Consider the following 144,179-nt stretch of genomic DNA (forward strand, 5'->3'; position numbering starts at 1 on the left):
GAGCAATAGTGTTTTTCAGTAGTATTTATGTTTTGTACTAATGTATAAGGGATTTGGGATTTATTTTAGTGGTAACTAGTTCACACCTCCCCTCCTAGTTACTCCTCTTATATTCCCAACAAGTGAGTGTATGAAACTCACTCGTTTGACCCTTGATCTAATTCTCAAAATCTGATAGGTATTTGAATGACAGTGCACATTGTCCATACAACTTCTTAACTTCATTAATGTTCTTCCTCAATTAATTTATGCATACATCTAATCATTTTATGTAATTTCTCACATTTGTGCATACTGTATCAAACAATGATTCATCATGCTTAGCCTATGCCTGTACTAAAGCAATTTTAGATAAGGTTGTGAATTCTTCATCAAAAGAATTCACCAATTCTTTTGCCTTAGTCTACAAGTCTAGATTCATAGTAGTTGTGTGAACTATCTTTTGCATCCTCTCTAAGGACTTGACTAATTTATTCTATTCAAATAATTTTTTCAAAGAGCTCATTAACTGTTTCTGATCATCATCATTAGACAATACTGTCAATGGTTTAGCTACTGATGTTGGGGTAGTTGTTGATACTACAATAGGTACAACCGCTAGAGCTACATAAGGTATGTAAAATTCATGCTGAAACACTACCTTCCTAAGTTTTGTTTCCACATGCTTCAAATTGCAAAAAATGCTAACTCTTGCATCATAATTTTCCCTTTTTTCCTCAACTCATAAGTTTCTTCTACTTTCTTTCTTTCTTCAGCTATATTCTTTCCTTTTCCAATATTTCCTTCTTAGCTTCTTTTTTTTTTCTCCTCTTCCTTCTTTGATTCTTCTTCTTTATTCTTCTTTTCTCTTTTCTTCTTTCTTTCTTTCCTCTTCCTTCATATTCTCATCTTGTATCTTCTTTTCCTCTTCTTTCCTCTTCTCTTCCTCTACCCATTTCTTCCTTTCCTCTTCTTCCAAACTTTTCTTTTCTAAAATTTTCTTTCTATCACCTTCTAATATTTTCTTCTCTACATTCCTCTTTCTTTCTTCTTCTTCATCATCTTCATCTGAAATGGTATAGGTAGTAATATTGCCAACAATTATTGTTCCATAAGCTACAATTGGGTTCTCTTTTACATCTACTATTATGTGCATACTATCCACTTGCATTGATTAAATACCCATAACTATGTAAGGAGGTGAGTATGCTTGTTGTGTTTCCTCAACATCTTCTTCATCACTAGTGGGAGTGTTGGCTTCTACATAGACTAGACTATCTAATTATGGCTATGCACTCTCCTTCATGATTGGAGTTACATAATTCATGTGTTTCACTATGGATTCCTCTATTTCTTTCTTGAATTACTAATACTGGGGGGTGGGGGGGAGGGTGTGAATCAATATTCTACAAATTTTTTCCCACAAATAAATATTGTTAATTACTTTATAACTTTCATATGAAAATAAACCAACAATGTTGAAAAATAAATATAACCATACACAAAGAGAACTCATAACACCATTATTTCTTAACTACAAAAACCATAACCAAGGGAAAACCCTGGTGGGGATGATACCCACAAGATGATTCACTAAATAAAAGAATCCTATTAAGGATATTGACCTTGTTAGGAGTCTAAGAAGTACATATAGTGTCTTGAGTCCTTGTTAGAGGATTATGCCCTGTTAAAATCCTCAACCCTATTAGGAGATGGTAGATGAAATAAAATGTAAGCAAGAAGAGCCCTCTACCCTAACATGTAATAAGAAATAAAGTTCTTTACAAGTATGGGTATACATACAATACTTTTTCACTACTGAAACTTGCACTTGATCTGATCATACATTAGATTGTGTATCACACAAGGCTCACATATCTTTCAAGCTTTTTTTACAATAGTTTTCATATCAAACGTCTTACACATTATCTGCACAAGATAAGATCTTTACTTATATATTACAAATTAATAAATCTCTACTGAGTCAGCCTTAATGATTTCACATGCTTGACTTATTATAAAATCACTTAGGGATTAATATACACAATGTTTTCCTATCCTAACTAAGTAATTATTTTGTCACCAAAATAATTCCTTAAGTCATACAATCCAATTCTCTAATATGTGCTATTCTATTCTATCAAATACCTAAATTGGTATGTTGACTATAACTTACACCATACAGTCTGTACACATTTGTGTATTGACCTATGTCATCATGACACAACCATAAAACTATCCTCAACTTCTCATGAGATAATCCAAAGTGTGTCATTTGTACACATCACATCTATCTCTATACTGTTGTAAACTATCTAACACTTATATTTCCTAACTCTAAATACACAAATGAAATACTGAATATATGTTGCCATAAAATGAAAACACTGTAGACATCTAATTAACCATATTGCCAACAACCATATGACTAAATACAATTGGGTATGAATTGTTTATTTTTTCTCTATAGTAATAGATTCAAGAATCCACCAGCCTCAAACCCATGGAGGCAGAACTTGGTGAAGGTTATCTTTCCTGAGGTGTGCATGGATGTAGATTTATTAAAATCCCTAATAGCATCATACAACCCTAAAAAAATGTCTTTCAACAAGCAAGATGGGAGCATATTATGCATATTGGATTGTAGATCCTTCATTGAGGCTTTTGGACTTGAAGGACAAATGATTGTGGAAGTAGATATCCAAGACTTCAAAGAAAAATTTAGGTAGAATTTCAAATTCTATACTAGTAGGGTGATGATTCATCACATCCCATATGAGCTAAAATCAATAGGATAAATTCCTAAGAAAGTGGACAAGATGTTGCCAATTGATAAATTCAAAGATTATATACAAATTAAAATCTATGGTTTGCATAAGGCATTGTGAAGTGATGAACTAGACATGATGGATGGAGGACCCTACCTTATGAATTTGAACATTCAAGATCCATTCATAGACATTGAATATGACTATGTGAAGTACATTATTGAGAAGATGCAAGAATATATTACTACTTCCTGAAGGAGGGAATTTGGAAATTTCAAATTCCATCATTATTCACTATTGATGCATCTCATCTTGCACAAGAATGTTGGCCACTTTAGTATTGATTTCATTGATCAAACATCCAATCTACATGGAGACTTTCGAGTGAAACTATGGACCTATGTATGGGATAAACATTACCATTACTCTAGCTCTATTTTAGTTTTTAATAATTCTAGCTCTGTTGTTATGAGAATGTTCGGTGCCCTACTAGATAGGCTCCCTAGACTTTTAAGGAGAATATTGAGGCCTACATGGTTAAAAGATTATGCTAAATTAGACCATAATTGGGGGGATTCCTTTTTATTTCAACATGTTTTAGTCATGAGAGTCTATACATGCCCCCAACCCCACACATACTACTAAAGTATATACCTTCTAGTTTGGGGATAATGGAGTTTTTATGGTAGCTCATTATGATGGGTAGGGAGTACTTAGGCCCTAAATTGCATAAAGGAACATTCTTGTGAAGATGTTTGAAGATTGGAGATTTCACAATTGAAAAAGAGTCAATTGATTAAATCCATGAGTATTTGAGACGTTAATATTTGTCTTCTACCCCATACATAATTTATGACCTTGAAAGTGTGGTTAGAAATGCATTAAAAGAAATTAGAAATTATACTCTCCCTGACAATAAATAACTACCTCAGGAAGACATAATCAGAAATAATTTGATTGAAAGTGATGTAGAAGATAGGTTGAGTAAGTTTGAAGATATTGAGAGGGTAGAGAAGGAGATAAAGAAAAAGGACCCAAGTTTTGAGGGTTTTTGTACAAAGGTTTCCTATCCATTTAGGTTGGAGAAAATGTTGCAAAATTACTATCATATAATGTCACAATTTCCAAAAGATTTGGGAGAAGAAGATAAGGTAAATCCAGATTCCCCAGAGCTAAATGTAAAATTGGAGGAATAAGAGGATCAACCTTAAACATCTTCCTAGGTGGAAAAGGGGATCAAAAGGTAGAAGATTGTACACATGCTTGAAAAGGAAAAAGAAAGAATATTATGAATGATGCCTAAAAGAATCCAATATTTTTCTAATATGAGATAGAGTTTCATATAGGAGAGAGTAAAGGAAAAAAAGAGCTCATGATGCAGGAGCATCTTGGGTTTTCTTGGTGACCACTTTGTAGGAATTCTTGGTAATTTGTGTGTTTGTTTACTGAGTGTACTCAAGTTAAGCTTTGGTTCATGCTAGGTTAGTGAAGAGATGGCACTCGATCATATTATTGGGTGGTTTTTGGTTTTTTTGTTAATTGAGTGACTTGGTTAATGAAGGTGTTCAATGATGCTTGGAGCACTTGGCATATATTGTGGCACAATTCACATTGGGAACTTGATAGTAGTGTCTCTTGTTAGCTTAGTCAATGATGAGGCTCAATTATGCTTGAGGGTTTATTGATACTTGACGTGGTGGTTTTTGATACTTGGTCATGTATTATTCTCTATGTTTCTCAAGTTTTCTATGAGCCAAAATTTTGGCATTTAATTTGGGTTGTAGGTATTTAATGAGTGTTACAACCAACTTGTGGCTTATGCATATATTTAATATAAGGGTTCATTTTAATTTGTAATTGCTAGGCCAACTTATGGCTTAGTTAGGTATAAGTAGGGGGTCTTGTGGAGTCTTAAGTCATGGATTTAGAGGGGAATGGATCCTGAGTTCTGCATGGAGTAGCTAAAGAGAGAAGTTTTCCTAAGTCTAGAAAGAGCACCAAATATGAGGAAGTTTACACCTAGATCTTGGCAAAAGTTTGAGAAGGGCTAATAGCTAATGCTTGGGAAATAAGGAGATTTCTTGGTGGGATTGTGAGCACAGTTTTAGATCTTCCTTAGAGGTTTCTACCAAAGTGTGGATCTAGACTAGCTAGGGTTTGGCTTGGATCTTGTAGAACTATTATTGTAATTTCTATTGTATTTGGCCATAACTAGAAAGGCCTTACAACCCAACACATTGCATGTAAATAGTTATATGAATAAAGTGTTCAGAATTGGTATTAGATCTTGTATTGTTGTTGTGCTTCAACTATGTGGTTATTTGTAGGGATTTGAATTACCTCTAATAGGGGTACCCTCAGATGCTCACTACATTAGATGGCATTAGAGTCTAATTCTTCCTAAGTGTGTAGATTGAGCATCAAACTAGAGGTAGTTTGCACTAGGACCTTGGGTTGAGAAGAGTTGATCTAATGAATTGATGTAAGGTAGATCCTATTGGATCACAATTATAGAGAGTTTGTGTGATGTGGATTTTAGATATGTGTTCCCAAACTTGTGATTTGTTCCTATTTGTTTGTGCTAGGTGGTGGGTTGCAATCTAACTTGCAAACAATTCAGGTTTTTCACAAGGTACCTGGGAAGGATTTTTTTCAGAGGGTTTGCAAAGATCTTGGAAGATTTCTCCAAGAAGATTGGACCTTGGATGATTTTAAATCTTTGTGATGTAGTGGAGATGAGGTTTTCTGAGGCGTCTTCTCAATTTGAAGCTAGTTTGGCTAATTGAATTAAGGAAGGGATAGGGAGGGAATTCTATAGATATTTATGGAGCTAGAGTCTATTGATCCAAAAGAGAGTGGTTTGGAAGGTTAGAAGACTTTTTTGAGAGAGAGAAGGTTAGTTTTGTTGATCAATTTATGGAGTTTAATACTAAACCTACAAAGAAACTTGAGGTTATTGTCGAGGATATTCCTAATCTTGTTGATGCCAAGGTTGAGATTGGTTTTAATGATCATTCAACTGTGTTTGACATAGAAATTGTAGATAACTTGGTTGTGGATAATCAGATTGTTGTGGGTGATCTTGTTGTGAGAAATGAGATTGCTAGTATTGAGAATTTAGCATGTGTTGATGGAGGTCTAAATATTGTTGTTGATATGGAGTCTATTGCTACTAGCATAGATTTAAAAGTTTTTGATTTGGATGAGGATTTGTTCATGAAGCATTATGTTCAATTTGTTCTTGGGAGTGAGCATACTGATTGGATGGTTGAGATTATGGTGTTAGACAAATGGATGTAGATGTGGATGATTTGCATGTTGGTTTTCTTGTCCCTATTGGAGTGGAATCATTTTGTGAAGATGAAGATGGTTTTTGATCTTTCTTTAGGCATCAAAGTGTACATTTTTCTATTTACTTGGGGAGTCTGATGTAAGAGCATCTTGGTTTTTCTCAATGACTACTTTGGAGGAGTGATCAATAGTTACTTTGGAGGTAATTTTTGTGTTGATCAAGTGTGCATGCTTAAGCTTTGGTTTTTTCTTGGTCAATGAAGAGATGGAACTCAGCCATTATTGGGTGGTTTGTGGTTGATGTGTTAACCGAGTGAATTGGTTAATGAAGGAGTTCCATGATGCTTGGGGAACTTTGTGAATAATGTGGCTTGGTTTACACTAGGATTTTGATAATAGTGTTTCACAAGTTAGCTTAGTCAATGAAGGGGCTTAGATATGCTTGAGGGTTTACTAAAACTTAATGTGGTGGTTTTTGATACTTGGTCATGTCTTGCCTTTGTGTTGCCTGAGTTGTCTATGAGTCGACCTTTTGGCATTTAATTAGGATTGTAGGTATTTAATGCGTGTTAAAGCTGACATGTGGCTTATGCATATGTTTAATGTAAGGGTTTATTTTAATTTATAATTTCTAGGCCAACTTGTCGCTTAGTTGGGTATAAGTAGGGGGTCTTATGAAGTCTTAAGTTATGGATTTAGTGGATTCTAAGTTTAACATGGAGTAGTTGAAGAGTGAATTTTTCCTAAGTGTACACAAAGCACTGAATATAAGGTAGTTTACACCTGATATTGGGTAAATTTTAAGAAGGGCTATTAGCTAAGGTTTGGGAAACAAGGAGTTTTATTGGTGGGCTTGTGAGCACAAGTTTAGATCTTCCTTAGAGGTTTCTACCCAAGTGTGGATCTAGACTAGCTAGGTTTTGGGTTGGATCTTGAGGGATCTTGTAGAATTGTGATTATATATTCTATTGTATTTGACCATAACTGGGAAGGCCTTATAACCTGGCACATTGCATGTAAATAGTTGTTATATGAATAAATTGTTGAGAATTAGCATTAGATATTACATTTTTGTTATGTAGTTATTTGTAGGGATCCAGTTTACCTCTAGTAGGGGTACCCTTAGATTCTTGCTACATCAGCTCATTGACAAATTTATAGTTAACTGCAGCAAGGCCAGATGATAAGATCATCCAAGCTAATTTTTTTTTACAAGATGATGAATTTTTTAAGTCTCAAGAATTCAAAATATTTCTATATAAAGACAAACAAAGTGAATTAAATCTAATGTTGAAACCCAGGGAGAGTGAGGAGAAGACAAAGGAGCTTATAAAAAAGCTCTTGGCCTATGACCTAGACATCAAAACCATGATAGTAAATGAGGCCAGAGACCTTGTGCAAAGGAGTGGCATGTTGTTAGTACTAGGATAGGATTTGGGAATATTCTTTGTGCTAGGCCAAATTAGAAGAAAAGAGAAGGAAATTTCTTATGAAGCCTTTGGTATCCAAGACCTACAAAGAGGCTCAAGTTTCAATATAGACAACAAGACACTAGCCATGTGGAGTTTTATTCTTGAGACAAATAAGCCTAGGCTTATGGATGTTCAAGATACAACCCAAGGCAATGCCATCATATGGACCTTAGATTCTTCTACTAGCAGTGAGATTTCAAGTTCTTTGAAGCACTTTTCTTTCCTGAATGAGGCCAAAGTAGGGAAGATTGAAGATAAGCTTTCTAAGACCTTTAGAGAATACATTGACACAAGAAAATGAGATTGTCACCCTAAAAGAACAACTCAAGAAAATAGAGAAAAGAAGAACTGAGATAAGGATTGGTGAGACAAAAGAAGCCACTGATCAAATTGCTCCCATGATAGAGGACAAAGTAGTTGGAATTGAGCATACAATTGTTATAATGGAGACTAAGGCTCCTAGCCAAGATAACTAACTGGAGGTGGATGCATTAAAGGGAATGCTACATCATAGGATAGAAATATTGAAGAGAGTATCCCAAAATGCCCAAAATTATTTTATATCTTTGTAGAGTATAGAGTATGTGTGCAAGGAAGTTTTGAAATTAATTTCTCCTATATTTAATCAATGGGGCCCTTATATTCCTTTCTTTGATAAATTGATTATTTTGATGGCTAAGAAGCCAAAATTTTCTAAAGAAGCCTTAGAAATGGTGAGAGAGCTAATTGACTTCTTTACAACCAATTCACAAGTAATCCAAGGTAAGGTGAAGGTGATGAATGAAGGCACTGATATCTTTATTCCCCCAATTGTTGACAGTAAAAATAAATTGAAAAAATGGAAAGAGTGGTCTACATCATTTGATCATATCATGAAACTAGAGAAAGTGACAAATATTTTTTATGGGTATGTGGATGATAGCTTTTTTATGACTTGGTTGATTTTTTGTTTAAGATTGAGGTAGACATGAACAATTTTATAATAGAATCAAAGGCCATCATAGATGCTAGGTGGGAAAAAATTATAAACAACTTGGAAATTGTTAGAGGTACTAATTGGCCATCAAAGAGGGGGATATATGTGTGGGAGGCAATTGGAGAAATCAAGTCTTTGCCCATTAGAAGTAGCTAGAGGACAAATAATTAAGGAAATGAAAACAAAATAGAGGAAAGATAGGAATCACATTAGGGTGTCTTGTATTTTCATGTACTTGAGCTATGTATAGGCCTATATTATAAACAAAATCGTATAACTAAACAAGAAGATGTCAACTGTTAGTTTTGTTCTACTTCCAAAATATATTTCATTTGTAGGGAATGTTTGTAACTATTTTTGTCTTCTCTGTGACTTGTTTTTCATGTCATTTTTTGACACGTGTCTTCCCAATCTATAGCTTGTTGCAATCCTTATTTCTATAAAAGGTTTTCCAAGATTGGGAAGAGGGGTCCACATTCTTATTTTGTGATGAAATATATCATTTGAGTTGGTCCTAGATTTTATGTTAAGTGTTGATGTATTTAGCTTGTTTTCTATAGAATTTTGAAATTAATGGAAGTCTAGTTTTAGTCTTGTATCTCTATCATAAATATCATATCAAAACTATGTATGAATCTCAAAGAGATTAATATAAGAAATCATTGCAAGATATGTGTGTCTCAAAATTTTGTCTCCATTTTCATACGTTTGTTATTTTGAGAATGAATGAACAAGTTTCATTTTATTCAAATGCAATTTTTTGAAATATATATCATTTAATAGTTTCTTTTAGTTCAAATAATTAAGTAAATGCTTCTATTGAATGATAAGGTCATTTAGGGTATGAAAGGGATATGATAAGTATAGAATTTGGAGTTTAATAATTGATACATTTAATTGCAAGTCAATTAAATAGATATCTTAATGTTAACTAATATGACTCTATTCTGATAATGAATTAAGGCACTGATATTTTAATTTAGGAATCAATCAAGTCAATCTTATCTTGGCATGAACATACTTTTATAAATAAAAAATCATTAAGAATTATTGTTATAATGGAATTTAAAGTTGGTCATTACTTGTTGCATGAATTTGTCAAGTTTATTATTATTGGTTATTATTGACTTGACATTTATTTTGCAATTTCAAGATGTTTCAATGCCAAATCTTCAGTGAAGGGTTTGTATTATAGAGCATTATTCATAAAAAATGTCAAATCCTTAGGTTGACCCACCTTGGTTTAGTAGGGCATAAAGTGTAGAAAGCATTAGTGCATTGTTAAGTTGGTCCAAGCCTAATTAAGATATACCAAACATGGAAAGTAGCTAAACCCTAGGTATCATATTATTTTTTGTTCCCCTGGTGTTAAATTCAAATTTTTTAAATCAGTAACCAACACACTCTTAGTTATTCTAGTCATTCTAACAATTTGTGTCAGAGCTTTAGTGCTTGTAAGGAAAGTTTAAAGGGAGTTAAGCTAAAGATCAAAATATACAAGAGAGAGGTACCTAAAGTGTATAAAGAGAAATTCCCAACATGGAAATACTTGATGAGATTACATCTATCTAGAGTTGGAGATACTGCACTATACTACTTAGATAATGAATATATTGAAGTTCCTAGACCCATGACTATTGAGTAAATTAAAGAGAAGCAAGAGCATAATAAAATGATGATAGATCTAATATCTTCCTTAATTTATGTTGAATTTTATGATGTGAAGGACTACACAACTACAAAACAAATGTGGGATAAGTTAGAATAAATCCATGGAGGAAACAAAAATGTGTTAAGGGCTAAAGTAGAAAGTTTGAGAGGTAAGTTTGATGACATGAGAATGAAAGAAGGAGAAGTTGTTACACAATATTGTGGTTGAATCGAAGAGGTTGTGAATACAATTAGAGGTGTTGGATCTGACATATCTTATGAGACTATCATAAGCTAGGTATTGAGGAATTTACTTTCTATCTAAGCCATTAGAGTATATACAATACAATAACTAAGATATACACATGGTCATGATGTCATTCCTAGATTTACACTATATATATATTCACTACCTTATTTATTAGTTTTATTTCTAGCACATGAACCATCATAACTTCATTTGGAACTTACAAAACAAACCATCATATTTTCACATATTCTAACAACATGTTATTAAGAATAAAACAAATACAAGATGAATGCCAAAATCATCTTTTGGTTACCAAAATAATTAAACTTGTTGTGAGAAGTTAATCATAAAAACTAAGCTAAAATATTTCTAACTTTTACAAACTATTTTTTTTTGTCCATGCTCATTTATAACATATAATTGCAAATAACCTGCACTTTTCTCTTAACCAACTTTTTTGAAATCTGAACTTGCCCTTAAATAATAACAAATACAAGAGAATATATTTAGTTGGGAGACTCTCCCACACTTATTACATTAAATGAAAAATTTATTTTTGAATAGGGGGAAACAATAACAACTACAATCTTCACTTCCAAGCTCTAAAATGACTCCATGAGAAAGCCTACAACAAAGACATAAAGACTATGCCATGGGAAGCTCACCTCCTAGCCTAGGCCTTTACAAGGCCACCCCTGAGATAAGAGAATTAGATACCAAATAAGGATACATACATACAAAAATAAAAAATGTATAAACATCACCATTACAAAATTTAACACTCGTAACCATGAGCTTCAAAATGGATCTCAAATGGACCCATGAACAAAGGGTGAAGGTGAGATTTTAAAAGAGAAAATTTCCATTATATTACCAACAATATCACATTAAATTTAAAGGCCTTCACAAGGCTTCAAAAAAAAATTATCCCTTCCAAAAATCTTCCCTTATCATCCCTAAAATATAATAATGACTAGTATGGATTCACATAGTCAACACTCCACGAAATTCCTCTCATCTCCATGAGAAGAGACTCACAACTACATTGTCAAGCCCAACTAACCCCTTCAACCAAGGCTACTACTTCCCTCCCAAGGGTGAGTGATGCCTTTACACCCATAAAAAACATTCATTCCAAAAACCATAGAAAGAAACACAATGTAAGAAATTTCTCATGCCCATCACAATAAACTTCACACCACAATCTACTCACAAGAATGCAAAACAACAACATTTACAATACCATTTTGCAGCAAGAACAAGGAATACAAAAGATGAGGAGACCAAACTCTATCCAAGCTATGGAAAGGTAGTTGATAAGATCTCTCTTCCCATTCCTCCAAATTCTCTAACTCCTAGACTTACCTCCAAAGTTGGAGTGTGGAAAATGTTTTGCCAATCATGGAGAAACTTACTAAAAGGTCTCTACACATTTCCCATAATACTTTTGGTGAAAGTGTGGGATCTCATTTGTTGGGTGATGCGATGCGCTCCCCTACCCACAGGTGGTTAATTATGTGGTGTTCCATGTTCACTAACAGTCATGGCTTTTGGTGCAAAGGCAAATGGGCCCCACAATTGGTATCAGAGCCTAGTTTTGGCTTGGTCATGGGTTCAAATCTCCCCGGTGCCTTCCCGGCCTGTGTAAGCACCTGGTATGCGCGTCGAGGGGGAGATTGTTGGGTGATGCGATGTGCTCCCTTGCCCACAGGTGGTTAATTATGTGGTGTTCCATGTTCACTAACAGTCATGGCTTTTGGTGCAACGGCAAATGGGCCCCACGTCATTGGTCATTACAAGTTCTATGTTTAGAAAGTAAAAAGGTGGGTTTAGAAAAGAAAAATGGTCTTTTGCACAAGAATAGAAGGTTGCCTAACCAAGGTCATGCATCCAAAAGTTACTTTTCATCCATCTTGGAGAACTAAATTTTGGAAGGTCTATCAAGTCAACTAACAGTTGCCCTAAGGTTAAAATTGACCCTATCCCATAGGTATACCAAGTGGGTTTGCTAAGAAAGTCCTAACTTCACCCTAGGTGGTCATATGACCCTCCAAAAACCTACCTAAAATTTGCATATGAATTTCAAGAGATTTGAACCATCCTAAGGTTCTCTAACCAAGTGAATAACATGTGAAGTCTAATAGGTTAGTATGGTCAAGATAGGGTCTACATAGTTTCTAGGTGAGCATATCATACATACATGTCACATGTGTCAAGTAACACTATAATTACACATCACAAAACACATGACAATGCCCACCAAAAAATATTTACAATTAATAATTAACATTTAGACTCATGAAAAAACACATTTACAAATTAAAAACTATTACAAATGAGGTTTTTTCTGTTAATAGATGCAACCTTGGTTGACTATTTCATGTAAGTTTGGTTCTAGTTATCCAAATTTAATTTCGTGGAGTTTCCTACACATCTCAGTTCAAATATCAATAGCCCAAGAAATTGTATATGTATATACAAAAATAATGTACAACCATGCCACTTCACATTATTTAAGTCATTATTCAATCTAATCAACTCAATTCAATGGTTTCCAACATACATTAACTGAATTTGTTATTTCTAGAATCATCCCATATAGATAATATCCATCACAATATTATATCTTTTTAATTAGATTAATTATAATGAAATCACAAACACAATCATCAAGAGATATACATCAAAATATTAGTTAAGGAATTATAACAATAATTGAGTCTAAGAAATTCAAGATACATTGATAGTAATGTCAACATAAGTGAAATTGATAATCACAATATAAAAGCGTCACATCCTAAGTTATCAATCCCTTCCAATATCATCTGAATTCATTAGAAATGAATATAATGTATGGAATATTGATTTCAAAATGAAAGTATATCAAATTCTATGCCATGATTGGGGTGAGGCCTCACACCCCCCAAGTTCAATTTAACGTTTTTCCACTTTACAATATGCATTAAAAATGATCCATGTTAAAACTATAATTCACATCATATTAACTTAATTCTTATTTTCTAAATCTCCCATAGAAAACTTATTCTTTAAAAACTAATATCTCATAAAATAAACTAACCAAAATGAAGTTGATTAAATGCTCAAGTATCCTTATGAGGTATCTCACAATAAGTAAGGTGCCTAATCAATTAGACAATATGTAATGTGTTTCCCACAGATCCTTGGAACAAGGATAACTATAAGCCAAGATATTTTTTTTTTACAAGTATGAGTGCACACAACATCATCATATAGGGATCACAAAGATTGCAATGGAAGACTGATCAACCATCTAGACATTAAAAAATCTCCAAATGCCACTACCAAAATGACAGGACCAACATAAGGATAAAAAGCCACTATGATAGCAAAACCTAAAATCTCTAAACTATAGAAACTAGGAAACACTAGCAAACCCAAAGGGTACTTAAAACACCAAAATGTGTTTCTTGAAAACTAGTGGAGATATCCTGTGTTTTTCATGTGAGGACAAGAGACTGATAGAATCTTGCATGAGGAAGTTCAATACTACATGTGAGGATCTACCTTTCATGCAAGGAAATGCACCAAAGGGCACGAGGAAGTGCTTGGCCTAGAAACAAAAAGCACCCAAACTCCTATGGGGTCTCATGCAAGGATGCAAACCAATTTGCATGAAGAAAACTAACACACCACATGAGCTCTTGCATTCTCATGAGAGGAAGTATAATTTTGCACGAGGATACAAATCAACAAGCCAGAAAACTAAAGGGTAAAAAGATAGAAAATAATTTCCTCCACACTGGAGAGTACCAGATCCACATCTCAAGGCAAAGACACTTGATCAAATAACTGAAAGATGAAAGTTGAATCTAACCATCTAATAAAGTAGTGAAGGAAAATAACTAAAAGAAACATTACAATGTACTAAAACATGAACTAAGTGCATGATTCCTCCCAACAATAATAGCTTCATGAGACCTCAAAGATTCTAGCTATCCCCTGTGCATAACATCCCAAACTACTAATCAGATCATCAGAGTTGTCTTATGAGGATGTCACTACTAAAACATACTACAACATAAGAATAAGGAAATATAACATGTAAAAGTAAAGCATTAGATATTCCAATTGTTCCAACCACATCATCCAAATCATATGCTAAACATCATAATAAGGAAATTCACCAATAAACTACCATCATTAAAACATGATATACATGGATTCTAATGAAAGCATAAATCATAAGAAAGCATACTTTGGAAACTGAAGTGCCAAGTGAGAACATCCAATAATGGTCAAACTAGGATAATAGACCATCTCTATACACTAGTCCCCAACACTAGTATAGGTAGCTATGCCTCGCAACCACATGAAACCTATAGGTCCACTCCCACTGTGCTGATGGAGATAATGATCCAACCACAACACACTAAAAGAAAACATCCATGGCTAACACTCATACTAGATAGTAATGATGACTAAAACCAAGGTCATGAGACAATGTATAAACTATAGGTCCTGGTCAAACACTCAATGGGCTAATATGTAGGGGCTGAAATCATGGAGAGTTGCATGGTATCAGATAGCTCACACTTCCCAATGGAAGGAGAAAATCTAGAATATTTTGATTATCTTAATTTTATTACCAACCCAATATTTTATTTAGTTATCACTTGATTAAAGCTTCTACATGCAAACACATTAGGCATGGACACTAGGCTATAGAGAGTGAAGCCCTTTCCATATGGTACCCTACCCTACCCATGCTCATCCAATGATGAGTGCCCGTAGGTATGAACATTCTGTATGCTAGAAAATGTGACCTGCAAGAAGCATGGGTTAACAAACAAATACTAGTTTAAAAGCTTTCAAGTGCATCAAAGATTCATCAAAATGAAAAGAACAAATATCAACTAATGCTTGCTTGGGTTTTGCAACCCTAAGCAACCAAAAATTCCAACCTTCCATCCACCTCTATAGCTCAACAAAGGCACCCATGAGAGGCCTTGTTGGTGTGTTAGGATAGGGAGATATGTTTGGTGTGCTCTCCCAAACACAACAAAAGTATGAATCTCTTGAGTGAGTGAGTGCAAGTGTGTATGCAAGCAAGATATGTATCTAGACTAAATGAGATGATGAATACTTCAAGAAATGGATATGGAGAGAGCCATTCTTGAAGGCATTCAAGGATGAAGATGATATGTAATGAAAGAACTAACTGGATACGAAAAATATGATAAAAAAGCAAGCTAAAACTACCATGAAAGCTCAAACTATGGATGCAAGCTCAAATCTCAAACCAACATGATAACAATGTAATAATGAGAGATGTAAAATGCTTGAGACAAGCCCTCTATTTATAGGCTTGAGAGAGGGCTTGGTGAGGTGGCATCCAAGTAGGTGCCACATAAGGTGACATGCAAGCCATGCAAATGGTCAAGAATTCAAAGTTTGCTCACACATGTGTGAGAAAACTTGAGAAGAAGAGTGGGAGACAAGAGTGTGTAGGCATGCCATCTCACACATGTGTGAGCACACTCTTAGGCTAATGAGGGGGATTAGGGAGATAATTAGGAATGATTAAGTGGGATTATGCTTAAGAGGATGAAAATAATGGGTGTAGACTAGGCTCTAGGTTAGGCTTAAGACTAAATTAAATGAAATCTAATTTAATAATGGGTTTAGGGAAATTAATAGGATGTGGGGAATTTAAATAAATAAAATTTATTTAAAAAAAGGAAAAGATGGGGGATCATGTGTTAAATTAATTTAACACATTAGAGCTAGGAGTATTTAAATTAAATTTAAATACTCAGGAGAATGAACTTATTTAATTAATTTATATAATTAAATAAGTAGAAGAATGTGAGAAATGTAATTAATTAATCAATAATTAATTACAATGTCACGGGAAATATTAATAAATTAATATATCTTTAGGGAAAATTTTAAGCGTCTACACATTCCCAAACCAACACCAAATGATCATAAATCCTAAAAGTACCAAAAAAGATTAGGCCTCACAAGTCACCCGACAAATATATGTGTACATACTCATGTGTGGTGCACCACCATCATGAAGATCATAACACATGGATTGGATGAGAACATAATGCAAAAATACACTCAACTGAAACATACTTAGGAGGATGGATGTAGGACACATCCCAATGCAACAAAAAACTACAACAATGATCTAACTATCATCCCAATAGATAATCTAGGTCCACAACCAATATCATACCAAGAAAACCATAGAAAATAGGGTGGCATGCAAAATGAGGTAAAACCCCCAAAATTGGAAAATTTGAAATTAAAACTCGTTTGGTATTAGGACACAAAAGCCTCAAAAATCCAATAAAATTTGGGTTCAAACACTGCATGTAAAATTGGCCAACATAACAATGTGAAACCCCAAACCCTCATCCCAAAAACTAGGAAAATGTTCATACCCAACCAACCGAGTAGAACCAACAAAAAAAAAAGGGGAACACTAGTTTTCAATCTCCTAACAAATAGCTACCAGAAATAGATTAAAAAAAAAAGCTAAAACAAGAAAATTAGAGAGCCCTACCTAATAGAAAAAGGGTTTGAAATAGGAAATGACACAATAAAATAAATTGCCAGTAAAAATTGTCAGAAATCACAATGCAACAAGGTCTCCCCAAGGCGGATCCAATGAGACTGACCTCATAAAGATCTCACACCCACAACTCTCACAATGAATAGAAACATGATCCTCCAAAAGAGGATTGTAAAATAGCTCTCAATTTTATATTTTTCGAAAGTGAAAAGTGAGAAATTAAATTCCCCTTTCAATACTAATTCACTTTTTGAGTGAATAATCGATTAGGGTAAATAGCCAATTAGGCTAGCTAGACTATGAATCAACCTTAACAAAAGTAGACTATTCCTAGTAATAGACATTCATCTATGGAAAAGCTACTAGAAATTAAAAATTAATTAAATAAACCCAAAAACCCTAAAAACAAAATTAAAAAAGGCTTTAACAACTTTGTGACAACACAAAACTCTAAATGCATAAACATGCTCACTGGTCTGGATTTAGAAAATTACTAGACGGTTTAATTAAACATTTAAATAAGATATGTCAACCATACATGGATGAAATTAGTAAATATGAATAGCTAAATCACTAACTCCACATGCCATTGCCAGGGATATAAATCTTGCACACTAAAACACATGATCAAGTGCAATTACATATAATATCATAGTCAAAGCAATAAAGGCATTAAATCTAATTTAACCATTTACTCCATTATACTAAAATAATCCATTTACATCACTCACATTTTCATAAAGCATAATCAAACAAGAATGAAGTAAATCACCATAGCATAAATCCACACATAACCAAATAAGAGATATGTCTAAAATACCAGATAACTAGATATCATCATAACCTACTGTCATCTCAAAATGGCATCAACATGAAAATATGATAAACTGAACAACATAGTCGTATAACATTTGATCATCAGGTCATCTCAAATGAAACACAACAAGAGTATCAAGTATCTCTTGAATCAAAATAAAACAAGGTATAGACTACAAACTTGAGAGACACTACATCATAAGTCATTCAATTAGAATGCATGCATAAGGGTGTTAGAAAAAATTCATTAGTCAATCATTAGATAAATTAATCACATGTTATGTTAATATATTCTCAATCCTAGAGTATTAATAATGTAATGTAACATCTCTCACATATATGCTCATTACACCAGTATTATAGTAATTTGCTCAATAGATCTAACATCCTACACTAATTTTACCATGCAAGAATTTCCTAACCTAATATAGTTTTCATATGTGATTTTTACTAATTCTCACAAGGGTAAAATCTACATTATTCTACAATAATGATCATTTGGATCAATCATCCCTAATAATGCAAGAATATCAATGAATCATCAACATAGGTTGCACTAATGCAATGACATAACAAGCCCTTCATCATTTAAGTCTAAAACTATCAACCTAATACAACTCAATATAATATATCTAATATGAAAAATAAATTAAAGGCAATATCAACCTTGAATAGGTCTCAAAATTCCTCAACTAATCTTAACATCCAATTTTGTTTTGAACTTACATCTGAATACCACATGGAGAGCTAATGGGTGGTTCACCTTCAATTCTCATAGGAAGTTATATTTAACTCACATAACTCTACAATAATGGACAAGAACAAAAATTTAGGCTTTAATTAAGTGCATATGAGGAGGGGTCCTACATCCTCCCCCCAACCTTTGACTTTCTCCTAAAAGTTAGCCAAGCTTTCAGGATGAACACCTTACTATGGGTTCTTACCTATACTCAATTGAAACTTAATCTTCTGGGTGAGAAATTTATAACCACTCACATCTAAATCAATAAATTCTAGGTATTAATATATATTTAACCTTATCCAACCCCCAACTCATGTTATAACATATGGTGATGATATAGTTCCAATATTGGGCACTTCCTCAACCTCAATGAAAGGTACAATACAATGGATCGAGTTACCTACATCAATCTTAGGGTAGCAATAATAAGTATCCCTTAAGAAAATTCGTAATTAACAAGGGGGTTATACATCTTGATAATATTTCAAATCTCAAAGTTCACAATAAAGACTTTTGTGAGAAATTCTTAGATGATGGACCTCTTGAGTACAAATATAGTGTAATTACATTTTGGACCCTAATCAAGGTGTAGATAAATCTATTTCTTAAAATTTAATGTTTTTATGATAGTCTCTTGATCTAGTTGTTCAATGTGTCTATCATTATAAAGATTATATATATATATATATATATATATATATATATATATATATATATATATATAGCTACACACACATAATTCTCACCTATATCCTTATCAGTCCTAGTCATGATACAAATCCTTCTATGATAGTTCTAAGGGATTGAATATCCCTAAAATTTAAGGTAGCAAAGTGTGATGAGAAGGAAGTATCCTTTATTAACCCCTAAATCTATAAGATAGTAATAAATTTTCCAATGTTCTACCCCCTCCATGATTTTTAGGATTCTACATTGGTTATGGCTATGTACATAAATCACATTACAACAAACTTTTCCAACCTTTTCCACAAGAAAATGCCTCAAAAGGTAGACTTGAATCCAAGAGTGGCCACAATATTAAAATCTCAATTAAAATTAAAAAGGAACATCCTTGAGGAAAAGTAGGACCATGAAATGAAATTTGGTTAAGTAGCCCAACATTGTGTTACATATTGTCAACAAAACAAAGAAAGAAAAATAATTCTCAAATAGGGACAAAAGAATTAATTCATGTTACTTAATGACTTTCATATCACAACACAATATAAACACACCAAGTTTTGAGAGGGGGATAAGGGAAAATGATGCTCATACAACTATATTGAAAATACCTCTTGCATAAGTAAATCTTGTACCCTATTGAGTTTCACTTCCCCACTTTTCGCATTCCATTCTCTTTGCAAATATTTTTGGTTTACAAGTTTGTCAAGTTCCACCATTCTAAAGGGCCCAATTTTTTAAGCTATATGATGTGCTCAAATTACATTCAAGTATCTAAATGGTTTTCTTATAATCTCTATACTAGTGAGGTCTATTATCCTAAATTTTAGGTCTTTGAGTGTCCATATGACAAGTTTCAAGATCAATTCCAAACACATCTTATTCTGATTTGTGTAGTTGCCAATTACCACATCAATGGGTACGCATTCCACAATCCTAGATCCTACTACCTTATATTGATTATTACCTTAATACACAAGTTGAAGAATTGGAATTTTGAATTCACCAAGTTTGGTAGATTTATTGATACTTATTCCTCCTTAGATTATAGTCATGAGTCCATATGAAACTAAATGAAAGACACATCTTTCAAATTATAGTAAAAATTCATCATCATGTTAACCTTTTACCATTGATTTTATTGTCTTATGCACATAATATCATGTTTGATACCAATACTTGTATAACCTAGATGTATATGATCTTTATTCCTATTGAGAACCTTTCTTACTATGGATCCTAGGCTGTAAGGATTTCCACTACTATAAGAAGATAGGGTCAATGGCTACAATCTTAACATCTCCTACTATACATCAAAAGTTTCTTAAAACATCACATGACATAATACCCCTATCGTGCAACCCCCCTTAATATATCACCATATCCATTAACTCTTCTCTAGTGTTCTAGTTCCAAATGATAAATTTATTTTACATATTACTACATTTGAAAAAATTAATTAAGGTATTCTCTCAAGTAGAAGAATAAGGATCTCCCTAATCAAGACTAGTTCCTTAAAACCTATAGATTTACTTAAACCCGTGTCATCAAATTACATCACTTTAAAAAAATTACTATAGAAATTTGATTTCCAAAGGTCACTTGAATTATAAGAACTCATACAATTGTTAGAAATATTTGGTAGAATCAATACTTGATTTATTATGACACTAGCTAAGAGGGAATCATTTTAATTTTGATGAATAAGAGTCCCTGACAATAGATGGTGTTTATTTATGGTTTATAAATCCATCTCCAAAGGTATTTATTTATCATCTCTACAAGGATTAAGCTAGAATACTATTATCATTGTAATTCCCTTAGTTATTTTAGTTATTAAATCTAGGGTAACATCCTTCTTAAAATAATAGTCATCCTCATTCTTAAAGAGGTCATACCCTAGTACCACTAATAAAGATAATAATAATAATCAGTAATATAGATCAAAACATATGCCCTTTGTAAATGAAAACTAAGGTAAAATGAGTTACCTCTTTCATTGAATATATAATCAATATTTAATTTCTTCTTAAGTAATAAATCACCCACTAAGATTTAAAATTTTCCTTAATAGTTCAATCAAAGAAAGATTTTAATTAATATAAATTTTGAATAATTCTTTATTTCCTTCATTACTTGACTATATTAATTATAATTTACCTATATAAATTGATCCTGATAAACTTAATCTTTACCCATATTACTATCTCATTAATGACCCATTTGTTAATATTTATTGGTCACCATAATACTAAATGTGAAGCAAAGAAACCAAATAGGTTGTTTTCTACTTATAACCATTTTATATCACCTAACATATTAACATTTAAATACCCCATTTATTAAATTTTCAAATTTAAAGTCATTGAAGTAAGTTATTGATATTATCTTCTAGGTTAAGGTTTATATATATATATTGGATGTGAGTACATTTGATTTTATTCTAATTTTTAATGTGTTATTTTATTAGTTGTGATAGAATTATGTTAAATTCCTTTAGACAACCCCATTTGATAAACCTCCCCTAGCACCTTAAGCTCAAATTTTCTTTTAATTCCAAGGTTCCTTACTTTTTTAAAATTTAAAGAAAAAAGAAAGTTAAGAAAGTGAATGCATCTAATGCCTTATCTATAAAATTAGTGTCCCTATCATGAATTTCTATAGTAAATACATCCACATTTATAATGTACTTAATACATTTTTAATTATAAATTTATTCATTTACCTAATATAATATTGTGAAGTTCTACCCTTATGGGTAAAAAGTCTTTTCATTTCACCTTTATCTTATTAACCTAGCCAATGACTATGCTTCATGTTCAAATTAATAGGGAAAAAGGAAGAAAAAACTAAATTCACTTTTATAACACACAATCCAACATCTTCAAAATAATACATAATACTTTTATCTTTACTACCCAATATGAATTACAAGGGAGTTTGATTATTATAAATTCCCTTTGGTGTTTTCTTAGCCCTAAGTAGGACTCTAACACTTGACTAGAATTATTTTACATCATGCTCTTACACCAAACCCTAACCCTAGCCTTGGAGTGTGCATAAGACACATAGGGTGAGAGGAGAGTCAACATGGGTTTTGAAAGCCCATGAATTTAGACTAGAAATTAGATGGTCTACACAATCTAAAAGGGAAGTGGTGGAGGTGTGACACTACATAATATGAGGAAGAGTTTGTAGAGGGGGCACAACCCAATGATGTGGGTTGTGCTTCACAACATTGATATTCTTCTTCTTAGTGAGTGAATCTTCTATGACATCCATGAGAGAGGTGCACATATGCATGTGGTGAGGCTAGGTACAAGATGCTCATTGTACACCACTATAGAGGTGTCGCCACACTATAGCAAGTGACCACATAAGGTCACAACCCTTCTAGGGAAAGGTCAAAACATGTGTATTTATTATTATTTTATATTTACAATATAATGCATCCACGGATACTTACCTTATAATTTTATTTTCTATCAAAAACAAAGGTAGCTATTACGTATTTGTTTATTTGAATGACACTACACATTAAATATTGAGAAACATTTGTGGTGGGTAAATCTTAGATCAAGTTCCGTTAAATTTACTATATACATGCATACATGCATACATACATACATACATACATACATACATATATATATGTAGTTTTGTGGGTTATTGAGAAGCATTTGTAGTGGGTAAATCTTAGATCAAGTTCCATTAACTTTACTATATACATACATACATACATACATACATACATATATATGTACTTTTGTGGGGCTATTGTAAATGCATTTCCAACAAGCCCGACTTCAATTAGACATATGTGTACCATTCAACCTTTGTTTTCATTACACAATATTTTGGCAAAAATTTAAAAGAAAATAAAATAGAAAATCCCATGCCAAATATTGTTTATAAAGGGAGATAAGTTTTCTCTCTTAGGTTGTTACCAACTTCACCTCTTGTACTATTTTGTATGAAAGATTTCATCCAAATTGGTAAGGTATGCATATTTGTATAGATCAAATTTGGTGACTAAGTTTAGTTTTAAAACATATTTGAACATTTCATGTGATGCTTAGTTGTATGTTTTGTGACAACTTGAAATATTTTTTTCATTGTTACTATAAAAAATATCTTTCCCATACCCTTCATAATTTACATCATAAGGTAGTATTAATTTATATAAAAAATAATGAAATACCATAATAAATTCTATTTGAATAGTATAAAAGTTCCAACATATAATAGAATATTACTTGTGATCCCTCATGATGGATAGGGGTGAAATATTGTTTATCTTATTTTTATTTCAGCACCCTATAATCAACACACACACACACACACACACACACACACACACACACACACACACACACACACACACACACACACACACACACACACACACACACACACACACATACACACACACAGAGTTGTATTCTAATACTATTGTAGATAAATTACATAATAATAATTTTATCAAAAAAAAATCTACTTATGGAAGTATTCACGAGTAAAATAAATGAGTTTAGCTATGCATTAATAATTTCTAAAACTCATGAAGCTTGCATTCTTTTCCTATAATTTTTTCTACATTATTATTGACCCCAAATTGCCATGTGTTATAACCCCACTATGATACCAAAGTATCATGTCCAGATTTACACAAAAAAAAAATTCTTGTTTCATTTACTGCCTTATTTACTAATTTTCTTTCCAAGACATGAACCATCATAAATTTGTTTGAGACTTTCAAAACAAACCATCAAATTTTCATATATTCTAATAGAAACATGTTATTAAGAACAAAACAAATACAACATGAAGGCAAAATTCATCTTTTGGTAACCAAAAGTCTTATTCATTTATAAACTAAAAATCTACAAATGTTATTTTTCTTGAATATTCAATGATTTTTTTTCATGGAATTATAATGGCAGTAAAATAAAACTCTTAAACTTTTTGTGAGAAATTAATCATGAAATCTTACCTAAAATACTTCCAACCTTCACAAATTGAACTTTTTTTGTTCGTGCTCCTTTATAGCATGGAGTTGCAAATAAACCTATACTTTTCTCTTAACCAACTTTTTTGAAATTTGAACTTGCCTTTAACTAACAATGAATACAAGAGAATACATTTAGTTGGGAGAATCTCCTAAACTTGTTATAGTAAATGAAAATTTATTTCTGAACAAGGGGAAACAATAACAATTACACTCTTCACTTCTAAGCTCAAAAAAGATTCCACAAGGAAACCTACAACAAAGACATAAAGAATATGCCATGGAAAGCTAACCTCCTAGCTTATGCATTTACAAGGCCACTAGGAGAACTAGATACCAAACATGGATATTGCCATACTATTATCAACAACATCACATGAAGTTTCAAGGCCTTCACAAGGCTTGAACAACACATTCTCCCTTCACAAAATCTTCCCTTATCACAAAAAAATATAACAATGACTAGTATGACTTCATGGATCACATACTCCATGAAATTCCTCTCTTCTCCATGAGAAGAGGATATCAACTATATTGCCAAGCCAAATTAACCCCTTCACCCAAGGCTACTACTTCTCTACCAAGGGTGAGTGATGTCTTTACACCCATAAACAATGTTCAATTCAAAAACCATAGAAAGAAACACAATGTAAGAAATCTCTCAAACCCATCACAACAAACCATATACAACAATCTACTCATGGACATGAAAAGAAACAACATTTACAATACCATTTTTTAGTAAGAACAAGGAATACAAAAGGTGAGGAGTAGAAAAACCTCTATCCAAGCCATGGAAATGTAGTTGATGAAGAGCTCCCTTTCCAGTCCTCCAAATTCTCTAACTCCTAGACTTGTCTCTAGAGTTGGAGTGTGGGAAATAGTTTTACCAACCATGGAGAAACCTACTAAAAGGCCTCTACACATTTCCCACAATCCTCTTGTGAAAGTGTGAGCTTTTATTGGTCACTATTCCCAAACCCTTATAGGTTCTATGTTCAGAAAATAAAAAGGGGGCTTTAGAAAAGGAAAAAGGTCTTTTTCATAAGAATGGAAGGTTTCCTAACCAATGTCATGCTTCCAAAAGTTAATTTTTTCCCATCTTGGGAAACAAACTTTTGGAAGGCCTCTCAAGTCAACTAACAATTGCCCTAAGGTTAAAATTGACCCTAACCTATAGGTATACCAAGTGGGCTTGCTAAGAAATGCATAACTCCACCCTAGGTGCTCATATGATCCTCCAAAAGCCCACCTAAATTTTGCATATAAATTTCAAGACATTTGACCCATCCAAAGGTTCTCTAACCAAGCGGATTACATGGAAAGTCTAATAGGTTAGTATGGTCAAGATAGGGTTTGCCTATTTTGTAGGTGGGCATGTCCTAATTACACATCACATGTGTCAAGTGAAACTACAATTACATATCACAACACACATAAAATTTCCAACCTATGAAATGCACATTTATAATTAATAATTAACAATTACTCTTCTCTAATAATACATTTATAAATAAAACATTGTTACCAATGAAGTTTTATCTCTCAATAGATGCAACCTTGGTTGACTATTTCAAGTAAGTTTGGTTCTAGTTCTTTGAATTTAATTTCATGGACTTTCCTACACATATCACTTCAAATATTAGTAGCTAGAGAATTACATATTATATAAAAACATAATGTACAACCATGATACCTCACATAATTTAAGTCATCATTCAATCCAATCAACTCAATTCAATGTTTTCCAACATACAATAACTGAATTCACAATTTCCATAATAATCACATATAGACAATGTCCATCACAATATTATATATTTTCAATTAGATTAACTCTACTAAAATAAAAAACACAATCATCAAGAGATATACATCAAAATATTAGGTAAGGAATCATATCCTGTTTGATGCTTTAAGGTTTCTTGTTCTTATTTGTCTAGTTTTCTAGTACTGATGCACAATTTCTTGAGTGCTTTTAATTCTTATCTATTTGGTACTTTTTAAAAGGCTTTAGGTCCTTTCAAAATCATTTTTTACTTAATCAAAACAATTACGTCTAAAAAATTCAAGATACATGGATAGTAATGTCAACATAAGTGAAATAGCTAATCACAATGTAAAAGTGTCACATCATAAGCTATTAATCCCCTCCAATATCATCTAGATTCATTAGAATTGAGTATAATGTATGGAATATTGATTCTAAAATGAAAATGTATCAGATTCTATGACAAGCTTGGGGTGGGGCCTTATAGCCCCCTAGTTCAATTTAATATTTTTCCACTTATCAATATGCATTATATACGATCTATGTAAAAACTATAATTCACATCATATTAACCTAAAAAATATTTTTTGAGTCTCTAATTGAAAACTTATTCTTTACAACCTGATTCCTTGTCAAATAAACCAACCAAAATGAAGTTGATTAAATAGATGAGTGTTCTTATGAGGTAACTCATAATAAAGTAAGGTGCTTAATCCATAAGATTGTAAGTCATCCAATTAGAATGCATGCATATGGGTGTTAGAGAAAATTCATTAGTCAATCATTAGATAAAATAATCACATATTATTTTCTCAATATATTCTCAATCCTAGAGTATTAACATAGTAATGTAACATCTCACATATATTTTCATTACACCACTAGTACGGTAATTCACTCAATAGATCTAACATCTCACACTAATTTTACCCTGCAAGGACTTCTTAACCTAATACAATTTTTGTATGTGATTCTTACTGGTTCTTACAAGGGTAAAATCTACATTATTCTACCATAATGATCATTTGGATCGATCATCCCTAATAATGCAAGAATATTAATGAGTCATCAACATAGGTTTTACTAATGCAATGACATAACAATTCCTTGATCATTTAAGTCTAAACTTATCAACCTAATACATCCAAATATAATATATCTAATATTAAAATTAATTAAAGGCTATATCAACCTTGAATAGGTCTCAAAATTCCTCAACTAATGTTACCATCCAATTGTGTGATGAACTTACATCTGAATACCACATGGAGAGATAATGGGTGGTTCACCTTCAATTCTCAAGGGAGATATTTGACCCTCATAACTCTATAATAATGGACACACACAAAAAGTTAGAGTTTAATTAAGTGCATATGAGGAGAGGTCCTACAAATGATTTGACCTTGGATAGTCTAATTGGTAGACTTGCTACATTTGAATGATCAAATTTTGATAATTATACACCTTCTAATGTTGAAATTTCTCTCAAGTCTAAACTAACCCTTGATGGATCTAAAAGAAAGAAAATTTTAAAGAGTAATCATGTGGATAGTGAAAGTGAATTTTATGGTGACCTTGATGATCTAGAATTTTTATTGGCAAGAAGGCTACTGAGCTGAAAATGAAAATACAAAGGTAAACTTCCTATTATCTATTCTATATGTAACAAAGTTGGTCATATTGCTGCAAGATATCCTAAAAGAGATGAGGATAAGGAAAGGAAAGACAAAAAATATCAAGGAAGGTGAGACAATAGAGACAACTAAGGTAACAAAGAATACAAAAGAAAATGTAAGAAATCTTGTTATATTGTTGAAGAATATGGTTCTAACAGTGATTCTAATGAACTTGATGAATAAGTTGTTTATATTGCAATGAAATATGAATGTAATGAAGATAAAAAACTTGATAAAACTTTTGTAATGTCATATGTGAGTAAAAATAATAAATGGATAATTGATAGTGGTTTGTAACATCATATGACTAGTAATACAAGTAAGTTTGAAAAGATAAAATATTAATATGGTAGTTCTACTAAGTTTGGAAATGATGCACCATGTTATGTGAAAGGTAAAGGATCTATTATATTTAATGAAAATATTAGATGCAACAATGCATATTGGGTTGATATATTAAAGTATAATTTTTTGAGTGTTACACAATTGAATAGGTCAAGCTATTGAGTTGAATTTCAAAACAAGAAGGAAAAAATCTGTGATGTTATTGGCAAACTAATTGGAAGTGGAGAGAAAACAATAGGTGACTCATTCTTTCTAGACCTATATGAAGATACATGTCTATTTGGACAATTTGAAGATATTGGTTATGACATAAGAGGCTATGTCATGTGAAATTTGATAATTTAGTAAGCATTAGTAAGATGGAAAGAGTAAGAGGATTACCAATATTTAGAAAACCTAATAAGGTGCTATGAAAATAATATCAAATGGGAAAAATGATGAAGTCTAGCTTCAAGAGAAAGGCCTATTCTTTGGATGGAATTCTGGAGTTGGTTTGTACTAATTAATGTGGTCTCATTGGTGTACAAAGCTATTATGGTGAGAAATTATTTTTTCTATTTGTTGATGATTTCTCTAGAATAATGACTATGATGTTAGAATAATCTGATGCTTTTCAAATGTTTAAGTGGTATTTGACTAGAGTTGAAAAGGAAACATGTAAAAGTCTAAAATTATTGAGATTAGATGGAGGAGGTGAATTCATATTTGAGGAATTCAATACATTCTACAATGACAAATTATGTATGCACCAAGGACTCCACCACAAAATAGGATAGCTAGAATAAGAAATAGATCATTCATGGACTATGGAAGAACACTGATGATGGAGAAGAATGTTTCACAAAAGTATTAGAGAGAGGCTATAGGTAATGTTGCCTATACACTAAACTAATTTCAAGTCAATAAAAGTACAAACAAAACCGTTTGAACTATGGTATGGTTATGCACCTAATGTCAAATATTTCAAAGTTTTTGGAAGTAAGTGTTACATATTAAACTATTCAAGGAAAGGAAAAATTGATGCAAAGAGTGATGAAGTTATATTCCTATGATATTCCACTAAGAGAAGGACATATAAGTGTTTGAATTCTAACACTAACAAAATTGTGGAAAGTGCAAATGTTAGAGTTGATGAATTTGCAGAAAAGAATGAAGAAGAATGCAAGAAGGAACCTGAAGATCACAATTTTTTTATACATCTATGAAGGAGAACCTGTTGTGGTCCCAAAATGCATAGGGTCCCCTACTTTGTGAAAAGTTCCCAAATTCATGATTCAGGATTTAGGAAAATGTTAAAGAGTCAAAAAATTGAAAAGATCAAAAAATTGGAAAATTGAAAAAAAATATTTAAAAAAAAAAAAATACAAAAATAATAATAAATAATAATCAAATAAAGAGGCACCTTCTTTTCATTATTTTTTTGTCATTAATCAATTGAAGAGTAATCAAATATTTTTTACATTTGTTTTAGGTTTCAATTATTTTGAACTAATAAATGCCTTTCTTGTGTTGCGTAGATATTATGGCACCCACATCCAGAGAGAAGATGGCTTCTAAGCCCATCGTGTTCAAGTTACAAGGTGTGCCATTGAAGTCGATGTTCCACGATGATCATGTAGAAATAAAAGATACCAATTTGGGACATATAGACTTGGGAGAGTTCCTCAGAATCTATAACAAACCTATGGAGAGATATGCTCCGATATCCACCTTGATCCATTCTAGGTTGGTAAGTGCAACTTCACATCTAGTATTAGTACTATTAGTAGACTTGATTATGACACTGACACAAAACTTTGTCCCTAAGGTGAGAGTGGTAAAGAGCATGATAGGAGAAGTGGTCCTTGACCTCCAACTCGACAACATTGAGAGGGTCTTCAATCTCCCAAGGGCAGATCAATTCATCAGACTCTCCTATGAAGTAGCAGAGAGATGGTATAGAGAGCACCCTAAGAAGCATCATAAATCATCCAATCCTCCTACCTCATTGAGAAGACTCCTTTGGGCCAATTCATAGGAAAGGTGGACATGACTAGGGGATACATGAAGGAAGATATTGGCTATTCCATCATCCTTTTGAGAAAAGTCACGGGTCTTCCCATAGCTAGCCACCTCAGTGCTTTCATGGTCAATATTATTGAGACAATCAAGATGGCAAGGATGTTGCTAGACTAGGCCACCACACTAAGTGAGAACTTGTGTGAGAAATTGGGGGTAGTTAAGGAGAAGAAGAAGTTCTATATGACTTCTTATATGGTATATATACTTGCAACAAGGGTGACAAACTACCCTAGTTTGTACAAGAGAGGCAGTATGTAGGATCTTAATGCCTAGCCTTATATCGTCTAACCTTAGCTAGTGAGGAAGAAGCTCTTAGCACAAAGCAAGGAATGCATAATTGTGAATGATGCATTCATTTTCAGGATCATCCGATTCACAGAGGGTGATTATTCAAAGAGGTTATCTAATGAAGCAAAAAAATAGATAATAGCTCTCAGGGATTACTTCATCCAATTTAAGACATTCACATATCTGCAAGTAGCTGGTGCCTTTGTCAACCTAAAGAAGCTCCCCAAATATCCAAGTGACAAACTGGTGTTATTGAAAATTGCCAAGCAGATTGAATCTACATATGAGAGGGTGCAAAGAAAAAGGAGACCCTGTTGGACATGGTCCTTGATAATTAGACTGTATTAGGTCAAACATAAGAAAGACATTTCATATTTTGAGTGGGAATGGTAGAATTATCCCCTCGAAGAGTATAATTCCCCTAGGCTCTATTTTGACAATATCAGGAGAGTGGAGAGTCTAGCTAGTAAGGAGTTCCACCATGAAGATGCTATTGAAGATCATTGGATGAATGAAATAAATGACTATGATGTCCACATAATAGACTATTGTAGTATGAATTGTTATCTAGTAGAGAAGGCTCTCAAGTTGAACATCCCAAAGGAAATATGGCAATAGGATTCATGGGAGCTACTAGACCCCCTATTCAACTCAAACAAAATAGGAGAAAGGCCCATCATGAATGCCGAGGTTAATAGGGAAGAGGGAAATGATATTAATCATCGAGAAAGGTACATAGTTAGAATGACTAAGGATTGGGTCAAGAAGCCTTTTTAGCTTGATCCAATACCTAACACTCTAGTCTTTCATGTTCAAGGTCGCCTTGAGAAAGGTAGAGGGAAGAAAGTTATAATTCCTACCTTTGTGGCCCAGTCTCCTATCATGTCAAAGATACTATACCAACTTGATCACCTTATTGGATACTATCATCCTCTAGAGAGGAAGGGAAAGAACAAAAGGATTCAAACTAAATAGGGTGAGGCCCAAACACATTCCTAGTAGTAGGAAGAAAGTGTGCAAGGGTCTAAGGACATTAGTGCCTGCCAAGTCTAGGATGACCCTCAATTGCCTCCTTTTGTGCCTAGCCCATTAGAAGAGGGAGAGAGTCAATAGGTTTCTATTCCTCCTTCAAAAGAAGAACTAGTGTCCCCTTCTACCTCTACAAACAAAAAAGGATTAAAATCTAAATGAAGAAAAGGCAAAGGGTGACTAGGATAATGGTGCCTTTCCCATCTATCCCTAAAACCATTCTAGAAGAAGAAGAAGAAGAGGAGAAGGAAGAAGAAGAGGAGAAAGTGCCTTTTCAGAGAAGAACTAGGCTAGCTAGAGCCATAGAGCAAGAAAGGAGAAGTACCATGGGTACATCGCCATCCACCCTAGTAGGACCTTTGGAAGTCTCTTCTTCAAAAGATGAAGTATAGCAGTGGTTGGATGAGCAGAGTGAAGAGGGTGATGAAATTTTCAAAAGGTCAGATTTTAATTTTGTGCCCATGGAAATAGAGCTAGTTGGGGATAAGATCAGGGATATGCCTACAAGTGAACAACAATAAGAAGACTAGATGCAGATGCTAACAGACTCACAAGGTCTCAATCTTACTCCCCCATCTCCATTGTAAGTTATGGTAGTAGATAAAGGCTCAGTTACTCCTCCTCCCTAGAGTTTAGAAGAGGAATAGGTTTAGGAACTAGAACAAATCATGACCGATGAAGTGTCGAAATAGGGAGAAATGGTGGAATATTCTCAACTATCTTCCATAGACATTGAGGTGCAAGCTGCGGGGTCAATTGAAATAGAGGCCATGGAAGAAGAGTTCGCATAAAGAGGAAGTACTCTAAGGATGAGTAATAAGGGAAAGGAGGTAGTAGAACATACTCCTTCATCCTAGAAAGGATGGTCTTCCACTAAGCACATTCCAAGATGACTCTAAAAATAAGTAATGAGGAGTACTAGGCCTAAATTTTGAGCTACTAAAGAAGACATTTTGGAGATTGCAAACATTTTAAATAAGCTTGAGTCTCCATTGCATGAGGCAAGACCATTGGAATTTGTTACCAATACATGGAACTGGGAACTGTTTGCACAAGTGGCTATCCCTCCTAAAGAAATAGATGTGGAAAGCGTTGGTCCCTAAGATTATCAATTGAAAGAGACCATGCTTGGGAGACCTACATGGGACACAACTTGATTGATGGTGACTTTGGGAATTAAGGAGATCTTTAGAAGCACAGAATAGGAAGAGGTTGAACTCTAAGAACTTCAAAGGTAGAATGAGATCCTAAAAGGATATTTAGCCAAAGTAGCAGGTCCTTTAGATCCCAAGCACCCCAAGGAGACATTGAACACCATTCTCAAGGAAGGGGGAAGTGCACAATTAGACCCATTTTTGAAAGCCTATCAACAATGGTGGGAAATTTTTGAGGATAAAGGAATTTTTATTATTCAAGGGAACCTAAAGTTACTACACACTACATAGGAGAATTTGAATAAAATGGTAGCAATTTTGAAGTAGGACTTTAGCATCATGGATGAGGTAAGGGCCTGGAGCAAGGACTTCCAAATTTTATGAACAATAAAAGGACATAGGTATAGGATTTTGGTAGATGTTTATACTGCTGAAGAATTAGATTTGATTGATGATTGGATAGAGAAAATTGTGAATAGTAATAAAGTAATGGAAACTTTACATGTAGAGATTCATCAACTCAAGGACCAAGCCCAAGAGCAAATTTTGGAAGTCGAGAAGCATTAGAGTGATGCTTGTTTAGATATTTTTGAGGATGAAGAACAAGATAAGTTATTACCTATAGAGGTAGTGTTGGAGAATTTTAAGAAGATTTTTGTGGAAGCTGCTAATTGCAAAGATATCCGTCAAGCCTTTAGGATTGAAGAAGCTTTGTTAGAATTGGATACCAAACTCGGGGACTTTACTGACACTTGAATTGAGGTAGACAATTACAAGAAAAAGGTCAAGGATAAGTATGAGGCTTTGGATTTATTGGATGTGGCCAAAATTACTAAGATTATAGAGAAATTCAAGGGCAAACATCTAGGCATAGCTATGGGATGAAGAAGAACAAAACCTAGATGCCATAATTTCAATTTTGACACTTAGTAAAATCTTGTGGTTTTGGACCATTTTGAGGTACATAGCTCTACAACTCCACAAGTATGTAGATCTATAGGTCTATAGCTCTGTAGGTGCACATTTTTGAAAGTTTCACCGATTGTTAATTGCCAGTTCCAAAAATAGAGCTTTCCATGCATTGAAAATGCATTTTGACAGAGTTTAACTCCAAAAAACACCTTGTGAAGGATCAACTTCCAATTTTGGAACTTCCAGATAGTTCCACTTTGACTCAAAGATTTCTCAACATGTAAAGGCTCATGCATCCAATTGATGAATAAAATATGGATGGAGTCCTACTTAGCACCAATTAGATTGTAGTTTGTATATAAATAATTTAATTTGTTAATTAAAAGCATTTTTATTACATGAAGATATCTCTCATTCTCAACACAAATTGAGGAGACAATTTCTTATAAATACCCCATTGTAATATGTAATTAGGGCCACCATTATTTTCCAATAAAATTATGCTTTTGGTGCTTGCATTTGGAGTGTAGTAATTCTTGCATGAATGTGTCATTTTTTTGTGAATTTATTTTCATGGAATCATGATTAAGCCAAAGGTTTATTTCTTTGTTTCTAGTTGTGCATTTCATTAGTTCTAGTATTTTTTATGGTATTGAAAAATTCCACTACATAACTAGCTTGAGAAGAAATTATTGAATTGTGCTTACATAACTTTTCTTCTCGCATGAGGGCACTTTCTGTGGCCTTGTGATCTGATGAAGGGCAAAACATAATACACTTATTAAGTTTTTCAATGATGATTACATCAGTGAAATCTAGGAAGTGCTGCTCCTTCTTTCATTGGTTATTTACCAATCTCTTTGAAAGCTTAATTTGTAGATGTGTCATTCTCCATAACTTATGTCCATTAGGAATTTTCAATTTCATGTTAATTTTCTTTGCTAACCCCCTTTGTTAGAATAGGATTTCATACTAGTTGCATTGTTAGATTGCATTCATAAAAAAAACAAAAAAACAAAAAAAAACAAAAAAAAACAAAAACAAAAACATAGTTCTATTTTGTGTGCTATTTTGAAGTAGCGTGTAGATTCTTCATCTCATCCAAAATCAAAATGAACTAGAAAAGGCCTCCTTGTGAAAAATCACATTTATCTTCAACTAAATGGATTCTAGTAGGTCATAAGATCAACCCAAAACCTTGGAGTTGATTCACAAAATCAACTTTTCAAGAGAGTTGTTCACAAAAATTCCTACCATTTAGCATCGTGCATAATGATAGCTCAATAGAAGTGGCACTAGAAGGAGGGCCACACTTTGAATTCTCAAAAAAAAAAGGAAAATTTGCTAAAGTTTCAAAATTTTGCACTTTTTTGCCAAATTCTGTGTTTTCCATGAGTTTTAAATTTTTTTGAGTTTTTGGGGAAATTCAGGTGTGTAGCTTTGTAGGTATTTAGATGCAAAACTATGCAAAACTTTGTGGTGCACAAAATTTAGTGGTGCGAGAAAGTATACTTATGTAGAGGTGTACTTTTTCTAGAATTTATGCAAACTAGAGGGTTCAGATCTAGAATCTCCATTTCAGCGAGCATTAAGGTCTTCACCAAGGGCACATGAGTTTCTTGAGCTTACCCACTTTCGTAAACCATGTAGTGATAAGGGAGTACCCCAAATTCAACCACTTCCATTCAAACTTTCATCATCTTCTTCAACTCCACCTCCACTCCAACCACCTAGTGGACCACCACATACTCCCATAGTTCCACCTCCACAACAACCACCTTTAGGTCTACCAAATCCTCTAAGTTCCTTCTTTGCAAATGCAATAGACTCAACAATAAACTTGAGAGGTGCACTCCATGACCTCCCTAAGAATCTTGAGAAGTTTTGCCCAAGGTTCATCTATAGAGAAACACAAACTATTGAAGACCACATTAAAGTGTTCAAATAAATTTGCAACCAAAAGTAGATTTCCAATGAGGATGTGGTCCTCAATTTATTCCCCTACTCTTTGGGGGAAGTTTCTTACAATTGGTAAGTCAATTTTCTACCTGGATGTATTGAAGATTGAAATACTTTCAAAAAATTGTTCTTGGAACAATTCAAAACATTCATCAATCCAGCCTTGATGCACCAACAATTCACTTCAATCAAAAGGGACCCAGTTGAGATAGTTTGTTTCTTCAACCATTGCTTCTATATGGCATATCACAAGCTAGAGGCACAATACACTATACCCATTGAAGCAGCTATTCATATTTATCTGAATGCCATGGACCCTCTTACTGCTATCTTTCTTAGAAGGATTCTTGCAATAGATATTGATACATTAGAGAAGGCTTTTGTAGAAGCAACAAATTTTACCAAGCAAGCCAATCCCAACAGAGGAGGATTGATGCTCCCACCTCAAGCTATCATGGCAACACCAATATACCCTATCAGAGTACCTACTATGCCTAGTTTATTCATACCAGCAAATCTAGTTCCACTATAGTAGGCATCCACTCCATAGAACCTTACAGTGACTTATCCAGGGCATGAACCTCCTAAGATAGCTTTCTTCAACAAGAAGGCAATGGTTCTTGTAGAAATGAACATTAAATTTATTTCAAAATTTTATCAGATGAAAAAGACCATGTCACAAATGAACAATGAATTGAATCATCTTAGGTTATCGCAAGGACATAATAACAACTTTCAAAGAAACAATGTCAGTCCTTACAACAATAATTATGGCCAAAATTATAATAGAAACTTCAATGAAAACAACAATAATGTAGGAAGCAATAATGGGAGAAACAACTTCAATCCTCCTGATCGCAACAATGGCTTTTAGAGACAGAACCAATAGTGGAACACACATTTGAATAATGGAAGTATGCTTACTGACAACAACAATAACAATGTTCAGTATGTAGATATCAATCAATATAACGATGGTCACAATGCACCTAACAATGATGGTTTGTGCTATAATGGAAATCCAAAAATGAATCAAAGCTCTCAAGCAAGTGATAATTCTACTCCTATGCAATTTAATGCTATGCTGTTGGAATCCTACAATCCCACGCAAAAGCCACAGGTAGAACAATTAGTTGATGAAGATTTCTCATTTCCATTCAGCCAAGAACTTGACCTTTAGTAGGAAGAAATGTTTTCCTTTCACAATGACAATTAGAATATGTACAACTTGAGAAGTAGAAAGGAACCTTTGACAAATGGAATTCCTCTAGATCCAAGGGCAAGTAACAATCTGACACCTATTAAACCAGTAACTAGAGGGAAACAAAATCAGAATGCCAAAAATATTGAAAAAGATTTCTTGGTCTACCAAAAGATACAGTGTGGCTAAAGACTTGAAATGAATGAAAGCTAATATGTCTATGTTCAACATGTAGCAAAACTGTTTGCAACAATGAGAAGCGTTGAACATATGAAAAATTCCCACAATGCTAATACCACTCCTTAAAAGGCAGCATCACAACAAGTTAATGTTGTGGAGGCATTTCCCACCATGTTTAAAGACAAGGTAGAGGTGCCCTCATTTTTGTTTAGTATAAGGATATATGAGAAAAATATTCAGAATTTCCTTATTGATTCAAGAGCTTCATGCAATATTATGTCATTATCCATAGCACAAAAGCTAGGGGTTACCCCTCAACCTACCAATTGGGTACTGATATAGTTGGAAAAAATAGAGGTCAAAGTCATAAGTGTATTGAAAGATGTACAGATATAGTTGACAGTCAACCCTCAAATTCAGGACGTCATTGATATACATGTGGTTGGTATTCTAGAAACATACAAATTGCTCCTTAGTAGAGAATGGACAAAGTGTCTAAGGGGATGGTTCTCAACAGACTTTACCTAGCTTTGGTTTCCATAGAAGGCCTAAACAATCAAATCAAGATAGATGCAGAGCCCAAGTTAAAAAAGATGATCACTGATTACAATGCCCCTAATGTGGTAACCTTCCTGTAAACATATCTAGGCTCCTACAAGGTCATGGTTTTTTATACTATGACAACTAGAAAACCAAATAATCAAGATGTGGACTCCATAATTTTAGCCCTAAAAGATGAGGTCATAATGCAATTCATAGACTAGATGATGGCTAACCTACAATGTCTAGGAGAAGAGGCTAATCCCAATATTCTCCTCCTTCTAGGATTTTGTCAATTGTATAAAGTTAGTCATTCTTAGTTTGAATGTTCATCGTGTCAAGCAATAGTTGCTAGAGTGTTGACCCAAATGGTTGAAGTAAATAAAGTTGATCATCCACAAAAGGAACCTACCGAAAACCAAACTCCTACAAATGCATCTAATGTTGTCGAAGAGTTTGAAGGGGAAACTAAAGATTTGAATGCATCATATAGTGATACCTCTTTAGATGGTGAAGGTACAAAGAAGAAGAAGGTACACAAAAGGCTAGGGATGGACTTCTGTGGTCATTCATCCTCTATTGAAAGTTGAAGAAATTCAAGAACTAATAGGGGAAATTTAGGACAAACAACATAAACACACACCTCTTCTATCAGGGTTTCACAATGGAGAATCATCAAGTTTGCCTCCTAGAAAATTATAATGAGTTCCTAATAAATAATCCTTTAAAGGTCAAACAAAAGAGAAATTGAGAAAAAATAAGCACAAGGTCAAAAAGCCCAAATAAAACCCAATTTGGACTCTTTGCTTTGACAGTTCCAAGTGCAAATCAAGAGCTGGTGTAGGTATCGAGCTAGTTCCTCCAAAAGGTAAATCTTTCTATGTAGCATATTAGTTACAATTTAGATGCACTAACAATATTGTAGAGTATGAAGCCTTGATTTGAGGACTTCTCTTTGTACTTGAGAAAGGAGTTACAACTCTCATCATCGAAGAAGATTCTCAATTTTTTATCTGACAAGTAAAATCATTGTACTCTTGCAATGATAAGAGATTGATTTCCTATAAAAAAGGGTATGGAATTTTTTAGATGACTTCCAAGCTTTAAACATAAAGTCTATTCCAAGAATAAAGAACATGGTAGGTGATGCCCTTTCTATTTTAGCAAGTGCATTACAACCCATTGAAGGAACCAAAGTGAAACAATTTTCAATTGAGTTGGTCAGTGCTCCATCTATTCTAGACAATATCACAAACTTCCAAGTTTTTTAGGATGATTAACACATAATAGAGTTTATCATGTATAGTGGTCACTTCAAGGGATAGGAAGTAGATGGCATCCTAGATGACAAACATGAGGATACTAAAATTCAAGACAAAGATGGAATCTTGAACCTGAAGACCAATACTATTCCAAATGGAATGGTTGAATTAGAACATATCTTTGATCATGATGAATTAGTGCTCAACAAAAGAATTCCTGAAGAAAAGGGGACCAAAAAATGTGATTCATATAATTTAGGAATGGAAGATGATCCCAAGATGGTAAATATTGGGAAAGCATGCAATTTACAAGAAAGGGAAGACATGCTCAAATTGCTCATGGAATACAAGGATTTCATTGCTTGGAGCTATGAAGATCTAAAGACATATGATCCTTGGATCACTACACCTGATATTCCCCTCAAACTAGATGCAAAACCTTTCTGAAAAAGGCAGAGACCCATTAATCCCATCCTTGAACCTTTGATACTAAAGGAAGTCAAAAAATTGTTGGATGCAAAAATTAGCTTCCCTGTGCCTCACTCCACATAGGTGGCTAACCTAGTTCCTCTATGAAGGAAGACTAGAGAGATTCAACTTTGTGTATATTTTGCAATTTGAACTTAGTTCCTAGAAGTATAATTACGTACTGCCCTCATTGGATGAAGTCTTCAAAATTGTGAATGGTTCAGAAATGATGTCTTTCTTGGATGGATATTCTCTTTACAATCAAGTAATGGTTGAAGAGGAAGATAGATTAAAGACAACCATTATGACCAAATGGGGAGCCTTTACCTATAGGAGAATGCCATTTAGATTGATTAATGCAAGGGCTACATTTTAGTGTGCCATGGATGAAGGACTTAAGGGATTGATCAATAAATGTATAGTTATTTATATGGATGATTTGACTATCTTTTCAAAAGATTGAGCTACACACATTGATGACGTAAGACAAGTGTTTAATAGGTGTCATAAATACGACATATCTCTCAATCCTAAAAAGTGTTCATTTGGGGTCACTAAAGGAAAACTCCTAGGTCATATCATTTTTGAAGCTAGTATCTCCATAGATCCTGATAGAGTTGAAGCCATTTTAAAGTTTTCACCTCCAAAAAATCAAAAGGAATGCAAGTATTTCTTTGGGAAGATAAATTTTGTTTGGAAATTCATAAGAGGATTTGTAGAGATTGTGCATCCTTTCAATAATTTTCTTAAGAAACGAGCTAAAATGGAGTGGGCCCTAAAGTTAAGAAAGCATTTGAGGATATTAAGGTAGCCATTTACATGACTTCAATGTTGGTGTGTCCTAATTACAACCTTCACTTCAAGGTATATTCCTTTACTTCAGAGCATTCATGTGTAGGGGTTTTGACCCAAAAGAAGGAAAAGGAAGATCAAAGACGTATTGCTTTTATGAGTTGCTTGCTGAGGAATGCCGAGTTGAATTATTCTAACCTTGAGAAGTAGCCTTTTTCTTTGGTCAAAGTGGTGAAGAAATTCCACCATTACATACTAAGAAGTAAGGTGTATGCTATTGTACCTAACCCAATAGTAAAGACATTGTTGATGCAAAATAAACTTGGTGAAAGGCATGGTAAATGGATGGCGATACTTCAAGAGTTCGACCTCAACATCCAACCTATGAAATTAGTCAGGGGTCAAGGATTGTCAAGAATGATAGTTGATAACCAAGTTGGAAATAAAAAGAAATTTGAGTCTGAGAAGGAAACAAATGATGAAGATCAAAAGAAATTGATAGTGTCTCAAGTCAATATTGGCCAAAGTGTGGTCACAAACATATGGTACCAGGATATTGTGTATTACCTCCTACATAATTGATGCCCAAGTTGGATGAATAGCTCACAAAATAGAGGACTTAAAATGAAATGCAAGTCCTATATGCTGCAAGACAAAAAGTTTTATAAATGGAACTATGAAGGGATCTCCTTAAAATTCCTAGGATGTGAAGAAGCGAAGGAAGTCCTAGAATAGTTTCACTACAAATATGGTATAGGGCATGATTTGGTAGAAGCGACAACTCATATGATTTTAAGATCAGGAGATTTTTAGCCCACATTGTTTAAGGACACTTTTGAGCACATCCACTCTTGTCATGTCTGTCAAACAAATGCTAATAAAGAAAGACACCTGACAATGCTGCTATAGCCTATGTATGAGATATATCATTTCACAAAGTGGGGGCTATATTTCATTGGTCTAGTTAACCCACCATCATCAACCAGACACACCTACATTCTTACAACCACTGATTATTGCACAGGATGGAAAAAAGTAAAAACTTATAGAAATTTCAATTCCAAGGTGGTAAGAGATTTCTTAGAGGAGCACATTGTTACTAGATTCAGAATGCCATTTGCCCTTGTGTGCAACAATGGATCTACTTTCACATCAATATTTCTGACTCAATGGGCATTCAAGAATAAGGTTATCATCAAATTCTCTTCAAATTACCACCTATAAGGAAAAAGAGTAGCAAAATCTACAAACAAAAACCTAATCATAGTAATAAAGCGATTGTTGAAGAAGAATCCTAGAGATTGGTATACACAGTTGAAATATGCCTTATGGATAGATCGAGTAAGGGTCAAGAATGCTTTAGGGACTTCTTCGTATTTGCTTATCTATGGACAGGAGCTAGTATTTCTACTCAACCTTAGAATACCTATTTTGAAGTTTATGAGTGGATATGCTAAAGATGTTAATAGATTGCCGATTAGATTGATGAATCTTTTAGAGATGGATGAGAAATGCACAGTTGCACTGGAGCACATGGCTAAACATCAAGCTATCAGGAAGAGATGGTTTGACAAGAGAGCCACCATAAAATCATTCAAGATTTTTGACCTTGTTCTATTATGGGATAAGGTGAAAGAAAAGCTAGGAAGTCATACCAAGTTTTAATGCTTGTGGACAAGTCCTTATCAAATTGCTGAAATCCTCAGAGAAAACACTTTTAGGTTTAGTTCCTTATAGGGGGAATTTCTTCCCTTGCCCATAAGTGGGAAATTTTTGCAACATTATTTTGAAGCTTAAGAGAAACAAAAATTAGTTAGGTTTTATTTTTTTGCAATGTGTGTTTATTTTCTATAGGAGGGTTTTCTTTTAGTTGTGTGTTTGCTTTCACTCATGTTTGCTTCTAGTCATGTGTTTTCTTTCAAAGTTGTGTCAGTCCTAGGGGGGAAGGTGCACTTGAGATTTTATCTTGAGATATTTAACTAACCATTTTTTGGTTTTGATTTTATGGAGAGATATTTCTTTGTTAAAATATCTAGACGATTATGTGTTTTATACAAACTGAACAATGGATGTTGCTTGCAGAAGTAGGGAGACTTTCAGTCCTAAGTTTAGGGTTTTGAACCAATGAGCTCTCAACACTTTGCAAACTTAAGAATCAACCATCTTAGGTGTTGATGAATTAAGGTCAAAATGTAGCAAGGAACAATTCAAACTCCAATTGGTCCTAATAGGAGGGGTCTTTTCAAAAGGGTTGCTAAGATCATTGTTTGGTGTGAGAGTTTCTAAAAGTTCTAAAAGAGGAACGCGAGGGGTGTTCACTAAAGATCCAATCCAAGAAATGACATCGATGTCTTGGCTACATAGTTTAAGTGTAGTCAGGATATAGAATTTAAAAAAAGAAAGAAAAGGAAAGAAGAAGAAGAGAGAACGGTGTTAAGAATAAAGGATTGTAAAGATTTGAAATGGTAAAAGGATACAATATTAAAATGGAGTATTTGTGTACTAAAGTGTTGCACCACCAAAAAGCGATATTGTGACCTACATGGAATGATTATTCAAAATCAGCCAAAAGCATAAAGAAGGTGACATCCCACTAAGAACCCTCTAACTAATTCTCTCATCTGGTCAAGAAGTGTTTGATAAAAAATATTCATGAAGATTCCAAATGGATGGGCTAGGAGGAATGAAAGATTGTTTCTGAGTTGTTTGAAAACTTTGATAGATTGCATCCTGAGATGTCAAAGGGAATGAATACACTAATCAGACATTGACCTTGAAGGTTTTTAACTTTGGAATTTTGATTGCAAATTCATTTGAGATATGCTCAAAGTGTTCAAAGTTTGGTTGGTGTTTGACACACGTAGAAAGGATATTTGCTGATGAAGAAATGCCTTCACCATTTCTTCCTTTTTCTGAGGCTATTTGTTGTGGTCCCACAACACATGCCCCTTTCCTTACTAGGAATGCCCCCCCCTACTTTGTGAAAACTTCCTGAATTCATGATTTGAGATTCAAGAAAATGTTAAAAAGTCAAAAAATTGAAAAGATCAAAAAATTGGAAAATCAAATAAATAAATAAATAAATATATAAATATATAATAAAATAATAAAAAATAAAGATGCACCTTCTTTTCATTATTTTTTCATCATTAATTAATTGAAGAGTAATCAAATAATTTTTCCATTTGTTTAGGTTTTCATTATTTTGAACTAATAAATGTCTTTCCTATGTCACACAGATATTATGGCATCCACATCCAAAAAGAAGATGGCTCCTATGCTCATCGTGTTCAAGTTCCAAGGTGTGCCATTGAAGTTGAGGTTCCACAATGATCATGTAGAAATCAAAGATATCAATTTGGGACATATAGACTTGGAAGAATTCCTCAAAATTTGTAAAAAACCTACAGAGAGATCTGCTTTGATATCTACCTTGATCCATTTCGGGTTGGTAAGTGTAGCTTCACATCCAGTATCAGTGCAGTCAGTGGACTTGATTATGACACTAGATTTTTTTTTTCCCTTGAGGAGAGAGTGGTTAAGAGAATGACATGAGAAGTGGTCCTTAACTCTTACTTGAAAATATCAAGAGGGTATTCCACTTCCCAAGGGCATATCAATTCATTAGACTCTCTTATGAAGCAACAAAGAGATGGTATAGATAGCACCCCAAAGAAGCATAAAAAATCATCCAATCCTCCTACCTCATTGAGAAGACTCCTTTGGGCTAGGTCATAGGAAAGATGGACATGACTAGGGGATACATGAAGGAAGATATTGGCTATTACATCATCTTTTTGAGTAGACTCATGGTTCTACCCATACCTAGCCACCTTAGTGCTTTCATGGTCAACTTTATTGAGACAATCAAGATGGAAAGGATGCCACTAGACTAGGCCACCACACTAAGTGAGAACTTGTGTGAGAAATTGGGGGTAGTTAAGGAGAATAAGAAGTTCTATATGACTTCTTACATGTTATATCTACTTGCAGCAAGGGTGACAGACTACCCTAGTTTGTACAAGAGAGGTAGTATGCAAGATCCTAATGCCTAGCCTTATATTGTCTACCCTCAACTAGTGAGAAAGAAGCTCTCAATGCAAAGCAAGGAGTACAAAATTGTAAATGACACATTCATTTTAACTTTCATCTAATTCATAGAGGGTGATTGCGCAAAGAGGTTATCTGATGAAGCAAAAGCATAGATAACAACTCTCAGGGCCTACTTCATCCAATTTAAGACATTCAAATATATATGGGTAGTTGGTACCTTTGTCAACCCCAAGAAGTTTCCCAGATATCCAAGTGACAAATTAGTGTTATTGGAAATCGCTCAACAAATTGAATCTATATATGAGAGGGTGAAAAGACAAAGGAGATCCTATTGGTCATGGCACCTGATCATTGGACTCTAACAGGTCAAACAGAAGTAAGACATTTTGTCTTTTGAGTGGGAATGGGAAAATTATCCCTTCAAAGAGTATAATTCCGCTAGGCTCTATTTTGACAATATCTGGAGAGTGGAGAGTCTGGTTGGTAAGGAGTTCCACCATGAAGATGCTATTGATGATCATTGGATGAACGTAACAAATGACTATGATGTCCACATGAGGAACTATTTTAGGATGACTTTGTATCTAGTAGAGAAGGCTCTCAAGTTGAACATCCTAGAGGAAATAATGTAATAGGATTCATGGGAGCCACTGGAACCCCTGTTCAACTTGGACAAAATAGGGGAAAAGCCCATCATGAATGTCAAGGTTGATAGGAGAGAGGGTGATGATATTAATTATTGGGAAAGGAACGTAGTTAGAATGACTAAGGATTGGATCAAGAAGCCTTTTCAGCTTGATTTAATACCTAACATTGTAGTCTTTGATGTTCAAGCCCACTCTAAGAAAGGTACAGGGAAGAAACTCACAATTCCTACCTTTGTGACCCAGTCTCCTATTAGGCTAGAGATAGTGTACCAACTTGATTGCCCAATTGGATACTATCATCCTCCAAAGAGGAAGGGAAAGAAAAAAAGGAGGAGGACCTCTCCTCAAAGGATTCAAACTGAATAAGGTGATGTGCAAACACCTTCCTAGCAGTAGGAAGAGAGTGTACAAGGGTCCAAGGATACTAGTGTCTCCCAAGTCCAAGATGACCCTCAATTGCCTCCTTTTGTTCCTATCCTATCAGAAGAGGGAGAGAGTTAATAGGTTTCTATTCCTCCTTCACAAGAAGAACCAACATCCCCTTCTACCTCTACAAAACAAAAGAGGATTAAAATTTGAATGAAGAAAAGGAAAAGGGTGACTAGGAGAATGGTGCCTTTCCCATCTATCCTTGAAACCATTCTGGAAGAAGAAGAAGAGGAAAAGGAAAAAGAAAAGGAAAAAGTGCCTTTTTAGAGAAGAACTAGGCTAGCCATAGCCATAGAGAAAGAAAGCAAAAGAAGAACCATGGGTACATCACCATCCACCACAGTAGGACCTTTGGAAGTCTCTTCTTCATAAGATAAAGTACAGTAGTGGATGCATGAGCAGAGTGAAGAGGGCGATGACATTTTCAAAATGTCAGATTTTGATTTTATACTTGTGGGAACAAAGCTTGTTGGGGATAAGATTAGGGATACCCCTATAGGTAAACCTCAACAAGAAGATTGGACATAGATGCTGCCAGACTCATAGGGTCCCGATCTTACTCCCCGATCTCTACCATGAGCTACAGTGGTAGATAAAGGCTTGGTCACTCCTCCTACCTAGAGTTTAGAAGAGGAACAAGTTTAGCAACCATCACATGGGGAGGAACAAGAACAAATTGTGACTGATGAAGTGTAAAAGGAGGGGAAAATGGTGGAATATTCTCAACTATCTTCCCAAGACATTGAGGTGCAAGTTGTAGGTCAACTGAAACATAGGCTATAGAAGAAGAGCCCACACAAAGGGGAAGTACTCCAAGGAGGAGTGATAAGAGGAAGGAGGTAGCAGAACATGCTCCTTCATCCTAGAGAGATAGGTCTTCCATTGAGAACTTTCCAAGATGGCTCCAGAAAGAAGTAATGAGGAGTACTAGGCCTCAATTTTGAGCTACTAAAGAAGACATTTTTGAGATTTTTGAGATTTTAAATAAACCTCAATCTCTTTTGCATGAGGCAAGACTATTGGCCTTTGTTACCAATACATGGGACTAGGAATTTTTTTCACAAGTGGTTGTGCCTCCTAAAGACACAAATGTGGAAAGCCTTGGTCCCCAAGATTATCAATTGAAAGAGACTATGCTTGGGAGACCTACATGGGACATAGCTCAATTGATGGTGACTTTGGGAATTAAGGAGATCTTCAAAAGCATGGAACAAGAAGAGGTTGAACTCCAAGCACTTCGAAGGTAGAATGAGATCTTGATGTTCAAATTATAATATATTTGTCATTAGTTACAACACTTATTCGATTTTGAATTCTTACTAAGCTCATCACTCAGTCTATAGTTTATACCGAGTGTTCCCGTGGAAACTAAGCATATGGGCAGTTCAGCAGTGTTTACCAAGTTCATAATGGTTACCGAGCAGAATAGTGTTCTCCAAGTAGTTAGTGGTCACCAAGCTTCGTAGTGTTTACCAAGTTCTCAATGTTCACTGAGTCATTAGTTGAAATCAGTGTTTACTGAGTGATCAAGGTAAATGAAGGAATTAATTTTTACTAAGTGAAGAAGGTTATCAATGGATTCAGTTTTTACCGAGTAACATAATATTCACCGAGTCACCAATGGTTACCAAGTTCCAAACTAATTAGAGTTATTAGTAGGGACCATGTCTCTACTCTTACTAAGTGCATGATGATGTAGTGTATTGTAGTGGATGCCGAGTATCAGAAGGTCACCGAGTTAGCTTGAGGAACTCGAGTTTTCTACTATCTAGCTAACTCAATAATGTTTTGTTCACTTGTGTTTGGCCGACTTTGCCAGTGTAAATATTAGAATGGTATATATGTAATGTATTATGTCATTTTTAAAAGATGAAGAAATGTTGTGTATCATTGTATGTTTTTGTATTGCAATATTTTGAGAAGAATAAAAGCGAATCAGCAACAGAATAGAGGAATACATCAAGGTCAACATAGATGCAAAAAAGTTATATCTATCACATCAGGTTATCAGTGCATAAAGGATCTTATTAGCAATCAATTGTAACCAGATCCACTACTTCATCCTAATAGGTGAATGAGTTTGTAAATCCTTTAACAGGGTAGACTTAACAATCTTTTGTAAATCTCCTAACAGAGTGCATACTTTATTGTATGTTTGTAAATCCTCTAACAAGGTGGATCTAGCAATCCTACTTGCTCCTAATAGGGTAGATCACTAGAAGTGGTCATTGTAAGCCTTAACAAGAAAACTTTATATTGTAGTATTGAAGTTTTGTGGGCATCATCCCCACCCCAATTTTACTTTCTAATTGGAAGGTTTCTGGGTCATCAAATCAGTGTGTTCATGTGTTATGAATGTTTATTTTTTCATGCATACAGTAGATTAGATGGATGAATGGTGAATATGTTATTGACTTGAAATTTTAGAGTTACTGATTCACCCCTCCCCTCTCAGTAACCTTGTTAGTCTTGATTATTTTCAACACTTGAAAGGATATTTAGTCAAAGTAGTGGGTCCTCTAGATCCCAAGCACCTCGAGGAGATATTGAACACCATTCTCATGGAAGGGGGAAGTGCATAGTTAGACCCATTTTTGAAAGCCTATCAACAATGGAAGGAAAGTTTTGAGGATAAAGGGATTTCAATTATTTAGGGGAACCTAAAGTTACTACATTCTACATAGGAGAATGTGAATAAAATGATAGCAATTTTGAAGTAGGACTTTAGCATCATGGATGAAGTAAGGGCCTTGGGTAAGGACTTACATATTTTGTAGACAATAAAAGGATAAAGGTACAAGATTTTGGTAGATGCTTATACTGCTAAAGAATTAGATTTGATTGATGATTGGATAGAGAAAATTGCAGATAGTAATAAAGTAATGGAAACTTTACATGCAGAGATTCATTGGCTCAAAGACCAAGCCCAAGAGAAAATTTTGGTAGCCGAGAAGCATTATAGTGATGCTTGTTTAGATATTTTTGAGGATGAAGAATGAGAGAAGTTATTACCTATAGAGGCAGTGGTGGAGAATTTTAAGAAGATTTTTGTGGAAGTTGCTGATGATGAAGATATCTGGCAAGCCTTTAGGATTGAAGATGCTTTGTTAGAATTGGATACCAAACTCAAAGACTTTGTTGACACCTAAATTGAGGTAGAAAATTATAGGCAAAAGGTCAAGGAAAAGTATGAGCCTTTGGATTTATTGTATGCGGTTAAAATTACTAAGATTATGGAGAAATTCAAGGGCAAACATCCAAACATAGCTTTGGGATGAAGAAGAACAAAACCCAGATGCCAAAATTTTAATTTTGACAATTAGTAAAATTTTGTGATTTTGGACCATTTTGAGGTGTGTAGCTCCATAGCTCTGCAAGTGCACATTTTCAAAAGTTCTGCCAACAATTAATTGCCAGTTCCAAAAATAGAGCTTTCCATGCATCAGAAATGTATTCTGATAGTAGTTTAACTCTAACAAATGCCCTGTGAAGTATTAGCTTCCAATTTTGGCACTTCTAGACACTTTCACTTCAACTCGTAGCTTTCTCTTTCTTTCTTCTCTCACATTTCTCCATTTTTAAACATGTAAAAGCTCATGCATTCAATTGATGAATAAAATATGGATGGAGTCCTACTTAGTGCCAATTAGATTGTAGTTTATATGTAATTAGTTTATTTTGTTAATTAAAAGAATTTTTATTGCATGAAGATATCTCTCACTCTCAACACAATTTGAGGAGATGATTTTTTATAAATACTTTATTATAATATGTAATCAGGCTACCATTATTTTGCAATAAAATTATGCTTTTGGTGATCACATTTGGAGTGTAGTAATTCTTGCCTAAATGTGTCATTGTTTTGTGAATTTATTTTCATGGAATCATGATTGAACCAAAGGTTAATTTATTTGTTTCTAGTTGTGCATTACATTAGTTCTAGTGTTTTTTATGGCATTTCCAAATTTCACTATGTAAGTAGCTTGAGAAGAAATCATGAAATTGTGCTTATATAAATTTTTGCCTTGCATGAGCACACTTTCTATGGGCTTGCAATTTGATGAAGGGTCATATGCTCATTAAGTTTCTCACTATCGATTGCATTAGTGGAATTAGGGAAGTGCTACTCCTTTCATTGGTTATTTACCGATCTCTTTGAAAGCTTAATTCATAGACATGTTGTTCTCCATAACTTCTGTCCGTTAGGAATTTTCAATTTTATGTTATTTTCTTTGCTAACCCCCTTTATTAGAATAGGAATTCACACTAGTTGCATTGTTAGATTGCATTCATAAAAACAAAAACAAAAACAAAAACATAGTTCTTTTTTGTGTGCTATTTTAAAGTAGCATGTAGATTCTTCTCTCATCCAAAATTAAAATGAACTAGAAAAAGCCTCCTTGTGAACAATCACATTTATCTTCAACTGAATGGATTCTAGTAGGTCACAAGATCAACCCAAAACCTTGGAGTTGATTCACAAAATCAGCTTTTCAAGAGAGGAGTTTGCAAGAATTCCTGCCGTTTAGCATCATGCATAATGACATCTCAAAAGAACCTAATAACTTACATGAACTTGAGAAGGAGAGCATTTTGTATCAGTAGGTTGGCACTATCAAGATTTAGAATACAAGCTTTTTTGAGCCTCAACAAGCTGTTGAGCATTAGGCTATAGGAGGCAAGTCATAGAGAGAGGTGACCAAAGACTAGACATAGGAATTCAAGTTATAGCAAGAGATATCTGGAGAGGTTGAGAAAGATGGACCAAGTGAATTACTAGAAGGATAAAGAAGACCCAAACCTATCTTAGCTAAATATGTGAGAAGGTATCATACACTAGATCAAATCATTGGAGACAAAGATTCAAGAATCTTGTCAAGAAACAAGTTGAAGAATGACACATGTTTACTATGTGAGTTTGAGCCAAGAATAGTCAAATATGCATACAAGAATAAGGATTGGGTTAGAGAAATAAATGAGGAAATCGGTCAAATTGAGAAAAACAAGACATGGAAATTGGTACCAAGGTGAAAGGATAAGAATGTGAGTGGAACAAAGTGGGTATTCAGAAACAAGCTAAATGAGAAATGTGAAGTTACAAGGAACAAGGAAAGATTACTTTGTATGGGATATGCACAAGAGGAAAGAATTGACTATGGACAAAAATTTTCCCTAGTTGCAATGTTGGAAGGAGTAAGAACATTTCTTGCATATAATTATTACAAAGGATTAAAGGTATATCAAATTGATGTCAAATCTAAATTTTTGAATGGAATCTTAGAAGAAGAATTCTACATCATTAAACCAGAAGGATTTCTTGACCCTAGCAAGAAGAACATGGTATAAAAATTGCACAAAGTATTTTATGGTTTAAAATAAGCCCTTAGAGAATAGTATGAAAGGTTAATAAATATTTGGTAAAAATTTGTTTGGAGGACATGATTTATTGTGAAACTTGTTTATAAATGAGATGAAAAAAGAATTTGAGATGTCAATGTTTAGAGAGATTAAATTCATTGTTGGTTTGCAAGCCTATCAAATGAAAGGAGGTATTTACATTACACAATAAAAGTATATCAAGGAGATATTGAAGACCTTTGGAATAGAAGACTCAAGACTAGTTGGAACACCTATGGCTACTGAACATAAAATTTCAAAGAATGATGATCTTCTAAAGGGAGTCAAACATTGTATATGTCAATGATTGGAAAATTGTAATATGTTGTTCATAAAAGACTTGACATTTCATTAGTTTTTGGTATTTTTGCAATATGTTTTTATAATCCTAAGGAGAATCACATCATAATGACTATGAAAATGATATTGAGATATCTGAAAGGAACAAAAGACTATGGTTTATGGTATACGAAGAATGACAAGTTTGAGCTAAAAGTGTACACCGATGTTGATTGGGTTGTAAACATTGATGATAGAAAGAGTACAAGTCAAGGTTACCTTTTTCCAGGAAAGAAGCTGATTTCATAGACATGTAAGAAGAAAAACTATATTTCTCAATCCACAACAAAAGTTGAGTATGTTATAGTAGCAGTTAATTATTCAAACATTGTATGGAGCAAGTAATTGTTGGAGTGTTAGCATGAATGCTAATGATATTCCTTTGGGGTAGTATCCTATCATTGTTGGAACATTGGAGAGATTGAAAAAATGATTGTGTGTTTCATTCATGACTATATTTGTCATTGATGTCAATATATTGTGAAGATTGACATAGTAGCAAGCAGAGATTGAGGTCATACATATTTAGTATTGAAGATGAGGTCAAGTGTAGTTGGGGACATGTTCTATGGTGTATCCTGATGATTTGGCTAAGAATGCATGCATAAAGCCAAAGACTAGTGAGAGTTATTTTTTATTTATGGAAGATAGTAGGTAGATAGAGTACCTAAGAAGCAGTTTTTGGTGATTTGATTATATCTCCTAATAGGGATAGAATTTGGTTAAGTGAAGTTAGATAGAGGAAGAAGACACACAAATGATGATGTCAACAAGTGTGTGGAGTCCAAGGTTAAATGTGTGAGAAGTTGAAAATACTAGGAGCCAATAGTATTATAATTATGAAAATGTGTAATATAGTGTGTTATCTTAATGAGGTCCTATTATAATTATAATTGGAAAAGCCTCAAGGCCGACTCAATGAATTTTTTTGAGGACTTGGTATAAATAAAATTTATTTTCCTTGTGATGAAATGTGTAAGTGTGGATTGTGAAAGTGATATGTGAATTGAGTAAATGTGAGTAAGCGATCAAAGAGATTATTGTAATGTGAATTTACAAATATGATATTGAGACATGAGAAGTGTTTTGGTGCAAAAGAGGCCCAAAAAGAGGACAAAGCAAGAGTTGAGTTGCTAAGATTAGTTGCATTTCTATTATTTTGAAAGGAATAAAATAGAGAAAAGTTGGATAGTGAGTTATTTGGTCTTTCCCTTGATTTTTTTTGGATCATGGATCCTTTTACCTTCTACAACTCTAATAGGGTTGGCACAACTCCTAATAGGGTTGGAATCTCCTAACAGGGGTTGAAATGTACTAAATTTATTTAACTAGATTCTAATAGAGTCCATCCTCTTACAAGAAAATTATATAATAGTACATCATTTTGTGGGTACCATCCCCATCAAGATTTTCCCTTTGATCATGGGTTTCCAAACTAGTTAACATATATGGTGTTATTGTGTATGTGTATCTTCTTAAGGTTACTGTTGGTATTGATAACATGTTTAATGTCTAATTATAAGGTTGAAAATAGTTGTATTGATCTGATAACTAATTTACCCCTCCCACTCTCAATTATTTTGTTGGACTTTACTTTCTAACAATTGGTATCAAAGCATCAGGTCCTTGAAGGAAAAACTTAACAACTTAAGGAGATTAATGACAAGTCATTTCATAAAATGAAGTCTTAAATTTTGGATTTAGATATGATAATTGGAAAGAGGAAAATGAAAAGAAAGACGAAGGTATGAATTTTTTTTATTTACATGACATGTACAGAGTTTGGTCATTTTTCATCCAAATGTCCTTAGAGAGTAAAGAAGACAAGAAAGCCTTACAAGTCAAGAATGCCTAAGGATTATCCTTTTAATGAGGATTTTTTGTTGTCGTGAGATTAGAATAATTCTTGAATGATGTTGATGATGAAGATGATGAGCTTGGATTGGTTGAGAAAGAAGAATTAATGGAAGAGAAAAATTTATTTACTATTATTTATTATGATTCTGATGAAGAAGATAATCCTAAGTCTAATCAAGTGAATACTAAGTTGTTTTATGAGACTAAAATTGATTTGAAGAATTATATTGAAGTTGTGGAGTAGAGAGAGGAACCAAGATCTAAACCTAGACCAAAGGAAGATTTGATTTACTAACACAAAATAAGAATTTGACAAAGAATCACCCTACTGATCATATTATTGGAAGAAAAGACATAAGAATTATGAAAATAAATAAAGTACATCAATAATTATGTTTGATTTCTCAAATTGAACCTATGAGTGTAGATGAAGCATAGACAAATGATCATTAGATGAAATGAATGAAAGAAGAACTAGACCTAATTGTGAAGAATGATACATGGAAATTGATCCCTAGATCTAAGGAAAAATATTACAAAAACTAAGTAGGTTTTTAGAAATAAGATGAATGAAGAAGGCGAGGTTGTGAGAAATTAAGTTATATTCATCAGACCTTAAAGTAGAGTGCAAAAAGAATTACAATGAAGTAATCTAAACTCAAAAAAAATATTTTCAAATAGAGACTCTTGAACATCCCATGTTACCCTAACTACAACAGCTAAGATTTCTCTCAGACTAGCATCTCAATGACAATTCTAGAATGGGAGTATGCCATGAATGCAAATCTACAAAGATGTATGCAAGATCTTTGTGATAATATAGATTATATGAGTATGATAACCCTAGAGTTCTATGATTTGAGTATGAAATAGACTAAACATATGCCAAATGATACTAAATAACATGAAAAGAATGCTAAAATGCTATCAAAATAAAATGAAATTTCTAAAATAATAATTCTAAAAGATGATAACTCTAAATGTGTCTATAGTGCAAATGCCTAGAATTTGGGTCCTTTAGCTCTTGAATTTACCTTCTATTTATAGGATTTCAGGAGGAGTTTGGGTAAGAATCAAGATTTCACCTTTAACTAGAGGGTGGAGGTGAAACTAAAAAATCCCATAAGGGACCAAGAGGAAGAGTCCAAAAGACGTAGTTTGTGAGGATAAAAGATGAATTTTCAATTCTTTTAAATGTGAAAAAAGGATTTTCACTTTTGAGAGGATAAATGGATTTTGTTGATTTATTTATTATTCCATTTATTTTTATCTTGTTTTCCTTTCCCTTTTCCCTTTTTTATTTCATTTTGTGATTTATGAATTTATTTTCCTCTTTTAAAGTGATTTAGGTCCTTCTGATTTGATATTTGATTAATTGATTAATGACTTGATGTAATGATTGATTTCAAAGTCTATTATGTTCCTCTAGTTTAATCCTTAATTCATGTTGCTTGATCAAAATTGTGTTGTTTAGGTCTTTGCCTCTACAAATGCCCCTCTTTGAGCTAATATACGAAGCATATTAGTTCAAAGATTGTCCCAATTCTCTGATTTTAGGTCAATCTCTAATTATTGATGATGATTTGATGTTTTGAGGTTGGTATGATGTCTAATTATCGATACTTGATGTCTAATCATCATTGATTTTTTTGATTCAAGGTTTGACATTGCAATGTTTTTCTTGGATGCCCCAATTTTGTTTGATTTGATGTTAATATTTTTGCTGGGGTAGGACATTTTGATATTTCAAAAATTTGGATGCCCTAGTGTAGATGCCTTGGTTTGATGTGGATATACTAGCCCCTCAGAAATTCTGATTGTGACTTGGAGCTCTAGCCCTACGAAGATGGTTGTCTTAGTGTGTGAACATAGGTTTGAGAAGCATCATCACTATGAGCATCCAACTGACTATGGTCCTCCAGTGAGTCATCAAGATCCTTTGTGTTTAGGATTTTTATATGTTTACATGCATTTTTTTGACTTTTTCATGGAATGTCCACATGAATGTTGTATTTTAATTATTTTAGCACATTTGATGTGTTTGGTAGTGCATTTATTTTGTTTTAGCACATTTGAATGATTAATTAGCACATCTGCAAGCCAAAATGGCACATTTGAAACCCTAGGTTAGCACTTAAATAGTGCATCTACTGATAAAATAGTACATCTATAGGTTTCTGTAGCACTTTCGACTATTTTAGCACATTTAAGGTTACTATAATAGTGTATATGCATTAAAGAGCACTTTTGCACTATAAAATAACATTAATGAAGAATGATTTTTTTTTTTTTTTAGTTTCATGGTGCATCCATAGATTCTCATAATGCTTTTGGTGATTTTTGGAGTGCATACGTGTGTTGTAGTGCATTCATGTAAGGTCGTAGTGCATATGATGCATAAATCAATACAAAAAAAGTTCACAGTGCATTTGAGATCTGCAATAGTGCTTGTTAGGCTAGGTAGTAAAGCTTGACCATGAGTCTATTTGATGTTGAAAGTGTGTAATAGGTCAAACAATAGGGATCCATTATTCATAGGGTGATGTGTAGGATCAATCAATTGATGCTAGATGGGTGAAAAATAATGCCCCCCTCACGATACAAAGGAGGGTAACAAATTATGTCCATCTCTAGATATTGAGTAGGACAAATAGCATGTCCAAGATAGAACCAATAGCTAACTAGCTAGATAATTGATAGTTGATTGATGTAAAATGACCACTGATGATATAATACTGATGTCTTTGTTTAATTGTTTGTTTGATATTACATGGGTGTAAGCTCATGGTGCGAGGATCATATCCATGGCCATTAGAGTTTATAGGTAGATTTTCCATTGAGGAGTGTTAAGTTATTGAGAGAAGTGGATTCACTGATCTGTTACAAATACCTCAGTTCTGAGTGAACAGAGGATTATTGATAACTATGGCCGAGCGATAGCACTCAGAGAAAAATACCTTTCACCTACCCATGGGGGAGATGACTATTACCCTGAAGGATATATATTGGATATTTCAAATCTTGACAGTGGAAGACTTGGTGTACTATGATCAAATGGTAGACTAGACAACATTCATAGATGTATTTGGGGATGATAGCATCAAATATGACAATGTGTCCTAGTTTTGTATGTTGCAATATGAGCCGTTGTTAGCTGTGTTGGCTAGACTTATAGGGGTATTCTTGTTACTAGATAGATGAGGATAGGGATGTTTGATTGGATGGGGTCATATCATACAGGATATGATTGAGCAACCATAGAGATTTTCTTGGGGTAGTTTCACATTGGCTCATTTGTACAATGATTTGCATTAGGTTGTGTATTTGGGTGCCTCTTTACTATCAGTAGGGGTAGTATTGTTATAGATATGGACATGGGAACATCTTCCTATCACTTAGTAGATTTAGGTGTGATAGTGATTGTAGGACATGCCGTACATATATACAGGTAAAAGTACAAACCTATGCCACCCTTTTGTAAAGGAAAAGGCTAACAAAAGTATAACTGTTCACTTTCAATAACATAAAATTGGTATTATTATTTTCAATTTGAAAATGACGTAAAATAATGAAATACATAGAAATGGATAAAGTTTAGGATTATAATTTTTAATAATTTTTTGGAATAAGAATTGATATATTTTCCTAATTTTTATAAATATTTTTTAGCTTTTGAAAAATACTGAAAATTAGGGGTCTAGTTCCCACCACAAAACTAGATGAAAATAAACTTATTTTCCTTTGATCTTAGACTATGTTATAGTTAGCATATATAGCTAGAACAATCAAAATTAAAATAAGCTTTAGATCTATATTTTCTCTTTTATAATAATTCACATTTCAACTCACCTGAAATCGATAGTTCTCATCTCCCATCATATTTTTCAAAACAAATCTATTCTAACAGGAGAAAAATTGTACATTATAAAGGAGGATTCTCTCCTCTAGAATGTCATATAATTTTTAAATATTCTTGATATGATTTATTATATTTTTCTTTCTCAAAATTGACATCTTTTTGAGTGTTAAAATATGCGCTTATAGAATTTTTTATTTACAATATACTTTATCTAATTAAAACACTATAAACTCTATATGAGAATATTATCGACTCTGAGATCTATAAAAGTGTGTTTATATGTTATTAAAAATATATCATAAAAAATAGTAAAAGTTATTGAAATGCCACTTTTATGAAATAATTGTATTTTTTTAGTAATTGGATACAAACTAGTATAAAAATGACTTCAATAGACATTTCCAATTGGAAAAGTGTGAGACCATATATCACTTAGCTAGAATAAATTTATATAGATCATATGTTTGGATAAATTTGATTTTTAGATACAAATAATCAAATTCAATAATTCTGATAAGTCAGCCTAAAAGGTGACACAACTTTGTACTTTTACCCATACTTATTCTAGTGTTATCATGTAGCCCCATTCGGGTAAGATAGAATAGTGGCATGAAATTTTGGATGACCCTGATGAAGTCATATATAGGCCATAGAGGCTTATAGAGGCATGGGCTGAGGATGATGATGAGATGGTGTATTTCTTTGGTTCACAATATTTTCTTGGTTAGATTCCCTCACTGATAGAGAAATTCTACTTAAGGTGGGTTTTGAGACAGTTTGGGTGGCAATAGGGTATGCCACAAGGATCAATGCATTACGCTCGGGTACAATTAGAGAGGCCAATATAGGGGCTGACCTTGGAGTATGAGGCCTTTTAGGAGACATTTTTGTAGAATATAGAGACACCATAGGTATGGACACTGAGGGATGAAGAGGCAAATGTAAGGATGGAGGGTTATTATGCATGATGGTTTAGAGCACACCCATTCCCAAGGTAAACAAATCTAGCAAAGCCTATTCCTAGTATCAATGAATAGTTAAGATGATTTGAGGATGGGGATGATGAGGGTGGATGTGGAAGAAGTGGGAGTTAGTGTCAAGCCAGAGGTGGGTTGAGAGTATGAGGGAGTTATGGAGGTAGAGGCTGAGTAGCAGTATTACCTTGATTGAGGGTTATCAAATGGGGCCCAATGTAGAGGCCAACAAAGAGAGGTATCCATGGCCAAGGTTGGGTGAGGATGAGGGGAGTTATGGGGTAGTGGTGTAGGGTCTAGCTAGTAGGCAGGTGATGTTGGGCCTAGCATGATGAAGCAGGTCAAAGCTAGGTTACCCAATGATGTGTAGGTTTATTTAGTGATAGAGGCTACAAGTACTTGTTCTAACATTAGGTATACATGGATTACAGAGACACGGGAAGCAACAAGTACCACCATAGGATCAACTACCACCTAAGAGGCTAGTTAGGTCATCAAATATAGAGAGTTGAATGAGTGCTATAGAGGCATGGATGAGCGAGTTGATGAGCACCCTAGATGCTTTTTTTTTTTTTCTATAATGACATCAAGGCCACCACTGCCACCAAGGATAGATGAAGCTATGACCAATTAGCTAACCACAACTATACCTATCACATCAATGATAGGTGTTATTGAGTAGTCTCTTGGAGATGAAAGGAGTGCTCCTAATGATTAAGGACCTTCAGAGCAAATACTGATGGATGAGGCAAATCGTGAGACAAAGGGTTGAGTTGTTTATCATATTGCATCACACTTTATTAATGTATCATGTATAGAATTGATGAGGACCTATTGATGTCCATGTGGATATACTTTGTGGCCTATTTATGTTCATATTAATGTGATCATTTTGATATTCATGTTGATGTAATCCATTTGATACCCATGCTAATGTGATCTATTTGATATTCACATTGATGTGATTCTTTTTGATATATGATTATTTGATCATTTGATATATTCTAACATAGTACTTGTTGTATCATGGACTTTTGTATGCGATTTGATGGATATGATAGCTATAGATGTTGATGCATTGTGGATGATTAATGTAGTAGGTAGAATAGCATGATATGTGGATAATGAATGGAGTAGTTGAATGACATGTATGCATGAAATGTGTTGATGAGATGCATGAATTAAATGAAAAGAAATGTAAAGGAAATGCAATAAAATGAAAGAAAAATGAAATTAAATGAGGTATGTGATGTAATGAAATGAAATGTGATATGTAAAGAAATGAAATTTAATTTAATAACATGTGACATGATGAAATGAAACATGGTACGTAATGAAGTGAAATTGGATTTGATAAAGTTTTGATATAATAAAATGAAATGTGGTACATAATGAAATGAAAAGAAATATGGGCTAAGGAAATTTAATGTATTAAAATGAAATGGAATGAATGATAAATGAAGTGTGTGTAGATGAATGTGAAGAAATGCAATGAATAAAATGAAAGGATGTGTAAAAATGTAAAATGAAATGATAAGTGAAATGGGATGGTAGGATAAATTTAATCAGAATGTAATGTAATTAGATGAAATAGGAAATGAAATGAAAAATGAGTAAGTAAGACATGGTAAAATGTGGGAAAAGACAATGAAGTGATACATGAATGAAACATGATAAAATGCAAGGAAACAAAAAAATGTGATAAATGGGATGAAGATAAATGAAACATGATGAAATGAATAAGAAATGAAATGTAATGAAAGAAAAATGATAAATGAAGTGAGACTAAAAGTGAAATATGGAGAAACATGGTGACGTATGAGATAATAAAAAGGAGACAAAAATAGAAAAGGGAGGATGAGATGAATGTGAGTGACAAATGGAAGGAAATGATTGTGCTAGAGATGAAAAGATGTGAAGGAATGGGACTCAACCTTTGAGATTCAAAATTCACAAATGAAATATGAGATCCAAGTAAGAAGCATTGGAATAACAAATGAAGGAAATATGATAAATGGTGTTATGGATAGTGACCTAAAATTGTTTGAGATTCCAAAGTCACACAATGTAATAAGAGCTAAAAATAAGGAAATTAGTGACCATGATTGTTTGAGATTTAAAAGCCACATAATGCAATAGGTGGAATAGATGATATGTGAGAATAAAGTGTGATTCAAGGTGATAGTGTTGTGATGGGACAAAGTCCATAATAGTTGAGTGTTAACTGTGCATGAGTATGTTGTTGTGTGACCTATTGTTTGATAACCTTTCTTGGATTGTGTAGCCATTTTTTTGAATGGTGTTTATTAAGCTTGTTTGAATTTTTGTGCCAACCATTTGTTTTCAAGGAAACCAAGAGGAAAATGCAAACTAAATGAATGCAAATAACTATCACTTTTTGTAAAGAGATGCAAATCAACTATCATCATAGAGGATTTAATAAAAGGTGACCAAGTACAACCACCACTAGGTCAACTATGGTAATAGGAATACTGTATCATGCTGAGAATTACCACCAAACATAAACAATGTACATGAAATATAAAAAAACTTACTAAGAAAAAAAGATATAGCCATAGTAAATGAAATAGGTAAGAAAACAATCCCATGTTAGATAAAGAACCTCACCTAAGAAATTGTACAAAATTGGTTGAGGTACACATGGCCTTCTAGACAAGAGGAGGCACTTACAAGTGAACACCAATAATGCAAAAAATGAAAGGATCACTAGAAAAAAAATAGTGAAAAACCAAAGGAAAATAAAATATCATGACTTCATCTCAATACCTCTAGTCAAGTACATCATCGAGGTACTAGAAGCTCATAATAGTAGGAAAACCATAATTTGTAGAACAACCGTGTTAATAGTTGTGTGCAATAGTGTCAAGTTTTTTTGATCCTTTCTAGATGCAACTATTGTAAGAGTCTCATAACAAAACATGGGATGTGTTAATAGTGATTCAGTAGTAGATTCTAGCTAGCAATATGTGTCGACATGAATTAGGGTGTTTCAGTGACTAAGCCAAGTGGAAAGTGTACTTGGTATTGGTGTAGTGGGATGCAAAGAGCGAACATTTCACAAGGATGGAGAAGTGTGAGGCATGGAAAGTGATAGCCATAAATAGGTGGATAATATGCAGATGAAATAAAGTATGATAGAGGGTAAAACACAGTTGTTGAGTTTATTGATAAGTTTGAGGAAGTGTGTAAGTGAAATCATGTCAAGTTCACCAGATTAGTCACAAAAAAAGGGTGATGCAAGCCAGGGAAGGTGGGTTAGGCAAGGACAAAGGACAAAGCATAGTTGATAGACCTTTGGGGAACTAGTGTATTAGTCTAAACTATGGGCATTAGTTCATGAGCAAGGTGAATCAAGTCATGCAGGAGTGGTGCTAGCACAACATGAGGATATGAGGGTTAGGGTGAAAGAACCACGCTTATTAGTATTCATGATGTTGTTGGGGAGCATAGCACACTAGGAACTGTAGGTGGTATTGGATGATGAATTGATGATTTAGGTAGAGAATAGTCTTCCCAACATAATGAAGAGTGTGTTAGCAACAACTATGGAGGTGGGGGAGATGAACTCTCCCAAAAAGTTTGCAAGAAAAGCTTCAAGAGAGGTGGAAGACATTAGTGTGGGTGAGATGATGAGTTGAGCAGGTTAATTAATTAGCCTTAGGATTCTAGGACAAGGGTCAATGAAAGGAGAAGCTAGCAGTGTGAGTGTAGAGGAGCCATATCTAGAGGTAGGGGGTGGAGGTCAATTATCAAGTGACATGGAAGAATTATGAAGAATGTTGGCCATAGAGAAAGTTTGGATGGAAATTACAAAATAGGAAGTTGCATTTTTACTAGGGTTGATGGAGAAGGCATGGGAAGATGGAGCATAGATGGAAGCAAGAAAGCTCCAAGTAGTGGTGAATATAAAATGCGTGCAGGTACAATCATTGGAAGTGAAACTATAGGTAGAGCAATCACAAGTGGAGGGAAATGATGTAGGGATGCAGGTAGAGTGGTCATGAGCTTAGAGGTTGCAAGAATCCCTAAAGATGGTGCAAGTGGATTTGGAGAGTGCACAAAATGAGTTGGTGTTACTACAGTCATAGTCTAAGTCACTTAGGGAGGCAATCACAAAATCAAACACCTTGTCATTGTAGCTAGAAGAGCAGTTAGCATTGAGTGAGTCAAAGGTGAGATAATTATAGTAGTAGTTGGGAAAGACAAAAGATGGCATGGAGCATTGGTGAATGGGGACTAATCAAATTTAGTAGGAGTAGGATGTGGCCAATGAGCGATTATTATACCAGGAATAGACAAGTTGGTGGAGAGTATGTTTGTGGATATGCAACAAACTATGAAAGTACATTGTGAAGTTGCCTATTATATGGGACTTTATCATCAAGCATTCCCTAATGAGAACTAATAGGAGACATAGTTTGTAGATAGGGAATTTAGAAAACTATTGAGCATGTAATTATATAGTGGTAAATTTTTGAATCCCATGAGCATTGTGTGGGTACATAGAGGACTGACACTAGGGGCTTCTTCTTTTGGAACTGGGTTTGGGGAAACACCTTTGATCAGACACCCTATTCTACCACCTCTAAAAGGGAGACTAGAATGAATGATCAACTAGATGCTATTTGAATGTAACATTTTCATTGTCGTCATAATAGAATAAAAATGTGTTTTTCTTTTTGTCAAGAAAAATGATGACTAGAGTTGATGTTAATGTGTCAGACAAACATTGTTGTGTCTGTTGTTGATATTTTTGGAATTTATGTGGATGTTTTTGAAATTTTTAGGAGTATATATGGATTTTTTTAAGATTTTAAAGAATATGTGGATGTTTTTGGAATTTTTGAGAATATTTGAATGTTTTTGGGATTTTAAGAAATATATGGATTTTTTTTTGGAATTTTTGTGAATATTTGAATGTTTTTGAGATTTTAAGAAATATGTAGATGTTTTTTTGGAATTTTGGTGAATATTTGAATGTTTTTGGAATTTTTTGAAAATATTTGGAAAGGTGTCAATCTCTATACAAGTGGGAACAATAAGATTTGTATAGGAAGAAATACCTTTACTTATGTGTGAGGAATTAAATGTTAGTGTGGGCTCTCAATAAAAGATGAGTAAAAACTTGTGTAACATTTGGAGAGCCATGGTGTTTAAGGTGGAAAAGAAGGAAGTACTAAACCACAAATTTTAAGGTACCATTCTCTATATATTGACAGCCTTTATAGATAAGCTTAAGACCAAAGTTGAGATTTTTCTCTAGGTGTGTGCTAAGACAAATGCTTACAAGGCTTGGGAAAAGGCGTTGGGGCCTATGAGAGGTTTTGAAGGCCAAAAGAGGCCAAGAGGGACCTTGAAAAAGGTGCTTAGGGTCTAAGAAAGATATTTGGGCTTTGAAAAAGGTGCTTGGGGCTTGAAAAGGTGCTTGAGGGCCAAAAATGATACTTGAGGGCCTAAGAGGTCACTTTGGGGGCCTAAAAAGGCAAAATAGGGCCTTAAAAAAATTGTTTGGGCCTAAAAAGGTGCTTTTGGGGCCTAAGAAGGCAAAGCAAGGCCTTGAAAAGGTGTTTGGGCATAAAAAGGTAGTTTAGGGGCCTAAAAATGCAAAATAGGTCCTTGAAATAAGCGTTTGCACCTTAAAAGGTTCTTCGAGGGCCTAAAAAGGCAAAATAGGGCCTTAAATAAGGTTTTTGTGCTGAAAAAGGCACTTGGGGGCCCCAAAAAGGTGCTTCAGGGATAATAAAGGCAAGGAGATCATTGCAATCTCTCAAACTTACACTTACTTATTTTGTGCCCCTGGTTAGGTGAGGATGAAAGAGTTTGACAGATATCTAGATTTTTTGGGATAGCAGTTGTTGGCATTATATTGTATTTATCATTAGTGACAACACTTATTTGATTCTAAATGCTTACCAAGCTCATCACTTAGTCTATAGTTTATATGAAGCATTTAGTGGTTACCTTGTAAGTTTAGTAGTTAAGCAATTCCCACTGAGTATTCCTGAAGCTACCAAGTGAATAGGTAGTTCAACAGTGTATACCAAGCTTATAATATTCACTGAATAGATAGTGGTTACCAAGCTTAATAGTGTCTACCGAGTTATTAGTTTGTGTGATATGAAGTCAGTTTCTATTGAGTGATGGATGTGTAGTGTTTACCAAGTGATAGTAAGGTAAACAAAGGTTTCAGTATTTACCGAGTGACACTATATCTACCGAGTCTCCAATGGTTACCAAGTTCCAAGATATGTTGTGTGATTAGTATGAACTAAGCTTCTACTTCTACTGAGTGCATGACAATGCCAAGTAATGTAGTGGACATTGAGCATTAGAAGGTCACCAAGTCAGCTTGAAGAGCCCAAGTTTTCTACTGTTTGGCTGACTTGGTAATATTTTGTTTACTTATGTTTTAGACAACCTTGCAATTGTAATTATTGAAATGGTATATATGTAATTTATTGTATCATTTGTAATAAGATGATAACAATTATGTTAAGGAATGGATATGTAATGTTTGAGAAGAGTCAATGTGAATCAATAGTAAAATAGAGTATTCAACAAGGTCATTAAGAAGCAACAAGGACATATCAGTCACAAGAGGTGATCTATACTTCAAGATCTATTTTGTAATCAAGTTGTAAGTCAAATCTACTATTTCATCCTAATAGGTGAATCAATTTTCCAAATCATTTAATAGGGCAGGCTTAACAGTCTTTGTATAAATCTCCTAATAGGGTGCATACTATATTGTATGTTTATAAAACTTCCAACATGGTGGACCTAGTAGTCCAGATTGCTCTTAACATGGTAGATCATCAGAAGTGATCAATGTAAGCCCTAACAGGCCAAATTTTTACTATAGTAGTGAAGTTTTGTGGATATCATCCCCACCCCAATTTTATTTCTATTTGGAAGGTTTTTGGGTCACCAAAATACTGTGTTCATGTGTTATGAATGTTTATCTTTTCTCATGCATGCAATAGATTAGAAGAATGAATGGTGAAGGATATATATGGTTAAGTGTTGAATTGATTTAAAGTTTTTGAGGTTATTGATTCCCCCTCCCCTCTCAGTAACCTAGCTAGTCTTGATTATTTCCAATAATTGGTATTAGAGCATTGTGGTTCTTAGGATAAAGTTTGACAACTTGAGCAAAGATCAAGGACAATGGAGATATTCAGACTTGAAAAAGTTATTGAGAATGAGAAATTAGATTTGGAAATGGCCATACCTCAACTCAAGGAAGCAAAAGAGCATCTTTCCCAATCCTTGAAAAGAAGGAAGCAAATTGCAAGAGAAATGAATGACCATCGGTATGTTGAAGAAAAGGTTGAAATTTTTTTCCCATCAAGCAATTCAGATGAAGCTAATGAGGCAATCAAAGAACTCCTAGCAAAGAATGGCTCTCTACAAGAAGAGCTAAGAAAATTGGAAAGAGAACAAGAAGTCCAGTCAATAAGAATGTGTAAAATCTTGGAACAAAGAAATAAGGCAAGTGAAGACTTGGAAGCAAGGAAAAATGCAAATCAAAATCAATCCCTTTAGCAAGAAAGTCTTATCAATTAGCTCTTCAATGCAAATGAGAAAATCATAAATCTAAGATCTAAAAATGAAAGCTTAAGGAATGATCTAATCACTGAAAGAAAGATCAATGAAAGATTGAAAGTTGATCTAATCTCTGAAAAGAAACTCAATGAAAGGATGATGAAATCCCAAGAAAACATGGATCAATTGACTCAACAAAGTGAATAGAATCTTCATAGGAAAAAAGGTAAAGAAGAACTTGGTTACAAAGAAGAAGGTGAATCTTCCAAACAATGTTCCCAAAGGAATCAAATACCTACTTGAAATCAATATGGTAAGTTAGGTCATACATCAAACAAATGTTGGAGCAATGGAAAAAAAAAATTCAATGGAAAATACTACAATTGTAGTAAACATGGTCATAAAGCTAATGAGTGCAAGGAGAAACCAAAATTTGAAGGTAAATGTCACAAATGCAAGAAATAAGGCCACAAGGCATATGAATGTAGATCCAAACCATTTAATCTAACTAAACAAATTGTCAAAGAAATATTTGATTGGGATTACAATACTTGGTGGAGATGTCACTATTGTGGAGAATATGGACACATTGACATAGACTGCACAAGGCATCACTTAAGAAAGAGAGATTCAATAGTAAGATGTTATACATGCACTGAAATTGGTCACATAGCTAAAAATTGCATGAACATAAGAAGAGTTGAAGATAAAAAGAAAGCTAAAGCTAATAATATCAGGAAGAAGATGAGATAGTAGTGGATTCCTAAATCTACCAAGAAGAACAGTTCAAATGATGGAAATATCACTCAAGAAGTGGGTGACTCCACCATTTCCAATTAGATTCTTCAAGGAGGGATAGGAACTACATCTTCAAGCTAAATCTTGAGTAGTTCCAAATGGAAGAAAGTAGAAGATCCAAATCAATATATCAGATACAAAAGGATCACATGAGTTTAGTTCATATCGAGCAAGGTTAGTGACAAACTCAACTAAGCTAGTTTAGGAGAAGAAAAGTTTTGTTTGATCACTAAGTCACAAATTTCTACTGAGCTAGTGAATGGATGACATTGTGTTATGCACTATGTTAGTATGGTACCTAGCATTAATGGTGAATTTTTATCAAAAAGGGTAGAATTTGACTCCAATTTTCACCGTGTCTACAATATTCTTAGAGCAAAGAGATTTCCAAGTGCACATAAGCAATTCCAAGCGATTTTGAGAAAATTTGTAGCTAAAGAATTTGTTTGAAAATTTCTTTCACTTATCAAGTAGCAATGGAATCTAAAAGCACCACCAGTAGCAAGGAAAAGAAGGGTTTATAAATGTTGGTCAAGGGTATGGAATGGAAAGTACCAAATTTTAAGCTAGTTCTACTAGTTGCAGAGGCACTTGACCCTAATGGTGCGCAATCCAAAATACCACCAAAGGTACTATTAATTAATGATATCTATACTCATTTTAAGTGTTCAATTTAGGAGATAGGAACCCTAGAAATGGATAGTGCTTTAGAGGAAATGTGTGTTGATGGCTCATTGAAATCCAAGCACAAGCATCTTGAAAAAAAGGGTTGACACATATCTCATACCTGCTAAGGAGTTTCTAGAAAAAATGGATTAGGTATATTCTTAGTCACATACACAATGTCCAATTATGGTTAGAACGGCTCATGTTGATAACCAAAAAGATGGTTCATAAGATTACTAGCCTTCCCATGCTAAACAAAGAAAAATCTACCAAAACCATAGGTTGGGATGAACTCCATAAGAAAACCCTAGCCAAGTGGGACAATAGAGGTTTGAAAATTAGCACTATTTTTGATGTGGATTTAAGGTTTGGTATTCATGTAATTGCCCACAAAATTTACAACTCTAGTCAATTAAACAAAGTGCCATGTGAGGTAGGGGACTTAGCATTTAAAGTTGTGAAGAAAAACATGGAATTCGACCTATTAGAGTTATTGCTCAAATGATTAAAAATAATATGGACAACATATGAACATCAAAGAACAACCCTTACAAATTTGGTTCTTTATTGATTTGTCTATTCTTCTATGTGTAAAAATTATTTCCATCCAAAGGTTCTATTGTATGGAGAAAGGATGTTCCCATTTTATATCAAATAAATGAGTTTATTACAAAAATGGGTGTAAATTTTGACAATATAATGGACAATTATTTTGATGATTTTAAGGAAAGAATGAACAACAGGTTTAGGATTTCTCCTAAACTTGTTGAGGATTATAAAGATGATGTGTGTTTTATGGTAGACTATGATAGAGTATACATTCAAGTAGTTAGGCCCCAAGTTACATGGGTAAAATCTCTTCCTTATGAGGTCAATATTGATGAAACTAGGGACATCATTGAAGCATTAGTAAATGAGCTTGTAGAACCTAAGCAACCATTTTTTGGCACCTATGATGAGGCAAAAGTTGGAATTGAACTGGAAATCAAGCTACCTCAATCAATCAGCAAAGGAAAGAAGAAAATAGCAAAGATGAAAACTACCACTAGCCCTCTAATGCTTACCAAGGGAAAATGAGAGGATGAAGAAGAAGAAGAAGAAGAAGAAGGTGAAGAGAAAGAATTAGAGAAGGAGGCAAAGCAAGGTAAGAAGAAAGGGAGGGTTATCATTACTAAACCTCTAAAGGCCTCCATAGCTATTTTCACTAGGAGAGGCAAAGACAAAGGGAAAAAGTAAAGTTATGTTCAACAAGCCCTCAAATACCTTCCAGGAAAGGCTAAAACAGATGGAAGAAGGAGCTAGCATCGCAAACATCAAGGCCCTAAAATTTGAAACAAGGACTAATGCTGAGAAGATGTAGATTGAGGAACTAGTAGTCACCAAAATGGGAAAGTGGAAGTATTCCCCAGACCAAATTGCTCCCCAAATCTCAAAAGAATTGTTAGTAAGATTGTAGCCAAGATGGGAGTCAATTGCATAGATAGACAAGGATATTTATGAATGATCCTTGAAAAAATTATTGCCTAACCTTACTGATGCAGAAGTAAAGGTAGCCATGAAAAATAATGAAGGTAAAATGATGATCAGATTCCACACATGTTTGATTTTAATCAAAGATATTGAGCATGTTGTAAGAGATGCAACAAACATGGGGAGAAACAACTATCATCTACATAAGCCTAGTGATGATGAAGAAGATGATAACACTCCATGTGCTACTATTGATGTTGAAGACTATCAGGCACTAAGGGTTGATGATGAAGAGAAAGAGGAAGAAGTTGCTGAGGAAGACAAGGAAGAAAATGAAGAAGATGATCCAATGAAAATTTTAGTAGAAGTCATTGCTTCCCTTCCTCGCTCTCCACCTAAGCCAACAACATCATTAGGGTTAGAGTTAGCTTTAGTAGGAATGATTACAACTACATTAGAAATACCATCTATACTTGCTACCTCATAGCTCCAAGTATCTTCAATGGAAGTGTCAGTCACTTCATCTACCAAGCTACAACCCTCTTCATCAGCTCCAAAGAAATCTACTTCAGCAGTATGCATAGTTGCCAGTTCACAAATTGTTTCAACTTCTTATGCTCCTTGTTCAGTGAGTTTGCTAGTTTGTTCTACAAATTTTGTCTACTACAACTTTAACTGCATTTTGTTCCAGTTAGTTCTTCTTCAGTTGTAAATATTCCAATTTGTACATTGCGTATTGGTACATCATTTTTGGGAAGCACATCAATTTTGGATACAATTGGTACTTCTTTCAGTTCCCCTTTAGTTGGACCCATTCAAGTCTTTTCTACTAGTCCAGCTACTTCAACTATTATTTTTGTTTCTATGTCCAAGGAAGTAAGCATAGAAGTAAAACCAAAGACTCCTCTAAAACTTTTTCTTACTGGGAAAACAATTGATGAAGACATAGATTTGGACAAAGAAATTGTTATTCCTAAGATAGATCTAGACATTGCCACAGCTAATGAAATGAGATTAGTCAGTTAGCTTTTAGAGAAAAAGACAAGGTAGAAGTAGCTTAGAGAAGCGAGAGATAGAGAATTTACTATAATTGAGAATGCCAAAAATATAATTACTAAGGCTATAGGTGTTGATGCTGACTCCTCTTAACACATTTTTTTACAATTAGAAGAGGCTGTGAATAAGTTTAATGAGGACACTTCTGGCCAAGAGAAGCTCATTGAAAAGGTAGAGAATAAATTTGACAATCAGGTGCTTGAGCACATTGCTTAGCACACTATAGTAAATTAGGTAGAATTATCTACAATTTTGAGCAACCTTGATCAATCCTTCACAAATGTAACATCACTTTTTGGCAAGCTTTGTGATGTTACCAAGTACACCAAGGATATAAAGGAGAAATTGAATAAGATTAATGTAGACATGAAGGCTAGTGCTCAAAGGTTATAGCTTGACCCGAGTTCAAGCTCAGCACATCACATGAAGGTGAAATTATTTATCAAAAATGAGGCAGAGTTACTTAGAGAGGAAGCCAGGATCAAGTCTACACTGATTGGTATCCAAAATATGATCCTTCTAGTTATGGACCCAATGCAGAAACATATTGCATATTCAAAAACATTGGTCCAAGATAACAATTTTTCAATATCAGATCATATGATTAAACTTTCTGCAGGAGTTCAAGTGGCCCTCTCCACTTGCAAAATTTTGCAAGATAATTGGGATAAGACATTGGCTCTTATTCTCAAGGTACACTCTAAATTTCTCTCACATGTTGATGTCTCTATTTGAATAAATTTTATATACCCTTTTGCATTATTGTCAGAAAGGGGGAGTATGAGATGAACAAGGGGAGAGAACAGGGGGAGTAAAAAGACTTGTGGAGAAGTCAAGGGAGAAAATAAATTGATATAAGTATAGATAAAAGCTAAGTATACATTATACCATATGTATGAGGGAGATATGTAAGATATGTATATATAGCAGCTTTACAAAGATCAATTTTGAAAAATCAAAATTCAGTATGTCAGTTTACATAAGTTTTGGCTCATAAGTATTTTTTTCACTAATGCCAAAGGGGGAGATTATTGGCATTATATTTTATTTTTCATTAGTGACAACACTTATTTAATTCTGAATGCTTACCAAGCTCATCACTCAGTCTACAGTTTATACTAAGCATTCAGTGGTTACCTTGTAAGTTTAGCAGTTAAGCAATTCTCATCGAGGATTCCTGAAGCTACTGAGTGAATGGGTAGTTCAAGAATGCATACCGAGCTTACAGTATTCACCAAATAGATAGTGGTTACTAAGCTTCATAGTGTCTATCAAGTTATCAATATGTGTGATATGAAGCTAGTTTCTACCTAGTGATGGATGTGTAATTTTTATCGAGTGATAGTAAGGTAAACAAAGGTTTCAGTATTTACCGAGTGACACTATATCTATCGAGTCTCCAATGGTTACCAAGTTCCAAGCTATGTTGTGTGATTAGTATGGACCAAGCTTCTACTTCTACCAAGTGCATGATGATGCCAAGTAATGTAGTGGACATCGAGTATTAGAAGGTCACCAAGTCAGCTTGTAGAGCCCGAGTTTTCTATAATTTGGATGACTCAGTAATATTTTGTTTACTTGTGTTTTAGCCAACCTTGCAATTGTAATTATTGAAGTGGTATAAATGTAATGTATTGTATCATTTGCAATAAGATGATAAAAATTATGTTAAGGAATGGATATGTAATGTTTGAGAAGAGTGAATGTGAATCAACATCAGAATAGAGTATTCAGTAAGGTCATTAAGGAGTAGCAAGGACATATTAGTCATAAGAGGTGATATGCACTTCAAGATATATTCTACAATAAAGTTGTAAGTCAAATCTACTATTTCATCCTGATAGGTGAATTAGTTTTCCAAGTCCTTTAATAGGATAGACTTAGCAGTCTTTGTATAAATCTCCTAATAGAGTGCATACTTCATTGTATGTTTATAAAACATCTAACAAGGTGGACCTATCAGTCCAAATTGCTCTTAACATGGTAGATCATTAGAAGTGATCAATGTAAGCCCTAACATGCCAACTTTTTACTATAGTAGTGAAGTTTTATGGGTATCATCCCCACCCCAGTTTTACTTTCTATTTGGAAGGTTTCTGGGTCACCAAACTACTATGTTCATGTGTTATGAATGTTTATCTTTTCTCATGCATGCAGTAGATTAGAAGAATAAATGGTGAAGGATTTATATGGTTAAGTGTTGAATTGATTTAAAGTTTTTTGAGGTTACTGATTCACCCCTCCCCTCTCAGTAACCTAGCTAGTCTTGATTATTTCCAACAGTAGTGATATATTTGTTGAAGGGGTCTAGATCAATCATGGCTATTGCAACATAAATAAGACTAATAATTCATTGGGAATTGTTGTCCTTGATAGGAGGAAAGAATAGGAGACCCTTCTAGAGCCTCATGCACTATTTGCATTGTGCCAAACTTTTCAAAGTTCTGCAAGATGTTTTAAGACATAATTGTATTGCTTCTTAATGCATTGGAGACACTTTTTATTATTTTGTTGAAATAAAATCATAAAATATGCCATAAAATATTTAAATACTTTTCAATATGGTAGGCCTCGCCATTGATTTCATATAAAATTGGTTGAGGTACACAAACTTGTCCCAAAGGAGCAACAATTATAGATGGACACTAGTTCAACATGAAATCAATGGGTCATCAATTTGAAAAAATACAAAAATAATTTATGCATAATTAAATAGCCTATTTGAGTTGAGGTGGGCCATGTTTGATTGGAATTTTGAGCTATTGTTAATTGTTTGGATTTTTTTGGCTATTTTTGGCAATTATTACCCCTATTTGAATGTTTTTGGCAATTTTGGATAAATTTTGAGTATTTTTGAGAATTTTTAACAAATTTTTGATAATTTTTGATAATTTTTAACAATTTTTGAATGTTTTTGACAATTTTGATAATTTTCGAATGTTGTTTAGAATTTTTGACAATTTTTGAATGTTTTTGAATTTTTTTGACAATTTTGAATGTTTTTGATAGTTTTTAACAATTTTTGAATGTTTTTAATGATTTTTTGACTAGTGGTTGGAAAAAGGAGGATGCGAGTGAGATTTTTTGGAATAGGGGGATAACTGAGGCCTTGTTGGATTATGTAAAAGGTGAAGGGGACCAAAAAGTGGGCCAAAAGGCAAAAAGTGGCTCAAAGAGCTATATTTGAGATAATGGAGGCAAACACATATTTTTAAAACTTCAAATGGATTTTTTGAAGGCTAAAATGGATATTGGGAACTTATTGGCCATGGCAGCTATCTGAGATGTGCACTCATTTTCCTGCAATCCATGTCTATGATATCTTAGAACACAATTGGACTCCATGCTTTCTCTAAGTTGCCTACCATTCTATCACTATTGTTTTGTTGGCTCTCTCCACTATTGCGAACTATGTCTAATGCCTAGAAACCACTAAATTTTAACCCATAAGTGTTTCTCAATTGGGTATATGTAAAATTAACTCAACTATGAAAAGGAAGCAAACAAGCAAAAATTGTCTCAAAGAGAGTTGTGTGTGTCATCCTTTGTCATTTTTTGACATCAAAGGACTTGTGTTGTTTAGGGAAGTCCAAAGGTGCTATCTCTCACTCCTTTTAAACCAAAGGTGGTATTTTTCTTCTTTTTTGTACCAATTTATTTATTTATTTTTTTGGTATTTTTGGTGAGGAGGTATTTCCTCAAAGCTTTAGACATAAAAATTTTTGAGATGGACGATGTTGATGGGCTCTACTAGGTTTTCTCCATCACAATCTAAAAGTTTGTAAGTACTAGTCCCAAAATATTTTTTGATGATGTAAGGACCAATCCAATTAGCCTCCTATTTTCCTTTCTTCTCCCTATTAGCTTGATTCTTAGGGTTTTCTCAGAGAACTAGATCACCAATCTAAAAAACTTAAGGTTTTAACTTTTTGTTGTAATGTCTTTATAGCCTATTCTGATATACTTTGAGGTGCTCATGCATGACACACTAATGTTCTTCTAATATTTCTAGCTACTCTAGACTGGCCACTCTATAGTTCTCATCTGATAGGATGTCATGAAGAGTAACTCTCAAGGATGGGATCTCAACCTCTAAAGGAAGAATGGCTTCACAACCATAAACCAAGGAGAAGGGTGTAGCACCTGTAGGCATCCTAACACTTGTCCTATAGGCCTAGAGGGCGGGGTTTAGTTGTAAATGCCAATCTTTACCAATATCATTGATGGTTCTTTTAAGATTGTTGATAATGGTCTTGTTTGTGGACTTTTATTGGCCATTGCCTTGGGGATAATAGATTGACAAGGAATGGTGTATAATGTGAAATTTCTCACATAATTCATCAATTATTTGATTTTTAAAGTACAATGCATTATTTGTGAGAATGGCATGAGGTATGCCAAATCAACAAATGATATGGTTTAGGATGAAGGAAGAGATTTGTTTTCCTATATAGTCAACATGTAGCACTGCTTCAACCCACTTGGTGTGCACTAATAATCCATTTATATCTACCAAAGGAAGGTGGATGGATGGATCAAATCAAATCAAAGACCCACTAATAAAAAGGCCATGGTGTGGCCAAAGGGTTGAGCTCTTGGGTTGGCACATGAATACGGTCACAATGTTTTTGATACTTTTTACAAGTTTTAGCATAGTGAATAGAATCCTTTTCCATGGTTGGCCAAAAATAGGCCATCCTAAGAATTTCCTTTGTTAGTGTAAACTTGCTGGAGTGTGATCCATAGATGCTTGCATGGACTTCTTGTAGAATGACTCTCAACTCATCATTTTCAAGACATATAAACAAAGTACTGTCAAGACCATTCCTATACAACATATCAGCCACCAAAGTGTAGTGTGAGGTTTGTCAAATGAAATTACATCTTTGGTTTTGTGAGAGATAAGAGGGAGTGGTGTTATCATGAAGGGAGGTGATTATGGAGTTATACTGGAGGGAATCAGTGTGTCTAGATAGAAAATAATGAGGGAATCAATGAGTAAATGCAAGTTGAACCACCTCTTCTACTAAGAACTCATACCGCTTGTGCTACTTGGGTAACTAAAGAAAAGAGGCCAAGGTGGCCATGGTGTCTGCTAATTTATTCTTATCTCTATGATTTTTTTCAAAAGTAATGTGAAAAAAATATGCTTTAAGTGTGTCAACAATATGTTTGTAAGGATATAACTTTTCATCCTTGGTCTAATATGTGTTGGTTTCTTGTTTGATGATCAACTAATAATCTCTATAAACTTTTAGCACTATGAATTTCCATTCTAAAGCTAATTTTAGGCCTAATATCAAGGCTTCATATTTTCCCATGCTATTTGTGTAGGGGGAAAGTAGTTTGTAGGATTTGGGGATAGTAACGTCCAGAGTTGTAATGAACAAAACACCAACACTTGAATCACGGTGTGTATAAGAACCATCAAAGTAGAACTTCCAAGTTACCGACTCTATTTGAAGAATGCGCACATCTAGAAAATTAGATAAAATTGGATTCAAGCTCTCTATGGGTGCATCTACCAATTGGTTAGAAATTTCTTGTCCTTTTATTGCTTTTCTATCGATATACTCAATATCAAACTCACTTAGGATCATTACCCACTTGGCCAATCTACTTATTAATGCTATGTTGTTGGGAAGATACTTGAAGGGATCAATCTTAGAGATGAGCTTAACCTTATGTGTAAAAAGATAATGGAATAGCTTTTGGGAAGCAAAAACTATGGCAAAACAAGCTTGTTTAATAAAGGTGTAATTGAGCTCATAGTTGACCAGGGTGCGACTGATGTAATAAATGGCCCTTTCTTTTCCCTAGCCATTTTCTTGTACTAAGAGAGCTCAATTAATTTATCTATCAGGGAAATAAATAGCAACAATGGTGTGCATGATTGTGGGGGTCCTAACATAGGTGGATTCATTAAGTAGTTTTTTTAAAAATCAAAGGCCCTCTAACACTAATCATCCCATTTAAAAATTGTCTTTGTGGAGGAGGTGGGTAAAGGGAAAATATTTTTTTGCTAACTGATAAATGAAGCAACAGAATAATTGAAGTCTTCCTTGAAGAGAATATAGCTAACTCAAGTTCTTTGGAGGCTGCATGTTGACTATAGCATGTATCTTTTCAGGATCAACCTCAATCCCTTTGGCTAAAATTATGTACCCTAGGAGTTTACTAGATTTCATACCAAAATCACATTTTTAGGGTCTAGCTTAACTTTGAATGCTTCTAGGTAGGTAAATATCTTATCCAAGATGGGGAGATGATCTTCTTAGGTATGATATTTGGAAAGGATATCATCAACATAGTCTTCCATAAAAATGTGCATCATGTCATGAAAAATAGTGGTCATGGTTTGTTGATAGGTAGCCCTTGCATTCTTGAGGCCATAAGGCATGACATTCCAACAAAATATGCTCCAAGAATAGGTAAAATCTATTTTCTCTTGATCTTCTATGCTATCCTAATCTATTTATGCCCTAAAAATCCATCCATGAGTGAGAACATGGAAAGACCCGTAGTCAGATCTACAATTGTGTCAATGTTGGGAAGGGGGAAATCATATTTAGGACATTCTTTGTTGACATCCCAAAAATCAATATAGATGCATAGGCTACCATCTTTCTTTGATATAAGAAAATAATTTTGTTGGTCTCAAATTGGTTTTGACAATTGAGTGTCAACACACTTAAGAAATTTCTAAGTTGATGCCGAGTATAATATAGATGCTGAGCTACAGTATGTGCTGAGTTAAAAATTCAATAGATGCCAAGTAGATAGACAATGGTAAGCAAGTTTCAAGTGCCAAGTGATAGTTGATGCTAAACTAGTATATGTGTCAAGTAAAGTATAGAAGCTGAGCAAGACTAAATTACTATAGAAGTCGAGCAAGATTGAATTACTATAGAAGCTGAGCAAGATTGAATTACTATAGATGTTGAGCAAGATAGAATTCCTATGTATGTCAAGCATCAACAATCAGTAAGTGTCGAGTAACATAGAATTAACATGAGTGTTTGTGCCCTCACAGACTCAAATGTAAACCATTTTTGAGCTAACTCAAGATGAATCTGTAATGTCCCCTTTTCTGATTTTATATGGTATTTCACACCTCTGATCAGATTTTCAAAATCAAACAACTGATATCACAAAGATCCACCAAATTTCTCAAGAAACCCCAAATCGGGTATGTCGAAAATGGTGCCAAAAAACTTCACAGCTTCACCTGTTATTAATAAATATGAAAGTAGAAATTTTTACAGAAATTTGAGGAGCATAATAGCCTATAAAATTTCATTTCCAGATCTGTATAACATGCACACCATAGCTCCCAAATGGAGGACAAAAACAATGCTCATCGGGCTCCCGAAAATAGCACAAAATAGCCCGAAATCACCACAAAAACTTAATAATCTATCACAGAAGTTTAATCAAATCCCAATACATATATTCAGCTCTATTTTAACATTTAAAAGTCTGATATACAGCAGCAACCCAAACTGATATGAAATACTCAACCGGAAACACCAAACTCTTACAAAAATACACCCGGAAAACTCACAAATCTGCACTGTTTAGCACAAAGGCAAACTCTGTATGAGCATGCACATGGAATGGCTTCAAACTCCCATCCTTAGCCTTCCTGGAAACCTGCAAACTCCCGTTCTTGGGTCTCCTTCTCCACAGGTTTGGCAGCCTCTGAAGAACAACAAGAAAATTAGCAAGAATCAAGATGTAGAATGAGCCCAAAATGCCTCCAAACCCCTTTTAAAGAGGGCATAACCCTAACTCACGTCCAAGAGGGGTTAATAAAATATAATTTAATAATAATTTTTATTTATTAGTCCATTGGTTTCCAAAGATTAACCCCTTTTTCTGAAATTTCACCTTTTTGGAGCCTGCCTGCCTTAACAAAGTTTTTTTTTTTTTTAATTATTTGAATAGGGGACATGACAAGTCCTCCCCTCCCAAATATTGCTTGTCCTCAAGCAATGAAGGTTGGAATTCTCAAGAATATGTTCTCCTTCCCAAGTTGCATCCTCTAGTGGTAATCCTTTCCATTTGACCAAATGCTCTATGATGCTCCTATTTCTCAACCTTTTCTCTCTTGTATCCAAAATCTCTTCTGGTATCAAAACTAATTTCCCTTCATCATCAAGAGGTGGTAATTCTTTAGATACTATGGTTTCTAGCCTAGAACCTTCTTTAAGCAAGATACATGAAAAATATTATGTATTTTGCTGTATGGTGGGAGCTCCAATTCATAAGCTACCTCTCCTACCTTCTTGATGATTTTATAAGGCCCATAAAACCTTGGCTTGAGTTTCTCTGCCCTAGTTCTCTTCAAGGTGCTTTGCTTATATGGTTGCAACCTAAAAAATACCAAATCTCCCACGTCAAAAGATCTTTCAATCCTTTTCCTGTCAGCATATATCTTTTGTTGGTTTTGTGCATGTTGTAGATTATCCTTGAGGGACCTTATTATGTCTTGGCTTTGCTTGATGAAATCACTTGCTGCAGGTACTCTGCTATCGGAAAGTATTAGATCAACAAAGGAAAGGGCATCGTAACCATAAAGAGCACGAAAAGGAGGCATACCAATAGACATGTGATGAGATGTATTGTAACAATACTCCCCTAGGTGTAACCATTTCACCCAAGCATGTTGTTGATTTGAAACATAGTTCCTCAAATATTCTTCTATCCATTTATTAACTATCTCTGTTTGTCCATCTGTTTGAGGGTGATAGCTAGTACTGGGAGTGAGTTTAGTTCCTGCCAAATGAAAGAGCTCCTTCCAAAAAGAGCTGAGGAATCTACTGTCCTGGTCACTAACAATGTTTCTAGGCAAACCATGTAATCTAAAAATTTCCTTGAAGAACAATTCGGCCACTTGTGATGCCTTGAAATCAGATGTGATAGGAAAGAAATGTGCATACTTAGTTAGTCTATCTACCACCACATATATGCAATCCTTACCTTGAACCTTGGGCAACCCAGTGATGAAATCCATGGAAATACTTTCCCATTTTTGTTCAGGAATAGGAAGTGGCTGCAACAACCCTGCAGGAAAATTTTGCTCACTCTTGCTTTGTTGGCATACCATACATTCCTTAATGTGTTTAAGGACATCCTCCTTCATACCCTTCCATGAAAACCGCTCTCGAATTTGCCTGTATGTCTTGAAGTATCCCTGGTGACCAGCCAAAGGTGTGTCATGAAAGGCCCTCAATATCCTCTCCTTAGTTTTTGACCCTGGCACTAAGAAGATCCTGTTCTTGTAATAAATCAATTCATCAACAACCTTGTACCTGTTATCATCCACTAACTTATCCAAAATCTTGGTGGCAAATGAATCTTTAGCATACTCTAAAATTATGGAGACTTTCCAATCAGCAGAGATAGATGATAAGGAACAAAAAGTGGGCTTTCTTGAGAGAGCATCAGCAACCACATTATTCTTTCCTTTCATGTATTCAATATCAAAATCATAAGCTTTCAATTTTCTTACCCATTTTTGTTGACGATCATTCAAATCCCTTTGGTTCAAGAAGAACCTGAGGCTATTATGGTCTATCTTTACAATGAATCTCCCACATACCAAATATTGTCTAAACTTATGAAGTGCATGCATGATTGCCAACATTTCCTTATCATAGATGGAGTACCCTTTCTCTGATTGATTTAATTTTTGACTCTCAAATGCTATTGGATGTCCCCTTTGAGTTAGGACAGCCCCTATACCTTCTCCCGAAGCATCACATTCAACAACAAAAGGTAAAGAGAAATCTGGAATTGCAAGCACAGGGCATGAACTCATTACCTCCTTAAGCTTATCAAATGTTTTTTGTGCCTCTTCTGTCCAAACAAAAGCTCCTTTCTTTGTCAAATCAGTCAAGGGGGCAGCAAGCTGAGAAAATCCCTTGGCAAATCTCCTATAGTAGCTACACAACCCGAAGAAACCTCTCATCTGTGTAAGATTAGTGGGTGGAGGCCAATCCAAAATTGCCTGGATTTTTTGTTGATCAACCTGTACTCCTTTAGAGCTTATAATATGTCCCAAATATAGGATCTCTGTCAAACCAAACTCACATTTAGATAGCTTAGCATAGAAGGATTGCTGCTCCAAGATTCCCAAAATAGTGTCTATGTGCTTTAGATGCTCTTCCCATGTTTTACTGTATATCAAGATATCATCAAAAAATACCAAAACAAATTTTCGAAGATGCTGACTAAATACCTTATTCATACAAGATTGGAATGTTGCTGGTGCATTAGTGAGTCCAAATGGCATAACAAGAAATTCAAAGTTCCCATAGTGACATCTGAAAGCAGTCTTTTCCACATCTTCACTCCTCATTCGGATTTGATGGTAGCCTGATCTTAAGTCAATTTTTGAGAAGTATACAGCACCATGTAACTCATCAATGAGTTCATCTATGCATGGTATGGGATACCTATTTTTTATGGTCTTCTTGTTTAGAGCCCTGTAGTCTATACACATTCTCATTGTACCATCCTTTTTCTTGACAAGTACCACAGATGATGCAAATGGACTAGAGCTAGGCCTTATGAATCCCATGTCCAGGAGTTCTTTAATAGTTTTTTCAATTTCTTCCTTATAACCTCTTGGATGGCGGTATGGGGTTGTTATAACTGGTTTGGCACCCTGTTCTAACTCTATAACATGCTCAAAACCTCTATCTGGTGGTAATCCTGGAGGCAAGTCATTGAAAACTATACTATGCTTATCAAGAATATTTTGAATTTCAAAATGGAAATTACCTTGATTCTTGGGAGAGCTTGTTGGTTGGATTATGACTCCTGCTACCCATGTTACTTGTCCTCTTCGAAAAGTCCTCTCCATCCTCTTTGCAGAGACCGCCTTAGGTGCTCCATTGGATAACCCTCTCAATATGACTTCTTTCCCATTGGAATGAAATTTAAACTCCATAGTTTGATGGTTCATGTAATAGCCTCCGATAGAGTGCAACCATTGAACACCCAATACAAGATCTGTCTCCCCAATACCAACCACATAGAAGTCATCACATAACTCATAATCTCCTAAGGTCATCTTGAGTTGTTTCACCACCCGTGTGCAAGGCATAGTGAATCCATCAGCTACAGTAACATTGAATCCCTCAAAATCTTCTGCTTTAAGCCCTCTTTTCATGACAAATCCCTCATCAATAAAATTGTGAGTTGCCCCACTATCAAGAAGAACAATCAACCTTTGCCCTGCTAGTACCCCTCGAATTCGGAAGGGATGGTATCTTGGGACTCCTAATAATGATGCTAAAGTGCCATCCTTGCTGATTTCTTTTACTTTCTCTTCTTCTACCTCCTCCTTAGTATCATGAAATTCCTCATGCTCATCTGAATCAGATTCTGAAGCAACTTCAATATAGTGCACTTGACCTTTCCCCAAACATCTGTGTCCTGGAACCCATGGTTCTCTACAAGTAAAACAAAGCTTTTTCCTTCGTAATTCACTCCTAGTCTCTTCATCTACCTTCTTTTTTGCCACATTTGTCACATCTTTTGGTGGTAGTGTTGGGAAAGTCTTTTTCTGAAAATTTCCCTTATGTTGCCAAAGATTTGGGGGTTTTTGATTAGTGATTGATTTCATAGGCACGCAAGTTTCAAGTTGCAAGCTTCTTTTGATAGCTTCCTGTAAGGTTGAGGGTGAGAAAGCCTTAACCAAACCCTTAACAGAATCTTCTAAACCATCAAGAAAAAGATAAACGATCCTCTTTTCACTCATATCAGGTACCATAACAGCCACTTTTTGAAATTCTTCTATATACTCATTAACTGATTTGGTTTGCTTCAACTTTGACAATTCTTTAAAGTACTCTTCATCATCCTTGAGGTCAAATCTATCTATCACCCTTTGACTGAAATCTTCAAATGTAGTTACCTGATCGTGACCTTGAGTAGTCATTCCATGATACCACCAATCATAGGCTGCATCTTCCAAGTGTAGACTTGCAAATTGAATAGCATCACTCTCTTTCATGGGGTTAAGTGTGAAGAAAGTTTGTAATTTTTGTAGCCATGCTCTAGCTGAAATTTTATTTGTTCCATCAAAAGTAGGCGCTGTAAACTTGCTTATTTTATTTTTGAGCTCTCTTCCACTTGTGTCATGCTCCCTCCTATTCTCTTTCTTGGGCATCAAAGCGTTCATCATATCCACATATTCTCTAAAAGGAACTGAACTACGAAAGTCATCATCTAAGCCATTGTAAGTAGCTCTTAATGTAATCAAATTACCTGTAACCTCTTCCACTGGATTAATGGCTGGATTTGGTACTGGTGGCTCATCTGCAGGCAAGAAAATAGATTTGGTTGATTTAGATGGTGTGGATCTCCCATTTCTCGGCTCCTCTGAAGTGCTCCCTTTCTCATTAATAGATTTAATTCCTTGTAATTTTTCTGTCAATATTCGCAAAGCCTCTCTAGTTTCCGCCAAACCATCCACTGTTTGCTTCTGAGTATTTTGGATGTCTTGGAAGAATTTCTTTGCCATCTCATCTGGATCAGCCATACTTTTTTCTTCCTTGGATTTTGTACTTTTTCTTTCAACTGGGGGTTTGATCAAAATTTCTTTATTCTTTTCTCGCTGCAAATATCTTTTTTCTCTTTCACTTAGTTGCATACAATCATAAAATATGACATGCAAGATCTGGGTAGTTATCAAAACTTGACATGCAAGATCTGGGTAGTTGTTAAAATTGACATGCAACTTCTACAAACCCTCAGGCTGGCAAGATCACGGCTCTGATACCACTGTAATGTCCCCTTTTCTGATTTTATATGGTATTTCACACCTCTGATCAGATTTTCAAAATCAAACAACTGATATCACAAAGATCCACCAAATTTCTCAAGAAACCCCAAATCGGGTATGTCGAAAATGGTGCCAAAAAACTTCACAGCTTCACCTGTTATTAATAAATATGAAAGTAGAAATTTTTACAGAAATTTGAGGAGCATAATAGCCTATAAAATTTCATTTCCAGATCTGTATAACATGCACACCATAGCTCCCAAATGGAGGACAAAAACAATGCTCATCGGGCTCTCGAAAATAGCACAAAATAGCCCGAAATCACCACAAAAACTTAATAATCTATCACAAAAGTTTAATCACATCCCAATACATATATTCAGCTCTATTTTAACATTTAAAAGTCTGATATACAGCAGCAACCCAAACTGATATGAAATACTCAACCGGAAACACCAAACTCTTACAAAAATACACCCGGAAAACTCACAAATCTGCACTGTTTAGCACAAAGGAAAACTCTGTATGAGCATGCACATGGAATGGCTTCAAACTCCCGTCCTTAGCCTTCCTGGAAACCTGCAAACTCCCATTCTTGGGTCTCCTTCTCCACAGGTTTGGCAGCCTCTGAAGAACAACAAGAAAATTAGCAAGAATCAAGATGTAGAATGAGCCCAAAATGCCTCCAAACCCCTTTTAAAGAGGGCATAACCCTAACTCACGTCCAAGAGGGGTTAATAAAATATAATTTAATAATAATTTTTATTTATTAGTCCATTGGTTTCCAAAGATTAACCCCTTTTTCCGAAATTTCACCTTTTTGGAGCCTGCCTGCCTTAACAAAGTTTATTTTTTTTTTAATTATTTGAATAGGGGACATGACAGAATCCTAAAGGATCTAAAAGATAAGATCAAATCTATTACATTCTCTATGCAATCAACATGCAACCAATTAGAAAAATAGAAAGATTTGAGTGAGAAAGATGGATGAATCTCAATCATAGATTCATACCTAACCCTAAGTCTCAAATTTTTTTTAAGGAGGTTGAAACCCCATAATTCAACATGGTATGAGAATGCAAGGAGAGAATGCTAATGAAGTTTAAAGGGGTATAAAGACTTAGAAGAAGGACAAAATTATAGAATCAAGTTATTAGAATAGAGTATCAATACTTCAAATAGAGTTATATCAGATCAAGAAGGATTAGATCAAATTGGATAGAATAATTATATGAAATTAGCAATTGAGGATTGTAAATTATCAGGTCAAAACATTCTACTATACTTTCTAGCCATTATATTAGGAGAATGAGAATCTTATGATGATAGGTTGATTTATAGTCATATTATAAATCCTTTAATAGGGTGACATTTTGGGTGAGTGTCTGTAAATCATTTAGATAGATCACTTTTAATAGGGTGTTAAAGCCTTTAATAGGGTAGGCCTTTCACAAGGTAGACCATTGTTGATGGTCAAACTTTGTAACATTAACTAGTGACATATTGCTGTAGTAATAAGCTGTGGGTGTCATCTCCACCCTAGTTTTACCTTCTCATTTTGGAAGGTTTTTGGGTGACCAAATCTTGTGTTATCTATTTTCATGCATGTCTTTACTTTCATGTTAATTAGAGATGTTGGATGCATGTATTGATTTTAGTTAAAAGGTTTTATAGCTTAAAGTTTGGTACTTCTGATTCACACCCCCTAGAAGTAAATCTTCCCACTTGTGAATTCCAACAATTGGTGTTAGAGCCTGAAATGTCCCTTTACTAATTTTTTATGATATTTCCAGCCTCAAATCAGAACTTTAAAATCAAACAACCAATATTACAAAGATTTGTCAATTCTCCAATAAAACCCAAATCGGGTATGTCCAAATTAGTGCCAAAAAAAACTTCACAACTTCACAAATTGTTAATAAATCTGAAAATGGACATTTTTACAGAAATTTCAGCAGCATAACAGCCTACAAAATGACATTTCCAGATTTGTACAGCCCTTACACAACAGATCACAAATGTAGAGCAAAACTATGCTCAATCGGGCTCCCGAAATTAACACCAAAATGCCCGAAAACACCAAAAAACACTCATAAATTATCTCAGAAGTTTGATCACGACCCAATACATATATTCGGCTCTATTTTAACATCATAAAGTCTAAAATACAACAGCAAACCAAACTGATATGAAACACTCAACTGAAAACCCAAATTCAAACCAAAAACAATCCCCGAAAACACCCAAATCGGCACTATTCAGCACAAGGGCAAACTCTGTATGAGCATGCACATGGAATAGCTTCAAACTCCCGTCCTTAGCCTTCCTGGAAACCTGCAAACTCCCGTTCTTGGGTCTCCTTCTCCACAGGTTTGGCAGCCTCTGAAGAACAACAAGAAAATTAGCAAGAATCAAGATGTAGAATGAGCCCAAAATGCCTCCAAACCCCTTTTAAAGAGGGCATAACCCTAACTCACGTCCAAGAGGGGTTAATAAAATATAATTTAATAATAATTTTTATTTATTAGTCCATTGGTTTCCAAAGATTAACCCCTTTTTCCAAAATTTCACCTTTTTGGAGCCTGCCTGCCTTAACAAAGTTTATTTTTTTTTAATTATTTGAATAGGGGACATGACAGAGCCAATTTCTCACAAGAGGAAGCCTTACAACTTGAAGAAAAAGATCTAGAAATGGAATTATACAATCATAGAAAGATCATAGAGAACTAGGAGATTGAGATACATCTAATTCTACATTCACTGGAAGAAGCTAGAGAAGAATTGAGAAAATCCTTAAAGAGAAGAAGAGAGATTGCCATAGCTAAGAATGATACGCAATACAAGGAGATTGACACCTCAAAAGTGTTTGCCAATGGAGATTCCAAAGAGTTCAATGTAGCAATTGTAGATCTGATGGAGAAGAATAGAGATCAAGTAGAAGAGATTAGAACTCTTAAGATTGAACACGAATCTCAAGCCATGATGCTTTGTGAAGTGACTGAACAGAAGAAAAGAGCCATTGAAGATAAGGCTATGATAGAAGATGACAAGAGAAATGTTGCCAGGAGATCGAAGGAAAAGTCAATTGAACTTACAATAATCTCCAACATGCAGCTAGACACACTAAGCCAAATGATGAATGCACATCGTGAGCTAAATGTTAAGGACATTGAGATCTCCATATTGAAGATGCAAAATGAACAACTAAAAAATGACTTGAGAAGAGAAAAGGAAATTTTAGAAATCTTCAACAAACCTAATGAATCCATCAAGTACTTTGAATAGCTACTGAAATCACCAAGATCCAACAATGACACTTCAGACTAGGATACACTAGCACTAAAAAGGAGAATCATCAAAGATTGTAGTAGAAAGAAGTGAGAAAGGTAAGAACAAAAAACCTACTTGTCATTTTTGTGGTAAAAAAGGACATACCTCTAATATGTTTAGAAGTAAGAATGCTAATCAACATAAAAAACTTAAGAATATGGGTCACTATCACAAGTGCAATAAGCAAGGTCATCAGGCACATGACTTTAGGACTAGAACCATCAGTGCACCAAGATTAGAAGGTCACTGCTACAATTTCAAGAAGTATGGACGTAGAGCTTTTGAGTGTAGATCAAAACCTATGTAGAAACTTAACCAGCGGGAAAAGACAAAAAAATCATGGACATTACTACAATTGGGACTACAACACTAGGCAGAGCTATCACTACTGTTAAGAGTATGGACATATCCCTAAAAATTGCACATGAACACATTTTAGTGGAAGCTACAATAGATGGTTGAGCCAAACTACATGCTTTAGTTGTTTGAAGATTGGTCACATTAGCAAGAATTTCCCAACAAGGTCAAAGACACCTAACTCTAAGTTCAACAAAGGAAAAGGGAAGGTAGATGTTGAACACATCAGAAGAGATCTAATGGAGGGATCACTTCACCGAAAAAGTCAAGTGGTCACACTTCATCCAACTAAGTAAAAGAAGGTATGTGGGATTGATATTTAAATACTTTATCATACATCAATTCCAAGACTAAGTTAGTAATGAAAAGGATAGATCAGCATGAATAGAGATGCAAAGTTAAAACTTCAAAATTTTCATAGTATTGTTGAGTAAGAAAAGTTTCCTTTAGATGCTGAGTAAAATTCTAGTACATGCCGAGTTGTCTACCAAAGTTAGTAGAAGCTGAGGAATTAGTTGTAGCTGAGTTAGCAATAGATGTTGAGTGAAGGGAAATTCTAGTTGAAGCCAAGTAAGTGAAAATCCAGTGTATGTTGAGTGTTGGATAGACAATGGAAGCCAAGTAAAGAAAAATTTCTTAAAGAGTTGAGTGGACAACTGTACAAGCACTGAGCATTGAATGCTATGAAATGAAGGGTATATTGTCACATTTTTCATCATTTTTCATCATCACAAATACAAAGAAAGAGCAAGAAGAGAGTAGAAAGGTTTTCCAAGAAAATATTCAAGCATTTGAGCAGATTCCAACATAGATTCAAGACTAATTCATCTATTTTAAGGTATTTACACTTGTGCCGAGCTATGTAGTTTCATTATTTCTACATGTTAAAATCCTAGATTGTAGAAATAACCTCTAGCTCTAGGAAACCAAAAGAAATATTTTTTTTTGAAGTTCAATTAGTGAGTAATGAATTTAAACAACCAAACTTTAGACCAATCCCTAAGATTGCATACAAAAATGACCCTGCGAAGCTTTATCCATAATTCCACCTAAAGTGGTGATGGTGCAAGATGTAAGAAGATGTTACAATTGTAAGATTGGTGCAATAGGTGATATGGAAAATAAGGAGGAATATGATAAATTATGTGAGAACAAGGTTTTGAAGGAGGAATTTCAAATTTTTGAAAGGAAGGGCTTAACCCGTGCCCTAGATTTTCGTATAGTATTCAAGAGAGAATGGATTAGAATTGTGTTGAGTTGAATTCATGATAGAAGCCTTTGGTTGGAGGATGGACCTATTAAAATATCCAAAAGAATTATACATAGGGTGATTGGGTATCCAACCCTAAAATGACCAAAAACCCTCAGGAGTGATTTGAAAGAAGCTATAGAGAAGAACACTAGTGCAAAATGGAACAAGAGAGGGATGACCATTGATACTATCAAGGATGCTCTTGTTGAATTTGTAGTTAGAGTCATATCCCATAAATTTTACCAAGCAAGCTGACTCAATAGTGCTCCTTGTACTGTAGTAGACGTTGGTTACAAACTTGTCAGAAAGGATCATACTTATGATCTAGCTAAACTGCAACTACAACAGATAATGGAGAACTTGGGAGCTATAAGAAGAACAAAGGGAGCTCAATGTAAATTTGGAGCAATTTTGATATGTATATTTTTCTATATATAGAATGAATTCCTCTATTTTGGAAAGGTAAGATAGAAGACAAATAGGTCAATAATAGTCTAGGTGAATGAATATATTGAATAGATGGAGGAAAATTTTGAGACTATTATAACCAGCTACTTTGAAGATTTGAAGAAGTCAATGAAATAAAGACTAAGGATACTTGTCTCTCTTGTTGAGAATCACATAAATAATATATGTTTCCTAGTAGATATTGACTATACATATACCCAAGCAGTAGTACCAAGGGTTAGATGGCTGAGGCCACTTGGTTATGAGATCAATATTGATGAAGCATCTGCAGCAATCACTGCTTTACTTTTAGAAGAAGTAGATAAAAGTTCCCAACACTTTGGCACATATGATGTTGTAAGATCCAAGGTAGATATGGAGCTAAAAACTACTTCAACCTTGAAATAAAAGGACAAACTAGTCAAGAAGCTTAAAGCTAAATTAGGTGAAGGTATAGTAGAAGCCGAGGAAGAAGAAGAAGAAGAACAGGGCCAGGATCCACTAGCATTAACCCAAGGAATGGGTGAAGATGCTAAAGAAGTAGAAGGTGCCAAGGAGGAGAAAACCAAGGAAGCACCTAAGGAAGAGGTAAAGAAGAGAAAGGCACAAAAAAAACCTATAACTTGGCCTAGAGAGAAGAAAATAGCTAAAACTAGCCCAACAAAACCCACCACAAGGGTAGACACAAGAGCTACAACCAAGGTAGGTAAGGAATAGGAAAAGAAGAAGGCCATATAGTAGGGAAGACCAATAGATAAGAAACAAAGAAGAAAGTATGTGGCACCTCTTGAATCAGATGAGGAGAGAACTGAATCAGATGACTAGAACAGCCAGTTCAAAGTGGTAAGTCACACCACTAAATCTAATCTAGGAAATATTTGTGATAATATTAGAGATAATGTAGATTTATCAGGCTTAAAAGGCATTTACTTTAATAAGTTAAGTAGAGAAGAATATAACATAGTGGAAGAATCAATTTACACTATGATGGCCAAGTTCAAGAATACTCCACTTGAACTTGACAATACAATGCCTAAGGAATTATATTCAATTATAAAGAATAAGTGACATTATTGCCTAAATATGGAAAAGGAAATAAGAGAGTCAACATTGGCTTGTGTTATGCCTAAACTTACTAAAGGGAAAATAAGTAAGGAAAATAAGAAGCATGGGAGAAAATTTGCACCCAAGTATACAACCTTCAGTATACTACAAAATAAAATTGAGGATGTTGTGAAAAAGTCCACACAAATGTGGAAATTGATTTATGGGCTGAAAATAGTGAAAGAAGGAGAAGTAGATCCTTTTGAAGGAAGAAAAAATGATGAGGAAGAGGAAAATGATAAGGAGGAAGAAGGAGAAAAGGATAAGGAAGATGTTACAGTGGAAAAAGACACATAAGAGAGGGAAAAGGCAACTGTTGAGGAGCAACAATAGGAACAAAGTGTTCAAGATACACAAATGCCACCACCAAGTCCTCCACATGTAACTCCCACAATTGTAGATACAATAATTGTAAAGGATGTTCCTAACACCTCTGGTCAGAACATCAACCCATAGATTGTAGAGGATCTTAAAAGGATTCTTCATTAGACCACACTATAAGCACAATTATGTACAAACCTAGTCTTGGTGAGTATGGAAGAACTAAAAAAAGATTTAGTTGACATCAAAAAGGAGAAGGTGAATCTACAAGAACCACCTTCACATATCCAAATAGCTACAAGTGGACAAACCCAAGAGAAAGCTACATAAGACACACTAGCTAGGGTTCACTCCATAGTTATAGTCACAACAACTACCGAGGAGCAAGTAAAAGATCAAATAGGATAAGAGGATACCTCTATTCCTACTGCATAAGGACAAGGTACACCACCTCATATCACAATAATTTATTAAGGAAAAACAAAAGAGGAGGAGACCCCTAAGGAGAAAGAACAAGAGGTAATACAAATATTGATAAACTTGCCTACAATAGGGACTTCTATAGGAACAACACAATAGCTGAGCACTATTGCTATGCCACTATTAATATATGCACTAGGTTTGAGCTCAACAAAGGTTGCAAGGGTACTTCACTATGGAGACCCTACTCTAGATGAAGAGATAGTCATTTCTAAGTATGACTATGCAACCATGAATATAGATCAGATAAATGAAGTGCAAGAGACACTAGAGAAGAAGAAGAAATAAGAGATACTCAGAAATGAGTACAAGTAGAGGCAAGCATTGATAGAGATCAAAGACATATTTTTAGATGCATTCAGCTTGCAAGTACTTGATGAAACAAATCCAATCATGGAACAATGATCTATTACAGTGGACTACATAATGAAGACCTAAACACTAATGAAAAATTATTAGAATGGTCTAAAAGGAAGTTTTGAATGAAGGTGAATGAATGAATATCAAGTGAGATAGCACTATCTCAAGTAGAGATGGAAAAAAAGATAGAGAAGGTAAAAGCAATACTTGAGAACATATTCTCATTGTACTCCAAACTATGTGATCCATCAATTTTCACACAAGAGACTAGAAAAAGGATAATGAGCTTGGAGAGGAATCTAAAAAATCAAGCATGTAGATACCCAAGGATCAAGCTCAAAGTGAGAAGCATTTTCAAACTACACTTCACACTTAGAAGGAACTAGCTATACTTACAATAGATGAGGAAAACGCCAAGGCCAAGCTAATACAAATTCAATCTACCATCACCCCACACATGGAAGTTTTGCAAAAGGAACTGGCCTATGCTAAGAATATTTTAAAGAAATACCTCGATCTTTCTACACTAGAAGGCCTAGTTCACCTTGCAGCTAAGAAAACCATCCAGCTTAAAGCACTATAAATTGCACTAGGCAATTGGGATGTTGCTTTGAAGATTGTTATGGAGGTAAATAAATCCTTTTTGGAAAAGTACTTAGTTAATGTTTAGCACCCTTTGACATAAGCATGAAAAAAGGGGGAGATTATAATTATAAAACAAAGGGGGAGATAAAATTTAGGAGATAAGAAGATAAATTTTGAGAAGCCAAAAGGATACAATAATTGAAAGGGAAAATGTGTGAAAGGGGGACCTAAAACAAAGTAGATAGAATAGGAAAAATAATGTAGAATGATAAGGAAAAGCATAATCAACATGAGACAAATTTAGCATGAGAAGTTTTGGGTACAAAAAAGGCACATCAACTCAGGGAGAGATTTAAATTTTGAGGTAACTTCACACAATCTTGAATAGTTTTAAAGTTTTGTACATATGTCGAACAAGATGTATATTATACTCATAAAGATCAGATAAGTATTTTTGACACTCATGTCAAAGGGGGAGATTGTTGGCCTCAGATTGGTTTTGACAATTGAGTGTCAACACACATAAGAAATTTCTAAGTTGATGCCAAGTATAATATAGATGCCAAGCTACAGTTTGTGCCAAGTTAGAAATTCAATAAATACTAAGTAGATAAATAGTGCTGAGAAAGTTTCAATTGCCGAGTGACAATTGATGCTAAGCCAATATATGTGCTGAGTAAAGTATACAAGCCAACCAAGATTGAATTACTATAGAAGCAAAGAAAGACTAAATTACTATAGAAGCTGAGCAAGATTGAATTAATATAGATGCCAAGAAAGATAGAATTCCTATGTGTGTCGAGCATCAACAATCAGTAAGTACTGAGTAACATAGAATCAACATGAGTGTTTGTGCCCTCACAAACTCAAATGTAAACCATTTTGAGCTGACTCAAGATGAATCTCGAAGGATATAAAAGATAAGATCGAATCTATTACATTCCCTATGTAATCAACATGCAACCAATCAAAAAAATGGAAAGAACATGCAACCAATCAAAAAAATGGAAAGATTTGAGCGAGAAAGATGGATGAATCTCAATCATAGATTCATACCTATCCCTAAGTCTCAAAACCTTTTTAAGGAGGTTGAAATCCCATAATTCAGCATGGTACGAGAATGCAAGGAGAGAATGCTATCAAATTTTAAAGGGTTATCAAGACTTAGAAGGATAGCATTGTAGAATCAAGTTATCAGAATAGAGTATCAACACTTTGAGCAAAGTTATATCAGATCAAGAAGGATTAGATTAGATTGGACAAAAAAAGGATCTAAAATTAGCAATTGAGTATCGTAAGTTATCAGGTCAACACATTCTACTATACTTTCTAGCCCTTGTATTAGGAGAATGAAAATCCTATGATGATACATTGGTTTGATAGCCATATTGTAAATCCTTTAACAGGGTGACATTCCAAGTGAGTGTTTGTAAATCCTTTAGATAGGTCACTTTTAACAACATGTTAAAGCCTTTAACAGGGCATGCCTTTCATAGGGTAGACCATTGTTGATGGTCAAACTTTGTAACTTTAACCAATTACATATTGTTGCAATAATAAGTTGTGGGTGTCATCCCCACCCTAGTTTTACCTTCTCATTTTGGAGGGTTTCTGGGTGACAATATCTTGTGTTATCTATTTTCATGCATGTCTTTACTTTCATGTTAATTAGAGATGTTAGATGCATGTATTGATTTCAATTAAAAGGTTTTATAGCTTAAAGTTTGGTACTTTTGATTCTGCCTCCCCCCCCCCTTCTTAGAATTAAATCTTCCCACTTGTGCGTTCCAACATATTTGATATCCATGATGCATACACTAAGGGCTGGATGAAGTTGGTGTTGAGAAATTTTGTTGATTCTATTTTGACTAGAATGGCTATGTGGGGATGCATCTTTCTTAACTTTTGTTTCACTGACTTGGTCTTTGGAGAAATGTTGAGGTGATGAAGGATTACAAGTTGGTCTAACCTTGGAATGTCTATGTAAGAACATGCAAATTTTATTTTCCTCTCTTTGAAGAAATGAGTGAATGCACTTTTTTCTTCTATGTTTAAAGACTGTGCCAAATGGATGATCCTTGGTTCCTATTCTGTTCCAATGTTGAATTTTTCTATAGGTTCAATTAGGATACATGATCTTTCCTTTGAGTGTTCGGGTAGGGTATTAGTCATCTCATCCATGGGTGCCATAGTTGGGTTTTCACATTTAGATGCATCATTTCTTTTTTTTAATATTCTTTTCTCAAGATTAGCTACAACCTAGTGGTGGTCATTAAGGCTTTGATGTGCTTGGCTTGTTTTGGTATGACTAAGATGATTGATAGTAGACACATCTATGTGTATTTCTTATATTCTTTGTGGACGAGATTGTTCAACCATGTTAAGATAGATGAAGACATCATGGTCAATGTCAAAATTAGGAATATCATGAGGATTGGTTATATCCCAATTGATGAGTTTGAAATGGACTAAGGAGAATGGTTTATAATATGAATAGGCTTTGATAGGGTTTAAAGACATCACCTCATTCAAGGGTTCATAAGCCATATCAGTTAGGTCTATGACGTGTGATTCCTTTAAAGTATCAAGAAAATTAGAGCTCATGAGTGGCTCATAGTAATCATCTTCAACTTATGTTGGAAAGAAGTCAAGAAATAGAGTTTGAAACTGAAACCCTTCAATAGGTTCATCCTCCTCATGTGATGTGATGTGATGTGTCTATTATATTAGCCTCTAATTTGTTCTTATATGTGTTGTTTCTTGGTGAAGTAAAGTCTAGATGAGAGGTTGATACTTATGAAATGAAACCTTTAGATATAGGAATGTAAATATAATCACATTCTCTATCATGAATGAACTCTTTAGGTAATGACTCAAATTCCCACTTGGTGGAATTTTCATCATCTTCACTATTAGGAATATCCATGAGTGGTTCTTTTGTATGATGTGAATTTGGGAAGGATAGATTCACATTTTTTTTGTTAGTCACTTTCTAGTTACTACCATCCCTTTCTTTAGGTACCCACACCAAGGTGGAAGAGGAGGAATTTCTGTATTCAAGATAAGACTCACAAGTAATCTGTGAATTGCCTTTTTCACTGTACCCCACCCCCATTTTGGATTTGTTAGATCTAAAATATGCTACTAGGGGTTCATCAATGCCTTCCCCTTTCCCTAAAATTCCATCACCCATATATCCCATCTTTTTCATTCAGTCAAAACCTTTTCTATATAAGTAAGGAGAAATGTCAATATTTTGTTCACTGATTTCTTCAATAGTTTTTGAAGAAACCCTACTTGCTTTGACAAAATGTGCATGGTAAGGCCTAACGGTGGATGATGGTTTGCCATGAGATATTGGAGAAAGTGGGGGATCAAATAATGAGGTTTACTCACCTACCCCTTTGCATTGTAGTTTGCACTTCCTATCAAACTCTTTCATTAGCCTATCCATTTCTTCATAATGTGACTATTTGGGGTCTTTTGATCATGATGGTGAAGGAAGGGAAGAATTTGAACAACCAACTTTCTCTTTGCACTTAGTTAATGTAGATAGGTGGTCATTATCTTAGCTAGTAGAACATAAAGTGTCTATTGATGTGGACCAGTTGATGTCATCTATCGAGGTGTCAATTTCTTCCCTTTTATGAAGAATAAGGGAGTTACAATATTGGGAAAGGTTTTGATCCCCACGTATGTTCACCTCTTTGTTGAGATAATAGATGTTTCACACATTGCATAATATTGTTATATTGTATGATTTCATTTTTATTATGTAATATTACACTTAGATGGACGTGCAACATGGAAAGATTCCCATGAAATATACTTGATGAGTTGTATTGTAACATTGTGATAATATTTCATGTAATTATTTAATATTAGGGAAAAGAATTAAACTTCCAATATTAAATGTGGGGTCAATAGGTTAGGTAGCACATGGTTTATGTAATACCACTTGGTGGTTTTGTGGGACTTGCTACTATATAAGAAGCCACAAGGGTAGTTGGTGTGACAAGAAGAAAAAAGGGCAAAAGGTAAGAGTTGAGCAATACAAGGCTTGACAAGCTAACCAAGGGGGGTATTTTTGAAGGTTGAAAGCATGGTATGGGATGTGTGGATGTGGCTATAACTTTGAAGGCTTCCATAGTTGTATTGCAATGGTTTTTTTTCCGAATAATACATGGTGATGGATGCTTTTGGAGGCTGGGTTTTTCCCTCAATGATGGTTTCTTAGGGTATATCTTGTGTCACATTTTTATGGATATGTTGTCTATTCTCTTGCATGTGTATTTCAATTGCATATTTATTTCAGATCTATTATGGGTTATGTGGAAATGATTATATTCTTTGTTGCAATTTTCCTTACAAATGGTATCAAAGCCTAATCTTATTGTTGTAACCCTAGATTGAATCCATGAGAATGCATGAGAGGATAAAAGAAAGGGAAAGATATTTGAGTTGTTTATTGTAGATTTGAGGGTTTTAGATTTTTTGTTATGATGGGATATTGGTAGATTTTGGGCATGTGAAATTGTTGGACAAAAGGGCTTTTTGGATGTTTCATTTAAATGAGGGTTTTAGGGGGAGCTTGTAAAAATGACCTCTTGGGTAAAAATAGTCCTCACCACTAGATCTGGGTCGACATTTCTATAAATTTTGATTTATAATATGCCCTAGTTTGGCCATGTTCAGAGGAAATGAAAGAGTATTTTAATTTCAGCTTGTGATGGCCATCGAATTTAATCCTATTAGAATTTTTGTCACAAAAAAAAATGCACTAAAAATGGTATAATGATTGTCTTAGTAAAATGGCCATAACTTTCTTTTAAGATATCAGATTTCAAACTTTTTATAGGTGTTAAAAAGATAATTTAGAGCACTACAACTTGGTCTAGGTTTGGTTCTATGATTTTGAAAAATTTTCAAGTTTTAAGAGCGTAAAAGTTAGATGTTATTTATTTTCAGCACAGATTAGGGCATAACTTGGGCGTACATAGTCAGATTTTGGACTTCGAGTAGTCAATGAAAAGCTCTTGAAAAGCTCTACATATTGGTATAGATTTGGTGTAGGTTTGGCATGATTTATTTGGTGATATATTAATCTAAATAGTTTAAGCTATTTATTCATTATGGCAGCATTGTGATCTTATGACATTATATGTTTGGATCTATTTAAGATTTGATGTCATTATATACTTAGTTCAAATTTAAGATTGGTCTCATGATGATATAGTTATCAGTATTTTCTTTGGATATGTATGATGACTTGTTGGTCTAAAAGTTGTGTAGTGTTGTAAGTGGTCTATACTTATAGGTTGAATTTATGGCTTGGATATGGGTTGTTTTTTCCCATTGATCTTTCATTATTGATGCATATTCAGATTGATGGCTTAGATTTTAGTTGTCCATGCCCTAAGTCACATGATTTACTAATTTTTTCTTCATGTAGAAGGGATGAGATGTTTTTTCCTAGTACAATCATGGTGGAGGATTGTGGTTAACTATTTTATGATGATAGGTTGGACACATTGAGAGTTAGTTGCTTAGTTCATGGATGTGATCATGGTGCTATGGAAGTTTCAATGACATGATTGGATATATAGGTACATCCTTGATGTTAATTGGTTTGGATTCCTAATTTGGTTATGGAGGTATATCTTCTTAGTTGAGGACCATGGTTATTTGGTTTCTTTAAGGAGCTCATGATGTGCACTTTGAGTTCTTTGATGGTTTGATGTCTTGGTTGATTCTCATGGTTAGAGGATAGTTTTTTATCATGATGTCATGGATATCTTGGATACATAGTTTAGTGGGAGATTGTAATAGTGATAAGGTGATAGTGTAGGATTAGTTCTTGGTTTATATCTTCTTAGTTTGGAGATCTTTGTTTCACTTAGTACTGACACTTTAGTTGTGTGTGTATAGACCTAGAGGATCTTCATGTAGGAGATGGAATTTATGATGCCATAGGTGACTTGATACTATGGTTGAGTGGGAGCTTTCTTTTTAGCATTGATATATTTATTGAGTGTTTTTAGATGTTGGAGGTTTGTCTTAGATCTTGCTACTATAGAAGTGTCTTTCACATTTGTGTGGTGCACTTGTTATCTTCATGGTGTGTGAAGATGGTTAGATCTTGAGGACTCATAGAGTTCTTGGTTATCTTCATGGTGTGTGGAGATGGTTCTTCATGGTATGTGGATATATTTTTTCTTCATGGTGTGTGGAGATGGTTTCATCTTGAGGACTAATGGGATTCTTGATAAAGGTGTGGTTTATGTTTTCATTTGACATGTTATCCTTGGTGTTAGGATGGTTTCATTCTTATGTCATGGTATACTCTTGGTACACATTTAGAGTTTTGACATGTTATAGTATGTTCATATGGATATGTTATCTCTTTGGTTGAGATGGTTAGATCATGTTGTCATGTTTATATTCTTGAGGCCATGGTTGAAACTTTGACATTGATCTTGGTTTAGTTTCTTGGTATTGAGTACACTGATTATAAGCTAGATACTTCATGATATTGTTATATTACATTTGGAGTTGGCATGAATTGACTATTTATAGATTCTCATGTATACTTAAAGATGTTGGTGATGTTGATTTCTCTTGTATTAGAGAAGTATTTGTTAGGATAGTTATTTGGTTTCAACGAGAATTCTCAGGGGCATTTATCTGATATGGAATTGAGAGGAAATTGTTCTTAGACGAGTCTTGGTTGGATACTTGGATATCTTGATGAGAATTCTAATTCCCTACTCTTTGTCTACTTAGTGGTTTGTTACTTTAGAGTATAACCCATTGTTTCTCTTATGTATATTATGTTTATGCTTGTCTTTCATGGATATGGATCTTGAGCTATGGTACATGAGTTAGTTCAAAAGTGTTCATTTGAGAGATGATTTAGCATTGGTTATCTCCATTTTTATATGTTGTTATGTTGGTTGAGTTTGGGAGATGGTTTTATACTGGGAATAATCCTTGGATTGGGAATGGTTTATAAATTTGGTCTTCTTGTGAGAGGTTTACATCCATGATTAGTTATATGTTTTGGGTGTTTTTCAGGCTTCTTGGTTGGGGTTTTATGGAGGATATCATACTTGCACAATTTACATCTAGAGGTGTGTGTAGAAGGACATGATACATGTTATGATTTGCATGGTTTCTCTTTGGTCTTGGTTATCTTCCTGGATGTTTTTTTTTTCTTACATTGGATTTGAGATTGGTTAGAGATTGTGATCACTAGTTTGTGCTCATGTATGTCATGTAAGAGATGACATGGTTATTTATTTATCTCTTTTCATTTGTTGGTTGTGGAGAGCTTCGGAGACTATTGGATATTTTTTATGAGATTTGTTCTTGTAGGTTATTGGTTTATGTATTGTGGATGTCCTTGAGACTACATGGATTAACTTCTTTGAGATGTTGTGAGTGGATTGGTTATAGATTTGACATTATCTTTTGTAGTGGGAGCTTCTTGGTATATATGTGGTGGGTATTTCTCTTGAGGCTTATGATTGCAAGTTACAAATTGGATATGTTGATGATGTAAGATTCAATTCGTACACCTTTGGAGGTATGGATAGCTAGATGGGTTTGACACTTGCTACAGGTGCTATTTCAGCTATGGATATTTTGACAACTATGTATACATGTGATTATCTTTGGATCAAGTTTTTTCATGCTTGGCATTTAAATTGGTACAAGATTTTATGATCTTCTAATGTGATAGGTTGGGTGGTTTTCTCTTTGGATGGCTTCTATGTATGTCTAGTTGCAGTGGCATAATAGGAGGTGATATCATTCGTGTTTGAGATGCCAAATAATTTGATTTTGTTGTGGGTACTAGGATGGAGCATTTAATGCACTTTGATCTATGATGGTGGATGTGCTAGGAGGGATTGTTCCTTTTCTCATATATGTGGCTACAGATTGACCCTATACAATGTATACAATAGGTGAGAGATTATTGAGATAATGGGTGTTGCCCACATTGCATAATATTGTTATATTATATTATATTATTTTTATTATGTAATGTTGCACCTAGATAGATGTGAAACATGAAAATATTCCCATGGGATATACTTGATGAATTGTATTATAACATTGTGATAATATTTCATGTAATTATTTATTATTGGGTAAAAGAATTAAATTTCTAATATTAAATGTGGGGTCAATGGGTTAGGTAGCATATGGTTATAGCACATGGCTATAGCACATGGTTTATGTAATACCACTTGGTGGTTTTGTGGGACTTGATACTATATAGGCAGCCACAAGGGTGGTGTTGGTGTGATAAGAAGACAAAAGGGAAAAAGACAAGAGTCAAGAGGGAGAAGGCTTGGTAGGTTAGCCAAGGGAGCATTTGTGAAAGTTGGAAGCATGGCATGGGATGTGTGGATTCAATCTTGTTCACATAGATTGCTTAGTTGTGGCTATGAATTGAAGGCTTCAATGGTTGTATTGCAATGGTGTTTTTGCTAAATAATACATGGTGATGGATGCTTTTGGAGGCTGGGTTTTTTTCCTTCAATGAGAGTTTTCAAAGGTAAATCTTGTGTCACATTTTTGTAGGTATGTTGTCTATTCTCTTGCATGTGGATTTCAATTGAATATTTATTTTAGATATATTATGGGTTATGTGGAAATGGTTATATTCTTTGTTGCAAGTTTCCTTACACTCTTGCCCCATGTATGGAAATTTGAGACATTGATGGTAAGTGGAAAGAATAGTTTGCATGCCATGGATCCACAACCTCCCAATAGGATATTGTAAGTTAATTTTAAATTCAACACTTGACAAAAAGTTTCTTTTATAGCTAGACCTACCTTGATTGGCAGAATAACCATGCCCTTGGAGGATCTTTTCGCATCATCATAAGCCTTAATGGTGATTTTATTTTTGGAATCAATGACATCCTTTGTATACCCCAGGGCTTTTACCAAATTCAATGTGCAAATATTTAGTCCTACTCTACTATCAACCAAGGCTCCTTTAACTTTATTTCTATGAATAAACACTTCAACATGCAATGGGGTGTTTTAGGGATGAATGACTAACATGTCATCTTGAGTAGAAAAGGATATATACACAGTAAAGGGAAACAAGGTTATTGACCATGTTTTTAAGTCTACTAACATCAAGGTTGTTTGGCACTAAGGCTTTGTTAAGAATCTCTTTATGCTAAGGGTAAATTTGCAACAAGTCAAAAATAGAGATATGAGTAGGAGTCTTGAGTAACTGATTGACAAAGTTGTATTTGGGTAAGGTGGAACTCATAGTTTCATGATTAAAACCCATCACGAGGCTTGGTAGGATGAATTTAGAGGTTTGACCTTGGGTAATAGTGTTTGATGATTATTTTTTTATTTTATCTTTAATTATGATGACATTTATGGCATCATCAAATCTAGAGATCATGTTGATGGTATTATTGTAATGGTGAACATAATTAACCTTGTCATCAAGTTTGTTCTAGAGGATTCACCCTTCTCATGGCTCATAAAAGGGTTCTTGAAGGCTGTGTTGTCTTCATTTTTACGAAGGTTATTTATTTCAATAGTTCCATCATTGGCCAATTTTTGTATAGCCCTTTTAAGGGCATGATAGTTGTTGGTTAAATTCCCCATGTTTTGGTGGTAGGCACAAATATGCTTGTCATTCCATCACTTTGGTTTAACTTGTAGTTCATAAGGCTTGGCCTCAGGGAGTATAAGGAGTTTATTGGCTAAGAGTGTTTGCAATTCACTCTCATAAGACACCCCAATATGTGAATATTTTTTAGATATATTCAAAGATTGGTATCCTCTTGGGGGAGGAGCTTGATTATAGGCTACTTGTTGAGTGGGCATTGAAGGAGTAGCTAGATTGTGTCAGCAAAATGGATGAACATCATCCTATATAGGTGGGTTTTGTTTAGTATTCACATTGGTGTTATTGACAATAGGATACTACTAGTTTGGATGAGGTTGTGTGTATGGTTTAACATGGTTGGGTTCAACCACCCCATCATTGATTATGTTTTTGTTGTTATTTCTCCACCATTACTTTTGTTTATTGGTGGACCAATTAGATGAACTATGAGTCTATAAGGAGTTTCTATAGAAACCTTTACCATCTTTTGATAACTTAATAATGTTGTTATTTATCAAGGTCTCTTCTACCTTAGTAGCATTCTCTAAGGTAGTCTTAAAGTCTTTAGGTCCTTGGAGCTGAAGCCACTAATTCATGGGTTTAGAGATACTATTGATGAAGATGTTGGTCTTCTCTTTGTCTAGGATGTCTCTATGATACTTGGAAAATGTATGTCTCTACCTCTATAGGAAGACCTTGAATGATTCTCTGGGAAGTTTTTTTGTGTTACACAAATCAATCATTGTAACTTCCCTTTCAATGTTATAAGAATACTATGTGATAAAAACATAAGCCAATTGATCAAAGGACTTAATGTTAGAGGATAGTTTTGAGAACCACTCCATGGCTTGCCCTCCTAGGCTTCTAGGAAATAGATGCATTAGGTAACTTGTATCATGGAAAAATTCCATACTTAAGTTATAGAATTATCTAAGGTGGTCTTAAGGATATGACATACCAAAATATTTGATGTATTTTGGTATTTTCACAGTCCAAGGGAAAGGTGCAAAGGTAATACTTTTATCAAATTGAAGAGGACACACCTTTTTAAGGCTAAATTTTGTAGGTTGTATTTTTCCTCACTTCATCCTTTCCATTTCTAATTGTAGATCTTCTAATTTTTGTGTAACAATATCTAAAGGTGGATCTTCTTCATCTCATTTAAGATTGGTTACATCAAAGTTAGATGGTAGTCTTGCACCTTGTTTTGCTAATGCTAGTATGTAACATTCTTTGTATTTTTCAAGTATCTTGTCCATGATATCGATAGGCTTAGGATTTTTCTAAAAATCTTTGATTTTTCTTTCGATGCTCTTTTCATCCCACTCATTAGATGAACCCATTTTGGAAAAAGGTTCTGAATTTTGGTTGAACAGTGGTGATACGTGAGTGACCATATTCGATGAACAATTTTCTAGTGTGACAGGTTGAATAATATCTAGATTTCATGCATTTGATGGTTTTGTTGGCTATTCAAGGACTCACTCGTATAGGTGATCATTTTGGTTTCATGACTACACTAGTTTTACATAGTGGTATGAGATATGGATAAAGTTCCTTTAATTCTTATGCATTATCACAATATGAGGGTTTTTTTTTTACCATAGTTTGTTTGGAGTGACAAACTAAGTCTAAAAAGGTGTTTGGTACTATTGATAATGGCGAGCACACTTTCGTGAAGTCAGGTAGGGAACATATGTGTGTCTCTAGACAATTTTGGCTTGATATGTGAGGTGAAGCAAATAATGACTATTGGATTGAGAATATTTGAATGGAACTTGTAACTTTTAATGTTTCAAAATGGTTATGGTCAATTTCAAAATCTCTTAGTTTTGGAAAATGTCAATGAGGGAAAAAGGGTATCCAAATTTGTTGTTTGTTTGCAAATGTCATGTATGAAGATAGCCTTTGTTTTAGGTTTTTTTCTAAGATGTGCTATAGGATTGGTCAAATGCTCTATTTCAATTGTTGTATGTGATATTTAATTTTTTACCAAGAATTTTTCTATAGAGTGAATACACTTTTTTAATGTTCAAATGTGTTATTTTATGAATCAAATGCACAACAAATGCACTATTTAAATGTTCAGATGTGTTCTTTTGTAGTCAGATGCATTATAAAAAAGTTTAGATGCATCATAGAATGGGTTAAATGTTTTTTTTAAAGTAGTAAATGTGCTATTTTAGGGTCTTTAGTACTGTTCTTGTTTTTGAGTTTGGTTTTCATATCAGTTTGTAGTTACTTTTTTTTTTGGAAGGACTGTGATCTGAGATGAAGTTTATTATTAAATTTTAAAATACATCCAAGCATAGTAGTAGTCAAAATGACAATGAAATATGAAACCACATGCACCTAGAAAATTAAAAGAAAGGGCTTCCTAACAAGGTTGTCTAGAGTTGGTGACTAATGGGTTTTAGTTTTTAACCAATATTGTTTGAATTTACCTCTCTTGTGACTAAGAGTTTCCCACCAACACTAAGGAGGTTTGACATAATACCTTGTAGGACTACTAGAGGAATGTTATATTTTGAACATGGTTGACTTGCATTTGATTGGGAATGCAAGATTGGAAGGCGTTCCCTCTCACCAGCCCTGCTAAGGTAACTTAGATGGTAGCCTTTCTATGGCTGAGTAAACCTACCTAGTAGAAAGTAGGAAAATAGAAATAAAAAATAAGTTTAGGAATTTCATCACTCTAGAAGAGTGAGAGCATACCCCTACTTTCATGACCTCCCAAACACAACATATATAGCTGTTCAATTACAAGCCCTTTAACTACAAAAGATAAAGGGCTCCTAGTTAAGCTATGTGTTGGTTCTTTCCTCATTTGATTGTAAATGATCTTTACAAAAGATTTGGCATTCTGATCAACTCAAAAGTGTTGAGAGCATAGGCCTCCTCCTATTTAGTTTAGAAAGATCAAACATTTTTGTTAAACTAGGTTTCAAACTTAAAAATACCATACTTTGAATTGAAAAAGGGATGAGGTCCACTTCCTTAGTTCGATGTTAGGAAAGGCTAGGTGTGTTTCTGAGGGCCATCATTCCTATTGTGCACTGTCATTGACCTGGGAGTTCCCATTAGCTTGGAAGAGACCAATAAGTAATCAATAATTAGATTTGCAAGTCAAATTCAACAATTTATGACGTTAATCAAATGTGGTACAAAAATTAGCATTTTCATTATAAAATGTATCATATGTGCTATTTAAAGCTATAAATGCACTACAGAAAGTTGCAAATGTGCTATAGAAAACTTTAAATGCACTAAAAAAATGTTCAAATGTGCTACAAAATGATTTAAATGTACTGCAAAATGCTTTAAATGCACTAAAAGATTGCTCAGAAGCATTAAAATAGAGTTTAGAAGCATAGTAGCATTAGAAAATTGCAGATCCAGCCTTTGAGAGTTTGCTATTATTGTTATGAAGCTTCTAAAATATTGTAGAACCTACAACTAATCAGATCTAAAAAAGAAACTAACAAAATTTTGACAATTGGCTAATAAAGATATGTAATTGTTGTCATTTATGGAAACATATGATGTACATGCTTACATGTAACCTCAAAAATAAAGATACTTAGCTTTTGGTACCAAAAATTGTCTAAATATGAATTTGGTATACATCAACATATTATTTTGTATGTAACTTGTTACTGACATCATATTATGACTAGTGAAGTTAGATGGAGATAGTATACATGTTGATGATGATGTGTATAACCTCAAAAGTCAATACAGACTATATGGAAAAGAGATATTTGTATTTCAAGAGCATAACAGGACAATGAAATTAAAGGAAAGAATTATTTTATTTACAAAATAATTACTTGACAAATTAGGGCCAACACCCTAGATGTTTACTATAAGTTGGAAAATTATATTGTGGTCTTAGCTGACCTAGCAAAAATTTATAGAAATGTGTGGTATTTATGCAAAAGGACATCTTGCGATAAGGTGTGTGTTGTAGAATTGTGTGATAAGGAAATTTTCTGTGAAAATAATATATGCAAAGTTAATTTTGTAATCTGAGATCAAACTAAGGAAGAAGTTATAGTACCTACATTCTAAAAGTTTGATTACTTATTTGGGACTCTTCTTGTAATTGGAAATGCATGTTTCAGCAGTGGACTCATCTTGCATCTACTATACTACAACTCCTAATAGGGTTGGAATCTCCTAATAGGGATTCAAAGTCTCCTAACAAGGACTCTCTATACAGAATTTTCTTATTGACTCCTAATAGGGTCCATCCTCTAACAAGGGACTTATATATCAGTATATTATCTAGTGGGTATCATCCCCATTAGGGTTTTCCCCTGACTAGGGTTTCCCTAGTTAACAAAAAATGGTGTTATGAGTTATCTTTATGCATGGTTACTATTACTATTCAACATTACTCTATCATTTTGTTATATATGGTTTAAAGTAACAAATAATATCTAGTTGGTGACTAAATTTTGTAAAATATTGATTCCCCCCCTTCTCCCCACCTTACCCAAAAAAAAATCCTTATTTCTAACAATTGGTATCAAAGCGTAGTTACTCAAAAGAGGCTTAATAGATTGAGTAAGATCCCTATGGATATGGAACAATTGATGAAGAACCTTGAAGAGACACTTAAACAAAATGATCTCCTTATTGAAGCAAGAGATAAGCTAAAGGACAGATATGAAGACTCCAAAGTATACATTGGACAATTGAAGGAAAAGATTGAACATCCCAAATCCAATCTTGAATCTACTAAATCTAAAACTAGTGATGATGATTATTCAAAGATGAAGATAGAGTACAATATCTTGAAGAATGAATTGAAGATTATGAATATGAAGTTTACTTTGAGAAGTGATGCTAGCAAAGTTGAAACTAATTTGAAGATTGGGAATGCAGATCTTAGAGAAAGTCTGGCAAAGAAGACATATGACTTTGAAATATTAAAAGAAGATCATGAAGAACTTAATAGGTAAAACATTAGTGTGAAAGATGAATTAATGCAGTACAAGCAACAACTTGAGAAGCTTTATTCTAGCAGAGAAAGGCTTGATGGTTCAATTATGATAAGATTGGTCTTGGTTATCTATTTAAAACATCTTCAAAGAAATCTAAGATTGGATCAGATCTAAAAGAAAAAGATAAATCTGATGATGAGATTGAATCTAGTCATTCTTTTGATAAACCTAAACAAGTTGAACAGAATAAGGAAGTTGAGATTTTGGATGAACCAAAGAAAGTGGAATATCCTAAGGAAACCAAGAATGAATTTAGAGGTAAGTGTTTTTCATGTAATGAAATAGGTCATACGAAAAGATATTGTAAAACTAAGTCATTTAATCATGTTATAGATTTTTATTGTCATAATTGTCATGGTATGAGTCATAAAGAAAATGATTGTAGGAAACCTAAATATAATAATGATAGAAGGAATAGTACAATGTCTAGAAATACTAACCCTACAGATAGAAGAAGGTCTAATGAAAGGACATCAAGAGAAGGAAGACCTTATAAAGATTGAAGACAAATTATATGTTATAAGCATAACAACTTTGGACACATAGCTCAGAATTGTCACGCACCTAATGATCAACAGAATCTTAGAAGTAGAACTCCAGTATATCAGTTATGCAACAAATTTAGACATAAAGAAAAGTATTGTAAAATGGGAAAAGTATTGTAAAATGGACAGAAACTTCAAAGATAGAAGGAATAATGGAAAAAACTTCACAAATAGAAGGAATGATGGAAGAAATGTTGCAAATGATAGAAGGAACCATAAGAGGAACTCTAGAACTAAGAAAGACAATGAGGAACAAAGAAATGTAGTAAGCAAACTTTGAGAAGAACTCAATGAGGTATTTGTAAAAGGATTAGACATCTCAAACAATAAGTTAGTTGATGATGAGATAGGAACATCAAAGTCAGTAATTGAGTTTGATTCAATTAAGTTGAATTAAGCTTGTTCACAACACTAGAATTTGAAAACTTCATTTAGAAATCAAATTGTGGATAGAAAAGTTGGGAAAAGGTGTATCAAGATAAGTTTAGATGGTACTTAAGCTCATTTATAATTTGGAGCTTATCTAAACTAGTTATAAATGAATTAAGAGTTACTGTTATTATAGAGAAAGTTAGTTCTATAGAAGAAGATGAAAACTATGTTTTTTAAAAGAATTTCATGAAGCAAAGTTTTGTGGAGCATTTTCATGATGGAAGGAAGCTTTAGTAAACCTCAAGTAGCATCTAAAGATTGGATAGAAGATCTTGAGCAGTTATTTTCTTTCAAAATGTAATTGATAGCTTTTTCATGTTTGTAAAGTATGCAATTAATGCAAGTTTGAGTTGAAGGAGTAAATGGAGTATAGACTTGATTTTCATTTCATTGTGATCACATCAAAAGCATAGAGCACTCAAAAGTAACTTGACAAGGTGATTTCAAAGAAAACCCTATTTTTAGAAAGATGTATTTTTATCATTTATCTATAGAATTTATTTGAAAAAAGATTATATTTGATAGAATCATGGATATGTCAGTAGTTCACAATGTTGAAAATAAGGAGAGACTAAAATTGAAGGTTGCTTCCGTCAAACTTGTAGAAGGAAACCCTAACTCAACATTATCCATTACTACAAATAATATAGTGTATTTGGAAGATATAGGAAGTTATCTTACCAGTAAGTTTAAATCTATTTGGAGTGAGTATATGAAAAAGGATATTTAGTCTTTAATCATGACATGACTATGAAACCTAGATTTGAACACATGAAGGAACTATACCTATTCAAATATCATTTCTACCAAGAATTAGATATAGATGAGTGGAAATAAATCATACTAAGTAGAATACATGATGGTAAATTATGGATGGAAGATAGTGTAGGTGATATTTCATCTAACCTTATTCATGAGGTAACTAGTCTTAGTAAACAAGGTAGTGTACCTATAGGTGAGAAATTGGTTAAGAAGAAAGTTGAGAGCTTCACAAAGGTGGTGCATAATGGAAAGGCCATGGTGATCAGCACCATTAAACAAGATGATGTAAGATTCTTGAGTAGAATCATTTCCTAATCTATTCATGCAAGTTCTAAGATTGATGAATTGTTAGTCAGATTCATCTATGTAGCCTACAAGATATGTGTTGAGAAGGAACAAGTTAACCTTAGTGAAAATTCTAAGAATGCAACTACTTGAGAACCTAGAGAAGATCAAAAGGACTAAGAATTGTGTGTTTAGATTTTAGTCATTGATCAATCATTTATTTTTTCATGTACTTAAGAGATTTCTATATTTTTTAGTCACAGAGATTATGAGAAGTGAGAGGTGTACAATGGAAAAAAGTATAGATATATGTAGCAGACATCCAACAGATAAAATATTGAATAGTGGAAGCTTGATAATGAAAACATTTAAGAATGAAATGAGGCAAAGATTTTGAATTGTACCTAAAATTGTAGACAAATTTAAAGAAGATATTTATGTTATGGTTGATATAGATTTTACTTATATTCAAGTAGTAGAACCTCAGGAAACATTTCTTGATACATTAGGTTATGAAACAATAGTTGGATAAATTAATTTATTGTTGAAATCAAAGGACCAAGCTAAATATAGATTTGGAACCTATGATGAGATTACCCGATTAGCTCATTAGGTATCCTTAGAGAAGGAATTTCACAAGAAGATAGAAACAATAATCAAGAAAGCTTTAACAGAAGTTAGTATGACTAAGAGTGAGTCACGGGTAGTCAGGCAAACTATGAAAGGAGGTATATTGAATGTGCAACCTTTTTTAGTGTCTATTGTAGAGGCATCTTTAGAATAGAGCATTCCATATACAATAGTATCAGATGTTCAACCAAGTGAGCCAAAGAGGAAACTAGAGAGATTAGTGGAAGCTATGACCACCAACACAAAAAGGGTCAAGCAACAAGTTGCAAGACTAGGAAAGAGATAAAAGACATTGTTGACAATTGTTGAGTCTAGTAAAGAAGAAAAAAAAGAATAAGAAGGAAAATAGGTAGAGAAGGTAACTACTTCTAAGTAATCAATAAGAAAAGCTCAGCAACCCTGGAAGGCGAAGATAGAGAAGATAAATTTAGCTATTGCGAATGAAGGCAACTTTGTGTAGATGAACAAATTTTATGATTTGTATGATAATTTTGAGAAAGATTAGATTGATATCTCTATTATGTGATACATGATAGTCACTATTCTAAAACTCAAGGATATTGAAGGAAAAATAAACCAAAAATTCTATGACAAACTCATTGAAAAGAAGGCACTAGCTTGACAAGAGGACATAGAACTTTAGAAGTCTACAATAGAACAATATGAAAGACTGATGATGAAGAAGAAGTCAAGAGATTGCTAAACAATCTAGCATGTTACTTGAGAAACAAGGTAAGACCATTTCTAATTATAGTGGGTTAGAAAGATAAGATAAGAAGTAAAATTGTAGCAGCTGTAAGTTAGATGATGACAGAGTCCAAGGCAACATCTTCACCAGCACCTAGAACCTCAGAAGTGTCAGTGAGCAATGACATAATGCACATAGATCAAACCAATGTTACCATTAGCATTGATGATGGAAAACATGTATGAACAATATTATGGCAAGTTATGATGACTTCATGAAGATACTATTAGTTTAAGGTAGGTGTTTACAAATATTTTGACAACAGATGGATAGTTTTTGGACAATTTTTGACATTTTAACCTTTGTCATTGATGTCAAAGGGGAACAAGTACATAAGAAAATTGTAAATAAGGTAAAGAGGAGAAAATAATATTGTAAATTATGGAAACATATTGTAAGGGGGAGCATATGTAAGATAGACAAGTTGTAATAGATGATTAATATAGTGTTACTTTATTATTTTTGACAAGTTTTTGATACTTAGCCAATTTTCCCTATTTTAATGCCATCAATGCCAAAGGGGGAGATTGTTGAAAATTGGCTAATGAAGATATGTAATTGTTGTCATTTATGGCATTATATGATGTACATGGTTACAAGAAACCTCAAAAATAAAGATACTAGAAAATTTAGATGGAGATAGTATACATGTTAATAATGATGTGTATAACCTTGTAAGTTAGTAAAAACTATACAAAAAAAGGATATTGTGTTTCATTAGCATAAAAAGACAACAAAATTAAAGGAAATGGATTATTTTGTTTAAAAAATAATCAGTTGACCATTTAGGGGTGACATCTTAGATGTTTACTCTAAGTTGGAAAAGTGTATTGTAGTCTTAGTAGCCCAACATCAATTTATGAAAAGACGTGGTATTTATGCAAAAGAAATCTTGCAATAAGGTGTGTGTTGTAAAATTGTGTGATATATTGTGATATGAAAACATTCTATGAAAGAAATATATGTGAAGTTGATTTTTTGATTCAAGATTGAACTTAGGAAGAAGTTACAATACCTACATTCCAAAATTTTGATTACTTGTTTAGGTAGGGATCTCTTCTTGTAATTGGAAGTGCATGCTTGGGAAATAGACTTATCTTTCATCTACTCTACTAAAACTCCTAACAGGGTTGGCACAACTCCTAATAAGGACTTTCTATACTAAATTTTCTCATTGACTCCTAACAGGGTTCATCCTCTAACAAGGAACTTATATGTTAGAATATTATCTAGTGGGTATCAAACCCACTAGATTTTTCCCTTAACCAGGGTTTCTCTAGTTAACAAAATATGGTGTTATGAGTTATCTTTATGCATGGTTACTATTACTATTTAACATTACTTTATTAATTTGTTATGTATCGTTTAAAGTAAAAAATAATATCTAGTTGGAAACTAAAGTTTGTAAATTACTAATGCACCCCCCCTCTTAGTAATTCCTATTTCTAACACAAAAAATGCAAAACTATAATAAAAAAAGAAGATTAGAAAGAAAGATTGAAGAACAAAGAGGCTTTATGTTCAAGCCCAATGGTGGATGCCAATTTGTACATGTTTATTCATGTATAAATGAGACCTTAGAGTAGAGTGCAAATAGAATGACAATGAACTAATCTAAACCCATACAAAATATTGTCAAAGATAGACTCTATGAATATCCCATGTTTCCCTAACTACAACCACTAAGATTTCTCTCAAACTATCATCTCACTAATAATTCTAGAATGAGAGTATGCCATGAATGTAGATCTACAAAGATGTATGCAAGATCTATGTGATAATGCAGATTATATGAGTATGATAACCCTAGAGTTCTATGATGTGAGTATGAAATAGACTAAACATATGCCAAATGATATTAAATAACATGAAAAGAATGCTAAAATGCTATCAAAATGACATGATTGCTAAAATAACAATGCTAAAAGATGATAACTCTAAAAGTGCCTATAGTGCAGATAACTAAAACTTGGGTCCTTCAGCTCTTGAATTTCTCTCTTATTTATAGGATTTTAGGAGGATTTGGGGTAAGAATCAAGATTTCACCTTTGATTGTAGGGTGGAGGTGAAATTACAAATATCTCATAAGGGACCAAGAGGAAGAGTCTAATAGATAGTTTGTGAGGATAAAAAAGGATTTTTCAAATCTTTTAAATGTGAAAAAGGGAAGGGATTTTCACTTTTGAGAGGATAAATGGATTTTGTTTATTTATTTATTATTCCATTTATTTTCATCTTTCTATCCTTTCCCTTTCCCCTTTTTATTTCATTTTGTGATTTATGAATTGTTTTTCCTCTTTTAAAGTGATTTAGGTCCTTTTGATTTGATATTTGATTAATTGATTAATGATTTGATGTAAAAATTAATTTGATAGTCCATTACATTCCTCTAGTTTAATAATTAATTCATGTCACTTGATCAAGATTGTGTTGTTTAGGTCTTTGCCAATTTTTGGGTGTCTACAACTAGTATGCAAAGGATATTCATAGAAAGAAGGTATAGACTATGAAGAGACATTTGCACCTATTCCCAGAATTGAAGTAGTGAGAATGTTCTTAGATTTTGCAACAAAAATGATATTCAAAGTGTATTAGATGGATGTGAAATCAACATTTCTAAATGGAGAACTTGAATAAGAAGTCTACATTGAGAATCTTAAAGGATTTCCTTTGATAGACTAAGATATGGTATGTAAGTTGAAGAAAGAATTGTATGGACTAAAGAAAGAACCTAAAACCTAGTGTATAATCTTAAAATAGAAGAACTTAAGTAAGTGGTCTGGGGTCATGTCAAGTGCCTTGAATAGGTCTTTTCATGGAACTAGCTATTTTCTCCCGATTCTGCTTCTCCCTTTCTCTATTTCCAACCTATTTCTAGCAACTTTCTCTTTGAAATTAAGGAATTTGAATTTCTAGGCCAAGGAAAACCTAAAAATTCAAGGTTGACCTTGACCTTGGCCTAGGTCAAGGATGTTCTCAACCCTAACCTTGGGTAGGGTCAACCTTTTCCTTGACCCCATGTCCAATTTTCAAGTTCTAGGAGTTTTGGGATATCAAGCTTTGAAAAGATTTATTTTCCCACTTGTAGGTCAATTTTTTTCATGTTTTAAAATGGTATAATCTTAAATTACATTTTATATAGGTCCATTTCTAGGGGTCAAGGTTACTTGGTATTTAATGCTCCCATGATGACCTTCTCTAGAAGTTCATGCCCTAGATGTCTATAATAGGAAGCCTTCTTCCCTCATTTTATCAAACCATTATCTTTTGTATCTATCCACCTACATGAAGTTATGATAAGTTATTCTATGAAATTAATATCTACTATCAATCAAGCATTGAAGCATTCAAGATCCAATTCATCAAGGAGGTCCATTGTTAGTCATTGAAGGATTCAATCTTTATGGAGCCCTCTTGTTGAAAATTTCTCCATCCATTTTCATCCAAGCCTATTCCTATGCATAAATTCATTTAAGATTGGTATTGAAGATCTAATTCTATTTATTTGAGACATTCTACATGATGGGACTCAAAATTATTTTCCCATTTTGAGTGCCATTCCAAAATTTTGTGCGCTATGAACACATTTTCTTGCATATGTACTTGACCATCCCTTTGAGGCCTAAGAGGTGTTTTATGTTTTTGAAACTTTGTATTTATTATATCAATATTTCCTATAATTATAAATTGACATTCTAAGTCATTCTATGAAGTTTCATTTTGAGCAATGTTCAATTCTACATTTTTGAATGTGTCAAACAATGATAGGAAGCCTAGATTGCATTTAAATATCTCATACCTAGTTATGTTTCATGAATCACCATTTTCGTAATATTTATTACACATATCAGTAAACCTATGTTTCAATTTTCATTTTATTTTGATAATTTTTGTCTAGGTTTTGAATCCCTTGAAGTTGGTTATTTATTGTTATCATGCTGGTGCAAATTGCTCTAAATTTTGGAAGGGCCTATTTGACTAATTATATCTTTGACCCCATTGACCATATTGAGAAACTTCCTTTTTCATTGTATCCTAGAGGTCACACACTTTTTTATGTTTTAGGTTTGAGTTTATGACAAATCTTTTTGATTAGTTTTCAAATGTGATTCCAAATGCAATTTATAACTTTTATTGGCACCCCTATTCAAAATGTCATAACTCTAAATCCATAATAGATGATACCAATTGTTTTATATCATTGTGTTCTACTCCAAAAATACTACTAGTGTGCTATTTTTTGAGCCTTGACCAATCCATCTACACATTTTCCTAGGTCTATTTGATTTGTAAAAATCATTATCTTGCTGATGTTTCTAGTCCTTCAATTTTGATTACCTAACTTTGAACACTTGCCAAATGTGCCTTATTATTCATCATGAGAAAAAATAAAAAATCTATATTCTCCTCATGGTAATGAACTATATCCATAGTTTTCAAGCCCTTAAGTATCCATTTCACCTATTTTCAAAGCCAAATCCAAATGTACTTTCCTTTTTCTAACATGTTTATTTATAGACAGTTTTAGCTTAACAACTTTGACAGTCAATATCTTTTGACCCATGTGTTTTCATGACATGAAATTTGATAGGGTGTAAGGATGAAAAACAAAGAACCAACATGTCATCTTTTAGAGCCCAATTATTTGTTTGGGTCATTTTTTAAAGCTAGCCTATAGGCCTTCTTATTAGAACATCACTATAAAAAAAGGGTAAATGAGTTTTAAATGATGTTTTAGGCCTCAAATTGACTCTAGTTAGTACTAAAGTCTTAGTGGATCAATTCAAGGTGTTAGTTGTTTTAGTTCAAATCTTATTTTAGTCATACCTACTTTGGGGACCAACTGATTGCTTCAGATTGGTAGAATGTCATGAAATCCTAAAGGTGTCTTGAGGTTTTAAAATGATCTTGATTTGTAGAGAGGTAATATGGTGGTCAAGTATGAAAAGAAAAATATCATCATGATGAGGTAAAAAATTGTCCACAATTTCAATCTAACAATGGAGGAGGTTGAACATTTTGGGGTGTCCAAATGCTCACATTATCTTTATCTCCTGTTCAACATTGTGATCACATTGTGATCAAATGGGCTTACAATCTGAGACTATTTCACAAGGAAACTGATATATATTTTTAATGTTTTGGAAGCCCTTTTCTACATCATGTTTGTTTGAAAGATTTTATGTGATAGATGTCAATTTTAAACACAATGGAAATTTTTCTCAAATTGTTGCTTGACCTTTTCACATGAGGTTTCATAAAGAAACCTATATATAGAAATATGGAAAAGAGAGTGCCACAAATTTTGACCGATCAATTGCTATAAGGGTTATAGTATACAAAGGGACATGCATGTTACATTTATACAAATTTTCTCTAAAATATCAGATAGTAGTAGTTGGTGGGGATAATGGGGGTTTGGACATGGGATAGTGACCACTAGTTTGGCACTTCATTGTATTCTGGGTCATATAAGGATGCTCAATTAACAATGGCAATAATAGCTTGGAAATAATAGGGAAAGAACATCTACAACATTTGTAGGACAACCCATGACATGAAAGAGTTGAGCATCCACAATATGTAAAAGAAGAACTCCCACAACATTAAAGTAGTACCAATGTCCACAAAAAGACAAGGAAGAAGTCCATCCATGACTGAGGAGAGCTCCACGTAAAAGGGAAAATCTTTAGAGCTCCATGCAATAAGAAAGATAGTTATAAAGTCAATGGGAAGAGGAGTAGAATAGATAAATCCATGAATAGGGAGAGCTCCCATGGTAGGAAATAGAGCAGGCATAAGAAAGGTGAATATCCTTTATGCTCTATTTCGCCTAAAGCTAGAGATCCCTAAAAAAAAGGGGTTAGAAATGGATGGATGCTCAAGCTATTGCAAACCACTAAGTGGACATCTCTCCTAGCCTTTTTTTCCCTCTTCAAATCAATGAATGGAGTCTGGAGTCCAATTTTAGGCCGATGATCCCATTTGTTAAGAGTAAAGCGAGTAGAAAATGGGGAGCTGATACTTTATGTGTGAAATGTTTTTAATTTGAAAAGAGGTGATTGAAAGCCATAGATTGGTGGCTCTACAAGTTTGTTTATGCTCCCCTTTTTCTTTCTACAAGTGAAAAACAAGGAATGTGACTTGCAAAGGTCAAACACATAGGCAACATGTATGTTACAGTGAGGTGTCTAAGTTATTTATCCCACATGTGTTGGGACAATGAGTTTCACCTATTTTTACATGTGAGCATTAGCATGTCATGTGTCTAAAAGGCATACACTTGAACACAAGCTAGACTTTTAGGTGAAGGGGCCAATGTAGCTAGTTGGAATGTGAAGTCAAACAAAATTTTGACTAGTTAATTGTGGGTTGCAAAAAGTGCCATGTGACAACCAAACAAAGGCCTATTGTAAGTTTATAAAGGAGAGTGAGGAGGCTTTTGATGTTATGCTGGTCATGTGGTTGGAGACCTAAAAAGGCTCATTTGCAATGTTATGATAGGATCCTTAACCATAGCATTAGGAGAGGAAAATATTAATGTTATGATATTATGATAGGAAAGCCATCGTAAGTTCAAAGAGGTTTACAATGAGATATCCAATGCTATGAATGAAAGGGAAGGTAGAACATTAATATTAAAATGTTGTCATAGGATTGTGGTGTCAGGAGATTAGGGAACCAAAAATTAAGGTTTGAGATGTTACAACATTGTTATAAGATTGGACATTGAAAATATAGAGTTTAAGATGATTAATGATTATAATATTGCATTAAATTCATATGCTTGAAGTGATTTGAGAAGGTGGGGCCCACCTCGGTCAACTGGAAAATTAGATTTTGATAAGTGGCAAGGGGGAAGATTACAATAAAAATAAATTGAATATTTAGATTCAATTGTTTGTTTCTGAGTGCTCAGATTTTAAAGTTGAAAGATTTAAATAAATTGAATAATATTATATAGTTTGTACTATATAGTCTTTTAAATTTTAAATCTTAATCCTCTGTCATCGCCCGAGGCCTGGATTTAAAATCAACCTCAAAGGCACCATTTTCATCAGAAATATGTAATATAATATAGCACCTAAACTGGGAGAAGATTTACTCTTCATTTCTAAGGTCATTTTTTATACAAGTATTCATCAGAATGGGCTAGAGGAAGATTTATGTTTTCTGGGATATCCTCAGTGATAACTTAGAACTTTTATTTTGGATAGAATAAGATTAGATTGTGATTGGATTGAGATAAGATTACATTCCACTAGCTAATATCAAGAGTGAATTGAATGTTTTAAAGGAAAGTGCAAAGGATAAATTTTGTTGGCAAGAGTAGTTGTACTTTCATGAAAAGGGTAGAATAGGACAAAATAGAATCATATTGAGAGCTCCTACATATTGTGAATGCATATTAGATTTTCCTTCAGGATGTCTTTCCTCATTACTCTTTAAGGAGATATATCAAATATTTTTCAAACAACAATTAATCAAGATTTGATTTGTCGACAAATGGAGAAGAGAGTTTTAAATAGCAACAAGGTGAGGAGATTTAGTAGGACACACGTCAAATTAAAAATCTAATTTGGGAGCTTCTTCTTCTCTATAAATTTCTCCTCTACTCTCTTTGTAAGGGTTCCAATTTTTATGACTGTGAGACCACAAGGTTGGCTCCAGTTCTAGAATTGTGATTCCACATTTCTCACTATATTTTCCTCTATTTTCAACAACAATAGTGTAATTTCTTGAAGTATTTAAGTTATATAGTCATCCCTTGTGTTCTTCTCTAAGTTATTTCCATACCATAATGTATTGATTTCAATGAATTGAATAAAAAGTTTCATTGATAGTTTCATTCTGAAGTTTATCTCCTTTTTGTGGGTTTGTATTTTTCTATGATATATGCTCAAAGTGCATATTGTCTAGTTGCATCTTGTTTTGAAGTTGTATGCAACTGTCTATCTTATTGTTGGGTTAAGGACCTAAGTAATTTTCTTGATATTGCATTGAAAAAATTGTAGGGATCATAGGAGGATTTGATAAGTACAAGTTTCATTTGAAGATAGATGTCAATTTGCAAGGTATATAGATAGATTAGATATCTGGATATATGATTATATTTTAGTTATCCACATGTGTGTGTTCTAACTAGTTTTATGTCAGAATTGTTTATCTTGGAGATTACATGTTCTTGTTGTTGCATACCTAGGTTATGCTAATTCAAATCCTTAATCAAATATCTTTTCCCTTTATGTTTAAGAATTGAAAAGAAGTTTCCCTCACTTAGTTTATCAAGTTCATGTGTCATGTTAATAGCTAGTTCATGTCCATGAATGTTTGCATAAACATAGAAGATTTAGGGGTTTTTATCTATTATCTAGATTTAGTTATATGTCTTTACACTAGTATCACACAAAGAATCTGAGGTCCACCCACCTAGGTCTTGTAGAGCCTAAAGAAGAATAAGGAGAGTATAACCTTATAGTTAGCCTTGGTGTCTAAATAGGTGCACTAAGGATGAGAGTTAGTTGCCCTTAGGTGTATGTTTTCTTATCACTAGGTTGCTCAAAAACTATTAATTCAAAAGCCAAAAAAATGACAACTCTATTGGGGAGTATTGAATCTAAAAGTTGATCCAATACAGTCAAAAGGACAAGAATATCTAGTGTAAGTTGAGTAGTTTAGTCTAACACCCCAGTAATGTTTTATCCAAGCCATCAGTACTTTGAGAATTGAATGAAGATTTTAATATTGCTAGTGTTTACATCATTAATCAGTTCAACTAAGATGTGTTTTCAATTTTTTGTAGTGTTCAAAGTCAAAAATGAAAATATATAGTTTTTCTCCATTTCAAGATTGTAAATCTCCAAGAGTGGTTTGATGATTTATGTCTTTTCCTACCATTAAAAGTCTAGTTTAGATTTTGTCTAGTGATAAATTATGTTTTATTTCCCACATGTGTGAGTGGAGACTCTATATCTCTATACCAGTGTATCCTAGTTGATTTCATGTTGTAAGTTTTGAAGGAATTTTAGTTTGTAAGGGTAGATCTAAAGCTCTTAATAGTCATTCTTGGACAGAAGTTTTGGTTCTTGATTAAAGTTGAGTGTTATGTGTATCTATTGTTATAATATTTTTAATATTTTGAAAGTGAATCATACTTGTGATTTATGTGTCCTCTTCAAGGAGGTGGTAACTCTACATGGTTTTATCAATGGTGTGAAAGAGCTTCATTTTGCACCCATGCCAAATAATAAGATAAAGTTTTACATCAACACCAAAAGGTATTTTTCTTTTCATGAGTTTCATTTTAATGAAAGTTAAGTGTTAGAAACTAGTATCTCTATTCAGTGATTTTCTGCACTAGCGAAAGAGGTGAAGTTTTTGTTTTAAGATGGATTCAAACATCAGGTTTGAGGTTAGTTTGACAAGTTATGAAAGTTGTGAAATTGTGGTTAGTAACATCACTATGTTGAACAAGAAAATCTACAATGTGATTGTTATTATAATCAAAGGGGTAGTAGGAAGTACTTAGGGTCTAAATGTTGAGCAAGTTTATATAAAGTTTAAATCAATAATTATGAAGATGCCTTTTCATTCTAGACCTAAGGAATCTTCCTTACCTAGAATTTTTCTAAATATTCTTGTGCTTGATATAGTTATTTGGCCAATACCTATAAGATTACATGATATTTTGCAAGCTAGAGCATTTATTAAGAAGTTGGAAAGTGTTAATAATATTGTTCATGTTATATCTTCTAATGATGATGGTACATGTTTTGAAAGTCAAGGTAGTAATGAATGTAATGAATCCATAAATAATGATAATCTATCTTCCAAGTGTGAAGAGATGGATTCAACTTTTAGTGAATCACATGATTGCAACTAGCATGAGGAAGATGGATATGTAACTAAAAATGAGTTTTGTGATAGTGAGTATGAGAGTGAAGAAGTGAATAGAAGCAATAGAGGTAGTTCTTACCATGATGACAATGAATTTTGTAACAATCTTGATGTTTCATATTTTTCTACTAATGTTTCTACTGCTATGAGTTCTTCATGTCATCCAAATAATAATCACAAACATGAAAATATTTGTGAGGCAGTCTTCTTAAGCCCTAATGAGATTTCAACTTTTTTGGCTCATGATTTTGAAAAATATGTAAGTACTCCTAAGGATGCTTTTATTTTACCTTATGATGTTTCATCATTCAGTCGTGTCACTTCCCCAATGTTTCATGTGGAAAAAAAATACAAAATCTAAACTATCTTCATCAAGATTTGGAGGTGCATATGATAGTACCTCAAATGTCTATGCACATGATGACTTGTTAGATGCAGGGGATGTTAGTGAAGGGAAATTTCACACTGATTTGGTTTCTTCTTATGTTGGTATTGCTACAATATGTATTGATGCTTCATGTGATGAAAAAGAAAATAATGAGGGTTGTATTACTAATTCTAATTTTTCCTTTTATGCTAATAAATCTTATAATGATCAGTTTGATGAGTGCAAAGTTCATTCTACTAGTTTTTTAGAAAGATACTATGATCAACATATTTTAGATCAACATTTTCAAGACAATTTTTCAAAATTGGTGACTAACCAATATTTTAAGTATGAAGAGGTTTCAGTGAGTGTTAAATCTATTTTGATGAGTAACATGAATACAAGTAGGAAGGGAACAAATTTTATGTACTCCTCACACCTAGATACACAAGGTAAGTTGCATTTTCTCGACATGTGCAATTTTGTGAAAAAATTAGAATATGAAGCCTTTGTGTTTCCAATTGTTAGCATGCATTTGTCATATGGTCATGATGGTTTTTAGTTTGATGTTAGTCTATGTGAGCATGTTGATACACATTTTCATATTGAGCAAGATGAAGAAAGAAATTCAAGCTTTTATATGCACCATGATAATGATTTTTTTCACCTAATCCGCTAATGAGAAATTTTGATGTTTGTGGTGAAACTAACGGAAATGATAATTATAGCTTACCTCAAAGAGATATAAATTAGAATCATGTTTTTTAATAGGGGTAAGAAGTTTTGAGAAGTTTTGGTGGTCCGGGGCAATCATCTTGTATAGTTAAAATAGGTTTTTCTATTTTCAACAAGTTGTTCAAAAAGTTTTTGTTTGAGTGGTCTTCTTCCTCTAAAGATCTAGATCCTTGCCATGCCCACAAGGGGCATGCATCCTCAAAAAAAGCCACTAATGGGACTCAAAATTACTTTCCTATTTTGAGTGTCATTCCAAAATTTTGAGCCCTATGAATGCATTTTCTTGCATATGTATCTAGCTACTCTTTTGAGGTCAAAGAGGTGTTTTATATTTCTAAAACCTTTAATTTAGTATATCAATATGTAATTTAATGATAAAATAAAATTCTAAGTCATTGATTGAAATTTCATTTTGAGCAATGTTTAGTTCTACATTTTTGCAAAGTGTCAAACAACAACAAGAAGCCTAGTTTGCATTTAAATATCTTGCACTAGGTTATGTTTCATGACTAACCACTTTGGGAAAATTTATTATACATATTATTAAACTTATGTTTCAATTTTCATGTCATTTTGATATGTTTTGACTAGGTTTTGAATCCCTTGAAGTTGGTTATTTACTATTATTACGCTGATGCAAATTGCTCTAAATTCTAGAAGGCCTTGTTTGACTAGTTATATATTTGACCCAATTGGCCATATAGAGAAAATTCCTTTTTCATTTTATTCTAGAGATCACACACTTTCAATGTTTCATATTTGAGCCTATGATGAATCTGTTTGATCAATTTTCAAATGCAATTTATAACTTTTACTAGTGTCAAGGAATGTAGATTGATCAGTACCCCTATTTAGGATGTCATAACTTTGAATTTGTAATAGATGAGACCAATTAGTTTATATCATTTTGTTCTACTCCAAAAATTCTTAAAGTGTCCTAGTTTTTGAGTCTTGACCAATCCATTTGCACACTTTCTTAGGTCTATTCCGTTTGTGATAATCATTGTTCTATTGAAGTTTCCCATCTTACAATTCTAAGTACCTAACTTCCCACACTTGCCAAATGCACCCTGTTATTCATCATGATCCAAAATCATAGATCTATATCCTCATGCAATGAACTTTTCCCCTACTTTTCAAGCACTCAAATATATATTTAACCTATTTTTAAAGCCAAATCCAAATGCACTTTCCTATTTCCTAACATTTTTATTTGTAGACAATTTTAAATGAGCAACTTTGATGATCAATATCTTTTGACCTAGGTGTCATCATGACACAAAATCTAACATGGTGCAAGGATGCAAAACAAAGAACCAACATGTCAAATTTTAGAGCCCAGTTATCTATTTGGGTTAGTTTTTATTCATCCTATAGGCCTTATTATCAAAACATCACAATTTGGGAAAACAAGGTAAATGAATTTTAAATGATGTTTCAGGGATCGAATTTGATTCTGGTCAATACCAAAGTCTTAGTGGATCAATTTTAGGTGTTAGTTGTTTTAGTTCATTTTTTTAAAATTTTAGCCAAACCTACTTTGGGGACCAACTAATTGCTTTAGATTGGTATAATGTAATGAAATCCTAAAGGTATCTTGAGGTTTTAAAATGATCTTGATTTGTAGAGAGGTAATATGGTGGTCAAGTATGAATAGAAAAATATCATCATGATGAGGAAAAACATTGTCCATAATTTCAATCCAACAACAAAGGAGGTTGAACATGTGGGGGTGTCCAAATGCTCAGATTATCTTCATCTCCAGTTCAACATTGTGATCAGATGGGCTTACAATCTGAGACCACTTCACAAGGTAACTAACACATATTTTAAATGTTTTGAAATCCCTTTTCTACATCTTGTTTGTTTAAAAGATTTCAAGTGATAGATTTTGATTGTAAAGATAATGACCATTGTTGTCAAATTTTTTCTTAAGCTTTTCACATGAGGTTTCATAAAGAAACTCATATATAGAAATATGGAAAAAGAGAGTGTCACAAATTTTGACCGGTCAATTTCTACAAGGGTTTGATATACCAAGGGAAATGCATGTTACATTTATATAGATTTTCTTCAAAATATGAGGCAATAATAGTTGGTAGGGATAATAGGGAGATTCAACATGGGATAGTGGCCATTGGTTTGGCACTTCATTACATTCTAGATCATATAAGGATGCTCAATTAATAGCAGTATAATAGCTTGGGAAAAATAGGGGAAGAGAATCCACAACATGTATAGGACAACCCACAACATGAAATATCTAAGTATCCATAGCATGTAAAAGAAGAACTCCCATGGAATTGAAGTAGCACCAATGTCTATTGCAAGACAAGGAAGAGCTCAATCCATGACTGAGGAGAGCTCCATGTAAAAAGCCAAACCCACATAGCTCCACACAATAAGAATTATAGTTATAAAGTCCATGGGAATAGGAGTAAAATAGAGAAATCCACAAATGGAGAGAGCTCCCATGACATGAATGAAGAAAGCTTCCATGGTAGGAAATAGAGTAGGCATGAGCAAGGTGAATATCCTTTATGTTCTATTTTGCCTAAAACCAAAGATCTCATAGAAAGAAAGTAAGGGTGAGAAATGGATGGATGATCAAGCTATTACTAACCATCAAGTAGACATATCTCTTAGCCCTACTTTCCCTCTCTAGATCAACTAATGGAGTCAAGAGTCCAGCTTAAGGCTGAAGACTCGATTTGTTAAGAGTAAAGCAAGCAGAAAATGGGGAGCTGCCACTTTATGTGTGAAATTTTTTTAATTTTAAAAGGGGTGATTGAAAGCCATATATTAGTGGCTCCATAGGTTTTTCTATGCTCCCCTTTTTGTTTTCACAAGTGAAAAACAAGGAATGTGACCCATAGAGGTCAAACACATAGGCAACATGTATGTTATGATGAGGTATCTAAGTCATTTATCTCACATGTGTTAGGAGATTTGGTTTTGCCTCTTTTTATATGTGAGCATAAGCATGTCATGTGTCTCTAAGGTGTACACTTGCACAAGCTAAAATTTCATGTGAAGGGGCCCACACAGCTAGTTGGAATGCAAAGTCAAATAGAATTTTGACCAAAGCACCATGTGGAAGCCAAAAAAGGCCCATCATAAGTTCATAATGCATAATGAGGAGGCTTTTGATGTTACATCAGTTCATAGCATTGGGAGAGGAGAGAAAAAGGCTTAAGATCTTATGTCAGTCATGTGGTCAAAGGCCTTAAAAGGCTCATTTGTGATGTTATGATAGAAGCCTTAACCATAGTGTCGAGAGAGGAAAATATTAATGATACGATGATAAGACAAGAAGGCCATAGTAAGAGACATTGTTGTAAGATCAAAGGTTGAAAATATAGAGTTTAAGATGATTAATGATTATAATATTGCATAAAATTCAAATGTTTGAAGTGATTTGAGAATTTGGGGCTGACTTGGGGCAACTAGAAAATAAGATTTTGACAATTGACAAGGGGGAAGATTAAAATAGAAATAAATTGAATATTTAGATTCAATTGTTTGTTTTTGTGTGCTCATATTTTAAATTTGAAAGATTTAAATAAATTGAATGATATTATATAGTTTATACTATATAGTCTTTTAAATTTTTAATCTTAATCCTTTGTCATGGCTTAGGGCCTAGATTTTCAAATCAACCTTAAAGGCACCATTTCATCAAAAATATGTAGTATAATATATCACCAGAACTAAGAGAAGATGTACTATTCATTTTTTACACAAGTATTCATTAGAAGGGGCTATAAGTAGATTTATGTTTTCTAGGACATTCTCAACTTGATAATGTATATTTGTTGTTTCTAATAGAATAAGATCATATTGTGATCAGATTGAAATAATATTAGATTCCACTAGCTACTATAAAGAATGAATTGAATTTTATAAAGACAAATGCAGAGGATAAGTTTTGTCGGCAAGAATAGTTGTGTTTTCATAGAAAGGGCTGAACAAGACAAAATAGAAACAGATTGAGAGCTCTTGCATATTTTTAATGCATATCATATTTTCCTTCAGGATGTCTTTCCTCATTACTCTTTAAGGAGATATATTAGATATTCTACAAACAACAATTAATGAGGATTTGATTTTCAACAGATGGAGAAGAGACAATTTTCAACAACAACAGGATGAGGAGATTTAGTAGGACACATGTCAAATTTAGAATTTGATCCAGAAGATTCTTCTTCTTTATAAATTTATCCTCTACTCTCTTTGTAAGGGTTCCAATTTTTATGATTGTGAGACCACAATGTTGGGTCTAGTTCTAGAATTGTGATTCCACATTTCTCAACATATTTTTCTCTGTATTGAACAAAAACAATGTAGTTTCTTGAAGTATTTAAGTTATACAATCATCCCTTATGTTATTCTCTAGGTTATTTTCATACCATGATGTATTGATTTCAAGGAATCGAATACAAAGTTTCATTGATAGTTTCATTCTAAAGTTTATCTTCTATTCTATGGGTTGTAGTTTTCTATGATATATGCCCAAAGTGCATATTGTCTAGTTGCATCTTGTTTTGAAGTTGTATGCCACTATGTTCTTGTATTGCATTGACAAAACTACAGGGATCATAGGAGGATTTGATAAGTACAAATTTCATTTGAACATGAATGTCTATTTGCAAGGTAGAAAGTTAGATCAAATATCTGGATATATGAGTATATTTCAGGTATCCACATGTGTGTGTTCTGACTTAGTTTATGCCCAATGGATAAGGGACTAATAAGCTTGGAGATTACATGTTTTTGTTGTTGCATACCTAGATTATGCTAATTCAAATCTTCAATCAAATATCTTTTCCCTTTATGTTTAAGAACTGAAAGGAAGTTTCCCTCAGTTTATTAGGTTCATGTGTCATATTACTAGCTATTTCATGTCCATGAATTTTTGCATAAACATAGAAAATTTAGGGGTTTTTATCTATTATGTAGATTCAGTTATATGTCTTTACATTGGTACCATATAAAGAAGTTGAGGTCCACCTGCCTAGGTCTTGTAGAGCCTAAAGAAGAAGAATGGGAGTATAGCCTTATAGTTGGCCCTAGTGTTTGAATAGGTGCATTGAGGATGGGAGTTAGTTTCCCCTAGGTGTACACTAGTACATTTGGGTTCATTTTTTGACCTTTATTAGTCAAAATTTTGACCAACCTATTGGTCAAAAACCTTCCCAAGCCATTGTTTAGGTTCAAGCAGGAATTGGTCAAAATTTTAACCAATGAAGGTCGAAAGTTTGACCAACAAAGGTAGAAAAAAAGTTTGCATGTTGGTGGAAATTTTGACCAACAAAGGTGGAAAAAAAATTAAGGCGTTGGTGGAATTTTGACCAATGAAGGGGGAAATTTCGACCAACAAAGGTGGAAATTTTTTTTTGACGTTGGTGGAAATTTTGACCAATGAAAGTGGAAATTTTGACCAAAAAAGGTGGAAATAAAAGTTGGACGTTGGTGGAAAAAGCCCAGAAGTTGGTGGAAATTTCAACCAATGCAGGTGGAAATTTCCACCAATAGCTAGGTGTAAATTTTTTTCAGGCATTCTATAAAATAGTTCACATGTCTTGCTTATGATATGACATTTTACATGTATTCTACACTCTCTCATCTAGTTGATGATGGATTACACAAAGTGATATAAAACTATGATTCTAAAAAACACACAATCAAATCCAAAATGAACTTGCACTACAAATGGATTGTGGGAATTTGATATTGTTAATTTTGCATACATGTCTACTAGGACAAATGTATGGTTAAGTTGTGATTGTCCTAGTAGACATGCATGCAATTTTACCAATATTAGATTTCCACAATCCATTTGTAGTGAAAGTTCATTTTGGATTTGATTGTGTGTTTTTTAGCATCATGGTTTCAGAGGACTCTGCATAATCCATCATTAGCTAGATGAAAGAGAGTGCAGGATGCATGCAAAATGCCATATCATATGCAAGGCACGTGAACTGTTTTATAGAATGCCTAAAAAACACTGACAGTAACTAATATGAAGAATATATAATTAGTTATATGATTGATACAAATCATGTAATAGTGAGTTGGTCAAATTTTCAACCAAAAAAATTTTGACCAATGGGTTGGTCGAATTTGGTCAAAAATTGGGTAAAAAATTCAACCAATAAAGGTCTAAAAATGAACCCAAATGTACTAGTGAAAGTATGCTCACCAAGTTGACTCTTTGAGTTTAGTCATGAAGTCACTCCACCAAAGTGCCTCATCAAGGTTAGTTGTTAGGTCCGCTCATCAAGCTTTCTCACCATGTCGCGTCTCTAAGTGGCCTCGCTAAGTCGACTCACCAACTTGCCCCACCAAGTTGCCACTTTAAGCCCACTCTCCATGTTAGATCACCAAGCTAGCTCCCCAAGTTAGCTTGCCAAGCTAACAATTGAAGTATGCTCACCAAGTCGACTCTCTAAGTTCAATCACCAAGTCCACCCCCTAAGCCAACTCTCCAGGTCAGCTCACCAAGTCACCCCCACTTGCCCCACCAACTCACCACTTTAAGTCGACTCACCATGTCAGCTCGCTAGGATGACTCCCCTAATCTGAACTCCTTATACAAAAATAATTTTTATAATCAAAATCTACAAATCACGTGTATTTGTTCATTGACATTTTTGCATTTTAAAGTTAATACTAGCACCACCTTTGACTGAAGATAACCACCAAATGTTTGTTAATGAACATAGTCACATGTGCTATTGGATGAATGGCTTCCTCTCCACCAGCTTCATCAAGGCATATTGATTGCATAGTATCAACTACAAATCTAAAAGGAAAAAGAAAAACAAGATATCAATCTATTTGTGCACATGCACATGCAAGCATGCATGCATGTGCCATGTAAGTATGTTTAAGCACATCAATGGAGATTAATTTTTGTGTGCACATAATTTGTAGCATATCCTTAAATACTCCTTTCTATGAGCATTTATATCTTGATATATGTTGGTATGATTTAAAAATTGAAAGACTCTAAGCACTTTGCAATTCATGTTACCTCAAAAACTCATGAGCATCTTCTTGTTTTCCATATCCAAGGTGATTGCCAATGTTTTTAATTCTAGAAAGTATTCTAATTGGTGATAAGGCACCATCTCCTTCTTTCACCCTCGAGACAAGAAACTCAAGCTCACACATGAAGCACCAGTCTTTCTTCTGACCTGAGCAGACCCAACAAATAGTATAGGTTATTGTTTTTGCAAGCCGCAGCTAATATTGCAATGCTTGTGTCTAAGGATAAATCTACTGAGAAATGATAACATACATTTTTGAGAATGTAATCCATGGAGTAGATAGGCTACAAGAGGTTTTGTGTATATCAGGCGCTGAAGCACCATGTTAGCAAAGCAACTGCCAATAGACCAGTGGAAAGACAAAGATCATGAATAACAATCTACCTAGAAACTAATTCTTTACGTTTAAAAATTACAAGAATTCACAAACAAGATGTACCCTAACCCCTCCTCGAATTTAACCTACAATTTAACCTATTATACTTATATTTCAATGTAAATGACACAAGATTATAAATCAACTCATGAAGATATTATCATTCTACCATTCTGAACTTTGAGATTGGTTTTTCTAATAGTCATTTGGATTGCCATAGACCATAAAACAAGAGGGAAAAGCATGTGCTCTTAAATAGAATAAAATGTTGGTACATACCTGTCTTCCACATTCCAATTCCAATGGACAAAGTCACCAACACAGATATTATGCCAAGTTATTGATAATAGATTCTAATGCATACATTCAAATGGAAAATATGAAAATAAACAAGTGGAACAACCTCAATTATTTACTTTTGGGAACACCCAGTTTAGGGAAAACTCTAGTGCATGTTCTTGCTCTATTACCTATGTACCTTTCTACATAATAGTGTTCTCTCTCACATGTGGGGGTAGGGGAGACAAGGAGGCTCCTTTTTTGTCTCCTTGTCTATGCAATAGTTCTACAACACCCTACCCCCTCTCTCTCTCTATGCAATAGTTCAAAGGTATAATCCACATTTGAAATGTGGAAAGTTACCAAATTTATTCTAGTTTACTCTCTTTTGTTCTTTTTCATGTAACAGGAGACCCTGTAGTAATGGAGTTGTGTTTCCCTAGCACATGATCTAATTCATCATTCAATGCAAGACCTTGACCAAGAAGCTCCTTGTCCCTACATCAAATTTGAAATAAAGGTGAACCAACTAGATAATGGGTTAATAAAACATGCTTTATTGCTAGTGAGAAGCATTAAAAACTAGTTCACTTTGCATTTGTAACCTTGGGCAAGGTCTTAGTAACATGCTTACATTAAACCTTTGATGTAAAGGAGAAGTACACAGCTCACAATCCTCAGGAAGGCTTTCTTAGATAAGAAGTTTCTGAGCAGACACAAATCCTCACTAATAATGCTGCTGCAATTTTCTTATTTAAATCCAAACAAAGTTGTATTATCTTGGGTAGAGGAGACTACTATTGTTTGTGGTTAAGGGTCCTTTAGGTCAGTAGAATAACATGCAAACTAGATGTGACATTGCAGTAAGCAAACTGTAATAAGAGCTAGGAGCTTGCCTAGTGATCAAGGCTTGAGACTAGACACTGCATGAAGTATTTGCAGGTATTTGAGTCTCAAGAATCACCAACTCAAAATCAAATTGAAAAGGAAACTTGGCAAATAAAACTAAATAAAAATAGTATTCTTGAGTAAGCATCAACATTTTATGAACAATACCATTACAATGCACTATACTTGGTACAAATATATTGTTGGCTGAGTATAAAGAACATTGGTGGTGAATTCAAGTCCAAGTTGCAAAAGCAAAGACATTTATATAAAAAATAAGCAACCCTGTCTGGAAAGAAAAGATATATAGAGATTTCCCATTGAAATTACAAATTGATGCTAAAAAACTTAAACCATAAGAATTTTTCTATAGAATAATAAAGAAGAAAGATGAAGAATGAAACACCCGAAGGATACAATTTTGATGCAGCTTCAGAAAGATCGTCTGAAAGACATCATATGCTCAGGCTGAAGGAGCTTTGAGACTCATTGCTACACTCAGAATGGGCTCATATTCAATCTTCTGAAGACTGAAGATGAGCCCATTCCTGAGTGTAGTAATGAATCTCATATAATGCAACAAAGAAATAACATCAACGAGAGTAACCATGCCATCTCTTAGCATTCTTAGTATTTCCATTAGCACATAAAGAATTCGGCTACACTTCACAATGCCAAAAACTTGAGCATAATTCATTATGGGAAGAAGCAAGTTATGTTTCCTTGGCAGGTGTTAGCTAGCAATCATTTCATATAACATCTTATAAAATAATTCCTAAAGCTAACCACATTTTGAAATGAGATAACAACTGATATATCATTTCAAACTCAATTTATTCCTATTTGTGCATAGCAAATTTGCATAAAATGCCAAGCAACCCCATTGTTTTAATATCAACATTTTCTCAACAAAAACTTAGAAAATCTTACCTCTGTATTCCTTATTTATGATTCTAATGACACAAAGTAGTCTTGTTGTTGGCAGATATAAACTAAAGTCTGAACGATACAATGTTAGAGTAGCTTCAGAAAGATTGTCTGAAGGACATGATATGCTCACACTAAAGGAGCTTTGAGGTTCATTACTATAGTTTAGAATGGGCTCATATTCAATCTTCTAAAGATTGAAGATGAGCCTATTCCTGAGTGTAGTAATGAATCTATAACCTTGACACCCATCTCTTTGCAGACTTGCACACAGGCTTCAAAATACTAATGACACAATTCATTTGTCCATACTATTGGAGCAAAAATACTACTGTAAAATCCAAAAAAGTTAGGCCAAATAGGTAGATTAAAGAATCATGAAATTGTGAACCATTACACACACACAAGAAGAATAGTACCTTGAAGCACTACTAATCAAATCTTCATTAATAGGTGGGAAAATTAAAAAAATCAAGCATGTCGACTTTGAGAGGTCCTGATTTGTTTACCCCAAACTCAAATTAGATAATTGTCATCATAAAAATTGAAATATATGTATCTTTCAAACGAAATTGAAGAAATCTAAACACAGAATACTGATGAAAATTGTACCTAGAGATAGGTTGCCATTCTCTTAATGTTCTCAATGTATTTAGGAAGTGGTACATGAGGACCTAATCCTGAGGGGTGAGGATCCAAAGAATCATTTCCACCGAAATATACAATGATTAAAAAGGCTTGCTGAACTGCATCCTGGGTGAGCCAAAGCAATAAATATATTAGACTGAGAATATCCAACATTTGCATATAGAGCAGCTGCAACACCAATCTCATAAAACCTATAAGGTAAGCATGAATCTCATAATCATAGGTAGTGTTACTATTTACAACCATTGAATAAATATGTTGACAACATACAATATTTATAAATATATCAAACTCCACAAAATACTATGCAGTAAAAAGCAATAATAAAATAATTGTACTAGAGGTGCACAGTTACATGACAAATCCATTTTTACTTATGAACAAAAAGAAACAAATAATAAACAACCCAACATATGTAGTTTTTCTACAGCATGGTGTTAGTCCTTTCCTATTATCTTTTTTCCAACAGTTCCAACAAATGCGTGCAGTTGTGCCTAATGGAGATCACACAAATTTGATATATAATTTGATAGTTGTAACATATGATCCATGAGAGAAATTTAGCTTAAAAGATGCACTTTCTAAGACTTCTATAAACTCAAGTTTGAGGATCCATGTAGTATCCATGGAAATATGTTTGTAAAACTACTATATTGCAACTGGAACAAATTCATAGTAAAAAATTTAGAAAGGAACTTGAAGAACATACTAACCACTCATCTTCATCATGTTGTCTAGATGAATAGCTTTAGTAGCCATATGTTGAGATAAATGACTTTAATTGGCTAAATAACTAAAGATTTGCACCTTGACAAGTACCCCACATTTTCCTTGCACTACCAATCTGCTATGAAACATAGGCGTACTTCCTGTGGGGTGTATATAAGTATGCTCGCCAAGTTGAAAGTCTGTGAAAAACCCTAGGTTTGGCTTTTACAATTTACCCTGGCATGAATTCTTTTTGAAAAAAGGGGCGAAGAATAGATATTCTTCTCCCACTTGTTTGGACGTCGTGGTTGAGTCTCATGAAAAGGTGTTTTAGTCCTACCGCCGGATCCAATTTGAATCCATGGTTGTTGCATACTCACTATGGCAAGATGCTCATATGTTATGCATAGCGAGATGGCAATCAATGAAAAATTACTTGTGGTACTAAAAAGTGGAATTCGATGCCGCGAAATGTGTTCACAGGATGATCTTCTGACCACGTGATACGTCCCAGACCTGACAATTTCAAGAAGGAATGCATGTGGGAAAAAACTTGCAAGTGGTGTCATCAGAGTTCAAAAATATTCAGCGATTCACCAAGTCGCTAACAAGAAATACTTGCGATTTTCCGGTGGTGATATAGTGAATGCCCGGATACTGGCTAAATAGCCATGAAAATGCACCAGCTAAATAGCTTGTGCCATTACCTCCCTTACTTCCATCAGCTCCTACAAAATGTATTACCTTGCATGATTTTGGGCTGTGTCCTTTTAAATAGGCCTGGGGCAGCGTGAGGGTGGGCAAAAATATTTATGGGGCCCTGAGCCCACGTGGTTGGAAGTTGGAAGTTGGAAGTTTGTGGTTGTGGGCGGTTAGTGTTAGGGGTTTGGGGTTATAATGTAAGTTCTAGTTTTAGTATAAGTATATATATATATATATATATATATATATATATATATATATATATATATATATATATAGTTGTTAGTTTTGATTATGTTTTTATTTATATATATATAATTTAATTAATATGTGTCTTTTAAAAATTAGTTTAGAATTAAGTTAGTTTGTTTTTTTTTAATTATTTAAATTAATATTAAATTAAGATTAGTTTTAAATTTAAATTAGTATTAGATTAGTTTAATTTTAAGTTAGTATAAATTTAATTTAGTTTTTAGTTCTTAATTAAATTTATTGTTTGTGATAATTAATTTAGTTTTAGTTTAAAGATAGATTAGTTATTTAAAATAAGTTTAAAATTTAGATTTTAATTGTTAGGTAGTTTAATTTAAATGTTTTAAAATATTGAAAATTTATTGTTTGAAAGTTAAGTTAGTAGTGTTAATGTCTTAATTTTTATTTTTACTTTTTATTAATTTTAGTATTATGAGTTGTTAATGACTAGTATCATATTTTAGATAGTTTTTAAAAAAATTAGGTTTTTAGTATGTTTTTAAATTAGGATATTTGGCAATAGAGTTTTTTGTTTTGTATTAAATAAATTGTTAGTTTAAATGATGTTAATTAGTATATATATTTTTTAGTGGAATCGAATATAATTGCTTTAAAATCATAGTTGTGTTAGTATTATTAAATAGTATCATTGTTAATTTATTTTTTAGGATTGTATCTTATAGACCAAATTCAACATATAATTATCTCTTCTTACACAATAATAAATTTACTTATCTATTTACCTTTATAATATATTTTGACAATTATATAAATATTATTAATTCTTATTTTCAATTAAATTTTATCAAAAAAAAAAAAATTAATATAGTGAAGATGTAAACTTGTAATAAATTAAATTTTAAATAGGAAATTTTTGAAATAAATTTTCTAAAATTTAATTGATATAAACTCTTGGAGAACTACTATGCTAAATCTATGTGAATAGTTTTTTTAATAAAAAATGATATAATATTTAGCTGAAACTTTAATAAACTTATTTTATACTCTAATTATTAAATTTAATTATTTTTAATTATTTTAAAAATAAATTTATATAATAAACTTCCCTATCTAAAATCTGATACTACTCATTAACAACTCATAATACTAAAATTATTGCCAAATATCCTAATTTCCTATTTAAAATTTAATTTATTACAAGTTTACTACTAATGTTTGCAAGAGCAAGACTGCAAATTAGAATCCTAAGTAGAAGTTCATCGGTCACTGCCACAAATGCAACAAACAAGGACATCAGGCACATGAATGCAAAACCAAGACCTTGAGCACACAAAGATTTGAAGGATACTCCTATAACTATTAGAAGTATGGAGATAGAGCATATGAGTGCAGATCCAAGCCTAAGTGGTCATAAAAAAAATAGACAAAGGTAAATCGCAATGAAAAATCTTATAATTAGGATTACAATACTAGGTATAGTTGTCACTACTATCAAGAGTATGGACATGTTCCTAGGAATTGCATAAGAACACACTTTAGAAGTGACTACAAAAAATGGTTGAGTCAACTACATGTTTTAGTTGGTTGAAGATTGGTCACATAAGTAAGAATTGCCCAACAAGGTCAAAAGTGCCAAGCAGTGATTCAACAAAGTCAAAGAAAAGGAAAATGTTGAGAATGTCAAAGATGAAATGAAAAATACATGGAAGAGAAAGGAAGATTGTAGCACATCAAGTTCTGATGGGATCTCTTCACGCAATGGGTCAGTTGATGACACCGCCTTCAACTAAGAAATCAAGAGGTATGTGTGGGACTGATATTTAAATAATATCATAATTATTTCCAAGGACTTAGTTTTGAAAAGATTATATTTTCATGAAGAAAGATGCAAAGTTTTGTTTAGAATCTTGAAGAAATCTTTTAGTTTTTCAATTTTCATGTTACTGTCAAGCATGAAAATTTTCACTTAAGTTTTCAAGTGAAATCTAGTTGATATTGAGCTATGATGAAAACCAAGAGTGCACAATGCAAGTTTCGATCAATACTTGTATGTATATTTTTCTATGTGTAGAACACATTTCCTTCCTTTGGAAAAGTTTCATAGAAGACAAACAAATCTATTGTAGTACAGATAGGAGAATTCATTGAGAAAATGGGAGAGAGCTTTGAGTCTATTATGACTATCTATTTTGAGGACTTTAAGTAGTCAATGAAACAAAGACACAAGATACTAGTGTCACTAGTTGAGAAACATTTCAATGAGGTTTGCTTTCTAGTTGATACTGATTTCACAAATGTACAAGTTGTAGCTCCAAGGGTTAATGGTTGAAATCACTAGGATATGAAGTCAATGTGGATGAGGCATCTATAGTAATTGCATCCTTTCTTGCAAAAGAAGAAGTAGATAATAAGGCTACTGACTTTGTAAATTGTGATGTTGCCAAATCAAAGATAACTATGGATCTAAAGACAACATTAGTGATAAGGAAGAAGAACAAGATTATAGAGAAATTGAAAGAAAAATATGGTGAAGGTGCAAAGGAAGATGATGAAGATGATGAAGAAGAAGATGTACCATCCAAAGCACCATTGGCCCTAACACAAGGTCAGGAAGAAGATCAAGGAGAAGAGGAAGTCAAGCTTGAAGAAGGTGTCAAAGGAGAAGAAGTTAGTGAAGAACCTATAGCCATAGAGAACAAAAGAAAAGATAAAGCCTTAGTATTCAACAATTAAAGAAGGTTGTAAAACCTAAGCCTACAGTTCTAGCTACACAAACTAGCACAAGACCTACTAATAAGAAAGCTCAAGAAGTAGCCAAGCAAAAACAAAACAAAGCTAGGAAAGTTGTAACACTACCACAAGAAAAAAAACAAATAAATATGAAACCCAAAACAAGCACAAAGGACACCATATTTTTTTTTTAATCAAATCATTTAATACAAGAACAAATACACAGATTGAAACACTCTCAATCTAAAAACCTCAAATAACAAGTAAATATCATCCAAATATGATTCCATAAAGATTCTAATACATAATGAGTTCAGTACAATAATGAAGTACAATCTCATCCTTAAATGCCCATGTCCAAAATATGGACCCTATAAGAAAATAAATAATGCTTCCAGAAGAACTTCAATAAGCATCTTTAGCTACTTGTAAACTCGAAACTCTTGGAAAACATACAATAACGCAACACAACACAGTAAGGGGGCTGAGTACACACTGATATAAAAAAAACATAATCCGTCTGCATGCATGTTAGTATAAACACATACATAAATAAAATGCAAATATTTGATTACTTCAACACAATGTAGTTTCATAAATAATATGCAAGAAGTAAACATTTACTCATCATTGCAAAATTAAACTCGCACTAAGAATAACTCGTAAATAAATCATATATATACTGAGGTGTCATCGTTATGGAACTAAGATTCTGCATCCATGTATGGTATACCCATAGTCAACACATAACAAAATTCTCTATTATACTTGTCAATGACAAAATAGAGATAAGCCTTGTTCTCCATACTTAACCATATAGGTTTAAGTTATAGGTAAGGCCAATTATATTTTATATGTAATTAACCCACCCAATTTATTTTAAAATTATCATTGAATTAATTAACTGAATAGGATAAACCAAATTCAGCCACCTCGATATACATTCATCACTGCTATTCTTAAAATACACCTCAAATAGATATACAAAGAATGCACATGCATCAGATATAAAATCAATATACAACATGATACTACATTCTTTAACCTGTTTGTAACACATCATATTCTGCTAAGTTCAAAGTTAAATATAGATAGTTTATTCATTAGAAATATAACCCATAATATCAAGATCATGGAAATACAATTGAACTAGCCTCAGCTCAACAATACTCATAGAATCTTCATATTATAAATCAATTTCTAGCTAACCAAACCATCTACATTTATCCTCAAATTGATCAAGATACAGATTAAAATGTCTATGATACTCTTGTTTTAAAAGTCATTTCATCAACACAAATCATAATCTGTCTCATGCTTGAAACATCTTCATTACACTAATGAACTGAAACTCCTCTTTATAATAAAAAGATTACTAATTCATAGAATTTAATTTTCTAAACATCATATAAATGTTCATCAGAATGCTTCAAAACATATTCAAACTAATTTAATCATGCCTGGTAGACTTCTTCAAGTAATGTGATATATATATATACTAAAAAAAAACATCAATAATGATACCATGTATTCCACATAAACTCCAATATCCAAATGCTAATTCTATTTATGGTGAATTCATAAGCTAACTCCAATTTTTGAATTGCACCAACTAATTAACAATATGTCACTGCCCATAACCAGAATCTTAATAACATACAAAACTGTGATTTTGAATCAAATTAAATGCACAATTCAATAAGCAGCAGTTACTTTAACTCGATATCTTTCTACATTCTTTCTTTACTGAGTAATTATGATATCGCAATGATATATATATATATATATATCAACCTGTTTTCCAATTTTCTTTTTTTTCTATTTCAACAAGATATCCTGACTGGTATTGATAACAACAATCTTACCAAGTTCCTAATTATCATAAGGCACCTATTGCTGATGATAAGTAAGTCAACACAACAATTCTCCATGGCATCGACTACCAACAACACACAAAAATAATATGCTAACAAATGTTACTACAACACTTTTATAAAATTTGAGTTAACCATAAGACCAAATGCTCTTCCACAGTTAATGAAAATGCTCGAAGGTTTTTCTATGTTTTAGTTTTTTTTTTTTTTTTTACAACTCGGATATTAGAAAAGACTTTAAAATACTGACATTCAATTACAATCGCTGTGGGTCGGATTGAGTTTATTACCCGTATGTATTTATGTAATTCGTAGGACAGGCTTGGATTTAAAATCCCAATCGAACCATGTAAAGAAAGAAATGTTCACTCTTATTCTCATAATGCTGAGAAAGAATAGTGAAAACAAAAAAAAGAAGAACATTCCAAATTAAAAATATTCCTTAACTTCCTATGAACTGTATGACGAAATGCCTCTGCTATTACCATAATAACACCAACCCATTTCTAGATCTCATAAAAACAAGATAACTAAAACCAGACAGCACAAAAATTTCTAGTTTGAAATCAAAATATAATGCCTATTAACACAAAGTATCGGCTGCTTGATAGCCTTTATGATATTTAATATTATATCCAAAATTTGCTAATACAACATGCAAAGTTTTCTTAGTGGTCACGCTATACCCACATCCATTTTTGGATGTACACAGAGTTCCATAACTTCAAACCCTGCATACACCCAACCATGGGTGTCGATATATGTATGAAAATGTAACCATTCATTTTAAATGACATTTTTTTTTTTGCATCTTCAAAAGAAATAAATAACACACAACATAACAGAGTATAGGGTTACAAGAAAAGCCCCCTACCTCCAAAATTTGAGAAGGTGAACAAATGCTCAACCCACGGCTCTAAGATTCAGCTCACCTCCAAAGCCCTAAAAATTGAATTGATAGCCTTAAGAGAAACCTTAAAAGAGATAACTGTAGCTGAGAGCAATACAACAAACTGAGTCTCATAAAATAGAGCTCCATTCCAACCATGTTGCCTATTCAACAGCAACACCACACAGGTGGTTTACTTCACCAAGCAAGCAGCCCAAATCCCAGCCAAAACTTTGCAAACTTCAACACCAAGATGGAATGGCTGACTCATTCCTAAGTGCCATTACTTCCCACCTTCATGCATTAATTCAACTGCAGGACTAGGTACGATGACAACCCCTATTCATCGCCACATAATTGGCTTTCAAAAAACAAAATCATATGACCCTTCCAAAATATTAGAAACCCCCTTAGGGTTTTATAACAATAAAATCCCTATATCCAATATAACAAAAGGGGTGAAACAATAACTTCTATGTTATAGCTGCGGTGATCAAACTTAGCAACTTTTATATAATGACTTCACACTTTTAAATTTGTGTGAATTTTTTTTTTAAAATGTAAACTTATTATATATAATCATTTACATGAACTAACATTTACTCTAGAATTTATAGATTTCACCAATAAAATACATATATACATATGGGTGAGAAAACATCAATATGCATAAGAGTTTTTTTTTTTTTTTTTTCTCCAAATCTGAGTAACACTAGAATGAATTTTCCATATTCATAACAATGTGTTTAATTTTCTAAAATTCTGAAAAACATCCATGTTTATCTTAAAAGAATATAGTTAATTCTTAACATAAATCAATTTAGAAATAAAATGCCTAACATATTACTTCAACGCTTAAGTCATGCATTCTATTATTTAATTAAATTCAGTACCATCCAACTCAAAATTAATATCTATTCTGAGTTCAAACATGCATTAAGAATCAACGTTATCAGTCAGTTGAAATAGCTGAATTCTTATCACAACTAAATTGACATAACTAGGTGATGATCACTATAACTATATCAACACGGACCAAATTTAACTAAATAAATTTAACAAATTAACAAACAGAGTTTGATAATATCAAAGAAATGAACTTGAATCATAGCAACATCTGAGGCAAATGGAGAGAAATAGGAAAGAGTAAGGTCAGGCATGACATCCTCCCCCACTAGTTTTGACTTTCTCCTGGAAGTCAGCAAATAAGTACGGATGAGCTGCTCTCATCATTACAGTGTCTTCCCAGGTAGCAGATGTTTCATCATTGGGGTCCCATAGGACCTTTACCTACTTTATTTCTCTTCCTCTTAAACTCAAGGTTTTGCTTTGCATGATCTGTACTGGTTCCAGCATGATTTGACCATCCAAAATCTGTAAATTTTTCCAGTCAAGCACGTGAGCAATATCAGGAATATACTTATGCAAAATTGAAACATGAAATACATTATGAATGCATGAAAGATTCGATGGCAAGGCAAGTTTGTAGGAAACTGGTCCAATCCGCTCTAGAATTTCAAATAGACCTACAAATTGTGGTGCTAACTTGGATCCCTTTCCATACTGAATTGGACTCTTATGTGGCCTTACCCAGAGAAACACTTTATCACCAACCAAGAATTGACGGTCGATTCTATGCTTATCAACATATTTCTTTTGTCTATCTTGAGCAATAATAAGATGCTCTCTGATCCTCTTAACCTTCTGCTCCAAATCTTGCAACATATTAGGTCCTAAAAGAGTCCTGTCTTCCAAATTATCCTAGCTGAGAGGTGTCCTACGAGGTCTACCATACAACTCTTGAAATGGTGCCATACCTATGGAATTGTGATATCCATTATTGTATGTGAACTCTACCAAATGTAGGTACTCCTCCCATTTATTTTGTCTATCCATTATGTACATCCTAAGCATGTCTTCTAGAATCTGGTTGACACGTTCAGTTTGTCTGTCTATTTCTGGATGATAAGCTGAACTGAAATTTAGCTGAGTACCTAACTCTTGCTGCAAGGATTTCCAAAGAGATGAAGTAAACACTAGATCCCTATTAGGTATAATCTTTTTAGGAATCCTATGTAACTTAACTATTTGTTCCATATAAACATTGGCAACCATTGTTGCATTATAGGATGATCTCACTGGAATAAAATGAGCAACCTTCAAAAATTGGTCTATTAGCACCATAATAGCATCATGCCTACGAGCTGTAATAGGAAATCTAGTTATGAAATCTATAGAAATGGTGTCCCATTTCCATTCTGGAATACTATGTGACTGTAATAATCTCGCAGGGTGTTGATGTTCAGCTTTAACTCGCTGACACTCCAAACATCGAGCCACAAAATCTGCTATGTCTCTCTTCATTCCAGGCCAATAATAATGCTACTTAAGGTCAGCAAGCATTTTCTTGACACTCGGATGAGCTGAATATTGTGCTTTGTGAGCCTCAAACAAAACTAGATTTCTCAAATCACCCCACTCAAGAACGTACACACTCCCTCTATACAATAGAAAACCTTCAGAATTCACTGAATACCCCTCAAAATGCCCTTCTAAGATGCTACCACTATCAATAACAGCCTTAACATCCTGAAACCAATGATCTACGGAAATATTTTGAAGTATCTTATCCCTAAGATACACCATTAGGATCAAAGAAGATAATTCATGTCGCCTTCTACTCAGCGCATCAGTAACCACGTTCTCCTTCCCATGCACATACTTAATCTCAAAGTCGTATTCACATAGGAACTCCATCCATCTTCATTGCCTAGCGTTGAGATCTGATTGTGTGAAAAGGTTATTGAGAGGAGCGAATTCTCTTACAGTTCCTGGAGTTTGCATAATAGCATCAGGATCAGGTAGGGTCTTGTGTTTTTTATTATCGATTAAATACGCAATTATCCTTTCCTGTCTTCTTCGTGTCTGGGGTTTGTAAATCTGAATTTTCTATGATGAATGTTTGAACATTACAATATTGGAATTTATCAGATGCTTGTTAATAAAATTTTGTATACATAAGATTTAAATGGGAAGGGTTGAATCTAAGACTGAAATTCTAAATTAGAAGTTCAGATGGTTGACTATATTTTCTATATCAATATAAGGAAGGAAACAATTTTTTAATATATTTATATATATTAAAAAAAAGGAATTATTTTATATATATTTAATAGATTGAATATCAATAAATTTTATTATAATAATAATTTTTTTTTTTTCTAAAAAAAAAAAAAGTATACACATATGTAAATTTTAATTAACAAATCTATTGATATACAAAGTATTATATAAATGAAAATAGTTTTATAAAAAAAATAAAATAAAATAAAAGAAGTATTGGCAAGGGGCGGCTTAACCACCCCCTGCTCCCTTAATAATATGCAGCAGGCAACTGCTGTACGCAGTCGTACTTGCTAACGCAGGACGACTGTGACAGCAGTCCTGCCTTGCGCATGCGGCAGGCAGCGATGGAAATCGCTTACGCATGTTTTTTTAAAACAGTTCAAATTGCCATTCAAAATTCGGGTTGGGTTATATGGAAATTTTTAATATTATAAATTATAATTAATTTTAATAATTTTTAATTAAATTAAATTTATGATATTATTTATTAGTAATTTCATTAATATTTTATAATTTGTTATATTAATAATAAATGTAATATATATTTAAATAAAATATTGATTAATTTAATTAAATATGATTTAATATTTAATTAAGAATAGAAGTTATTATTATCGAGTATTTAATTATCGATTTTAATAAAATTGTAATTATTTTATTTAAATCATTAATAGATATTATTTGATAAAATTGTATAATTAAACTATTGACTTAATGGAAGTTATTAATGTGGGTTTAAATAAAGATGATTTTAATAAAGTCATAATTGTTTTATTTAAAATCATTAAGGATCATTTTTATGACTTAATAAATAAAAGATTATCCTTAGAATATTTAAAGGGTAATTTTACAATCATGTAAATATAGAAATGGGTTAATTGTAAGGGCTAATTGTGAAAACTTAGTTACTTGAGATAGACGTTAAACTGTAACATAAACCTTACCTTAACTCAATAATATACTTTCAAATCCAATATGTGAGACCTTGATATTTTCTATGTGTTCTCTGTATTTTGGGGTTGTTCTAGTATTGACCAGTTTAGGTTGTTACCAAAGGCCCGAGTTTGTGAATGTGAGGTTATGATGATTTGTTCTCGATCTTTTCAAACCAACCAAGGTAATGTGATAGTATGCTCTATGATGGATGTATTTACTATTTGTTATTGCTTTCCAGTTTCCTTGTGTGAAGTTGAGGTGTATGTATTTGAGATACCTAACTTAACCATTTTGAGTCTCGATCAATTATACTTGTGTTACCTTCTGGTTGCTTTGAGAGAACTGAAGTGTTCATTTAGATCTTGATGATGCCATGTTGTGACATGTTTTGACTTGACCATTTTGGAGTCTTCGATCAATATTGTAATTTACTATTGGGATACTTTCTAGTTGCTCATTGGAGAACCATTGGATTTTGTGATCTATCATTGTTGCCTTCAGTTGCTGATAGAGAACTGTTGTGATCATATGATTATTATTTGATGCTTATCTGTTGCTCATGAAGAATTGATGTAATTTTTGTGGCTTATCTTTTATGATGTTTTTCAGTTGCTTGTATAGGACTGAGGTGATTTTATTATGATTCTTTGATTTGTGATTTCATGAGCCTAGGGTAGGTTATCTATGTGTAGAGTCGGGAAGTGGTTTGCAATGGGGGTCAGAGCCCTCGGAGGCTGCCTTGAGAAACCCATTGTAAGTCATTTTAATAAGTGAAAACATTTACACTAAATGAGAGAAAATGAACCTAACAAGATAATTGTATGTTCTCTCTCATGCCTTGAGTGCTAGTACAGACTAGGATGGGGTAGAGAGAATGCTTGGTTATGACCTTGCACTCCGTAGTATGCCTCGTCAGTACGAGAGGATACTAGTGGCCACAGGATCAGTAGGGACCCGAGATTCCTAAGGGATTGCCCGAGTAACTTCTACGTGACTTTTGCGATGACACTTTCCCGCTTGCATATTAGGTTTCCTACATGTCTTTGTGGTGCCTTTGGGTTTAGATGTCGATCTTTTTAGGAACCCTTGAGTTAGCATACTTATAGGATTTCTTGGACTTAGAGAGTATTTATGATTATAGGTTTTGTTATCCTATTTGGGACTTGAGACTATCTCCTCAGTGCGGTGGGAGTGGACCATTTAGGTTCCACGCAGTCGAGTGGTAGTGCTTTTTACTCTTACCATTGAGATCTGTTCCGTGGTCACCATGACTGGAGTTTTCATGATTGGCATTTACCTTCACTATGTTCTTGGATTATTATGATGGATAGTTAGATTTTATGATAGATGTTTTATCATTATGGATGTATGGATGTATCATGTATGGTGAATAGTTTTATATATTTTTACTATACTTTGTATCATGGATTCGTGGAGGTTGATGTATTTCTATTGTTATATATGTATATTCTTTTAAGCCTTTCATACCCTGTGACTTGTACAGTGGATGATTGAGCATTCTGAATTAATTTGCCAAGAGGCATTCGGAACAAATGTATATTAAATGGACATTGGACTTTCTTATTATTCTTTCATGTAGATGTGGTAGTTGTTAGACTTAGAATTAATTAAATTAAATGTGACTCAACATCTTGGGATCCTTAAGGAATGTAATCTGTTATGTATGTTTGTTGCTGATTACATGTTATTACTTCTGCTACTATGTGTTTGATGTGTATGTTATACTTTCTTGTTAAAAAAAAAATAAAAAAAATGTTTAGCAAACTTAGTGAAATTTTAGGTTAATTCTTTTGGATCCCTTGGCGGGGCATTACATCTGGTATCAAAGCTCGAGTTTCTACATTGGGAGCTCTGGGTATATTGGAATGCCACTAGTGTTAACTAGTTGAACAAAAATGCAAACCTTAAACTAAAACTTGAAACTAGTTGAACTAAAACATGATGTAAACTATTAGTTGCATATTTTTCATACTCCAACACTAAGACTTTAAACTGGAAATGACATTTTTACTGTTTGCAAACTGTGTGTCTTTTATATATATGATTTACAATGTTATGCATTATGGTTGTTATAGTATTCTGTATCTTGGATATTATTTCAGGATGGTATCTGGGACGAGATCTTCTGTTAGAGGCCATAGCCTTGGCCATGGCAGAGGTCGTGGATGAGGCAGAGATATCAGTGTTCATGAGTCTATCCATGAGAGCCCCATTCAGGAAGAGAATAGGGAAGAGCATGTCAGTGAACATCAGGAAGAGAACCACAGAGAGGGACATGCCAACTCTAAGGAGGTTGATCTGAGGCAAATGATGCAAACCCTTATTGATCGCTTACCTCCTATTCTTGAGCAGGATAGAGCACACCAGGCAGGACATGAGCATAGACACAGATCTAGGAGTCCTCAAAGGGATCGACATAGATCCATAGTATCTTCTCAGATGAAGGACCTTTAGAGGTCCAAGATCAAGCCCTTTAATGGGCAAGGTTCTGGGTATGTAGCTGAGCAGTGGGTTATTGCCCTTGACAGGGTTTTTGCTATGCAGGACTTTGACAATAATGTCAAAGTGAGGTTTGCCATTACCAATCTGGAGTTATTTGGGGACACCTGGTGGACTATTGAGGAAAAGAAGTTGGGCATTAACATAGGTAGTGTCACTTGGGAGATTTTCTTGGAGAGCTTTCATGAGCGATTCCTACCAGAGGAATGGAAGCAGCATAGAGCAAATGAGTTCCATAACCTGAGATAGTACACTATGACCATTGTAGAGTATGAGCGCAAGTTCTATGAGCTCATGCCCTTTTCGAGATTCAGTGACAACCCAGTGCAGTTGGCACAACATTTCATTTGAGGCTTGAACAACCATTTTATTGGGGGTGTTAAGGTATTTGAGCCTAAAACCCTCAAGAATGCGGTACATCGAGCTATCCTGATAGAGCAGAGTGTCAACTTTAGATAAGGAGGTTTTGTGGGAGCGCCTACTACAGCAGGATCTAAGGGCAACCATAACTCTGGTGGATTCAGGAAGCCTCCCTTCCCTAAGAGGAATCAGTCTCAACAACATTCTCAGCAGCAATCTCAGCAGCAACCTCAGCAATTTTACCCTCAGGTACAGAGTGGTGGCGGTGGTTCCAACTCTAAGATCAATCACAATGCTCAACGTAATAAATAGAATTAGCAGTCTTGGCCTACACAAAGTAGCCAGTCTTTTGCTAGCAGGAATATCCACCAGCGGTCGAATGCACCACCTATAGGGAGATGATCTGGTAGGAGCACAGGATGTTATTTGTGTGGATAGATTGGTCACATTGTAGCATATTGTCCACAGTGAGCATCTCGGTATTTAGGACCTAGGCTAGCAGCATCTGAGCTTACAGTCGGAGATGCAGGTAGATCTCATAGAGTTTTTGCAATGGTGGATCATCGTCAGGCAGACCTTCAGGGGACAGTAGTTGAGACTACAGGAGCTATCTGAGGTACACCTCTCTCTGTATTGTTTGATTCTGGTGCATCCGAGGATCACCGTCAGGCAGACCTTTAGGGGATAGTAGTTGAGACTACAAGAGCTATCCAAGGTACACCTCTCTCTATATTGTTTGATTATTTCATTTCTCCATCTCTAGTTGTTAAGTGTAAGTTGGAGTCGGTTAAGCAAGATCATGGTTGGCAAGTGGAACTAGCCTCAGGCGCTAAAGTTTCCATAGATTCTGTAGTTCATAAGTGTAGACTTAGCATAGGAGGGTTTGAGACTTTAGTCAACCTTCGAGTTATTC

The sequence above is a fragment of the Cupressus sempervirens genome, chromosome 11, assembly GCF_028749045.1.
Source record: "Cupressus sempervirens isolate cs-2001-9-10 chromosome 11, ASM2874904v1, whole genome shotgun sequence".
NCBI lineage: Eukaryota > Viridiplantae > Streptophyta > Pinopsida > Cupressales > Cupressaceae > Cupressus > Cupressus sempervirens.